Source organism: Micromys minutus (assembly GCF_963924665.1).
Source record: "Micromys minutus genome assembly, contig: SCAFFOLD_112, whole genome shotgun sequence".
NCBI classification, from domain to species: domain Eukaryota; kingdom Metazoa; phylum Chordata; class Mammalia; order Rodentia; family Muridae; genus Micromys; species Micromys minutus.
The window spans coordinates 499,534-643,712 of NW_027667875.1; the positions used below are offsets into that span (position 1 = coordinate 499,534).

The following is a 144,179-nucleotide window of genomic DNA, read 5'->3' on the forward strand; positions in this document are numbered from 1 at the left end:
GTCAGTGCTGGCTATGATCCTGGAGGATGCTGGGTAAAGCTTACAGGGGCCACACTCTCAACATGACAGATGCTTGAATGGAAATCTATAGTCATCTTAAAAAAATAAAAGTAAAAAAAAGGACATTTTCCTAAGGTTAGAGAAATCACAAATGGCCTTGACTGACTCTAACAAACCGATGCTTCCTTAGTAATGCAGAGAATGTCAGAACGAAGAAAACAGACTTACAGCTTTTACTTGGTTAGGTGGTGAATTGTTTCCAAGACTTAATGACACTGGGTTTCCTGAGAGAGAGAAAATACAATACCTATTAAATGCCAATTACTGCTTTTCACTTCTAATAATGTAAAATAGCGTAACTCACTGACAGCCAAACAGTAAGCTACCCCAACAACGTCCTGGCTACACTATAAGCAAGTGACATGCTCCTCTTTTGCTAGGATCATAGGTATGCATATCTTTTCTTAACTAGAAATTTCACTGTAAACTTCTCTCCAGTCAGAAAGTACACAAAGTCATTCCCTTTGAACTCTACTGTGCAGTTTTTAAATGAATGGCCTGACAAGTTAGATTCCTGCTGCTCCTCTCCACCAGTCACCCTTGAGGTGACTTTAAAGTATCTTAAGAGAATCTGGGCTCACGGACAGGGAAAGGAGCATCACACGGTCTTCGTAGATTAAGCAGTACACTAAGACTAGTATTGATACACAGAAGAATTAAATGGGAGGAGAGGGGAGGGGAGAAGGGGACAGGGTAAGAAGAGAGACAGCTAACATTCAGGTCCATTTGAGGGGTTGTATGGAAACCTGCTACTGTAAAGGCTTCTTAAAATATATACAATAGTGACAGAAATCTAAATGGAGTCACCAAAAATATCAGGGAAGCAATGTCCCAATGTCACTCCCAAGTGAAGCCTCCAATTGAAGAAAAAGGTTACATCTAGTTGAGTCACTGGCCAAAAACCCCATGGGAACCTCCAAACGTCTCAGGGTACTGCCAAGGCTAATGGTTAATCTCCACAAATTGACGGTAAGGCCCCATTGCTTCAGACGACACTTACATATTATTGAGCACAGAGAACTAGAGGTGGCACCACACTACAGCATTTGCCCTAACTCGTGCCCATAGTACACTCTGCACATTACCTGAGGGGAAAGGGAACCAACAACCCAGCTAAAACCCTGACATCTATACTAGCTGACCTGCTGACAAGATGCACTGAGCCAAGTAGCACAGATGCATTATGGGAATAGCTCCAACTCTCAGAGGATCAAGGCCTGCTCCACGCTTGACACTGCTGAGGTGGCCAAGAAGGTAGAAAGGCCATGGACTTTGGGGAAAATCAATGCTACTGTTCTGTTAGGAGCATAGCAATAAAATGACTTAGTGACATTCTGCTGTGCTCATAGACCAGCGCTGAATGCCACCATCAGAGACGCCTCCTGTAGGAGGTGGGGACAAATAAAGAGCCGCATAACAGACAACCTGCAAGAGTGAGACTTTAAAACATTTGGTCCTAAGTGAGATGTCTCCATTCCCCCCCCCCGCCCCCGACAGCTGTAAGGAAGAGAAGTGGAAAGATTCTAAGGACCAAAACAGATGGAAGACACCAAGGAAACAGAGTCAGACACAGCAGGACTGGCACATGCACTCAGACTGTGGCAGCAGCACAGAGCCTGCCAGAGTCCAAGCCAGATGCCGTCCCGGCACTGAGGGGAAGTGAACAGGATCTCCCATTCCTGACCAAGATTCCATCTCTGCAACGGACACCCACGTACCAATGAAAAATTAGTTTTCTGCAGAGGAGTCTGGCTGACATGGAATAGCAGCCCCATACCAGGGAGACCACATCAACACAAAGCAAATTCTGCAGTGTGGCTTTGGATTGTTTTATTTTTTTTTCTTTTGGCCTTATTGATCTTTTGCTTATATATTATAGTTTTTGATTTTGTGCTTTTGAGTTTTCTGTTTTTTCCTGGTGTTTTATCTTTTTTAAATTCTGGGTTGTTTCCCTGTTTTCGGAAGAGGTAAGAGAAAGAAAGGATGAATGGGTGGGTGGGGAGGATTTGGAAGGAGTTGGAGAGGGAGAACCTATGTTCAGAATATATTAGATGAAAATAATTTATTTTCAATAAAGTGTAAAAAATTCAAAAAAGTGTCAACGCTAATATAGTGTAGAGCCCCAGACCACAGCAATAACTTCCACGGTTACATTAGAACCATAGTTTCGGTCCACACCTGAGTGGCCACTGCCCATCTGGAGAACAGCAGTTCAGTGTGTCAGCTACACCATGCACAAAACACTTAAGCTTGTAGTGCCAGGTTCTTGTTCCTCAGATTCTAATTTCTCCCTGTAGTGACAGACTCACTTTGCTAAGCCGTGAGGAAGCACCGGGCAAACAGCTAAGTCTGAGGAGGCCTGGCATTGCTTTTAGGTTGCAACCCTATGCTTTCCAGTGTCTCAAGTGAATTGGAGCTAATCCTTTCTTCCTTGCAAAAATTACAAAAAGCTACTTCTACACAGCATTAAGGTTTAACATGGTAATTTTTACTGTTCCATCGAACATAACTGTTTAACAAAACTGGCATATCTGGGTTTTTGTTTACTAGTTTACGGCAATGGAAAAATTCAACAACCACTAGCCTAACCTGGTGCAGGACCTGAAATGCAGTTCACATATCCTTAGTTTCTTACTTCTTAAGGGCCTCCTAGAGTCCAAGGGTCACGTTGAAGACTGGGTTAACACAGCGTTAAAATATCACATCTCATACACCCAGAAGGTAAATCCTACCAAGCCCTCTCCTTAAAAAGCAAGGTTTCAGAATGAGTAAAAAAAAATTACTTAAAAGCAAATCACATGCAATTACTAACATAACTGTTGGTTGGCTATTTGGCAGGAAATTCTAAGTCAGCTTCGGAAATGCCCTTAAAAGCACCAGGTGCCATCCTTTCCACACTCCTGGGGAAGCTCAGCTGTGGTCACTCCCCTGTGCAATCTTTTCTGTGGGCGGCAAAGCCAAGGCTCTTACTTGGCCTTCCGTCTGAATGATAACTGGACGGGAGAGCGCTTCTGCATTCTCGGCTGTCCTCCTGTCCCACTGCATTCTGGGTCAAACCAAGTCAGAGAGCCCGTCAGAATCAAGGAAGAGTGCAGTTTCCACTCACCTGCTGGTAATGTCTTCCTGTCTCCTTTGGACCCACCTACTTCTCCATTGACACCAGCAGGGTTTGAAGAGACCACTGAACTGTCTTCCTGACTAGCTAAATACTGTTTGTTTTGTTCACAAAGCAAAAAATTGTTCTTTTTATTTCCATTCTCTGGGCTTTTTAGTCTGAAGTTAGGATGGTTATGCTGTGCTGCAGAACTTCTTAGAGAGTCGTGGGGTGGAAGCTTGCTTTCCTTTTTCTCAAAAGTAAATGGCTCTGCCATTTTACAAGTAGAGGCTTCCAAATTATTTCGTGGCATCATATAAGGTATAATTTAACATTCACTGACGTCTGAGAAAAGAAATATATTTAAGAGGTGAATTTCATTGTGAAATCAGGCGAACTGGAAGCACAGGTGACTCATTCAAACATCACACTTCAGATCACTCCCATCGACAGTTCCAAGAGACTTAACCTTGCATTCAAAACCTGGCCTACAATATACAAATATTTCTTTATTCATAAGTATAAATTCCAGGCTTGGCAGATTCATTTATAGTAACTCAAGAACATGAGAAGTTCTTGAGGTTCCAGGAACAGAAAAGCTCTCTCACAACTGAGCACTGTTTCCTAGATAAAGCCGGCCTCTTCCTGGTGGAGTATCACATAGTCTATTGCTTACATCACAACGCCATCCTGCCTTCTAGCTTATACCATGACGACTCTTCTACCATCAGAACCACCACTTACCCAGAGGCCCTGGCTCCTCCCTCTGCCTGATCATCCAAACCACCCTGCTCAACTCCTCTGAGCTGGTGCCTATTCTGTCTGGCTTGACAATCTCTAGCTAAGCTTCATAAGCTGGAAAAAAATATATTTCTTTCAAGGACCTATATACATAGCTTTCTCTGAAATTAGTCTGACTTGCAGCAAGCTTCCCGTGTTACAGTGGCTGCTGCCTGGAAGGCATACTTGTCAGACACTGCTGGCTTGATGTTTACCTGTCACTCTGAGGAGTGTTCTCACTGCCCAAAGTCCCTGGAGTGCACCAGCAACTCCTCTTTTTAGCAGAGTGACACGTAACATGCAGCTGAGACTGCCTATGCCCTGAGAACCTTCAAAGGGAGAAGCCAGAAACTAAATGTCACTTAAGATGGTTTTGAACAAACAAACAGTAGAAAAAAATGCTCCCCTTTTGTGCTCTAAAATGTGTATTTTATTACTTGTTTTAAATTAGATAATACTATAGTACAACCCTGCCAATACATAATGAATTTGGGGTCCATGAAAAAACCCCTGTCAACTAAAAGTTTCCTGAGCATGCAGCATCCAAGACAGCAATTCAGATTCAGACATACAGACAACTGACTTTGCAGCTGCACAGCTCCATCAGGATGGAGTGGGCCACGTCCTGAACAGACACTGTGACCATGCTGCTGTCAAACCCTGCCCAGAGCATCTCAGCCCAGACCCACGACTGCTGTCACCTTTCAGAATTTCTCATCCTTTCTGCCTTTACAGATACAGAAATAACTTAGTTAAAACAGATTTCTAAAGAAAAACAAAGGCCAAAAAAAGACAAAAAATCATTATGCTTAATCTTTACACACCAAGAAAACTTTGACTATTTCCAGGTTGCATCTTGTTTTACATGTACTTTATGCTCATTGTAACTAGTAAGATTTTAATGCACATTATCAAACCTTTAAAAAACCCAATTACTGACAAAAATGTATTCATATACTTTTATCCAAAAATGCTTTTAAAATCTGTACAATTATCTTTGTTTTTTAAAATAAAGTTGTTCAATTAAAAACAGATTTCTAGTATTTTTCCTATCTTTTTTCCTCTAAATATATGAAATTGGTAAGTCTTTGAGCTAAACTGTGTTAGAATACTTAATTTTGAAAATTGCTTTTTAAGCTATAAATGAGTTTCATAAAATATCTTAAATTTTGGCTAGAGTTTTAGAGATTTTCCAACAGTTTCTGAAATGGTTCTAAATATGCTTTTGTCCTGTTTTTTTTTTTTTTTTTTTGTTGTTGTTGTTGTTGTTGTTTTTTGTTTATTTTTTAAACTCTGTGTGACTTGAAGCAGTACTTTAGCACTGGCTACCATAAAGCCAAAGCATCTGTCCACTCAGAAAAGTTCCAACAGTCTACGGAGCAGTGTAGGTATTTAGGTATGGCTTAGTTCTTTATGTAAATTACACAAGCACATCCATCTTATTAGCAGGAAAACTCCCCGTAGTATTTCATCACTACAGAACTAAGCCACAAACAGAGAAGACCCAAGCTTGGAGGAAGGCCCAGCCAAGGTGGACCACTTTGTTTGCTACTCCACTACTCCAGCCGGATCAGAAATTCCCACTGCAATACAAATTTGGACTTACACAATTTGACACTTTTGTCTGGGGATTTATTTAAAAATAAATAAAACTGTCTTCTTTGTATCTCTTACTCATGTGTAGACCTGCAAACACTTGGTGCTCTCTGCACCTGCAGATGAAATGCCTAGATTCCTCATGACTGCATTTTATTATCAGAGATCCATACACTGTGACCTACAACCGAGTATGAGTCAGACACATCCTGACAGTAAGCAGGAACAGGACTCCCTGACTAGGACGCTCAGCAACCACTCATGCTTAAGCGTGTAGAGCCAGGGTGGCTGTGAGTTATGAGTGAAGCACTCATCTCTGTGACTTTCTATAACATGCAGTTCCTCATTATGTGCATTCTATTATTCTATACATATTAACACACATGCACTTATAATAACCACCACAAGCAGGACACCATAGTCTTTTAAAGCTGAATGTAATATTAAAGAACCCCAGGGAACAAAAAGACGCCATAGGAGCTGAGGACGGCTCAGCAGTTTAGAAGCATTGCTGCCAAACCTGATGGCGGAGTTTGATCCCTGGGACTCTTGTGGTAGGAGAGAACTAAGTCATACAAGCTGTCTCTGGCCTCCATGTGTCACAGGACTGGCATGTACACACGATAAAACCAAACAGCAGCTGCAAGACAATTTACAGTCGCTCAGATTCATCTCATGTCCATCACTGACTCTTGAGTGGGTATGTGTGTAGTGCTGTGACTTCCCACTTACAGACTCCTGATGTACATGTATACAGAGTTCACTAGTGATTCCAAATGGTACCTCCTGGTCTAACCACACCAACAACCTCTCTACGTGACACGCTATTTTAAAACACATACAATTTATTTTTATTTTATGTACACTGGTGTTTTACATGTCTGTGTAAGGGCGTCAGAAGCCCTGGGATTGGAGCTCCAGGTAGGCGTGTGCCGGGAAATAAGCCTCGGTCTCTGAAGAGCCGCCAGGGCAGTACTCCTCATCTTTGGGCCATTTCTCCAGCCCACAACACACTATTTTTATAAGACACTGGTGATGAATTACAATATAACAATCCCAGAATTCATAGTGATTATCTGCTGGTTTAGGTAACAAAGGAGACCTGAAGGGCTCTCAAATTTCTTAAAGAAAACTGAAAATCAATGTACAGTGGCTTGTGTTGAAATGTATAGAACTGTCAATCAAAAGAAAAAAGTGAATTTAATGAAATAGTTCTGTTGACTCAGAAAAAGAGAGACCTTCACTTTGTGTGTATTCCTCTTGTGTTTTGAGTGCAGTGAGAAGTAAAGCTCTCCAAAGAAGACCCTGACTTTTTATTCTTTTTATTCCCATAGAGTCTGTCTTTGTGCCTTTTTATGTGGCTGGAGGCATCCCTACAAACAGTGAATAGTCTTTTCCCTCCAGGAGTTCAGAGCCTATGCCTTAGAGGCCCTGCTAGTAAAAATTAGTGTGTACTCAAACTTGAAGGCACAATGCCTTTCCTCCCTTCAAGTTTGTTCCTGACTTCCTGGTGACTTCCTGTGTTCCAGGAGAGACATTCTACCTGAAAGAAAAGGGAATTTGGGGGCTGTAAAAGTCAATGGCTCGGTGGGCCATGAGCCAAAGCCCCACCTTCCTCATTTATCTATTCTTTCCTTAAAACTGCTTCATCTTTCTATGATTCAAGGATTCAATGGGGGGAGGATGGATGGACAGATGGACAGATGGGGGGACAGACAGACAGAGACACATACACACACAGACACTCTATCACAATACATACTCCCCAACCTTCCTTTGTGTGATGAGGAACAAGCTGGCAAGATTTTGTTTGCTGGCCAAGAATCCTTGTGCCTCGACCTCAGTGCTGAGTAAGATTTTGGGAGGTAAAGCACCAACCCCGGAAGGGGCTGCACATTTAAGATAGATGTAGTCTCCTGGTTCAAGTACACTTCTTTACTTTTAAATGTTAAGTGACTAGTAAATGGGAAAACTCGCCACCTTCCATCCACAATACCCGACTCAGGCCCAGCTCCCACTTGAGATACCTAGTTAGACTATACCCAGTCTGCTTAACTCCAGAGGCCTAAATAGAGAAACTTACACCTGGGGTCTAGAAAAGCCAAGTGCCAAGAGAGACCCTGCAGATGTAAGACATCTCACTTTACAGACCTGATGAACCCATCGATTGTACAGGAGGCAAGGGAGTTTGGGGAAAGGATCTAACAGTTGGCACTCCAGCAGTGACTTCAAATCACTGAAGCCACAAGTCTTTGCGTGGAAACACGCACACATACACTTTGACACTTTATACGCGCTGTTTCCAAATCATGCTCAGGGCCCCTGCTTGCCCACGCCCCAGTTCCTCTGCTCCCCTCCCTATAACCCAGACAGAATCCACCCACACCCACGGCTCTGGGACGGCCCTGGGGCCTCTGTCCTTCCAGCCTGTCCCCACGTGCGGCTCCTGTGCTCGCCCAACGCCCGACTTAACGCCCAACCTCAACGTCCAGCTCTGGACTTCCGGCTCCCAACGACCCACGTCCGAGGTGGTCTCGACACGGGGAGCCCAGGCCGCCTGACCGGAAAAAGACGAAGGGCGCTGGCCCCGACTGGTCTCTGAAATAGCCCACTCAAGCCGGCGTTTGCCATGCCCCACAGCCCCGAGGTCCCGGAGCTTCACCCGTGCTCACCTCGCCTCGGACGCCCAAGGCCACCACGTGCTGCCCATCCCGCGCCTGCGCAGTCTGCTCCCACGTGCGCGCAGCCCCGCCCACGCGCTAGTGTGGCAGGTGCTGCAGCTCTGCACTGATGGCTCTCAGGTGCTTGGTGGCTGCGCAGGCGCATCAACACTTTACAGGACTTTCTGGCTTTCTCTAGAAAGGTGTCCCAGGAGCTCTGGGGACAGATTCCAGGAGGAAAGGCCACCCTGAGAATCACTGGGGTTGCTATTTTAGTTATGTGAGGACTTTTGGTTTTTCAGTGTACGCTGTGCTTGGCTCCTGTGGAAACTAAGCACACCAGACCCAGTCCCCTTGTCAGTCGCTTCTTGAATGTTTAGAAGCAATGCCCAGATTTATGTCTTTATTCTTTTTACATTTTTCGCTTGTTTTGTGCCATGGCACATATGTGGAAGTTAGGAACAGCTTTTGGGACTCAGTTTCCGTGTTTTGAGATTGCATCTCGTAATGTAATCCCTAGCTGGCCTGTTACTTGGATGTTGACCCGGCCATCCCTGAACACACGGACACCCACCTGCCTCTGTCACTTGCTATGTTGACCAGCCTGTCTGTGAACTCAGAGATAGTCAACCACCTATCTTTGTCTCTGGAATGCTAGGGTTAAAGGCGTGGACTACTGTTATGTCTCAAACCCGGGACAAATGGCTGAGGTGCCTGTTGAATATATCAAACTGGACCTGGCAGATAGACTCGCTCAGCAACCCTCAGTCCCTACCTGTTACAGGGTCCCCAGTCACTAAACTTCTCCAGCCCAGGGGCCTGGGCTGTGCTTCCCCCCAGCTGCCTTTCCCTTTCTAATCCAGCCATGTTGGGTTCTCCAGTCTTTTGTCTACCCTTTTGTCTCCTGGCTCTCCTGATCCCTGTCTCCTCACATGGCCCAGCTCAGGATCCAGTTCACTCCGGACTCTCCTAGATGTCTGTCTCTGCTCTCCCTCATCTCTATGATAAACAAACCTTCTCATACACCATACCTAGGAGCCTTCATGTCCTTCCCTTTGAAGTTTATTTTTCTCTTTTTTCATCCAGCCACCATGCCTGACATTGTCTTTTTCATTTTTAATAAATTTTTGAATGCTTTTTACCTTTTTAGAATAAAAAGAGTTCTCATGATGAAGTTACAATCAGTTTCTCCTTCAATGAACACGTTTGAAACTGCTGTTATTAACTGAAGCCCATGGTTTATTCAAACTCCTGCCCTGCTGCTCTACGTCTCCTGAGCCGCAATCCAACATTGCATTCAGTTATCCATCCGTGGCTGAGGCAGCCTCTCCTGACTGGCAGCTTCCAGGAGCACTGATCAGGGCTATTGGAAGCATACCCCATGATCGTGAAGTTTGTCGGATGCACTTCTGATAGGGGTGGAGTATGAGTTGTTCCAAAGACCACAGAGGCAGAGTCACACTTTTATTGCATGATGTTGTCTGATACATTTCGTGAATATGATTTATGATAATGAAAAACAGGTTTCATCATATGACTGACATGGATTACATGTCTGCCCTGTAAAGTTTTCCCCTTTCTATACAATGTGCTGTGGGAGAAAGTCCTGATGCCAAACCCACCTCTGCAGAGAATATGTCCTACGCTATTTTACACACTTCTTGCTCCAAATTTGGAGCTACACCCTGTAACTTTTCAGTACACGATCATTTGATGGGAAATGGAGATGTGGAGACAAAGGGTATGCATTAGGCTGCGAGTGATGCTTTTCAGTTGACAGCCATCACCCCAGGGACTGAATCCCAGGCCTTGCCCATGCTAAGGCAAATGTTGTAGCACTGACTTCTTCGTGAAAAATAAATCTCCAATTTATTTTGGTATTTATAAATCCAAATGTAGGATTGCTATAACTTTAATTTTTTAAACCTATTTTTAATGATGGTTCTTAAACGCTTTAACCTCCCTACTAGCCCACCACCCACCAGAGGTAGTGGAAAAGAAAGGATACGAGGAACTGGACCTGCATAAAAAGGCTCTTTGGAGCTAATCCCAACTGTGTTGTATGGAAATCCGTGGTTGAGTTCACAGGTGAGCAGCTCCGTTCATGTCCAAACATTTCATGGGCACAGCGGTGGTCCAGGTGGGCAGAATCGGCACGGCAGACAGGAGTCGGCCACAGTGACACTACCCAGTAGAGACAGCCAAGCCTCAGCCTTTGCTTTAGCAGACCATCCTCATTCCGGTGTTTGCTTCACAAATTTGCCTTAGCCTTTTACGCCTGTGTCCACTTTAACAAAATGTTCCTTCACATGTTTGCCCCAGCAAAACACCTTCCAACATAACTGACTTTCCAAAGAACCGTTAGAGTTTCGGATTGCAGCATTTCTATCTTATCTCTTTGGCTTTTTACACAAGGATTTCTTCTCTCTTCTGATTAAAAATTTAGTTTCCAAGACATACTTAATACACTTTATTACTAGTTATAAATTCTGAAAGACATTTCAGATATAACGCTAATGTTACTTCTAACAGTAGGAGCAGATAAAATCACCACAGCACCTTGACTGTCAAATGCGCTGTAATACATTACCCTAATTTGAGGAGGGAGGCGTCATTTCCTGATTAAAAACAGACAGAGGGTTAGTAATATGCCATGTTGAAGTTTTTCCTCCTTAGCAATATTTTGGAAGTAGTTTAACAGTAACATGTTTTGATTTACAAACCTGCCATTAGAGGTGACTCTTTAAACTATTTTCACTTATGACTTATATCTACACGGTTCAAGACTTCAAAACATCTTTTCTCTGAACAGAGATGTTTTGCAAAACCTCCAGACTAAAGCTTCTCACCTTCCCTACCTCCTGTAAGTGGGCTTAGTCACTATAATATACACCCTTCATACAACCAGATGGGATACCCAGCCCACGGTTCTTTGCATGGAGCACAGCAACAGCTTAGTAGTAAACCGGGTGCCGCGAGCAGATTCTAGGTCAAGGGTATTATGGAAACCCTGCAGAGCTCTCCCAGGGATGAATGCTTGAATGCCCACATCAGCTGCTCCTAAGGACTTGGCTCACCCATGGCCAGTGCAAAGTTTGTACCATTAGAACCGGGAAGCCACAATCTCGAGTTCTCTTTTATTACTTTATGCCACTGACTCATTAGATGACCGGTCAAAGGGTGTGGGAGAAAGTGAGCAACTTCCTACCGACAGAGAGCACCGGCTTGGAGCTGGAAAGGGAAAGAGTGGCCCAACTGGACAAGGGCCAGTGTGTCAGCCTGCTACAGCCAAGTCAGCTTGCTTCAGCCTCCTTGAGAGTGGAGGTGGCGCCGAGATGCTGGGCGGGTTCCTCTAGAAACCGCGGGGGCCGGAGGAGGTGCCTCAAAAACCACGCCCACCCAGATGTTAGCGTCACGCGGTCCGAGCCGCGCTGATTGGCTCCTTCAAGGAACCCCGCCCCCTCAGCTGTAGCCGCGCTGGCTTCGGCATCGCCGCCATTTTTGTTGATGTGTCAGCTCCGCAGGGGTTTTTGGAGGAAAACCTCGGCCGAGAGCCAGGGATCGGCTGTGGTCTCCGCGGGTGACTTCCTCACCCACTCCGCGTCGGCTAGAAGCCGCCATGGGTCCGCCTTCTCCGGAGCCGGAGCTCCATCGGCCTCGCTAGGGTGCGGCCCGGGGCTGGGCGACGGACGGTGAGTGGCCGAGGGGCGTCCATGGCGGGTGCCGGGGGCTCGGCGGGCGCGGGTCCGCGCGCGTGGCCGTGACGAGGTGCTAGTCCCGGGCGGTACGCGACTCCGCGCGTGGACGTAACGGGGCTGGCGGGGCCCTTGAGGGCTGTGCCTGGAGCGCGGCCGCTCCCCCGCCTCACCAGCTCGGGATCTCCAGAGATGCGGGCAGCAGCGTTTGACTTTCCCAGAGATGCCAGTGGATTTCATGAATCTTGGCAGGGAAGTCATTTCAAATTTATTTCTCCCCTTCTACGTATTCTCAAAGTAGCAATCGCAGGGAAACAGCACGGGTAGAATGGTGGCTCAGCTAACAGTTCGTAACTTGTTAAATATTCGCATCTCGATTTTTGTTTAAGGAGACCCCGGTTTGTACCCAGAACACCTGAGTTTCAGTCCTGCCACTTCCGTTTGTTAGAGTCAGAAAAGAATATAGTGAAAACGTGACCTCGAACCAGAAAGAGTTATCAGACTCTGAGTCACATTCATTTGATGGTCAGACTTTTCTTCTGAAGTGATACACAGGATGCTTGTCTGAGGAAAATATGAAACAAACTAGCATGACAGTGTTTGAGAGGCGCACGTGCAGCCACCCAAAGGGAAGTCAGTATGTTAAGTGTTAGGTTTATCGGTGTGGATGTGGCCTTTGCAACTAGTGTAGCTATTGTGGAGTAGATTAAGGACCCAGAGACAAGTGATAGGGAAACTGATCTCCTGAGTATGAAGTACACTGTGTGCAGCTACTTTTCAGCTCTTTGTTAATTAATGGCCACACAAATGAAACACCAGTAATGACTGGCCTACTTCTTTTATTCTTCCTTTTTGGTCTTTTCCATGTTCAGGGAAGATTTTTGGGAAGGCCATAATCTTGTACTGTTAAACCAATGCTTCTTTGTACAGTATAATAGGTAAGTATAATTTTGGAAGACACCCAGAAGATGCATGGACTGTGTTTAATTTTTTAAAGGCCTGTCTAATTCGAAATAATAGAAGCTCAAGGTGTGTGTTTGTTTTAAGAACAGGTTCCATGGAGTAGGGGTTGACATTTCTAAGTCTGGTGTTTTGGATGAAAGGCTGTGTGAGGAAGAGGGACCACTTATAAACCTTTAATTTCTTCACACAGGAACCAAAGAATTATCCTTTGATGACATGCAGAGTGGCAATGGGGCTGCTGCTGCTTGCTTAGCATGTTCAGTTCTGAAAGTCAGTTTATAGTTATGTGGCCATGTGTAATAAACAGAACAGTCAAGCCAGCTCATTAAAGAAGGCAGTGACGGCTGGAAGCACGGCAGCCTTACTTAGAAAACTGTCTTTCCACTCAACAGGTGCTAGCATTGTACCCTGGTTTACAAAAGTTACTCAGCTCATGTAAAGAAAGTATATTTAACTTCAAATTCTGGTTTGTTTATTCACTAATAAGACTAAGGTTTTTCTTATTTATTTATTTTTTTTGTCTTTATGTGACTAAGGTCAAATTTTGATTTTCCTCATAAACATCACTTCACTTACAATATTTAGTTTTATTTAGCATTTATTTTAGAAGCATCAATAGGATAATTTAGACTTACAAATGCTACTGTAACTTTACACCATCTCAAACTCATTTGAACTTGCTTTACAGAGAGTTTGTTTCCCCTAAGACGTAAGCTATTGGGTAAAGGGGCAATAGACACCAAGAGTGGAAACAAACCCTAGGATAATGCTAACCGTTATGAGCTGATCATTCACTGTAGGGTTACGTAGTAAGTGCTAAATAGTTCTTTTTATTAAACGAAATCTTAGCAAATTAACCAAATTGAGGCATAAGTCCAAATCTTTAAGTAAATGTAGAAATTCTTATTTAATGCCATTTTTCTTATATTTGGTTTTCAGACATTTTTTTCTTTTAAGATTTTATATATGTCAGTAGACTGTCTTCAGACACACCAGAAGAGGGCATCTGATCCAATTACAGATGGTTGTGAGCCACCATGTGGTTGCTAGGAATTGAACTCAGGACCTCAGCAAGAATAGCCAGTGCTCTTAACTGCTGAACCATATCTCCACCCCAGTTTTCAGATTTTTTTTTAAACAGTTAAATAGAAATACTGACACTTTCTTAGACTTCATTGCAGTTGATGAGTTCTGTACAAGTAGCTTCAAGTTAGATTTCTGTATTAATTTTATGTCTTAATATTTTAAAAGCCATTTAGAGTGGGAAGTACTCAGACTGTGACTGCCTGTTACAAAGGTGAGGGGGTTATTGTGCAGCATCCGCCAGCTGTCCCTGTCTCACTGAAGATGTCGTGGGAAGCACAGTGTGTGATGGATCGAGGGCTGAGGAGACAGTGTCCAACTGTGAATCTCAAGTTTTCCTCCTAGAACAAATTCTAGAAGTCTTTGAAACAACTGTCTTAGCTTCCTTCTCTTAGAAGGAAGGATTGATGTGCAGAAATGTGCCTTCTGTGAAACCTCAGGGTCAGCACTTTGCATTGGGGAGACTCAGGTTCTTACACAGGTTCTCTTCTGCTTCACTACTTTGTTTTTTAATTTAAAAGCTTAATCTAGAAAAGTGTGTCAAAATGTACTATTTAGGGTTTATCGGGAGATAATGGTTAGATGCTTTTAAATTTTTTACTTCTAAGATGCCAAACTAGAGCTTTGCAAGAACTAATAGGAAAGGTAAGTTATTTTAGCTATGCTGCTTTCAAATTGTTTTTGGGAAATATGCAAAACTGTCTTAAAGACTGTATTTTCTTACAAAGGACAGGGAACCATCCTATTGGAGAAGTGACCTCACAGGTCTAGGTTGTATATGTTAATGCATATTAACTTGAGAAGTAAGTATACAACTAGAATTATTTGGGGGTGGAGTGGTGTATAATTTAAAAATTATAAAAATATCTGAGCAAGATTATTCAGTGGATTTAAAGCAAGCTTTTATCTTGAAATGATGGTGTGCTTTATAGAGCTGCACTGGGAAGGATTCTGATCCGTAGTCTCAGCATTTTACAGCAGCAAAGATTTGACAGGCTCAAGCTTAGTCAGACTGCACCTGAGGTCTGCACCCAAGGGTGCCTGTTTTAGTTTGCACCATGTTCCCAGTACCGACAACAGTGTCCGCATGGAAAAGCTGTCCCATATATATATTTGGCAGGTGAACACTTTAGACTTTATTTTTGAGTTGGTTCCTTTGCATGATGCTTATTTGATGACCTGTTACCAATTAGCTATAGATTGAATTCATTTCTATTTATAGTTTTGTGAGGCAGCCTATGGTTTTGTTCTCACAGTGCTAATTACAGGAAACTGGAAATAGTACTGAGAGCTGTCAGTGTTTATGTAGTTTTGTGGGGACGACTTTCTAGAAACACGAGTGAGCTCATTAAGGAATGGAAGGCGTTGGGATAGTGCTTGGTGTGACACCTTTTTGCTGGGTCACCTACAGCTGCTCTGCTGCAGTCAGACAGGAGCTACAGGGACTGCAAGGGATCCAGAGGAACTTTGTGATTACAAGTACTTCTCCTAACAGTTACTACAAAGTCAAAGTCGCAGCGCACGCAGTAGTCAATAAGCATACATGCATCTGTGACTGAAGTTGGTCTGAGCAGCATTTAAAACAGGCTTGCAGCCCTTCCCTAGGCTTACTTTTCCCCCTTTTATAGATTATTTTTAAGTTGTTTAATCTTTCATAATTTTCATGACAGCATTCCTTCCCAAAAAAAAAAAAAAAAAAAACAAATAAAACAAATACTTGGACTGTATCCAAATTGCAGTCCATCAGCATCACTACCTGGGGATGCCTGTAGGGGAGCAGCTGACTCTCCTTCCCCTACTTAATGGTGAATAGATGAGCTTCTTTCTCATAATGTTGTTTGGTTCCTGTCTGCACAGTTCTTTCATGCCCCTTGCTGTTGCCCTTGCCGCATGTACAAGCACGGTTCCTCTGTGACACCTCCTTTTCCACCAGTCCCCGGTCAGTGTTCACTCGGGCATCAGCAAACAAATGTGCAGTCTTAATGGTTCTCAGATTTGTATAATGACCTTTTCAGAGGTCCTGACATATTGAGAGACTCTATGTAACTTACTTGTCTTTTAAATTTAGTGTTTAATTGATAAGATACATAAAACAAATTCTAAGCTTGGATAGATAGCTGGTTTTGTTGTTATGTAGATGAAGCTCCTTGTAGAATGTAAGATACATTGGTGGTTCTACACTCTGTACTCTAGATGTCTCCTTACAGCCTGCCCACTAAACATTGTCTACCCCAGGTCATTTCACAGAGCCAGTGGGTTCCTCTGCCACAGTGTAGCACTGAAGAGTATTTGCAAAAATTGGTTTTAAGTGTTGTACAGAGCTCTTTGGTTATCTGTTTATTGCTGTTATTGTTTGATGTTACAGAGTTTCAGTTCTGAGTAAATTTCTTGTTGCAAGAACACATTTCATTTAAAAGGTGGCTGCCTCTTCAGAGTCAAGAAGGGCCATGTCTGCTCAGTGAGTATAGGCAGTGTGTTCCAATGTACAGATTGTTCTTGTGCTTGTCATAGGGGTGGCTTGAAGAAAGATACAGTATTAAAATTAAATCCTCAAGCACAATTGGTCACTAGGTAGACTGAAAGGAAAAACAGGGCAGGTCTGTGTTGTCCTCAGTATGCACAGTGAGTGTACTTGTTGGAGTAAGACATTACAGGAGAAGAGCAACATTTTCTGAATGTGGGCAGAGATCAAGTTTGGAAACTTATGTAACTACTTCACTCAGGAATCTCAGTAATTTCATTAAAAAAAATAGCAAAAAACTTTGTGTGTGTGTGTATATGTGTGTGTGTGTGTGTGTGTATGTGTGTGTGTGTGTGTGTGTGTGGAGGGGGGAGATCCTATTCTCCCTGAAGAAAACTTGCAGTTCTTAGCCCATAAATGCTTGATGTAGCAGTGTCTGTCTAGTCCTCCCAGGAGAGACAGGCTTGTGTCTTTACTCTGGCTAACCACTGCAGAGTGTAGACAGGATTTCATTACTTGAAACTTTCAAGAAGGGAAAGGCCAGTCTTGGGTGCATGACTTCAGCTGTCTGTCTGATGACTGAAAAGAAGAGGAGCTAAGTGTGGAAAGGCATAGCAGCAGTCTTGCAGCTACCTAGCCTGCACACTTGCCCTCTTACAGTAGAAGGCTCACTTCACAGGTAGCTCCTGGTCCCTTTTGATAGCCAGGATACTACATACTTCATCACTTCTGAATCTGGTGATTTGTCACTTCCCTTAGTAACCCTGTCCCCACCCCATGACTGTCACAAATAATCTAGCCTTCTTTTAACTACTTTGCCCTTTGATTTGAAATTACCAAAAGAGAATTGAATGAGATTAAGAAACTAAGTGTTCCAGGTGTGAGATGAGGCTTAGGTTGGGTGGAAGGGAGGGGATATTGTCAGAAAAGCAGGAGCACAATTGTTGAAGAGATTATGAAAGCAGAGGGAGAAAAGAGATGTTTGTTAACTAAGCACATGATGCTGTGAACAGGGTGCTCAGTTACAAGCATTAGAGGCAGAATTGAGTTAGCGGGCTTGAGTTTAAGACTTTGGAAAAAGCTCCAGTAGGAACACCTGTTTTCAGGTAGACTGTAATATAGCACAGGCATAGCATGAAGAAGGATAAGTGTGTGTCTAACTCAGGGTGCAGGACTGAAAACTCTCATCCAGGTATCAGCTCTGAGTTACTGCTTCAGCTCAGCTAACTGCGCACCTGCTGTGGAGGAAGAAAGAGTGAACCCTGGGGACAGAGGAAGCTGAATGAAAGGATGTGCTTTTCTGTAGACAAGTCATGACACATAAATAAGACTCTTAAAGTTGTTGATAAAATTTCTTTTTACTTAACGGAATGCTGGAGAGTCACAATGCCCCTGAGGTCTGTTCTCTTCTGAAGGCATTCCTTATCTGCCAACCAGTGAGTGTTTCTCTGCTGTGAGCATCAGCTAGCTGTGATGTTTAAAGCCCCTGCAGGTTCACATTCGTAAGGTTTTAACATTAGCAGCAGCATAGTATATCTTATACTTAGTATGTCATATCATGCGTGGTATCTTTAAAATGTCACTTTGAGCGAGCTATTGTATATCATATCACGTGTTCTATTTTTAAAGAGTTACTTTGAGTGAGCTAGTTTGTAAGTTGCTTTGAAGCTAGTGTACCTGCCTGAGATTTATTTTTTATTCCAAGATTTTGGAATAAATTACTAAGATTTTCAAGTGTTCACTGCATTTATTTGTCTGGTCTGGTGTCTTTAGTATCAATACCAGCTTGCTGATGAAGCATATACAGCACGGTGGTGTTAATTTGTGTCATTTGGAGGTAGGTAATAAATAATGGAGTGATGTGGAGCTTGAGTTCTGTCTGTAGTAATTGCTGTCTTCACAGGTGGTCCAAAGAAGCAGCATGTTTGGCACACAGGATGGCCTTTTCCTCCTTACAGTTGCCTCCTTTCTACAGTCCTAGAATAATGTTCTTCAAGCAGTAGCCTAATTTATTTTATGCAGGTTACAGGTCAGCAAGTGTTTGAGAGCTCACTGGGTGCTAGGATTCATACAGTAAAATCAAATGTTGTACAAATCTTGGGACTTATTATAATTCACCCTTAACAAAATCCCTCCTGCTTAGTGCTGAGGGTTCCACACAGCCAGTTTTCTTGTTTCACTTTTCTCAAAGCTTGGAGTGAGCATATGTTTTTCTGTTATAAAATGTAGTCTTTTTCCCCCGTGTATATGTTTCATCCGAATTCTTTCACTGTAGCTGCTCGTCTGCCTAGTTGCGGTCTGCCATCGCTCAGGTGTGCCCGCCTGCTCTCAGACTGCTGCCTAATGCTTTTGCTGCAGGCTTTTTGCCCATCTCCTTAAAGGGCTTCAGTAGCGTGTGCTCACAGAACTGGAGGCCATTCTCCTTCCCGATCTTCCCATCACATGTTCTGCCCCTTAACTAGTGAGGCCAGCTGGCCCAGGGCGGGGCGGGGCGGGGGACTACGGTGGCTGCACTGGTTGTGTCCACTCTGGGTAGGCTGTTCTCTTTCTTTTCTCTGGGGACACTTCATGGGCATGCCTGGAGTGTGCAAAGGTGTAAAGGGTCTTAGTCTAACTTTTACATTTTGATTCCTTAGATGTAAGTGAAGATCAGGAGCAGATTTGAAGAAATGCAGAGTGAATTGGTGCCAGTCAGCATGGCAGAGACTCAGCACATAGCCTCTATTTCTTCTGATGCAACCCCTGGGAAAACATCCGAGTTGAAGGACGACTCACGCACCTCAGTTTCTGGCGATGAAAGCAGCAGATTAGAAACGGGATCTGGACCATTGTCATTGAACTCTGACAGAATTTTATGTCAGACTAATGAACACTGTAGACAGACCTGAAGTACAGGAAGGCCATATTCCAGACTGTGGCAGTGGTGAGAATTCTTGTGCTAAAACAGACACATGCCCAGAAAATTCTGAACAAATAGATGACTTTCCTGGTGGAGACTTTGCAAAACAAGTGTCAGAAACCAGTGAACCAGAACACACAGTAACAGAGATACTGGCGGAGTTAAAGTCGTCTGCACCCACAGAAGCTGGTAATCCAATGACCTCCTCAGCAAGCCTCTATGATACAGACTGCACCAGGAAACTCATTTCAGAGATAAAGACTTTCAGCATCAGACGATTTGTTGGGAGAAATAGAATCTGAGCTCTTATCTGCTGAGTTTGCAGATGAACACCAAGTACCAAATGGAGTGAATAAAGGAGAGCATGCTTTAGCCCTGTTTGAGAAGTGTGTGCATAGCAGGTACTTGCAGCAGGAGCTCACTATTAAACAGTAAGTAACTGCTGTAAGTGCTCCCTTCCCACTTCCAGTAGGACCAGCTCCTCTAAGGAAAGGGCCCTGCTCTCTGCTTTTGTTTCAGAATGCAGCCATGCAGAGTTGGTGTGCTTCCCCAAATAACTGAGCAGCTTATATTTGCTGCTTGTTTACTATCATAAAACAGCAAAAATTGTGTAAGTTCATTAGGGAGCAATTCATTTTTGATTCAAGGTATGTCAAAATAAATTCAAAGGGAAATTCAAAGTCATGAAATTTAAGTTCAGAAGCTAACAGTTTAGAGAACAGAAGAATTAGTTGAGCACATTCTGCTTTTAAACATCTATTTGTACAGTGTTTTGATGAGTTTGATTTCCTTCATCCTGTTTCTAATAGGATTTATTCTGTATTTTTATTGAACATTTTATAGTAAAGTGATACGTAAGTTTGGGCATACTGTTACAATCTGTTAAAATAATACGTAGTATCTTTCACTAAACTACACACTTTTAAACTAGGCTGTTCTTTTTCTTTTTAATTAATGAAGTGTGAGAGTAGAAAAAGGAGGCCTGTGCCAGGAGAGGGTTACAGGGAGACAGACCCCGCTCCAAGTGCTGTGTGATAGGGAACTGCCTTTTCTTGCTGCTTTGTTTTTCCATACTATTCTGGTAAAGTCACCAGATTGCCCTAAAGCAGCTCACGCTTCATTGTTTTTAACCCAGTGAACTTCAATCTGCTGGTACTCATTTTGTATTTTTTACTTTAAATTTAAACTTTAAAAATTATTTCTAATAATAAAAAAAAAGACGTATGTGAGGGGTGTGACATGTGCAAGTCAGAGGAAGGTTTTTGGAGACATTGTCCCCTGTCTACCTTTGTGTGGGTCTGGGGATCACATGCCTGTGAGACTCCAGTGCCTTTTCAAGAGCACCCCTGCTCACTTAGGTCCTAACTCGGAATACTGCTGACTTGTTCCTACATTTTGCTTTCAGCTTCAGACATTTGTGTTTCCAGCCCGTCTAGGCTTGGGGTAACTTCTTCACTCCCTACAATCTGGACCCGCTCTGATCACCCCCCATCACACACACACACACACACACACACACACACACACACACATGATTATCTCTGGTGCCCTTTCCTACTTCCTCATCTTCACAGTTTATGCAGCACTTAAACATTTTAAGATGAATACATTAATAATCTCATAGGCTATTAATTATGTGACTGGCACACATGTTAACTCATGGGATCCTCACAGATATGCAGCATCTACGACTCTGACTCATTCTGAGGTATGTGAGGTACCTGAGGCACATTAAGAAAGTTGTTCTGAGTCAAATGCAAATATCTACAGATCCAAGCTTCTGACTTTGGCTTCAGAAGTTTTATCAGTTGTTTCTGGAAACCATCTGGCTGCAAGTTGTTGGATTTAACTAAAAAGTATTAGGGGAAAAAACAAACAAGCTCTTTGTCTGCCTAGCAGAGGGGACAGCAGCTGAGTCAGACAGTGCTCTCGCCTGGCTCTACTCTTGTGTAAGTGTATTGTAACCTGCATTGATCTTTTGTTTTACATATAATACTTTTAATTTTAAATAAAATACATGTTGGTTCAGGTAAATAACTAGATGTTTTTCTTAACTTTTACCTCCATTTAATTTTTTATAAAGAACACTTAACGTTTCAGTTCCTTTTATTGAAAATTTCATAAATATATCTTTTCCCAGATGTCTGATTATGTGTTCATCCCCACTTGCTAAGTTTTCTTTTGTTTTCCCCTTGCACAAATGTCATTGTGAAATGACAAATATATTGTCATTGTGAAATGATTCTACACTCAAATCGGTTACTATGTTTATTTATCCTCTCATATAGTTAGTTAGTTTGTGTCCTAACCCTTAAGATACACTCTTCACAAACTCCTGGTTTCCTCTCTCCCTCCTGGGTCTGTGTCTTGCTGTATACCCCACTCTCTCCCTTTCTTTACTTCCCTTTCCTTCATTCTTTTCTTTGCCCACTCTTCCTTTTTTTTCATCCTCTTCTCCTTGTCTTGTACTAGAGGACTTAAACATGCTGGGCATGTGCTCTGCTACACACCCAGTCCTGTTACCACTGGGTTGTGCATTAAATTCCCCAGCACTTGTTTGAACTTGGAACGTTGTACCCTCACGATCAATCTCCTCTATCTACTTTCTAGATCCTGGAAAGTAATACTCCGCCCTTTTTATTGTTATCTCATAGATCAGTAGTATTGTTCAGTGACCCGACTTAAACTCCTAAGAACAGTTGTCTGTGTGGCATGTGTACATAACTTCTAAGAATAACAAAAACTATCAAAGAAACGAGTTAAGGCTGTGCGTGTGACCCAGTGGTAAGGTACCTGCCTAATGGAGCTAATTGGCCAGAGAATTTTTTATAATCTGGTGTGTTAATCAACAGAGTGTGAGTACCTAAGCTTGTAACAAAGCTGGCTGCTCTTACCTTCTCTCTCATCTACTTCTAGTGACAGACAGGCTGGGAGGCAGTTTACCCTCAGACTCAGTCACTCAATGGTGAGGACATGCTCAGAGAAGGCATCATTAGGCATAGGGGGTTCTTATCGGATCTGGTATTTTATTATAAAAAGATTACTTGAGAGTATTGATTGTAGGTGTCTATATCTAATCTATAGTTAGATAATATTTCATATCTTATTTCCCTTTTAATTTAGGTTAATTAAAGAGAATAAGAATCATCAGGAACTTATCTTAAGTATTTGTTCAGAAAAAGACCATTTAAGGGAAGAACTGAAAAAAAAGAACAGAAACAGAGAAACAGCATATGAACACAATTAAACAGGTAAACAAAAGTCTTCCAAGACTATACTTAAATTTATAAACTCCTGGAAAAAAAACAAACCATGTAGTCAAGTACATTAAACCATTTCAAATGGAGGAAACTGCTTCATATTTAAATTGTTAGAATTATTCTGAATTGTGTTGTATAAATTATGATATGTTTAACTGTTCCAAATATAGCACATTTTCTGCCCAAATAATAAAAAAAGGCTCTATTTAAGTTTTTACCAGTGAAGGGAAGAAGTGTTAATAGTAGTAACACCCTAGTGTCTCTGTCTGGCTTTGGGCACTTTCTCACTTAGGTGTTAGCACGGCTTCATCCCCAGGGTTTGCTGAATTCTACTGTGAAGGTCATGTCAGGGTATCTGCTGCCCCTTTTTTTATGGTGTCTTTTCTGCATGGATGCACAGGTAAGTGCTTAGGTTGGTAACAAAGCAAAAACCTTTAGATTTTTCTGACCTACTTTCCTTCTGTGGACAGCGTATAAGTGTCCTGTCATTAATGGAAGAACTCAGCACTGATATGTTCTGAGAAATGTATCTTGGGCCTTTCCTCCTTTATGTCAGCATCATAAGATGCACTTCCAACTAAAGGTGCTGTGAGACAGTAGGGGATGCAGCCTTGGAGTGGACCTCCTGTCCATCTAGAAGGCTCTAATGAAAACAGCGGCAGACAGCTGTAGAATACAGTAAGTTCAAGCACACCTTCATTTTCCTGTGTTTTGATATGTATTTGTTGCACTTTTACATGTTTAAAGAAAGACTGAGTTGTAAGCCAAACTTACAAGGGTAAAAAGCTTGTGAGGGACCTGCGGAGAATAGTCTAGATCTTACATTCTTGCATTGTGTGTTGTGTATTAATTAAGGTATCATTTGTTTATTTGGTGCAACTATAAAATTATAACCTGGAAATCATTCTTTTTACAGTTAGAATTAAGAATAGAGAAACTGAATAAAGAAGTTAAAGCTTCCAAAGATCAGCTAGTAGCACAGGATGTCACAGCTAAAAATGCAATTCAGCAACTTCATAAAGAGATGGCCCAGCGGATGGACCAGGTATTTCCTGTCACTATTAATTTTATAATTTGGTGGTGCTCTGTTTATTAGACTGCAGCAGTCGGGCGATGGCATTGCTGGCATTTATAGAAACGCTTTTAAAGGAATTTGAGGGCTGGAAGAATGACTCAACTGTGAAGATGCTCACTGGTCTCCCAGAAGTTGAGAGTTTGCTTTCTAGCATCCAGTCACAAGACTCCCAACCACCTGTCACACCAGTGCCAGGGCTCTGATGCCCTCTTGTGGCTTTAAGAGTCTTCACATGCATGTGCTCCGACAGACATGGACCTACACATAAATAAAAAAAGAAATCCTAAACTGTGCTAAGGTGGCAATACATAAGTTTAAGTACATCCTAATTGTTTTAAAAAAAAGTTAATTAAGGAATATACGGGGAAAATGAGTCATCTCTTCACCTGTGTCTAGTTTCTTATATCTTTCCTTGTTTCATAGCTAACATTTTGTTCCATAGCATATACATGTACTGGTGACACATGAAATATAGATGAGTTTTTATTAGCCCCTTTGTGTTCCTACAACAAAATACTTGAGTCTAGATACTCTGTTACAAATGAGAAGCATATTTATGTGAGAGTGCTTGTGTTAGCTGACCTCTGGTGACCCAGAAGCCTGGCTCCACTCTTCCAAGCTTCTGCCTACTGATTCTGACAGCTGACCCTGGCAAGTGTGAGGTTAAAGGAGTTTTTTAATGTGGACCATGATCTCTTCCTGAGGCCCACAATGGTGCAGAAACTGGTAAGAAAGTAGATGTGGAGAAGTCGGGAAGGTCTATATAAATAAAAACCACAGCAACCAAAGTAAAGAGTGATAAGGAAGGGCTGGAAATCACAGCACAAAATATACTAACACTGCAGGGAACAGTATTTGTTTGCATATGTTTTTATTTGAAAATATTTTTTTATTAATGCCAGGTAACATTTTTCTTTCCAAGGCTAATAAGAAATGTGAAGAGGCCCGCCAGGAAAAGGAAGCGATGGTAATGAAGTATGTGAGAGGCGAGAAGGAGTCTCTAGACCTTCGAAAGGAAAAAGAAACCCTTGAGAGGAAACTTAGAGATGCAAGTAAGGAATTGGAGAAAAACACTAACAAAATTAAGCAGCTGTCTCAAGAGAAAGGGCGGCTGCAGCAACTCTATGAATCGAAGGTATAACTGTGCCTAATTTGAAGGTCATGCCTCTGCTTTTCCTTAGCCCCACAGTGGTGTAGAGCTAGCACTCAGGGCACGCTCTCACTAGCTTACTTTGTGTTTTTGGGTGTGTCATCCCTGCTGCTAGAAAGGTTTGCTGGGGGAAAGGCAAAGTATTGTCAAATGTTATCAGTTACATTTTCTTAATCCTTTAAAAAACTTTCTTTTAGAGTCTATTGGAAAAATTAGTTTGTGTCTGTAAAAATTATGTTTTGCTAAGATATGTCCACATCAGTGTTTGCTGTGAATGGCTTTACATCAGAAGTATAACTTGGCCAGGGTCTACTTTGGTTTTTTATTTAATACATATTCCCCCTGCGATGTGAGAAATTGGATGTAGGGCTTCGTATAGACTGGGCAGCGTCTCTCCTAATGAGCAGGGCTGCAGGCCTGTCCAGAGTCTTAGTGCAGCACAGTTCACCAGAAAGCACAACTGGTATTTTCTTATAGAAAACATTATTCTAGAGCTGTCCTGGAAGGTTGACTCTCAGAAGTGTAGCTATTCAGAGCACTTGCTATTATCTCCATTTAGAAATGCTGTTCTGGTCCTCAGATTGTAGCAGAACCGGTTCAGTCACCTTACTGCTGTCAGTTAGGAAGAACTGAGTAATCTAGGGAAAAATTATCTTTGTGCCTATTGATTTGATTTAGGACTTTATTACTCTCTTACTACTATTTGAGCCTTAAACCAGCTTTATGGCTTCTGGGCCATAGTATACCTGCCCTGGAATTACTGTGTAACTGCACAAGGGGATAGACCAGATGCATAGTTGATTATTTACGTGAAAAATGACAATGTCTTTTTAGGAAGGTGAAACAACTAGACTCATGAGAGAAACAGAGAAACTAAAGGAGGAGATGAATTCTCATATCATTAAAGTAAAGTGGGCGCAAAACAAGTTAAAAGCTGAAATGGACTCACACAAGGTGAGTGTGGCTGTGCCGTGGGGTATTGTTGAGTACTGAGGGCTGGCAGCCAGTAGGGTGGGGCTCCTACAGCATAGTTCACATCATCACGAGAAAGACTTCTGGTGTGGCTTAGAATGTTAAATTTTGTAATTCTTAGTTTGTTGTTTTAATACAATTTGAGGGAAGGAAAAATATTTAATATGCTATTGGAATTAAGGTGAAAAAATTAAAGTATCAGTTATGTTGATTCCTATAATTAAAAAATACTTGTTCATACTTAAATATAATTAATACCAATAGCTTACTTGTATGTACATGATACACGTGTTAGACACTAGCCCATGGTCCTTCACTCAAAATCCATGGCTGCGTGAGGAAGCTATGAAGAGCTGCCAAAGCTGTGGGGCATCCCTACTCAGCTACTCAGAATTCTCTAATTCTGATTGAGGAATTAAAAATTGGAATCCATAAAGAATCATTTCTAACTGCCTAAGTTGCTTTAAATTCGGATTAAAGCGCTCGGTCGTTGCTACTGTCTGTGGCACTCTCCCGGTGCTCCATCTGTCTAACCCTCACACACTGGAGCCTCTGTGCTGCGTGGTGCATGTTGCATGTGTTGTTCTGCTCAGCTGCCTGAAGCCAGGACCTGTGATGTGCTTTCTGCAGTCACTGTGGCTCCTGCTAGTCCTGCCTCCGTCTGCCTCCGTCTGCCGCCCGCAGTCTCACATGGCTCGTCAGGTTCCTTAGCTGGGATTTAGAGCTGACGGGATGGCACTGTTGCCGTTTTAGCTCACTTAGTAAGCTGCCATCTTACTTTACAGATCCAGGACTATACTCTGTTGGTAGCCAGATTCAGACATTTCCTTCCACCTTAGACTAACGCCCACCAAAAAATAAAGAAATGAAAATAAAAGGAAACACAAAGGGAGGAAAAGAATAAAAATATGTGAAGGTTTTCAGACTTGAGAGAAAGACATAGATAGAGTGCTCTCTAAGTGAAGCCTCACAAACGAGGTTAACGCTGGGCTCTGTATGTGGCACTGGGAGAGGAACTGACACCAAGCCCAGCAGTCTTCCTGAATTGAAGGTATGGAAAAGAGGAGGGCATTGGTCCAGAAGTGCAAAAGAAATAGGGCCCAAACTGGAGTTCACACAGGACTGACTGGAGAGTAAATGTCACTGTTAACACTAGCCAGATTGCAGGATCTCTCAAAGAGCATGACATCAGGTGGCCCTCAGCAAAATACCTCTTTAGGTTTGGAGGCCACCTTAGCTTTAAAAGCAAGCTTATTTCAAGTAAATTCTGTGGTAAATGAATTATATAAATATTTAAATGATTATAAAAAGCTTTGCTTAGGCATATATTTCATTGTGTTTAGCATCTAATGAAAAATTACCAGCGTGCAAAGAAGTAGGAAAATGCAGTCTACAGAACAAAGGAGTGAGTGACTCGGTGTAGAATCTCTGAGGTCATAAGGACAGTTTGACTCAGATAAGAGGAGACATGGATGGTATTTAATTTAATATAGATACAGCGTTCATAATGAAAAGGGTATTGTGCAGAACTAACAAGATGAAATACCGCAGACGACAAGATAAGATTAGACAGGCATACACAAGCTGGGACTGTGGCTCAGTCGGTAAGAGTTAAGAGTGCATGGAGCCCTGGATTCGATTTCCATATGACCCCAGCACTTAGGTAGTGTTCAAGGTTACCTGAGCCACATAGCAAGTGTGAGGCCAGCCTAGGCTGCATGACACTCTCTCAAAACAACAACAAATTAGCAGTAACAAACTTCATGTGAGTGATTCCCAAATACATAACTTAGTGATGTTCAGCTGTATCCTTTATACCTGACACCTTCAGTAATTTTCCAGCAGATTAAGATGAACTAATAGTGTTCCTTCCTCCACCACCTCCCTATCCCAATAAATGACAGCCCATTCTTCTACTTTCAGGACAAAAGACTTGGGTTCAACCTTGATCTCTCAGTCAGCACATCCAGCCTCTCATCTTACTCTTTTCAAGCCTGTGCACATTGAAGCGGCTTAGCCTTTCTGCTCTAGCTCTGAACTGCCCACTCCCCATGCTTTGCTGTCACTTCATTTCTCCTTAGCACCTGTCCCTAACAGTTTGTTTACCTCTAGCAGTAGACTGTCAGCTTCTTGAGGGTAGAGATTTTTATTTGCTTACACAGCTCTTTCCCTTGAGAATCAAACAGTGCCTATAAAGGCTGCAGAGATGGTTCAGTGGGTCAGGGTGCTTGTGCAAATGAGAACCTGAGGGCAAATTTCCAAAAACTCATGTCAAAACAGGGGCACTTGTGTGTGTCTTATGTATGTTCATGTGTGCTTATGTCGGTACACATGTGTGCACGCGTGTGCTTGCTTATGTTTGTTGGGGGGGGTGGCAGAAGCTTGTAGGCTAGTCTGGTGCTTGCATTTGCAACAAGGTGGAAGGTCTGGACTGACAGCTGAGGTTATCTGTGAGCGCTGCACATGTGCACACTCGAATACAAGATTTCACAGAAAGGGGCAGTGTCAGCAAGTGCTCAGCTCACGGGTAGAAGATATACAGTAAGCATCCTTAACCTAATAAAGTGACACTTTGTTTTCATGTATTCAAATGTTTAAAGTTTTCTGGCACACAGGAGTCTCACTTGCTGGATTTAGGGTGTTGAAACAGACTGGACTATATGTCAGTGTGTCTTAGTTATAGCAGTGAGGATGCAGAACCACAGTCCTTTATACCTAGTCTAAGACTCTTTGAACGAGTGTTCAGGTTATTTAGTTACTATATGTTAAGTGATACCGGACACTGACTATCAAAGACCAGTACCTCAGGGTAGATAAGTGCTTAATTATACGATGTGTGTTGTTAAAATGACATATGAAGTAGTGTATGGAGCCCAGGTGCAGGGCAGATATAGAAGAGAGAAAGGCTAAGCTGTCCGAGTGTAAACAAGAGAGATGTAGAGGGAGTGGGATGCTGAGCAGAGGCTGGTGCCTGGACCTCCACAGGAGCAGCAGGGGTCAGTCATTACTTTTCTCATCGCTGTGCCAGAAAGAAGGTCTTTCTGGCTTGTGGTTTTGCATTATAGCAGGAAAGGCATGGCCAGCAGTCTGAGTGTCTTGATCATATTCCATCTGCAGTCAGGAAGCTGGGGGAGAGATCACCAGAGGGCAGGAATCAAGCAAGGAATAAGGAAGATAGAATATACAAAAGAAAGTGTGTTTTCAATGGGAATTGGGGGCAAGGAACTTTGCAGAGTTGGGCAGTCAGGACTAGAACAGGTGAGTAAAAAAATGAGTGAGGAAAAAGCAACAGGTTTTAATGAAGACAATCCCTAAAAATCCCATATGAAGAATTGCCATTTCAGCAGTCTCCAAACAGAGGCCATGTTTAGTAGCATCATTCAATCAAAAGGGAGCTTCAAATGGATGTCAAGCCACAACCAGAGGGTCTCTGGGGTGTGCAAAGAACTTTTGGAACACTCTGCTTTTCTTACCACTGTAGTCATTTACTTAATGTCTGTCAGTCTTACTGTTAACAATTTTCCCTGTCAGAAACAAGCAAACTGTTAGACTCCTGCTTAGTCCCCAGTCTAGGTCTACAGCAGGGCCTTAGTTAGGGTTTCCATTACTGTGAGGAGACACCATGACTACAGCAACTCTTGAAAAGGGAAACATTCAACTGGGGACTGCATCAGAGGTTTAGTCCATTGTCGGCATGGTGGGAAGCATGGCGGAGTGCAGGCAGACATGGTGCTGGAGAAGGACTCAGAGTACAGCTGGGTCCTTGGGTATCAAAAAGTGTGAGCTTTGAAACCACAAGGCCACACCTCCCTGTTAGTGTTACTGAGCCCCCCACAAGAGGGCAGCCTTTCTTCTCATTGTCCTCCATCTTACTGTGGCTGATGTTGTCTCTCATGTTTTCACTGCAGGAGACCAAAGATAAACTCAAAGAAACAACTACAAAACTAACCCAGGCAAAGGAGGAAGCTGAGCAAATCCGGCAAAACTGTCAGGATATGATAAAAACATATCAGGTACGTATCCTTTGTGAAATAGATCAGTTATCAGAACTCTGTTTTCATACACGTTCCAGACCTGCCAAATTGGGCGTGTGCATACATTTCTTAAGCAGTTAGTTAAAATGCAGGTTAGTTCCTGCATTCAAGTATCTGCACTTTAAGGTGTGGAGACGTCTCCTTGGGCAGTACCTGCTGTGCAAGCTTGAGGACCTGAGCACCCATAGACAAAGCTGAGTGTGGCAGTGTGAACCCCTAACCTTGGCTTTGTTGGGGTGAAGAGAGATGTGGCAGGTGGCTCCATGCATCCATGTAGTGCACTGGGCAGCCAGTCTAGCCAAGTCCATCAGTTCTCAGAAGTCCATACTCTGTCTCAGAAATAAAGTGGACAGCAATTGGCGAAGAGGCTTGGTGTTACCTCTGGCCTCCATGACACAGGTACACACACACGCACACCACGTGATTGATCTTTTCTTTTTTTTTTTAGAGACATGGAACTGTATATTTTGTACGTTTTCAAACATCAGATGCTAAGACAGAGAGAGTATTTACCTTTATACACCAAGATAATATATAGCCCTGGTTCGGGACCCGTACCAGTCTTAGTCTTGGGAATACAAACCTGACGTTCAGCATCATGTGTGCACATGACTGATCCTATCAGAGATTTCCCATCAAAAAGTTGCAGAAAACACTGGACATAACTCTGACGTGGGACCTAGCTAAGCCATAGAGATACACACACACACACACACACACACACACACACACACGCTAAATAACAAAATCAGGTTGTCAGGCACCTGGCCCAGCATGTGAGGTAGGGGGACAGTCCAGAACTGCATATGTCAAAAATCTGTACCAAGTTACTACACCCATCTGGATTCAGGATAGGTGAATTTCTCTAGGAACACATCTTGGCCGCCCACTTATCCTGCTCCCATTAGTTGGGGAACTGGACTGTGGCAGGGGACTTGCCTTGTCTAACATTTATGTCTCGACCTGCCAACCAGAAAGTCATTTGTCCACATACATGGACATATGAGAAAGCGTCCTCATAATATCAGTAACAGCACAAAATGGTAAGCTAGCCAGGTGAGAGTTACCTCGGCCTTAACCAATCTGACCTAGGCCTTCACATTTCATCTAGGCCTTCCTTGAGATTTTACCTAGACCTCAATAGGCAGCAGCTTCACCCTCTGAGCCACAAAGCATATGTAGATGGACAGATAGATTTTCCCGTATTTGCTCATTGATGGGAGACAACCTTTTTCTACATGGTGCCAAAACATACTAGACAGACCAGGCTGGCCTCTCAAGTAAATCCTGCCTCTACTTCAGCCTCCCCAAAGCTGAGATCAAAGGCATGCATTACCATGTCGCCTGTCGCATCCCCCCCTCCTTTATTTCATCCTAGGTGGGGTGTGTGTGTGTTTGTGTGTGTGTGTGTGTGTGTGTGTGTGATTTCAACTGAGGAAGCAATGGCAGACCAGTGTTTGCTCATCTTATAAATAAGCTAGGCCACCGCATTACTGCCTTCCTTTTTTTCTTACTTTGTTCGGTTTATTCCAAATTAATTGCATCTATTTCTTTATTTGACATTGTATATATATATATATATATATATATATATATATATATATATATATATATATACAGTGTATAATATTTTTAAAAATATATAAAATAAAATAAAAGGAGTAGAGAGATGGATAAATATGCCTGGTATTTTCAAGATCCTCGATTTCTTCGAGAGGTTTGTTTTATTTTTCTAAAAAGTGTATTTGCTTTTACTTATAGGAGTACATACACTGCAGCTGTCTTCAGGCACAATGCCAGGAGAAGGCATCAGATCCCATTACAGACAGTTGTGAGCCACCATGTTGGTTGCTGGGGAAGTGAACTCAGGACCTCTGGAAGAGCAGTTAGTGCTCTTAGCCATTCTTCTAGTGATTCACAAGCCTTATTTACCTAAACACTAAACATTAAGTAGAAATACCAAATTCTGTAATTATGGCTCAGATGCAGCCTGGCCTTTGAAATCCCTAAAATGGCAGGGCAGGGCGAGGCTGGGTTGAGAACAACTGAATGAAGGCTTCCTCTTTCTGTTAGGGTGTGTTAACAACGCCATTAGCATTTCCAAAGAGCTAGGTGAGAACCATTGGGTTTTTTTTTTTTTTTTTTGTTCAGTCAGTTGCAGGAGCCAGAGCAAGATGGACCTGAGAGAACAGAGAGTTAGTTGTCATCACTCACTGATTTCACAAAGATATCTCTCTACATAGCCCTGGAACTCACTGTCAAGATCAGACTCTCCTCCAGTTCTCAGCATTCCACCAACCTCTGTCTCCTCCCTGAGTGATAGGATTAAAGGCATGTCCACACCCAGTTTCATGTCTATTTATTTTACCCAGGAAGGGTTTCTGGATTTTCTTCGGTTTTCTTTTGGCCTCCGTTTTTTTTAAGTTTTTAATCGTATTTTTCAAAAAATCAACATAAATATCATTCATTGTTCTGGAACTTCAAGAAACTTTCTAGGTAGACCTGGTTTCAGATATCTATCACGCCAAGTGAACCAGTCTATATAGCGACTTTCCAGACAGCCAAAAATACATGGAGAGACATTTCACCACCTTCTCAGTTTTGTTACATAAACAAAACTCCGAAAACAGCTCATCGTAAAATGATCCCTGAGTACATTTATTGTTTTACTTTCTTATCCTAAGAAAGATACACAATCAGAGGTGAAATAAAGTTAGTCAAAAATTGTTTAACAAAATGCAACTGGCTGGCAGGCAGGCAGGCATGCAGGCAGGCATATTTATTTGCTTGGTTGGTTTGTTGGGTGATTTGTGTGTGTGTGTGTGTGTGTGTGTGTGTGTGTGTGTGTGTTTTCAGGACTGTGGTAGCTTAGTACCTACACAAGCCCAAGCACAAAAAATAAAGACCACTGAAACACAACTCTGACGTGGGACCTAGCTAAGCCATAGAGATACACACACACACACACACACACACACACACACACACACACACACACACACACACACAAAGATAAACCCTGTCATAAGATCAACATGCCTACATGATCAATTTCTATAGGCAATAGTACTAGAGGGAAGAGACATCTCTAAAATAAAAGCCAGGACTTTTTCTGCTTTGTTTTGTTGTACCTCAACATAGGATTTGTCTTTGTATAGCCCTGGGAGCCCTGGAACTTGCACTGTAGACTTGGCTATCTGTGAACTCACTGAGGTCCATTCTCTCTGCCTCTGCCACCCACACAGCCAGACAAAAGCTAGAATTTTTTTCCTCTCTCTTCCCTCCTTCGTGCCTTCCTTCCTTCCTTCCTTCCTTCCTTCCTTCCATTTTTTTTTTTCAAAATATATGTGTGCTCTATCTAAAGCCTGAATACCTGCCTGCCAGAAGAGTCTGTTCCGGTGACTTTTCGTCCGTTTTGGGTGGTTTTCGGGTCATTTCAACCTTTCCGTCACTTTGGCTGTGATTTCAGTCATTTTCGATTTTGAGTATGTTCCGGTGAATTTTCTTTCGTTTTGGGTGGTTTTTGGGTCATTTCAGCCTTTCTGTCTCTTTGGCAGTGATTTCAGTCATTTTCGATTTTGAGTCTGTTCCGGTGAATTTTCTTTCCTTTTGGGTGGTTTTTGGGTCATTTCAGCCTTTCTGTCTCTTTGGCAGTGATTTCAGTCATTTTCGATTTTGAGTCTGTTCCGGTGATTTAGGGCCGTTTTTGTGGTTTTCGGGTCATTTCAAACTTTCTGTTTCTTTGGCAGGGATTTCAGTCATTTTCGATTTTGCATCTGTTCTGGTGACTTTTCATCCGTTTGGGAGGTTTTCGGGTCATTTCAACCTTTCCGTCAGTTTGGCATTGATTTCAGTAATTTTCGATTTTGAGTCTGGTCGGGAGATGTTTTGTCCGTTTTGTGTGGTTTCGGGTCATTTGAACATTTCTGTCACTTTGGCAGTGATTTCATTCATTTTCGATTTTGAGTCTGTTCCGGTGATTTAGGGCCGTTTTGGGTGGTTTTCGGGTCATTTCAACTTTTCTGTCACTTTGGCAGTGATTTCAGTCCTTTTCAATTTTGAGTCTCTACGGTGACTTTCGGGCCGTTTTGGGTGGTTTTTTGTTCATATCAACCTTTTCACTTTTGCAGTGATTTCACTAATTTCGATTTTGAGAATGTTCCAGTGACTTTTGGGACGTTTTGGGTGATTTTTCTGGTCAATTCAACCTTTCTGTCACTTTGGCAGTGATTTCAATCATTTTCGATTTTGAGTCTGTTCCGTTGAATTTTGGGCCGTTTTGGGTGGTTTTCGGATCATTTCAACCTTTCTGTCACTTTGGCAGTGATTTCTGTCATTTTTGATTTTTAGTCTGTTCTGGTGATTTAGGGCCGTTTTGGGTATTTTTCGGGTCATTTCAACCTTTCCGCCACTTTGGCAGTGATTTCAGTCATTTTTGATTTTGAGAATGTTCCGGTTACTTTAGGGTCGTTTTGGGTGGTTTTCGGGTCATTTCAACCTTTCCGTCACTTTGGCTGTGATTTCAGTCATTTTCGATTTTGAGTCTGTTCTGGTGACTTTTGGGCCATTTTAGGTGGTTTTCGGGTCATTTCAACCTTTCTGTCACTTTGGCAGTGATTTCAGTCATTTTCAATTTTGAAACTGTTCCGGTGACTTTTGTGCCGTTTTGGGTGATTTTTGGGTCATTTCAACCTTTCCGTCACTTTGGCAGTGATTTCAGTCATTTTCGATTTTGAGTCTCTACCGTTGACTTTGGGCCGTTTTGCTGTTGTTGTTGTTGTGTATGTGTAGATAAGAGGACAGCTTATTGGGGTTGGTTCTTTCCTTCCACCCTGTGTTCCTGGGATCAAGCTCAGTTCATCAGGTTTATACTGCAAACAGGTGTTAGGGTACCAGGCTTTTGGAAGAGGAATGTGTACAAAAGAAGCTGGTGGCCTAGCAAGCTATGTTCAGCTTCGTATAAAAAGTACAGGGTTGCACGTGAGCTGGGAGGGGCTTGATGGACAGCTTAGATTGTGGCTGATGCAGTGACTTGGGGTCTGTGAGCACTATAGGGGTGTTGGTGGAAAAGGATGACTCCTTACAGATAAGCTGGCTTCCCCTCCCCCTTCACACACTCGATTTTATCCTGTGAGGGAGACTGCTCTTTTCTGCCAGGAGCTGCTTCCCTCCCTCTCACCTTTCCCATTGTATCCAGAGGCAGTATTTGGCAATGACAGAGATACTCTAACTCTCTCAGAATTAAAATGCAAAGAGAAGCAAGACTGCTTGCTGGCAGGAAGCCAGGGAGGGCCAGCAGGTCACCTAGTCCTCCACTGGGAGTCATTCTTGGCAGGTTGTTTTTCAATTTCCTTTGCTTGGGTTGTGGTGGATTCTGGAGTCTTGTTTTCTTGTGGGGATGGTTTAAGAGCCTTTTAGGGGCTGTGGGGGTAAGGACAGGAGTCAGTATGCATAGATGAGTATCAAGGTTTGTAAACTCCCAGAGGCTTCAAATATAGCCTGTATGTGGCATTGCAAGGCTGGCCCCCTTCTAGCTTCTATAATCCTTGTCCCTCCACTCCCTTTTAAAGGGAGAAAGCAAAGGGGCAATAGTTTTGTTCTGTAACTCAAAAGCTCTCTACCATTAATCAGATTACAGGACATTAGAAAGAACTATAAGGTAAATGTATAATGGGGTCCGTTCCTAGCTCTATTACTCACTGACATTATAACTACCTCTTTGTACCACAGTACCATCTGCATGTTAGATATTTAATGTTCCCAAAAAGGGTGGTGTGTTCATGGCTTGTTCCCTGGCCAGTGGTACCATTTGAGGGAAATTTTAAAAAGTAGGTTCTTGTGGAGTGTCTTTAGTCCACTGGAAGTATGCTCTTGAAGGCTGGTGATAGGACCCAGGTCCTTCCACTATTTTCTCCCATCCTGGCTATGAGGTGAGCTGCTCTGTTCCATGCTTCTGTCATGATTTAATATGGGCTTCTAACCATGTCCTAGGACCTTCAAACCATGAGTTACGATAAACACATTCTCCCAATGAAAGCGTTCTCTCAGAAATATGCTATTGGATGGTAAAGCTGACACTTTATTTTCTTCTATGCAAAGTACAGGCTCCTATTGGCCTTGAACATTTTAAAGATTTATTTGTTTACTATGTATACAGTGCTCTAACTACATATATGCCTGCAAACCAGATGAGGACATCAGATCCCATTACAGATGGTTGTGAGACACCATGTGGTTGCTGGGAATTGAACTCAGGACCTCTGGAAGAGCAGCCAGTGCTCTTAACTTCTAAGCCATCTCTCCAGGCCCAGCGATTTCTTTTCTTTTCTTTTTTGAGAAGCAAATACAATTCTGGCATAAATATGGTATGGGGATTCTCATTAAATGTGTCAGTGTCCTTCTTCCCCCAGAGCAGCAGAGCAACAGTGGCACAACATTCCAAGGAAGGGTAGGAAGCTGGGTCAGGAAGCTCTGTGATAGAATGTTTGCTTGGCATGTCTGAGCCCCTTTGCTCAATCCCTACCCCTATAAACAAAACAAACCACCAAACAAAAAACTAGGCAGCCTTCCCAGAAAAAGGAAGTATGTGTATTTGTGGGGAAATTGAAATGGATCTCTTTAAGACTTCCCAGGGGTCGAAGAAAACATGCTGGAATTTTATTTCTTCTTCTATCATAGAAGGATCTCCTTCAAACTGTAAATGAGCTAAGGTTTATTTATTAACATTTAAAAATGTTTCACTAACTTCAGTAACACATGTGACAGACAGTTGAAGGGTTTATAAAGTCCGGAGTTGAAATGGAGTAGAAAGCTCCCTGCCCAATTCCTGGGGTTTGGCGAGGGAGTCAAGCAGGTCTCCATCTTACTCGAAGCTCTTCCATTAAGCTGATGTGATCGCGAGAGAACATGTTGGCCTCGGCTCCATGAAGAGACAACTCAACTGTTGACAAAGAGCGAGCTAGACTGTCCTGGGGACTGGTTCCTTTTGAGTATCAGGAAGGTCAGTTGGTTCTCTCCAGTAGAAGGCTCAGCACCTTCTAGAGAAGCAAAGTAGTTGTCTGTAAGTGGAGGCCATAGACGGTAATGGCCAACACTCAGCAAAGATCCTCTTCCTTTTAGGGACACTTTTTCTCCTTTTCTCAATAGCAAGAAGACCTAAAAGCTACAGAAGTCATTAGTGACGCTCCCCTCAGTGCTGCAGCTAAGAGTGTGTCCATTGCAGAAAGAAGAGACAATGGCCCTAACTTCAGTGGAACTCTTCTTGGATAGGAGAGCAGCCAGAGAAGAAGCTCGAATTGCTGGCCAGAGCTCATTTCTTCTTCTTTCCTGTGGCCTTATTTTCTTGTGATTCTGATCCTATAGATTTCAGTTCTGGGTGGTCAGAAGAAGGGGAAAAAGCAGGCTGCCTCAGCAGTACCTGATCAGAATCACACATTTCTTTCAGGATCTAGGAAAGACAGAGACAGAAGTGAATACATGGACCCAGCTGAGCCAGTACAAAGGCTCCACAAAAGGCATCCCCTGCAACTGCTTTTTTAGATAAATAGACTCCAGCCAGTGGCCAGCAATTTGATAATATCTTTCCCCACAACTATCTCCCATAACCTTCTATCACAGCTAATGCAGAAAAGGATGTATGTTTAGTTTTCATTCAAGTCTTGTATTTAGCCACCCACCTTGCTACTGGGAGTTGCGCAAACAGGGTTGAAGAAACTTAATCCTGAGGTCACCTCTGTGGGATCTTCCAATTTGAAGGAATTTTCAGAATCTTGATTTAGCTCAATAGCATCCAAGTCGTCCTGAAATCAAGCAGATAGGCTTAATGTAATTTAGCTATCTGAGTTACAGAACAGCTCCTCTTCAGTCAGGTAGGTCCCAGCTCTGAGGACCTGATCAGCCAATTACTCAAAGCAAACGTAAGGGAGCTACAATTTGGAGAAGCCATAGGGCTCACTTAACATGTTCTGTTCCGAGAGAAATGTTGTCATACTTAAGAGGCAGACTCCAATGATCTGTATAGGTCTGGAATGAGACATACTGTGAAAGAAACTTTAAAAATTTGGCCAGGGTAGATGTGGTGGTATATATCTGCAATCCCAGAACTTGGGAGGCTGTGGCAGAGGGATGACAAGTTTGAGTCTAACCTGGGTATTTAACAAGTAAGACCTACTCAAGAAATAAACTAGAATGAAATTAGGCCAAGCCTTGATTATTTCTTTGATTAAAGTTCTACTACCTACAACAGCACTGCTATAGGAGGCCACCTGCACTAGTATTCCTTTCTGATAAGAAAATGAAATCCAAAGGACAGAAGTCACTTTAGGTCAATCACAAGGTGACTCTGCATAGAGCTGGGCTTAAAACTGTAGCTGTCTGTAACCCAGAGGTTTCATCTCAGTTGCCATGACCAGCTGTCTAGCAGGCAAGTCATGTCAGCTTGCCTCCGGATTTTACTTTCCTCTTCTGTAAAATGGAAGCACTGGCCCAGATCAATAGTTTTCTTTAACTGAAATCCTGAGGGAGGCCCAAAAGGAAAGTAGGTGAAGAGCACATGGATTTGATGGAAATGGAATTCTAAAGGTTTTGGCCAAAGATTCCTTCATGCAGCAGCTTCAGTGTTTTAGAACCCTAAATGAAAAACCATGAAACAGGGAACCCTTACAGGTCCCAAATATGTGCCTGACATTTATCCTGACCTACATAGCTTGTCATTTTAGTCCTCTGATGCTTAGTTTAGAACTAACCTTTGAAATGAGAGTCCCAAGCCAAATTGTTCCTGTGTAAATGTCTAGGAACTGTATGACAAATGTCTGCTACACCACACTTGGTGGGAGTCTTGGATTCTGGATCAAGGGCTATAGCAAAGCCTTCTTGCCATTGCACAGGCAGGAATAAGGAGAGGTCAGGGATTGAGCCTGCTTGCTGTGCACATGGCTCATTTTATTTCTTTCAGGGCACATTTTATTTCTCAGAGTTTGCTCTTCCTAGAAGTGACATAAAGAAAGCTGTAGTTAACTTGGCTCACAACAGTGACTAGTAGATGAAATTCCTGTGGGTCTTTTCCTACAGCCACAGAATGCTTGCTTCCTTTAGGGTCTACTAACTACTGTCTCAAGATATTAGAAGGATTAAATTCCTTTCTAGAAGCTGCCATCTCAGCACGAGGTTTTCACAGTTTCAGCCAAGCCTCTGGACTAGTTTGATCCTGTGTCCCTGTTTACCTGTAAGTTCTTGCATTCCTGTCCCTTGTTCCTGTTTCAGAAATTATACAGAAGCTTCATGGCAAGGCTGGCGGTGAGGGTGGGGAGTGCATACCTGAGGAGTGAGCCTCTTTCTGGGTGCAGAAAAAAAGGGTAGGAATAACTGTAGGAGATTCCAGGTTTTTGGGGCAGAAGAAGAAGGATACAAACTCCAGAGAGGTTCAAAGGTATGGTTAAGGGAAAGCAATACTGTTCCTACCTGGTTCTGATGGCGGTTGTGACACTTTGTGGGGTCACAGCTGCAGGCCACATTACAGTCTGACTTTTGCTTTCTGCATCCACATTGCTTGTTCCCGCACCAGCCTTTGCAGGAACACTGCAAAACAAGTTTGTGGAAGGACACATTACTGAAAGGATTTGATGGACATTTTAAAGTCCTATCCCTCTACATGCACATGTTTTTTAGAAAGAAAGGAAAGTTCATCATCTTGATCAAATCTGTCTTCTCTATTCCCTTCCTTCATTTCACCAGGAAGTACCATAGGCTAATGAAGAGCAGGTTATACAAACAATCCAATGCTCTACTTTGGGCAGTATAGCTGAAGATAGATAAGGAGGCTGTCCTAACACCTGCTTGTGTCAAGTACCAGATAAACACTGGGGACCATTTCAGGGGCAAAGCCCTGCAGGCAGCAATATGGTAGTACAGTTAGGTTTATTTTAGGACCGAGTTAGATTTTCTTTCAATGCACATTTTTACATTTTGTCCAGCTAGGTCTTTGTTTGGAGCACTAACTCATCTACATTCTCTCTCTCTCTTCTTCTCTCTCCCTCTCTCCCTCCCTCCCTCTCTCCCTCTCTCCCTCCCTCCCTCTCTCCCTCTCTCCCTCCCTCCCTCCCTCCCTCCCTCCCTCCCTCTCTCTCTCTCTCTCCTCTCTCTCTCTCTCTCTCTCTCTCTCTCTCTCTCTCACAGCCACTTTACAGTGTAGCCATGTTTATCAGGCTCTAACAATAGCAGAAAGCTGGAAGGATGATTAATAGTTAAGATAACAAAAATTACAATCTGAAAATATTTTGACAGGCTGCAATTATAGGCTGAAAGGAGAAATAAAAAATACAATAGGGATAATAAATTCAAGTTTGGCATTTGAGTCTCCTACATCATCTGTATGAGTGTAATACATGGGGAGAACTAGCTTTAAAGTAGTCCGTGCCGCAGGTCATGGCAGCCCAAACCTTTAACCCCAGCACTCAGGGGGGCAGAGGCCGCCAAGGCCAGGGTAGCCAGGGCTACATAGTGAGATCCTTTCAGTAAACCAAAACCACCCCTTCAAATCCACAACAAAAGTGAATCCAATAGTCTGGTGATTAACAAGGCCTGAAATCACAGGGCAGTGGTGGTGCACACCTGTAATCCCAGCACTTGGGAGGCAGAGGCAGGCATATCTATGAGTTTGAGGTCAGCCTGGTCTACAGAGTGAGTTACAAGATAGCCAGGGTTGTCTAAAAACCCTGACTTGAAAAAAAATCAAAAGCAAAAAGCCAAACCAAAACAAAACAAAAAACAAAAAATCTCCCAAGACCAAACCCCAAACCAAACACCCCAAGCCCTGAAAGCATAACTGTCAGCATTTTTTTCTTGCACATCTCTGTGGACTCATTCTAAGTTTATAATAACATTCAAGATCTTAGCTGCTTTGCACATGAGATCTATCGTGTTTGTTCTGTAGCTATAAAGGAAACCATAATAACATCTTTTTTTCTGAACAGGAGGATAACACATATCAGTACAAAATGTGAAAGCCATGATTTCAATAGCTATACACAATATTCCATCATGCCGATACACCAATTTATTTAACTAGTCCCCTAATGTTAGATATTAGGATAGTTTTGAAAGAAAACATTTGCTACTGCAAATCATGTTGCAGTGGATATTCTCATACACAAATAGAAGGTAGACTAGTTGGGCCTCTACGGCTATCTTTACCTTTCTCACTCATTCCTTGACAATGACCTTCTTGGGTGCTGAGACACAAAGTCCACTCTTTCCCTGAGGTCTTTTCATTGCCTCTTCTCCTTCACTTCCCTCCCCCTCACTTTCTTGTTTGGGACTTAGGCCTGTATCACTTAGCACAGGCTGGCCTTGAATGTGAGATTCTTCTGCTTTAGCCTCTAGAGAACCAGGATTACAGGTGCCTGGTTTCCTCACATTGTCTCTATCTCATCTTAACCCTCTCTTTGATTCGCAGAAAGCCTTTGCCCTCCCCATCCTTCCTACAAAGTCAACATGGAATTTTTGTTCTCTTCTGTATCACTATCCAGAATTATTTTGTTTTTCTGCTTACTATGTCTTTTCCTACAAGAATATGTTCACAATGACAAAGTTAACTGCTATATTCTCAGAAATAGTGTTCATTCCTGGCACAAAGTTACTTTGAAAAGATTCACTGAATGAATACAGCAAGCTCCATATTGATGGCTATTTCCTTACTATGTATATAACAACTGGATCAAAGAATATAAAAAGTTTTAATATATGTGCTCCTAAAGTGATCATGATGGGGATATTTTTAAAGTTTCTGATTAGTTTCAGGTTGCCCTCTAGAGTAGGTAAACCAATTTACATGTCTAACAGTATTAGATAAGAATGCCCATCTTAGTCACCTTTATCAACAAGATACATTATAATAAAATTAAAAATCCCTTTAGCTCCTTTGAATAAAACTAGTGAAAGATAAAGAGTTCTATGACCTGGTTATAGAAGCCCCTTCAGAATGGGCTCCATTTCCTACTGTAGCCTGGGTCCGTTGTCCACTTGTGAATTAGCTACAGGCTTCAGAAATGCTCTTCTACCCTGTCAGCATTTGTCTATTTCATCTTATGGGATAAATATCACAAATGACAGCTCAAGAACTGTCGTGGGTGACTGGACTTTTCCATATGCAGGACCCAGCAGCTGCTATGAACTTCTGCTCTTGCTAATCTTCAAGGCAGCAGAGGCTAGATGGTAGTGGTCACAGTAGAGTTGAATGCTCATAATACACTTGGCAGATTGGAGTGTCACACACGTAAGGTATAATTTCATCTTTTTCTCCCTCATTCAAGAAAGCAGATTAGAATGCCAGAGAGACTTTGACACAACTATACCGAACCTGCTGGCAAACCACTAGCATATCACAAGGAACAGAAAGACTCCTAGGCTTGCAGATTCTCAGCAGGGGCTAAAGAAATCACTGCAAGGGTTGGAGCAGTGATTAAGAGTGATTGCTGCTTTTTCAGAGGACCTGAGTTCAGTTCCCAGCACCCATATTAGGTGGCTTGTAACCAACTGTAACTCTAGCTCCAAGGGTTCTAACGATCTATGTTCAACGCCTGTATACATGTGGCATTCACCCACATAGACCCACAACATATAACATAGGAAGGAAGGAAGGAAAGAAATAGAGAGAGAGAGAGAGAAAGAAAGGAAATCTTGGGGAAGTGTTCTAAAATGCCAAATCCTACCTCAGATCAACCTGGTCAGAACATCTAGAGGTAGAGTCCCAGGTTCTATTTTAAAGATTTCCCTTGAGAAAAACTAGGGTTGAGGATACCATTTTACAGTCTGTAATTCTAGCAGAGTGTTCAATATATCTCAGAAGAACAAGTTTTAAACTCAAAGAATAAAGAATACCAGGGTAGAACTTAGAAGTATTTACTCCTAAAATTAACATTTGCCATGACCGTTGAAAAAGTACTTTCAAGTTCAGCTCTTTATCAACAAAATATAGACAAGAGTATCTGTTTCTTTTGAGCACATATAGCAGCACACACCTGTACTGGGAGGCCCACACATGAGGCCAGCTTGAGCCACACAGGGAGTTCAAGGTCAAGCTAGTGTCTCAGAAAAGAACAAAACTAATAAAGATGTGCCCCACCCCCAGGTGATAAATGAGAAATATTTAAAGATGCTTCCAGTACCTTAATAAAAATATAAATAATTATCTTATTCTTCACAAGGTGACACACACATATTAATAATAGTACCTTTATATGATGTCATATACAATATTATAACATCATATAAAGGTACTATTATTAATATTTTGACTAGTCCTTGGACTCAAGACATTAGCACTAGAAGTAATCTATGCTGGTTTCATCTCTTCATTGTACATACAAGGGAATGCAGACTCAGGCAGAGTAAATGACTCGTTCAAAGTTACTCAATGAACTATTGATAAATTCCAGATTAGATAGATTCCATGCCTATTTAGCTTCTGGGTTGTTACTCTGTCTACTATAACATGTGACCTATCATTTAGCGTCTTAGTGAGGAAGCCATTAGTTCTGAGAAAGCCATCCTCGGTGCCTGCTACAGTATCCTTTTAGTAAGTACAAGATAGTGAAACAACAATAAAGATGGTCTTTATGTATAACTAATGTGTCTTCCAAGCAGTCTGATCAAGAGTGGCCAAAGCATTTGCATATTGTGAGGTTATTAAGTAGGAGAGTCAACTTGATCTCTTTAAAGTTCATGTATAGTCACTTGCCAAACTAAAAAGCATCATTTCATAGTGTTTTAGAAATAGACTATGATTCATATTAGGTAGTATGTGGTTACAATATTTGCTATGCTTCAGTGTTTCCCCAAGAACAAGTGTACCCATAATTGCTTCATGCCTGCAAACTCCTTTCCAAAGGTGTTAGTTAGGTCCTCGATCCTTCTGTTCCTGTGTATGCTTCTGAACTCTACCTCCTTGGCTTACATGGCCATTTAATCTACATTCAGCTCACAGCACTATTTCAATTATAATAGTATAAATGTTTGCTGAGGAGTGGCTAACCCAAAGATTTCAGACAGGAGCTAACCTTTACTGTTTTGCTATTCAAGTGAGGTGTGTGACAGGACTGTTGTTGAGGACTGACTTTCTCAGATCACTACTAGATTTAGGAAGGGGTATACTTTATTTTTCCTTTCTTTCTTTGTGGGTTTTTATGAGACGGAACCTTACTATGTATCCTTGGCTGACTTAAGAGTTTACTATAGACCAAACTGGCTTCAAAACTCATTAAGTTCAGCCTGTCTCTGCTTCCCAAATGCTGGATTACAGGTATATACAACCATACCTGGCAAAATCTTGTGTTTCTAACACTTTGATATGTACATGACTGTGTCATATAAAAACTCAATGGAGACCACACAAAACTGGGTAATATAGTCATCAATACTGAAGGTTGCTTCCAAGGGTGAGCCTCAGTGGGAGTCTCCTGAGGCTTATTAAGTGGGTAGAAAGACGTCTTACCTGCTTGATGGCAGTGTTTTCTTGGAGAAGCTGCTGATTTTGCTCACACACTTCTTGCATCTTCCTAAGCTCTTCCTTCTAGTTCCAGATTGCAGTTACAGGTGGGGTTATTTTGGGTCCACATAAAGAGTTACTAAATAACTCAGATTAAAACACTGCTTTCAAGTGTCTGGTAGATGATAGTTTTTGTTTGTTTTTAAATGCCAGACACAGCTTTACTTCTTTGAATGTCTCTTATATTTCAGGATTCCCCAATAGTCATGAATATACTTGAAGGAAGCAAATTTTCTTATCCTTTCCCATTCTCGCCTATGCACATAAGCAGGCTGGTTCAGAATCCCACACAGCATTAGTTTAGCTGTTCCCTGAAATCTGCAGGTGCTTCTGTGCACCCTTCTCACACAGACTAGTCTGCACCCTATTCTAACAAGCCCGATTATATTTGTTTGCAGTTAAGGCAACAGGATTCATGTATACAACTTTAATGAGTTTGAATATGTCTTACAGTAGGAAGAGCTAAGGGAACCCTGGAGACTGAGCAGGAATAAGATTCTACATTGGACTAAATAGTGCTCCAACATGTTTCTAAAGGGTGTGGTGTTCCCAGCCTTTGAAAGAATTTTAGATCCTGGACATTTTACTAACATGGCAGGCATTGGCTCAGAACCGTTGAATGCCCTTAGGATTTTTTCGATTTCTTTTTATCATTTTTAATTATGTGCATGTGCCTTTGAGTGCAGATGTGTGGAGAGGCTGACAGCCAGGTATGGGATTCCTCCTGGAGCTGGAGTTCCATGCAGTTGTTAGCTGACAGACATGTGCTGGGAACTCAAGCCCTCTGCAAGAACACTGAGCAATCTTCACCACAAAGCCTGCTTCAGCTTACTGCCATCAAGATTTTAGGTAAATCCTAGATGAGTGTACTTCTTCAGCGCTGAAGCTTAGGGTTTCGGCACAAGAATCAGGAGGCATAAGTATGATGTGGAGGCTTCTGTTTTAGTTCTGAAAGTTAGGCTATTATTGGAGCTGTGCTGATCTTCCCTTAACTAGATTCAACAGGGCCTCAAAGGAGTAAAGGCTCAGGTTTGTAAGTGGTTAATTACTTTCTGCTGCCAAGTGCCATGGCCCAAATGAGTCAGGACTATCCATCATGTTTTGCATACCTGACATTTCAGGGTGCTAAGCAGCTGCTGTTCCTTTTCACTAACTTATTCCTCCAGCTGCTTCTCTGTCATTTGGCATTGCTGCAGCTGGCTGAGAAGGTACAACACCTAGAGAGAGACACAACACACTGGGTGGTTTCAAGTGGTGAGGGGAAGGGGTGTTCTTTAGCTCAAGCAGGGTCCAGGTAACATTTTTTAAAGATTTTTAAAATTTATTATATATGAGTACACTGTTGCTGTCTTCAGACACACCAGAAGAAGGCACCAGATCCCATTGCAGGTGGTTGTGAGCCACCATGTGGTTGCTGGGAATTGAACTCAGGACCTCTGGAAGAGCAGTCAGTGTTCTTAACCACTGAGTCATCTCTCCAGCCCCAGGTAACTATTTTGTGAGTTAAAGATAAAGAATGTCTTTTCATGGTCCAAAGTAATAAACCTAGAAAGGGTGTTTCTCTGTGTGTTAATCTTAGAATTTGAGCCAGTGGTTAAGAGCCACTTAGACAAGTTATTTCTGTTTCAGGTACTTGCAAAATGTGGAAAAGGCCACATAAACTTTTGAAAGGAAGCTTCATGGGCCACTGGTGCCTGCTTATTTATTTTTCAAATAGTGACAGGGTCTCAATATGGCCCAGACTGACTCTGAACTTGAGATGATTCTTCTGCCTTAGCTTCCCAGAGTGCTAGGATTACAGGCAGCACCAGCATGCCAGGCACATTCCACCGCTTTGAAAAGCTGAGCAACCAAAGGCAGTCTCAGCCCATGCCTCAGCAAATCCTTGTCTTGCTCAGTTACCTTTTCTTGGTGCTGTTGCTCCATTTTGACCAGCTCTTCTTTGAAATCCATCTCTATCTTAGCAAAATGATTTTGCTCTTCAAACAGCATCTTCTGCACTTCAATACAGCTGACCTTGCTCTGATTCAGGCTACTTTCAAGTTCGCTCACCTGTATTTTGGAGGAGACCAGCTGAAAACATAAGAGAAAGTAATTTTATTTGCAGAATGAGCTATCTTCTCCCATTCATCGGGCAAGAAAAGGTCAGCTTTTTGAAACAGTTTGAGAAAAGTGCTTCCAAGAAACTCTAAATCCATTCTCATTTTTTCCCATGTCATGTGGGTTCTAATAGTGAATTGAAGTAATACTACTAACTGGCTTTAATTTTTTTTTTTACTTTTGATGTATATGAATATTTTCTGCATGTACATTTGTATATGATATGTTTGGTGCCTGCAGAGGCCTAAAGAGGGATGTCAGATCACCTAGAACTAGAGTTACAAATGGTTGTGAGCTACCACATGGATGCTAGGAGTCAAAAATGGGTTCCCTGAACCACCTCTCCAGCCCCCTAAAAGGATAGTTTCATTCCTAGGCCATAAGTCAATATTTATGCAAAGACAGGGTAGAAGCCACACTGGGTCATTTATCTGTTGCTCTCTTTCAAGGCAAGAATAAACTTAACATGGACAGAATCTGACAATTCCAAAACTCTGAAACTTTAAGTAGATCTTAAATTTTAAGCAGGAATTCACACAGGACACAGTGTATTAGCCAATTTTGTTTTAGAATTCCTGTTTACATGTTAGAACTCATAGACACGAGTGCTAAAATTGCAGATCTTTCTAGATATACCTCTTTAGGCAAGACTAGTATCTTGCACTGGCCCACCCACTTTTATTTTTACTAATAGCTCAGATAATGAGTAGGTTCCCAAGAGTAGTCAGGATTCCTTAGCAGAATACATTAGCTAGCCCAAGACAAAAATGTATAAAGCATAGCAATGCAGAAACTTGTGGATTCATGAAATATATAGGTTGAGTGATAACTTTGATTCATCTTCTGACAGTTTATGATGAACTTCAGATGAGTGAAGAAAGCCAGGTGTGACACACGCCTTTAATCTTAGCACTCTGGAGGTAGACAGTCACATTTCTGGGAGCCTGGTCTACAGAGTGAGTTCCAGGAAAGTCAAGGCTACACAGAAAAACTCTGTCTCAATAAAAACCAAAACTAAAATAAAACAGAAAACAAACAACTCCCTCCAAATCAACTTTCCTTAAAACGAATCTATATATATCAAAAATGGTTAAGTTTTTGTCCTTGGGACTGTGTCTCAAGTTTTTAAATACACACCTCATACATGTTTTTAAATATAGTACAATACTTTATGCTTAACCAGTAACTTCTTATGGGTTTTTTTCCTAGTAACAGTAGCTCACATAAATGAATATTTGCTTTATGTCAGGTATGATGAGTATAAATTTCTGCTCTTTCTAAGTAACTGGCTTGGACTTACTTCTTTTTAACCAATGCTTACTCATTAAAGGCTTTAGTATTAGCATCACTGGGGTTTCTACCATGAAAAGTAGCTACAGCACCAAGAAACTTTGACCAGCACTGTATACTTTGACCTACGCAGCAGTTCCCCTAGAGCTGTTGCTAAGAAGAATGGTTTTACCTCTCCAACTAAATACTTTATGGCACATTTAGCTTCGAGATATGTGGCAATATTCTCCCAGCGTTGTTTTGTCCGGTCTTCAGTTTCAGCATCCAGAAGCTTTTGCTGTAGGTCGGCAATCTGAGCGCTCCTTCAAGGGAGAGAACAGTGACATTTACTGTGATCAGCCTCAAGAGCAAGGAGAAAGGGAGGAGCTCTGAGTAAAACATGAAAAAAATTTTATGTATGAAATGATCAGTTAGAAAATTAAGGCACCTGATTCAAATTTTATGTGGTACTTCTAGACCTGTAACAAAAAGAACCCCAATGAAATAACCACATGGCTTTCATTTAATTAAATATCAGTTGAAATAAATGGAACATATATATTGAAATGTAGAAAAAATTCTACCTTTTATTTATTTCTCTGTGCATATATAGGTACAGAGGTGATCACATTATGGTGTGTGAAGTTTCTGTTACTTCTTTGTCTCACTGTTTTCTCAATTTTGTTTAAAGCCAGGTATGTGTATACCTGGCTTTGTATTTGTATTGTATTTGTATTGAAGCCCATCCCCCCAGCATAGCTGTAGCCATTCTGTTCCATGGCCACCACCTATTTCATATCTTTGTTATAACATGCCTGCCAGTCATTGACCCAGAAAAATAACAACTCAGAGCAAGGTCATGCTGACCACATACTCTGTTATAGTCTATATGTTATGAGGTGTGTTAATCTTAAGAAATTCCACAACCATAAGCTTCAGGCAGGACCCATCAAATTAAAGGCCAGTATGAACTATTCTGTCTAAGATGGCTTGAGTCAGGGCCAGCTACCAGCAGCACTTCCAGCACCTGCGTATGAGCTCGTTGTGGTCTTTATAAGCTGTCCCTGAGAAATGTCCAGTGTGCAGCTTTCAGCTCGTGAGTCTGAGCTGTTGCCCTGGATGATCAGTCTTTAGGTGTGTGTTCAATAAACCATCCCTGCCTGACTGAGACCAGTGCTCCGGTGGTTTGTGGGGAGACTCCTGGACCCCAACAGTTGGATATTTTTTATTTTATTATTTTTATTTTTTCAAGACAGGGTTTGTAGCCCTGGCTGTCCTGGAATTTGCTCTGTAGACCAGGCTGGCCTCAAACTCTGATTTACCTGCCTCTGCCTCCTGAATGTTGGGATTAAAGGTGTGCTACCACAGCCTGGCTCATTTGTCTTCGTTCCCCGTAAAGTCCAGTTTTTAACCTTCTGTCAGATACGTAGCTGGCAAAGAATTTTTCCTATTCTATAGGCTGCTTCTTTACCGAAATGATGGTGTCATTTGACATACAAAACCTTTACTTGTTTATTTCATGAGTTCCCATTTGTCAATTGTCAAAATCAGGTGCTTCCAGAGTCCTATTCTGAATGAATGCCCTTTTCTGTGCCTATAAGTTGAAATGTGTTCATTCTTTTCTCCTCTATTAAATTATGGTATCAGGGCTTTGAGCTATTTGGAGTTGTTTGTGTAGAACAAGAGAGGAGGATCTAGTTTCATTCTTCTACATGTAGCTACCCAAGCAGCTTGAACTATACCATTTGTTGAAGTGAAGGTGCTGTCTGCTGCAATGTGTATTGTTGGTCCCTTTTTCAAAAAGTTTAAGATCTCCAATTTCATTTTACATTTGTAAGGTGGGAAGAACGGCACTTACCTCATCCTAGCACAATGGATGCAATCTATATAGCACAACATAACTTTAAACACACAGGTTCAAAACATTGTTACATTCTTTGGGGTTCTTTTCCCCATAAAAATCTTCTGAAAAGGAAGGAGACCCTTGAATGACTGGATTGATGGTGTCTGTTTGGGTTCCAGGCATATTTCATGTTTCAGATAGAGCCTCTTTACCTGAGCTCCAATTCAGTCTCTAGGCTTTGAATCTGCTTTGCGATAGAATCCTCTGCTCCTGAATCTTGACCATGTATTTCATCTCGTGAGAATGTGCGCCTCTGCAAAGATAGTGGGCAAGAAGATGGAATTTCAAAGGAAAGAGTCCTCAAATGCAGTGGGGATTTGATGGAAATTCCCTGTGGTTATTGACAGCATTTTCCCATGACACTTACTCGGAGTTTAGGTGGTGGGTTCTCTCCAAATTCTCTTTTTTCTTTGAGTTGTGCCACAGCTTGAGCAAGGATCTTTCTCTCTTCAAGAAGGCCATTCAGATGTCGTCTGCCTTCCTTAGTATTGACCATGACCTCAATTTCATTTCCTAGCCAATTCTAGAAGAGAAATCAGTCATGTGGGAGTTGGGGATGAGGACTACATGGGCTAGATAGACCCTGTTGAACTTATTTCATTGGGACCAGAGCCTGTGAAAGCAGAAGTGAGATTTTTATGTGTCTAAGGCACTAAAACCACCCCCTCCCAAGAACTATTATCAACAGTCAGAGAGGCTTTCTTTCTTTCTTTCTTTCTTTCTTTCTTTCTTTCTTTCTTTCTTTCTTTTATTTTTCAAATTTGTAACATGACTTCTGCCAGTCTTGAGGCTGAAGTGAAGTCTTCTTTATTTAGTCGTCTTTTAAATCACTTTAATTCATGCAGAAAGATAACATAGGGAACAAGCAAGTTAATAATCAAAAATCCTGTAAACATCTCTCTTGGAGGCCAGGTGTGAAGATCAGGGACAAAAGGGGATCCCAAGAGACAGCCACACCTACGTCTGCTGAACCTGCCCTGAGCTTCAAATGCAAATGTACTGCCCTGGGCTTCAATTCTCAGTGTTCACAGAGGCTTTCTCCAGGTATTCTACTACTATTTATTGTTCACTAGAATATTTGTTTTTTTGCCATTCACTAGTCATGACATGTTTAAAGTAGATGGTGGGCGAGGGGCTGGAGAGATGGCTTTGCAGTTAAGGGGTGGGGGACATACTACTTTTCCGGAGGATCCAAATTTGATCGCCAGTACTTATGTCAGGTGGCTCATAAGTGCCTATAACTCGAGCTCCTAGGGAATCTAATGCCTCTGGCCACCCTCAAACATTTGCACTCATGTGCAAACAGCCACACGCACACACATCAAATATAATAAACTAAAAATAAAGCATAAATAAAGTAGATGGAAAGGCTTTTAAAAGGAGAATATAATTATCTTAATTTAATTTTAGAAACAGTAAAACCTGAAGGCTGGGTATAGCTTACTGGTAGAATAGGAGCACATATTCAAAATGCTATAAATGTAACCCCCAATATCAAAATAGGAAAAAGGAAAACAAATAAACAAAACAAACAAATAACTAATCAACCAACCATCAATTCAAGTTGAAGAAAGTTCTCAAAAGAACTGTGCAAACTCAAACCAGACAAAATTCCCGGAGGTGGAAAGTGGGCTTAAAAGTCCTGGCCCTAACGAAGGAGCCATGGACAACTGTCAGTGGATGAAGAATTAGTGTACCTTAGCTACTGGTAGGTAGACCACACTCCTGTGGATGGCCACACAGCAAAGAGTCACAAGTTGGAGTGGTGGGGTTAAAATAAAAACAAGAACCCTCTACTTCCTTCCCTATTCAACTTCAAAAACTAATCTTAAGAGAGAGGAGACTCAGTGGTTTAAGCACTTGCTACAGAAATATGAATACTCGATCTTAGTTTCCCAGCATCTGTGTAAAAATAAGAAATGGGGGTGTGATGACCTGTGCACAATTTTAGCACTTGGAAGGCAGAGACAGCACTCAGGCTAACTGAGTATCACGGCTAGATTAGTTGAACTTGTGAGTTCTAGTGAAAGACCCCCGCTTAGCAACAGTAAATGCCATGTCTGTAAGGCTGTGCACACACGGGGCAGGCTAGGTCAGGGTCCCAGGTGGCCAAGCAAGATACCGGTGAGAGGCCAGCTAGCAATAGACAAAGAAAGGGAGACACTCAGACAAGCCCAGCTTTCAGATAAGCTGCAGCCTCCGACTGGAACCAGGAGTTGTCTCCTTAAAGCCATATTTCTGCCACCGTCCCCACACTTAGATGAGCCCAAAGCAATTATCCTCGGAAGCTGCAGCCTGACTGGTACCAGGAGTTGCCTCCTTAAAGCCATATTTCTGCCATAGTTCCCATACTTAGATAAGCCCAAGGCAACTATTCTCAGGAGCTGCAGCCCCAGCTGGTATCAGGAGCTGTTTCCTTAGAGCCCTGTCCTTGGGCTCACTCCCTGGCCACAATTAAACTAACCAATTAGAACCCTGTTGCTATGCTTCTGCTTCTGTACCTTGCTTCTGCCCCCCAAGCCCTATAAAAAGGGGACTGCCCTTTTGTCCGGCACACAAGTCCTCTGAGAGACTGTGTGCCCACAGGTACCTGTGTAAATAAACCTCTTGCTACTTGCATCCGAAGTGAGTGGTCTTGCTGCTCTTTGGGAGGGGTCTCTTCAGACGGAAGATACCCTCCGGGGGTCTTTCACTAGGTTCAGTGAGAAATCAGCAGCAGAGAGACTCAACACCAATCTCTGACTTCCTCTAGGTTCACACCTACCAACACACTGCACACATATGCACAAACACAAACACAAACACATATAGGGTTTTTCTATGAACTTATTGTGTAATCCATTTCTTAGTTCTATGCCAAAGTGAAACGACTATACTTAGGAAGAAAGCTGCCTGTGAACTTTTAAAATAGCAACTTAATTCATGTAATGGCTGAGTTTAGGTGGTGACTTGATTGGAGTAAGGGATACCTAAACAGGTAAAGCTCCTTCCTACTCACACCTGGGGAATTGGGAAGATTTACCACCAGTGTGGACAGCTATCACCCCGACCAGGCTGAAGAACAACTCCTGTCTTTCCTGGAGCTGGGGCAGGAGAGCTTCAAGCACTTTGATCTTTGGACTCCAGCACTTCTATCAACACCTCCAGATTTTCAAGCCTTTACCTGTGACTCAGAGTTCCACTATCAGTTTCCTGGTTTAGAAGCTATCAGACTTAGACTGAACGGTGATACTGGTATCCTGGATCTCCAGCCTGCAGAATAACCACTTTGGGCTTTTTGACCTCCATAACCGTGTGAGCCATTTATCCTCATAAATCTTTCATATATATTGGTTTTGTTTCTCTGAAAAAACTAATCTAATTCAAACTTATTAGTTGGGGGTGGCGGTTCCTGACTGTACTACCACATTGTGGAGGCTGAAGCAGGAGGACTACTGCAAGTTAGAGACTAGTCAACCTGGGCACACAGAACCTGTCCAGACCATCCTTTGTCTAAAAAAGGCAATGGACTATGACTCATTGAAATAGATATACAAATAAAGCATAAAGTATTGATAAAAATAACACAGCCATCTTTGAAATGCATCACATTAAAAGAAGTCATAGTTTACGTTATTAACTATAAGACTAATGCAAAGGAGAGATGAGGTACTCATCAGTGGAGTTAGCTACCTAGCACGTACAAGGCCTTGGGTTTAATCCTTAGCACTTACTGAAATGTCCAACAAAACACACACATTTTACTTCATGTTAATTATACCTTAATAAAATAAACTGGGTTAAAAAAAAAACCCTACAATGTCATTTGCCATCCTAGAAGGCTAAAATATGCAAACCATAAGGTTATTTTAGTAAAGGAAAAACTTCTGAAAAAATTTGAATAAAAAAGTATTTTTTTATGTATATGGGTGTTTTGTCTGAATGTATGTCTATGTACCACGTGTTTTCCAGGTACTGGCTGGAGCAAGAAGAGGATGTCTGATCTCCTAGCATTAGAGTTATAGATAGTTAAGATGTGGTGTGGGAACTGATTCTGGTTCCCCTGGAAGAACAACCAGTGCTTCTAACCACTTAGCCACCACTCCACTCCCCTCCATTTTTGATAAAAAGCTTAATATTCTTATGTCTTAGCTATAAATTTTATGTAATCCTAATCAAACTTGGAGATTTGCTAGAAATGTGTAAGCCAATTCTAAACTTCACATAGAAATGCAGAGAAAAAAAGAAAAAAGAATAAGGACTTATGAGGACTTGCACAATTTGATGGTTTGGAAATCAAGGGACAGCATTTACTACTAAAAGTATATATGTACATCAATGTAATAGAATTTACAAATAGATATGCAGACATATAATTCTGACAGAGGTATCATGATTAAAAATACACATTTCAAGAAGAAAATTCAAGGAGAAAATCTTAGCAATCTTGAGATCTACTAAAGATCTTAAATAAAACACAAAGACTATGAATCATAAAAAGCAAGCATCAATACACTGAATGCTATCAATTAAAACCCTGTGTTGGGTATGGTGGTGCATACCTGTGACCCAGGAACTTGAGTGTGAAAGATTTATGCAATCTGAACAGAAACCCTAGCACTTGGGATATAGAGGCAGGGAGTTAGAGGTCACCCACAGCTACACAGTGAATTTGAGGCTAGCCAAGAATACATTGTCTCAAAAAAGAAAAGTAAGTAGCTAGCTTTGGTATTCAAAAGAATCCCTAAAACCACCACCACCACCAAACAAAACAAAACAGAAAAACCCCAAAACCCACCCCCCAAAAGGTCACACTCTAAGAAAAAATAAATTGTTAAATACAGGATTATCTGTTGGATATATTTCGAGGTTATAGAAAGAATTCAAATTTTATAGAAAGTACAAACCAATCAAAAGAAAATATTTAGATACTTCACACAACACACAAAACACACACACACACACACACACACACACACACACACACGCAGGTTGAGTGTGTTGGTGCATGCCTTTAATCCCATTTCTCAGGAGGCAGACATAGGTGGATCTCTGTGAGTTCGAGGCCAGCCTTATTTACATAGTGAGTTCTAGGATAGTCAGGAATACAGAGACCCTGTGTGCCAAACAAACAAAAACTAAAAAGCAAGTAAAATAAGACATATATGGTGCCCACAAAAACTTGGTATGAGGATATTCGGCACAATGTCTCTAATAGCCCAAACTGGATGGAAAGAACTCAAATGACCACCAGTAGGTGATCAGATAAGACAAGGCATATTGATACTACAAATGGGATGTCTCTCAGTAATAAAAGTAATTTATGTATGTAATCATATGGACAAATGTGAAAATAACTATGCTGAATAAGAGAACCATGCAATTCCATTTTATTAAAACTATAAAAAATAAAAACAAATATATAGTGATAGAAAAATCTCTCTTTTTGTTTTCTCAAGACAAGGTTTCTCTGTATATCCCTGGGTATCCTAAAACTCTGTAGACCAGGCTGGCCTCAAACTCACAGATAGATATCTGTCTGCATCTGCCTCCCCAGTGCTATGATTAGAGGCATGTGCCACCACGACCTGGTTATATCTGTGGATTTTTTTTAACAACTTTATTTTAAAAAACAAAGATAAAGGTACAAATTTTAAGCATTTTTTTTGCATAAAAGTATACGAATATATTTTTGTCAGTGCTTGTTTTTTTTTTTTAAAGGTTTGATAGTGTGCATTAAGACCTTACTAGTTACAATGAGCATAAAGTACATGTAAACAAGATGTAACCTGGAATTAGTCAATGTTTTCTTGGTGTGTAAGGACTGAGCATAATGGTTTTTTCTTTTATTTATTTATTTATTTATTTATTTTCTTGAACTTCATATAGTCTGTGAGTTGTTTCTGGGGTGTTCGGAGCTTTCTGGGGTTAGTATCCAATTATCAGTGATGTGTTTTTAATTTAAAAAATGTTTAAATTTTTAGAGGCACTGTGTGCCTGCATGTATGTTTAAGAACCATTAGATTCAAATTGGATTCCATGGAGCTCAGACCTGACTTGAACTCAGATTTTTCTGCTCAGCTTCACAAATGCTGTGAGGGTCACAGGTATGCTACCATACCAGGCCAGAAAGCACATCTGATGATTCTACTGATGATGTATATTGGTTACCACCCTCTCCCCCCACAAAAGCAACTTAAAGAGCAATTCTTTGTTTTTCACAGTGTGAAGGCAGGAGTAGGAGGTGGGCTATCACACTGTGCTGAATGTCAGGAAGCAGAGAGGAATACTAACACTCAGCTTACTTTCTTCTTTTTATTCAGTCTAAGACCCCAGTCCATGGTATGGTGTGACCCAACATTTCATCAAACCGTGCTATTTAAATATAAACCATTCACTGTATGCCAATTATACCTGAATAAAATAGTAACTGAGCTATGATAGGCAGGGATACAAAGAATTCTCCACTCTTTTTTTTGATCCTAGATTTTTTAAAAAGTATTTCCCATCCATCATCCATCCATCCATCCATCCATCCATCCATCCATCCATCCATCCACTTTACATCCTGATATCAGCCCCCCCCCCCCCCAGTCTCTCATCAGATGGCCCTTCTCCTATCACCCCTCTCCTTCAGCTCTGAGAAGTGGGAGGTCTCCCTTCGGTACCAACACATTCTGGCACCTCAAGTCATTGCTGAATTAGACACACTCTCCCACTAAGGCCAGACAAGGAAGCCAGTTAAGAAATACATAGTCAGCTTGTTCTTTGACAACAGTTTAAAAATGTATCTTTTGGAAAATAAGGATTTCAGGCAGACCTTCCAATTCCGTATTTACTTTTAAATCAGAAGAAAGTTATTTCCTATCCCCAGAGCATGTAAGAAAAAATGTCAGTTAAAAATGTTCATACCTTCATTCGAGCTGCAGTGCTTTCCATCCCACGGCTCCGAGTCTCTTTCCGTTTTTCTGCAACCTCCTTTTGCTTTTGGAGAGCATCCTTAAGACGTTTGTTTGCAGCTGCTGCCTAAATACAAATGGTGAGTGGCTATGCTGAAGAACATTTTAATTTGAAAAAAAAAAAATGTGTAGTTTTCAATTCCTAAAGGAATTGGGTTTTTATGTTGCCATGGACATGATAATGGATGGATAGCTACTGCTTCAGAATGCACAGGAGGATAGGAAATCCCTCAGGCTAAACTGTATGGCAATGTACTGCTAGTAGTCTGTTTTGTTTGTGTTAGAAAAAACTCTATTAGAAAGAAAAATTCACATTTGAATGGTACAGTTTTCAACCCAGGTTTTATTTGTTCACAAGCCATACTAGATAAAGAAAGAGATCAAGATTTTGGACTTACTCAGCTTGCATGGTGGTACATGCTCACAGTCCCAGCACTTAGGAGGTAGAGTCAGAAGGACTAGGTGTTCAAGGCCAGCCTTAGCTACATATTTCAAGGACAGCTTGAACTACATAAGTTCTGACCTCAGAAAAAAAACAGAAACCAAGAACAAACCCACTAACAAAACCAATCAAGGAAAATAATTCATGAATTTTGCAGGCCAAGATTAACATCCTGTTTCCTAAGATACGTGAGCATGTTTAAGATGATAAAGCTTGTGGCCCAGAAGATTGGCTTTTTTTTACATACCTCCTCAGTTTTACGTCTGAGCACATTAGACTGTTTCTGGAAGTTTCTTTCAAGTTTGAGCAGTTCATATTGCCTTTTACGATCCTGATAACAAACAAACAAACAAACAAACATATCTTAACTGATATTCAGGTAACTAAAATAAATCCTTAAACCAAGAAGACTTCCCAGATGTCCTTTATATTTAAGGCTTAGTACAATTCTATGAGTTGCTTTTATATTCTTTTATCAGAATTAGGAACTGGAAGTTCTAGAAACTAGGTTTGCATATACATACAGATCCTTGTCTTCCCCAGCTTATTGTTCTGTGGCCAAATTGTTTGTTTCTCAGACTTATGTCAATTTTAAATATTACTGTAGAATGTGAGATCTGAAAGATCATTCAATGAACAGCCTTGTCTACATAGGTTGCTACTGACAGAGCTAGGACTCAGGTCTACTGATTAATAAATAGATCAGTATTCTTTTATTCTCCACTGTATGAGGTGATTGGTCATATAACCCAGTGGTTGGGGAAAAAGGAGAAAGATACTACACAGGCAGATACCTATAAAATTAGGACAACTCCAGTAAAAGAAGCTTCTCATTTCTTAACAAATATAGCATACCCTGAATATAGCCTCTCTGCTCAGAAAAGAAAAATCAAGACCATGAAACACTAGGGGTATCACTCGCTTCAAACAACCACACACTGTGATCTCTAGCCCCCTTCCCTATCTTCCTAATCCATTAAGCTCTCCAGTTCTACTTGTTGCTTACCCAATGTGGGTGATGTGAGTGATCAGCCATTTTAGCCATATCTTTGCCAGCATACATACAAGAACTCTTATGAAATGGCCAACATAGTTGAACTATATATAAAATAGTTTCAAATTTTTTATTTTTAAGAGTTTGTGTGTGTGTTGCTGTGTACATACTTCTTGTACTTAAAAAATTATTCTGGCTTGTTTGCCTATTTGTTTTCTAACACAAACACACACAGAGAGAGAGAGAGAAAGAGAGAGAGAGAGAGAGAAGGCATGGAGTTTGTGATTATTGCATGAAAATTTTTATCAATTAAATAAAAGAGTCGAACATGCTGATTCTTGGTGCACTCGTTTTCATTCACCTTTTGAAATTATTTGATCCTGAAAATTACAACATATAACTGCTTAAAATTGGAGAGAAGTTTTGAAATGATACTGCATCCACGACAAATTAAAAGACTGATTATTTTTTTAAAAAAAGAGCTATTCATTTTACCAGTCAAGATTGCAGCTTAGGAGCAGAATGCTGGTCCAACAAGCATGAAGTCTTAGGTTTAATTCTGAGTAGCAGGGAAAAGAAGACAGCTATTCATTTTATACAACTAATGTGATATGTTTTTCTTACATTTTACTTGAAATTACTTCCCACTGCTGTCCTGAAAACTTTTCCCTATTTAACCCAGTGTCTTTTTTATTTATTGTTCTTACTTTTAACAACTTTCAGTATCATTAGCACTCCCAATATACCTTACTTCATCCCTTCTCAGTCCTAAAATTTTCATTCTGTGAGATAAAGATTCTCTTTATTTGTATTTATTTTTAACAAAAATGAAGATTCTTATCAATACAGCATATCCACTATTGTAAATTAATTTAGTACTTTACAGATAAGCCTTCCTCTTTTCTTTAGTGCTTTTATTGAGATAATTAATGCATGATACCACTTAATGACCTAATGTATGATTCATGGCTTTTGGCATATTCAAAGAGTTGATGTAAAAACCATCATCACAATCCAAGTGTTGCCACAGTTTCATTACCATAGAAAGAAATCTCTTGTCCTTTATGTAATGGCACACAACCCTGTCACTGTACTTACTATTTTCTGCCTATAAATATGCCAATTCTGGGTATGCCCTATAATATATTATATCATTATTTGTTAATGGCTTCTTCACTTAGCACAATGTTTTCAAGGTTCGTTCATGTGGCAGCATGTGCCAGTACTAAATTTCTTTTCATGATCATAATATTGCACTGTATGCATATTTTTATTTATCAGTTTACTTATTGATATACTAAAGCTTGCCTCCACAGTTTTGGTTAATAGCACTTATGCTCTATGAACATACACATACAAGTTTCACACAGGCATGTCTTTGAACCTTCTCAGTAGAAAGAACTAAGAGTGGAATCAATGGATCATAAATACCTGTAGATTATCTATCCTAACAGCCGACTGTTTGTCACAGCGGGTATACCACTTTGCCCATCCTACCAGCAAATGTGTGGCATTTCTAATTCTGAATCCTTGCCAAGCCTTATCTTTTCACAATAATTATCTTCATGGGTGTAAAATAGTATGTCACTGTGGTTTCCATTTGCATTTTCATGGTGGCAAATGACGCCGATTGCCTTTTGTGAACTCTACTGTTTGTTTAATCTTACAACTAGGCTATGTTTATTGAGTGGTAAGTATTTTTTAAATAAATTGTGCTTACAAGATCCTTGTTATTTTAATGACATGAATATTTTCTACTATTTTGTGTACTGACTATGTTCAAACTGGTATTGTTTACAGTGCAAAAGCTTTTGCTTGTTTAATATTATTTTTCTTTGACTGTCCTTTAGGTATCCCATTAAAAATAATAAACCTTTTACCTAATCAAAACTCACAAAACTATCATTTATGCTCTCTTCTAAGAGATTTGTAGTTTTAGCTCAAATATTTAAATTTATTATTTATTTTGTATATGTGTGTGCGTGCAGTTCTTTCCTAATATGTGGTTCCCAGTGAAGGAACTCAGGCTTGGTGAGAGATACTTGAACTATCTCACTGGGTCACAAAGAGATTTTTATACAGTTTAGTTTAATTTTATATATGGTGTGAGGCATGTCCCAACTTTATTACATGATTATCTTGTCAACTTGGCATTGTAGGATGGAAAGACTATTCTTGTATATATTGCTTATATGAAAATAAATGTGTGTGAAGATGTGTGGCATACATATGTGTGCACATGCTGGTAAAGGTGAGCCTCAAGTGTTATTTCTTAGGAGCAGTCCATCTTGCTTTTGAGACACAGTCTCACTGGGACCTATGGTTTATAGAACAGCCCAGGCTGGTTGGGTATTGAGTACCTCCCCTTTTAGAAGGCTATTATTTCTTCATTGTCTTGGCACCAATGCTGAAAATCAATTGGGTCACCAGGTCTGGTGTCACATGTCTGTAATCCCACAACTACCCAGGGGTTGGGAGAAGGCAAGTTACAGGCCAGTCTGCACAACTCAGTGAGACTGGGGTTGGAAAAATGAATATATTAAAAAGAAAACATGGGATAGGAAGGGGGAGTGTGGGAGGAATTAGGTAAAGAAATCTGGTAGGCATAAATAAGATCTAAACACACTGCAGTCGTGTATGAAATTTCCAAAGAATAAATCTTAAAAATAAGAAACTAAGTTCTGGCAGTAGCGGTCATATTTGTTTCAGCCTTTACTTTTTGATTGCTCTCACATTTCCATTTGAATTTTAGGATTTCAGTTGGTGGATTTCTGTGAAAAGGTCAGATGGGTTTTATTTACTTCTAGCACTTCTGACTGACCTTGGGGCCTCATACATGCTAGGCAAGCATTTTTAATCACTGAAATTTTGACTACAATTGTGTTGAATCTGCAAAGAGATTTGAGGGATAGTCTATATTTAGAATATCAGATCTTTCTGCTCATTAATATGAACTAGCTTTTCTTTTATTTGGTTTTTAAATTCAATGTTTTGTAGTCTTCAGAGTGAAAATTAGAAAGTTATTTTGCTAATTATTCCTAAGTATTTGTATTGATACTGTTTGAAACTGGATGGTTTCCCTATTTTTATATATACACAAATAAAATATTTCTGTGTTGACTGTGCTTATTTATTTATTTATTTATTTATTTATTTATTTATTTATTTATTTAATGTGTTGTGTGAATTTAGGTATACCTTGTTCCTGATGGAAGGGATGTTTTTTTTTGTTTTTATCATTAAGTATAACCTAAGATTGGCAGTAGGGTTTTCATATACAACTTTGTCAGATTCAGGAAATCATCTTCAAAGATTGTTTTTATCATCAAACAATGTTGGATTTTGTCAGTTCCTTTTTTGTCTGGTATGTGTGAAGATTTTGTATATGTGAGTGTTGGGGATTAAAGTTGGTGTGTGTGTTTGTGCACATGTGCGCACATGCTAAGGATGGAAGCCAGGGTCTCAAGTACTCTGAGTTTTATGGTAACTCTGTTTGGACCAGCAGAATGTCTCAGAGGGTGGTGGTACCTGCTGCCAAGCTCAAATACCTGGGTTTGATTCCTTGGACTCACATGTAGAGAAAATATACTACTGCAACTTGTCCTCTGATCTTCACGTATACGAGATAAATAAATATAAACAATAGTGGCTGGATATGGGGTGATTATTGCACTGTGATTTCTATGCGTATACATGTTCCAATAAACAACTCAGTTGTCTGATTAGTGTTATATATACCACACTTTCTTCTCTCTCTCTCTTTTTTTTTTTTTTGCCTAAGTACCATATAAAATAGTTTTGCTTGGTTTTGAACTGCTCATTGTTAAGGCTAAACTAAAAAAACAAAGAAACACAAAAACAACCCCCACAAAAGCCCAAAACAACAACAAAAACCCACATATAGACACTTAGAAAATCCTTCTGAAAAATGCTATGCTAAAAATCTTGATGTCTCAGCTAGATGGCTCAGTAGAAAAAGGTGCTTACTACCAACCCCGAGTTTAACCCCCTGAAATCCACATAATGGAGAAACCGACCTCTCAGACTGTGGGTGTCCTCATCCCTCTGCCCAATAAAATAAATATTTTTAAAAAAGATTTTGCTAAAGCGAGTTTTATATTTTTGATTCTTTGAGCTCTATATCCCCATGAGTGATCATCAGGAGTATGTATCCCCCGAAGACACCAGTTTCTTCAGAACTTCCCCTTGACAAATCTCTCATGTATTTAGGATTAGAAACATCCAAGTGGCTGAATTGTTTGTAAGATCTTTTTGCTGTTAGCACACCATCACTGAACAAAAGCAGAAAGTGTCCCTGCATAGAAATGGTCTCACAGCAACACTGAATGTGAAAAATGTGCTTCAACACATCTTCTGCCTTCTGCTTTATGTCTCATACTTTCTAGTCCTGGTTTTCCTTTACTGTTTTTTCTTCTCAAGTGACTATCTATCTTTCTTGTGTGTTGTTCTTTTTAGAATTATTTTATCTTATTTATTATTCTGTGGAGATATGCACCATGGCACATGTGTGGAGGCCATAGGACCATCTGTAGAGACAGTTCTATACTTCAATCTTTGTATGGCTCTGGGGAATCACTCAAGTTGTCAAGCTTTACTTGCAGAGCCATCACACTAGCCTATCTGTATCGTTCTTAAATGGCTTATTCCATATATTGAAGAAACCCATGCTTACACTGCACCTTCTTCCTAAATAGATAAGACATTATTAAAGGATAGAGCACATTTATTACTCAGAAAATTTCCATAGTACCTAGTCAAAAGTACCTTGTACATGGCAGACACTCAACCGAAAGCTGTTTAATTCGTGACTGTCACACATCTGGAGATATCAGATATCTGCAAAGAATATTTAGTATTTCTAACTCAGAGAAGGCTCATTCCCTGGGCCTTTGAGGAGCTTTAATTAACGTACCCGTTCTTTTAACTGGATTACTTCTTTGTCTTTTTGTTGCTTCCATTGCCTAAACTTCTGGGCATCATCTTTCATTTGATGCATTAACTGGACTCGCTGGTTTTTCATCATCTGTCATAACAAAACAAAACTAAGCCAAATCAAACAAAACCAGTGTATTAGTCACGTGCACTTTATTCTGGGCTGATGTACAGGTGTACAGGGTAACCATAAAGAGAGACAAGTCAGAGCTAAGTTGAGGTCAACCACAAATGCTCATTAGGTTTGCTATCTCTTGCTAAACTTAGAGTTTTCAAGTATAGACTATACAAAGACCCAAAAGTAAGAGAGCTAAATCTTGCCCCACATTTATTTTAGTTAATCTGAATCTCAAGGAATTCTTTTCTTTGTTTTTAAAGATTTGCTTTATTTTTTATTTTGCGTGTGTGAGCATGTGTATGTGCATGCATGTGTGTGTCTGTGTATCTATGATGTTAGTGAGGTGTTACATTCCCTGGAGCTAGAGTGATAGGTTGGGAGCCACTGGGTGTAGGTGCTGAGAACAAAATTTGGATTCCCTGAGCGAGCCATCTCTCCAGACCCTTAAAGTAAGGAAGAATTTTTTTGAGACAGTGTTTGACAATGCAACTCTCATTGGCCTTCAGTTCCCAACAGGGATGCCTTGTCTGGCCTCAGGGAGAGAGGGTGTGCTTAATCAGGCAGAGACTTGATATGACAGGGTAGGGGAATACAGGGGGATGGGGGAGGACACACAAATAAGAGGAAGGATGGAGGTAGAAATTCTGTGAGGAGGCACAAGGAGGATGGATGGACTCTGGGGGGGAGGAGTGGAGCAGGGTAGCAGTTGGGATGCAAATAAATAAATAGATAAAAAATAAATAAATAAATAGTTACATAGATCCAATTGACCTTGAATTTACAAAAAAAAAAAAAAAAAAAAAAAAATCCCACTGCCTCTGTATCCTGAGTTTCAAGTTGGAATTAAAGGTGGCTCCAAAAAATTATTTTCTGGGTTGGAGAGATGGCTCAATGGTTAAGAGCACTAACTACTTTTCCTAAGGACCTGAGTTCAAGTCCCAGAAAACACATGGTGGCTCACAACCATCTGTAATGAGATTTGATGCTCTCTTCTGATGTGTCTGAAGACAGGTATAGTGAACAAAAAATAAATAATTTTTTTTAAGATTTATTTATTTATTTATTTATTATATATAAGTACACTGTAGCTGTCTTTAGATATACCAGAAGAGGGCTTCAGGTTTCATTACAGATGGTTGTGAGCCACCATGTGGTTGCTGGGTCTTGAACTCCTGACCTCTGGAAGAGCAAGTCAGTGCTCTTAACCGCTGAGCCATCTCTCCAGCCCCAAAATAAATAATTCTTTAAAAAAGGAATTATTTTCTAAGATCATGGACAAATTCAACTATCAGCTATTAACATAGGGTAGGACTTATTACCCGTATCTCCTGGTTCAGCTTGGAGACAGTATACTCAGTGGATTCCTTCAGCTTCAGAAGTTTGGACTGTTCATGTACTTTCTTTTTCAAATCAGCTATTTGACCCTCCAGCTCCTGAAGACGTTTGCGATGGCGCTCACTCAACCTAAACGCAAGTGTGATAGGAATGAAATATCTTATTCTAAAATATAAAATAGGACACTCCTGGGACACACCTTGATATAGTCATCTAAAATAATGATTATAACCCACCCAATCAAAACTATTTCACTGATGAGAGCTTCATATCAGAGTAAAGCAACATATTTTTGAGTCTATACAATAAGGAACTGCTTCAAATATACTTTTCCCCACCACTCAGAGCAAAAGGAAGACACTGTGCATGAGCTGTAAGGGAATAATTCTGATGACGTAAGTTGAAGACAGAAAAGTAAACATTTATCATCACTCTAAAGAACATAAAGTTGAGATTCAAGATCAAATAAAAATAATTTGGGCAAGTTAGGCTTTTTCTAAGGTAGAAGTCTAAAGGAGGAGAGGCTTCTGATTGGCTTAGTCATATTCAAAGGAAATATCCCAAATCAAGGGATAGTTACATTGATTTTTAATTATTAGCTTGGACATTAATATTCACAAGCAGGGGCATAGAAATTATCTCAGAGGTCTATACATTATTTTCCAAATGTCAGCTTTCATTTAACTTCATATAAATTCTTTCTTGATCACAGCCCCTGTCTGTAAACTCTAAATTCTACTTAGTCTTAACATAATTCTTAATCACTGCTAAAAGTTATTTGGGCAGTAGTTGTTTGCTTTACTACAGAATTGTTTTACTGTCATCCTGAGATGCTATTTTACTAGGGCTGGAGAGATGGCTCAGGAATTAAGAGTACATGCTGCTCTTGAAGCTGACCTGAATTCAATTTTCATCATCCACATTGGGTGGTTCACAACCACTTGTAACTCCACGGACAGGGGATCCTGTACCATTTTCTGGTCTCCATGGGCAACTGCACTCATGTGCACATACTACCCCCCCCCCAATTAAACATAATTTTAAAAAAAAGTAAAGTCTCAATTATTTTTCTTGTATCTAGGTTTCCTTTCCCTACCTACTATGATAAAATTGTTTAGGGGCAGTAAATGGGTCTTCTATTTCTCTAGTCTTGACAACTCATCTTACATATGGCAGGTACTTAGTTAACGTTTAATGACTATATTCTTACTTGGCTTGGTTGACATCCTTTTTTGCTGTTTGAAGTTCAAGAACCAATTCTTTTTTTTCCTTCTGTAGACTGTGGACTTCCAATTCTAGATTTTTAATATTATCCTAGAAACAGTACAGGTCAGAAAAAAAGAAAAGTTTATATAGAACACAAAGATAATTGCTTCAGCATTCTGTCTCTAGTAACCATTAACAACAACACATGGTCTCATATAGTTCTGGCTGGCCTGGAACTTGCAAACTGGCATCAAACTCAGAGATAAGCCTGCTTTTGTCTCTTGAATGTTTGTATTAAAGTTGTGTACAACCTCGAATTATTTTTATTAATTTATTTTTCCTTCTTTCCCCTCCCACTCTCCCCCTTGCTTCTTTTAAACAAACAGGGCCTTAGTATAGAGGCTAGGCTGGACTCTTTCCTATACTCATGCCTTCACAAGGACTAAGGTTATAGAGATTCCACATCTGGCTTTATGAATTAAATTTTACTACATCAATTGCATACTACAATATTTTTCCTTTTGACTTGAGAATAAAATTGTGTGGTATATATATATGTATATGGACTTGAAGTTCAAAGGCCTGGATCTGAATATTAACTATAACACAAAGCATATCAGAAACAACCCCTTTTATCCCTAGTTTCTATGATGAAAAGAGTTAATATAGTAGTTCTGAGACTACTATCAATAAAAAGGGTTCCTTGCAAGACTGACTCTTTGATTGTGCCTGGTAACTTTGATTTTTGGTAGGGCCATCCTTGTCTGTAACAGTGGCTCACTTACGATTAAACTATGTAAATACTGCAATTTTTCCCAGAACACCTGTCTTCTATCAGGGGTTATAAATATTATGGTATGCACTAGACAAAGAAAGCCTATATGATGGACCCCCGAATGCTTAGGGTCAGGGGGTTCTGTCCTGGTAAAGAATATTTCACATATAATTAAATAAATGAAAGAATAAAAAGTCTGTGGAATCCACTGGGAAAGGATTTTTGGAAGCTTGTGTTTGGATACTGGCTTTTTTCTCTTTCCTGGTTTTATTTTGTACCCTTTCCATAATAAATCTTTACTGTGACTATGAGTACTTACTGAGTCTTTTGAGTCTTTCTAGTGGGTTATTAGATTTAGAAATCATCTTGGATTCTCTCAAGTTTTTCTACCCGTATTAATAATGTGAACCAGGTATACTGGTGCATGCTTTGAGTCCTAGCTACTCAGAAAGCTGAGGCAAAAGTATCACTTGAGCCCAGAAGCTGGAGGCAAGACTGAATAAAATAGCAAGAGCCATCTCAAAAACAAGTTTAAAAAAACAATGTTTTCTACACTAATATTACTTTATAGGATTGCTAAAAAGATAAAACGGGATTAAATGGTAAGGACATTTATAACCTATAAAGAGCTATATGAACTTGGGTTTTTTTTTTTTTTTTTTTTTGTTTTTTTTTGTTTTTGTTTTGTTTTTGTTTTGAGGCAAGATCTCTTCTGGTCTAGAATTCCCTATGTAGCTGAGTCTGACCTTGAACTTTTAATCTTCTGGCCTCTGCCTCAAAGTGCTAGGATTACAAGCTACCAAACCCAGTTGGTTTATCTGGTGCTAGGGATCAACCCTGGGGTTTTATTCATGCTAAGTAAACATGCTACCAATGGGGCTATATCTTCAGCCTTCAGTATTCTTATATTGGAACTTTCAAACATCAATTCAATAGCAACTGCAGTTCTACATGCATTTATGTAGTAACTTTCAGAAACTGAAATTTAGATGTTTTCTAGGCTGTAAAAATCCCTTTGGTCAGATTTTATCTTGTCCTCACAACCAGAACCAAAGAAAATTGACTAAGTCAGTGGTTGAGAACCAAAATTACATGAAGGCTCAGGATTAATACAGGACCGGCAGAAAGCAGCAAAAACAGGTTGGAGGCTATATTAAGATTTCTAAATTTGCTAGAGCTCTTTTCTAAGCATTAGGCCTAGCCACTCCAGTATAAGCAATGGAAGTCATTATCATTGCTTCATAGTTACCCTGCATATTTAAACTGGTTGGTAATAAAAGAAAATAAAAAAGTACATGCAAATGCATTTATATTTAATTATGATCTCCTATAAAAAATAATTCAGGTAACCCATATAAAAAGTAAGACACATTGACTACTTCAGCCCTGCCAACATCTACCCTCCTCTTTTCAGAAGGAAATCATAGCTTTTTATCTTCCAGACATTTCCCTATTTACATATGTATATTTTACATATTTAACATTTTATATATATGAGTGCGTGTGTGTGTGTATAATACATGGTAGGAAAATACTTCGTAGTTATGAGATGGCTCACTAGATAACAGTACTTGCTATAAAAGCCATGTGAAGATAGAAAGAAAAACCCAGCTCCACAACGTGGCCTTCTGACCTCTGCAAACATGTAGCAATTCACACATGCATATTTCTTAAAAAGAGAAGTGGTGATTTCCATGTGATTCAAAGGTATTACTTTTTATTAAGAGTTAATTTTCTTGGTTTTTAGGGGGAAAAGACTAGATATTATTACTGAATTAAGAGATACACCACATTATTTATATATGCTTCCTTATAGAGTAGGAAATACTCTGGTGGAACGAGCTTCCCATTTCTGGGTAGTATAAGAAGAAGGACTAGACAAGGTAGACAACGCAGTGGGAGAGGATGGACTTAGCCTCAGAGACTTGAAGTGCCAGGGTGGGAGGATAGTCAGAGGGTCCCACACACTCAGAGGAGAAGGGGAGGGGGACTAGGAGGGGGTAAGGAGTGGGATGTAAAGGGAGTAAGTAAAGCAAACAAACAAAGAAATTTAAAAAGCCAAACTAATAAAAACAAAAAAGAGAGAAACTTAGTAATCTTTTATTGATCCTGGAAAAGTCAGAACCACATTTGACCTGAGAAAGGCTGCATTGTATGCCTTAAATCACAGATAGACAACTGACCTACATATTTAACCTTTCTCCTGTAATCCTGCCTAGAATGATGCAAAAAGTTGTGTAAATGAGCAAGCATGAAGAGTAGGCAGTCAATATTGAAGACATATCAACAGACTCTGGGAAGAGAAAACAGTAACTGCCTTCTGGAATGGAAAAATGTTAAAATATGATTTCTACAGGATGAATGCCAATGAGCAACACACTAGTTTGTATCATGGAAAGACAGAGAAGAGTAAAAACTTCCTTTCTGCAGTGATGAAACTTTCAGGCTGCATGGCCAGCCCGGATCTAGCTACTGAAGACATGAGGAGTCATGTTGCTGACCTGTGTGAAATAAATGAGCACAGAGACCACAACATTCCCAGCACTGTGCCCACATAGCTCCAGGCTGAGAAGAAAAGAGTTCTGTAGGGTAACTAAGGAACCCAGGAGAAGTGTATGCATGGAAAACTTCCTATTGGCTTGTCTCTCTCTTACATTTGTACTGATGGCCAAAGATCACCAGAAATTTGAAGAAAGGTTCTTAAGTAAAAGAGAATAAAACATACAAAAGAAAGGAAATGTGGAAAAAAGAAGCAAAGAAGAAGAATAAAGTTTTGATAGGTTTTAATTCCTAATCTTAGATATGGACACTACATCCACAAAAAGATTTCTATAGCAAGAACAATTAGGAACATCAAAAGGATCTTGGGAGTTAGTAAGCAAATAAAAATAGTCACCAGAAGTGGAAGGAAATCTAGAGAGTGGACAAGGGTTTAGAGAACAGGAAGGAGGCAGCAAGAAAAGCAGAGTGAATTATCTGAGTAAGGGCAGCTGAAGAAAGAAAATAGAGTGAAGTGACAGTACCCAAGGAAACAATAAGCCTAGCATTGTGAGAGCATATGCTACCTGGGGCCAGAAAAAAAAAAATACTGAGTTGCCAGAGGGAAAAACTCTAGATCACCAGATACTTCTTATCAGCAACACTGGAAACAGACAATGGGGAAACACTTATCTTTTCATTACCAAAATTGTCTCGCCAGTTTGCTTTCCCCCATTTAATATGGTACACATGACCAACTGCTGCACTAGAAAAAAGAAAACACTTTACTTGGTACTGGAATTGAATGGGCTGTAGCTGGTTGTCATTCTGAGTCATCTTCTTAGCCAGGGCCTCTTTCAATGCAAGTTCTTTACTCAATTCAATCAGCTCCTTGGACATTTGAGCTTGACGTAGAGCATGTTGGGTGCTGAAATCATCAGAAGACCTGCTGGTATCTGGACTGCTTTGCACCTGCTGAGAAAAGATAGATAATAGTTTTGTGATAGTTACTCTTGGTTGTCAATTTGATTACATCTGGAATTAACTAAAACTGAAAAATCACAAAGCACAGTCTATGAAGGATTTTTTTTTTTCACTTAACTGTATCATTTGAAGTGAGAATACCCACCTCTGATATGGGTCACAACCTCTGCTGGAAGCCTAGATAAAGGACATGGAAGAAGGAAGCTTGCTCTCTGCCTGCTTGTTCTCAACCACACTACACAGTCCATTCCTCCACTGGCATTAGAGCCTACTTCTTCACGATTCTGGCATGTACTGAAGACCAGCCGAGACATCCAGCCTTGTAGACTGAACAATTACTGGATTTTTGAACCTTAGCGTACATAGGCAGCTGTTATTGGATTAGCTGGACCACAGCCTATAAATCCTTCTAATAAAGCTGTGCACCCCATATACAAATTTAAGAGAAGCAAGAAGCTGGAGTTCCTTAGGTACTTTACTCTCTACATCAGTTTTCCATCAGCAATACCTGTGCTCTTTCACTATTGTGGCTTCTTATATGCTATTGGTTCAAACAGCTGAAATTAATTATGGAGCGTATTCCCTTGCTCTTAAAATACTCTGTAACATGTACAAGTTTTCTTGTTCTTTGTTATACTAATCTGACAAACAATCCTTACTTTCATTTCATCTCAAGGGGCCCCTAAAGAGGATAGTACACTGGAAATGTTACGTTGGAAATGGAAGAGTCACTTATTCTGACATGGCTGACTTTTATCACCTAGTTTTTCTCCTATCTTGCTTCATTCAGAATAAGGAACTACTAACGTGCATTTGTTTCAGGGTTAAAGGTTGCCTCAAGAAGCCACTGACTAAACTTTCTTTTCTTTTTTTTAACCTTACTGTGCAACCTTCAGTCAAGGTCAACAGCAGATGCACCTTAGCTATCCTTGTGATCTTAGAACACTCAAAACATTTTCCTCCTTTTTTTTTCAGCCCATGATCACTGCATCCGTAGTAAAATATATTCAGAAAACATTCTCCTGCAATGCTTTTTGACTTTGTCATAATTACCTAATTGGTTCCTTTCCTTGTTTTAACTTCTTGGGTAATTGATGCAGAACTAGCACCTCATAGAAAAGAAGTAAGTCAGACTGAAAAATAAAACATGATGCCCCTGAGAGGCACTGCTCATTACCAGTTATAATCAGAAACAGGGCTCATCCTTGTATGAAGTATTATGAAACTGAGATCTTAAAGATTTCAGAATTTCTAGAGGATTCTATGACTAATGGTAATAACCACAGATCCTCTCCATAGTTGAATGATTGATCAATTCTAGGAAGGTTTAGAAGCGGCAGTGAGAGCTCCAGGGTTCACACAAAAGGTGTCAATTACTTACAGTGTCAGCTTCCCCTGCACTATCAATGGTGGCACTCATGCAAGCAACAGCTTCGTCCTGTAGCAAAAAAAATACAAAAGTGAAATTACAAAATGTTTTTATACTGGTTATCTGATTCTAAAAGTTGATATTTTAGAAGTATACACAGAAGTCATTTAAGGTACTGGACTGGTTTTGTAGTCACAGATACCCTAACAGCTACGTGTTCCCATTTCCAAGCTCTCGGGGGTCTTTCTTTTTTCAAAAGGGTGATTATGTAGTCTCTGAGAAAACAAAGTAAGGTCTCCGTGGTAAGAAGTCAAAGATCACCAAGGCAGAGTGAAACATCTAACCATTCTAATAGGTCAAAACTGAATCCATTTTATAGATGGCCGCGCTTTCGTTTTATGCTTCGTTTTATCACTCCCTGTCCATGGAGGTAGAAGCCCAGGCACGCCTGCGTAGACAAACCATCAAAAACCAAACAGAAAAGAATGGCAATGCATCAGGAAAGTGGGTGGAATTAATTTGTAGCATTGAGTTTTATAGCCAGTCAAGATAGAAAGCTCTTATTCCATAAGGAAATCGATGATGTCCTAATCAGTATGCTGGGGACAAACGTGTATTCATCAAGTCACACAAATGTCCTATGAGCTCTGCTCCTCACATATGAAGGTGCTGTAGGTAGTTAGTAGGAGAGAAACAATAAGCACCTCAGCAGGTTAAGTCCCCTCCTAGAGAACGGCTAATCCTTTTGGGCACTGGAACAAACACCTAGAAATGTAACCGAAAACTACTTATTAAGAGAAATTTGTTTCCAGATGATCCTCTGAGCAGGCTGTTCTCATCACTGAAGTTTACGTGTTACTTGGCACTGTAGCATATACATCCCTGCTTCTACACCATTGATTCTGAAACCTTAGAAACAAAGTTTTATTCTTGGGAAGTCATGTGGTAAAGCAGTTTAGAGGTGAAAGAATTGTTGGCTTCTTAGCAATGAAGGAATTTAGAGTTAAAACATGCAGAGTCTGTATCAGTTGTGTGAAAGAACACATAGTTGTTGCAGTCTTGGTTATCTTAAAGGTTAGGAGATGGTTCTTTAATAAGAGCTATTTGTAAAGCATTTCCCTTGGCCTGCTCAGAAATCTCTAGCCAGTGAGGATCAAAGAGAACTCAAAGGAAGCGCCAGTGTTTCCACATTCTCATCCTTATGTTCAGCTTTGGCAAGCCTCCAGGTGTAGGGCACACTAAGTCCTTTAAAATGGAGCACCAATCTAGGATTGCTTAATGATGGCCCTTTCTTCTCTCCCATGTTCAAATTTCAGTATATTTATTTATATAACTATCATAGATTATAAAGGATTATAACACTGTCTTATTTGACTCCATACCCCCATTTTGATATAGCCACTTGCAATGTAGCTCAGGCAGGCCTGGGACTCATGTAACCACTCTCAAACTCATTGTCCTCTTTCCCCATGTCCCAAGATCCAGGATTATAGCAGTCAACAAAACATCCAACCTAAAGTCTTTTCCTGGCACCTTAAAGAGGGTCAAGATCAAACTATATGACTTTTGGCCCAGTGAAATTTTACAATGCCAACATTTCAGCTCCTGGCTATGGTGACGTGTTTTGTATAATCATAGAATGATTCTGGTTTCACAACTCCAAGTGTATAAATATGTAGCGATGGAATTTATTTCAGTCTAACTATCCTTTTCTCTTCTTTGACCAATCTAAGACTGCAGCTTACAACCTCATTAAAGTAAAAGATACTATTTACTCAAGGTCATGGGATGAAAAGCAGGGTAGTTTGTTTACACTAAACAGCAGAGCCTTCCTGATGAAGCATGTGCTTGGAAAGGGCTTGCTAAATACTTTTATGAACTCTGCTTTGAAGGAGGGTATCTATCAGACAAAAATAGTACTTGATTCTGCAGGAACTCAAATGACTGCCTGGATTTCCTCACAGGATACTGCAGCCAAAAAAGCTTATTTCGATTGTATTTTAAGGGTACAGCTTGGTACCTAAAGCCCCAGGAGGAAAGTCCAGGAACAATGGTTGCTTTCATAACTGAAATTGGGGTGTTCACCTGTCACTTAAAATAAAAATAGTTTTAATTCAGAATGAAGGGCACATGTACTTATATTTGAAACACTTTGCTTTTACTGTTGTAAGTGTTAATAAAAGCCAGGGAGATACATTGTGTATTTTAAAAAGTTAAGCAACTGGGAGGGTCTTCAGACAATAGAGAAGGAAAACTGATTCAAGAGTCTAGCAGGAGCCTTGGTTAAAAGGGTTTACTCTGCTTAATTATGATGATGGATGGAAGCCAATAACTTTATCAGCTTGTAATAATCTTCAGCACTCTCCAACTGTGTGTGCCAAGTGCATTTTAGTGGCAGACAGCAATTCTAGAGTTCCTCTGAGCTGGTCACCACTAACAGATCTGCCTACAGGCACACCGGGCACAAGTGATATTGCCAGACCTCAGTGAGGATGGTTTATTGTATTACAATCATTCCTTCAGCCTTCGTGATCTCAGAGCTCAGAAATGAGAAGAATAAAATCCTCTAAAGTCACCGTGGCCACGAACACTACACCCTTGAGGCCTTAATTTCAGTGGTTGTAAATTTTAGCTCTAGTAGGCTTCTTCTACACCTTATATCATCATAATTTTGGGGCAACTCACAAGGTTTTCTTATATATGATATTTCAGATCAATTTAAGCAGAATTAGAAGTGAGAGCAATTTTCTTTGTGCTGGTCATTCTCCAACAAGTATATAAAATCTTGCCATTTTCTAAAAGTTTCTAAAAGAACTTCAGTGGTTCCCTGCTTTTGGAAGCACATCTTTTGGCCTCAAGAATCGTTTATTTGCAAATGTAACAAAAAGGCTAGATAGATGCTGAAAGGGTCCCAGTGTCCCTTTTCTTCAGTCCTGCTTTTTCCAAACGCTATCACCATTTATACAAGTGATCTTACACCATAACGTTTGAGTGAACTAATTTTAAATTTTTATTTACTTTTATTTTATGGGTTTGCCTGTACATGCATGCCTGGTGCCAGCAGAAGCCAGAAAAAGTCATCAAATTCTCTAGAACTGGGAACCAATCCTTTGCAAAACCAATGGGTACTTTTAAATGCTGGCCTACTTCTCTAGCTCCCGAATTAAAAAAAAAAAATCAGATAAAGTCTCACTATGTAGCCTTGGGTGACTTGGAGCTAGATATGTAGACTAGGCTCTGTCTTTGCCTCACAAATTTTGGGATTAACTCAGTACATTCTTTTTATTTTGAAATTACTCTAAAATTATACCATTTCTCTGTTCCATTTTCTTCCTCCCAACACTCCCATACAACCTCCCTTTCTCTCTTTTAAATTCATGGTCTCTTTTTTCACTGATGATATTACATGCATATATGTATATACATAGTTCCAGGGCTTCTGACACCCTCACAAGACACACATGCATGTAAGACACCAAAGAACATAAAAAATAAATTATAGAACATAAATAAAACTGGACCTCTATCCATAAACTACATCCATAATAAGAGTATTTGTTTTTTTGAAGGAATATTGCTAAATAGTCTAGACCACTCTTAAAGTTGTGATGTTCCTGAAGAGAGAGGAGGAGAGAGGGAGGGAGGGAGGGAGAGGAGAGGAGAGGAGAGGAGAGGAAAGAGAGAAGAGAATGATGAACCATGACTTAATATTATTAATTTCTGGGAATACAAGATTACAGATCTGCATCACCAGTTTGCTAGAAAACATAAATATTTATGTATAATTACATATATATATATATATATATATATATATATATATATATATATATATCCTATAAATGTTTTAATATAATAAACTTAATGGTCAGAACATGTCCGATATTTAATGATCTCTTCTTCAAACAGTTCAGTTTAGCTATTTCAGCAAAAATTTACAAAATTAGAAATGCGTATTAGCTTCAAGAAATGAAGAGCAGAGCCTGGCCCAACCACCAGCCGGAAAGGCGGCTCGTACAGGCTAAGCAACTGTGACTGGGAACAGATCGTAGGAACTTCTGTTCCCACCCGGAGAGGACTTCAGGACGCAGAGCAGAGCCTGGCCCAAACACCAGCCGGAAAGGCGGCTCGTACAGGCTGAGCAACTGGTGAGTGGGAGACCTAGGCTGCGGGGGAGCAGAGGGATCTCTGCGGAGTGCACACGGAAAGGGCACCCCCTGCCCTGACCTGCCCTGTCCTCCCCGATCCAGTGACCGGGAACAGATCTTAGGAACTTCTGTTCCCACCCGGAGACGACTTCAGGACACAGAGCAGGGCCTGGCCCAACAGCCAGCCGGAAAGGTGGCTCGGAGAGGCTGAGCATCTGTGACCAGGAACAGATCTTAGGAACGTCTGTTCCCACCCGGGGGTGACTTCAGGACGCAGAGCAGAGCCTGTCCCAGCTGCCACCCGGAACCTGGGCTGCTGGGGAGTAGAGAGATCTCTGAGGAGTGCACACGGAAAGTGTACCAGGGACACAGACCAGATACAAGGGAAAGGCAAGAACATATCACTGACAACAAAATGGCAAGAGGAAAGAGAAAGAGTATATCCCAAGGAAACCAAGACAATCTAGCAACACCAGAACCCAGCTCTCCGATAGTAGCAAACATAGGAATTCCAAACACTCCAGAGAAAGAAGACACAGACCTGAAAACATGCCTCAAGACGCTGATAGAGTTACTTAAACAAGAAAGGGAGGAAAAGCAAAAAGATTCAGAAGCTTTTAAAGAAGAAACAAGAAAAACACTCAAAGAACTCAAAGAACGAGACGAAAACAGAACCAAAGAAATAAAGGAATGGAAGAGGGAAATTAAAACAGAAATTGACACAATAAAGAAAGCGCTAAAAGAGATAACCCTAGAGTCAGAACACCAAAAAAAGAAATCAGGAGTCACAGAAGCAAGCATTTCCAACAGATTACAAGAGATCGAGGAGAAAATCTCGGGGGCAGAAGACAACATTGCAAACATAGACAAAACAGCCAGAGAAGATGCAAAAAACAAAAAGCTCCTAACCCAAAATGTCCAGGAAATACAAGACACAATGAGAAGACCGAACCTAAGGATAATAGGAATAGAAGAGGGAGAAGAGTATCAACTAAGAGGCACAGTAAATATCTTCAACAAAATCATAGAAGAAAACTTCCCTACCCTCAAGAATGAGATGACCACGAGCATAAAAGAAGCCTTCAGAACTCCAAATAGGTTGGACCAGAAAAGAAATACCTCCCGACACATAATAGTAAAAACATCAAGTGCCCAAAGTAAAGAAAGAATACTAAAAGCAGTAAGGGAAAAAGGTCAGGTAACATATAAAGGCAGACCAATCAGACTCACACCCGATTTCTCAACAGAGACTATGAAAGCTAGAAGAGCCTGGACAGACATCATGCACTCCTTAAGAGAGCACAAGTGCCAGCCCAAGCTGCTATACCCAGCAAAACTATCAATCACCATCGATGGAGAGACAAAGATATTTCAAGACAAATCAAAATTCACACAATATCTGACCACAAACCCAGCACTACAACGAATTATAGGTGGAAAACCCAATACAAGGAGGGAAAATACAGCCTAGTAAAAACAAGAAAACTCCTAAACAAGAAAACTAAAGAAAAAAACACAGACACAACTCAACCCAAAAAAGCAAAAATGGCAGGAAACAGAAACAATTATTCCTTGATATCTATTAACATAAATGGTCTCAACTCCCCAATAAAGAGACATAGACTATCAGACTGGATACATAAACAAAATCCAGCCTTTTGCTGCATACAGGAAACTCATCTCAGAGACAGAGACAGAAACTATCTCAGAGTAAAAGGGTGGGAAAAAAAACTTCCAAGCAAACAGCTCCAAGAAGCAAGCTGGAGTGGCTATTGTAATATCGAATAAAGTAAATTTCCAACCAAAAGTTATCAAAAAAGATAAAGAAGGACACTTTTTACTAATTACCGGGGAAATCTGTCAGGAGGAACTCTCAACCCTTAACATATATGCTCCAAATAAAAAATCACCCACATTCATAAAAGAAACTCTACTAAAGCTCAAAAAATACATTTCACCCCACACAATAATAGTGGGAGACTTTAACACCCCACTCTCACCAATGGACAGATCAGGGAAACAGAAACTGAACAAGGACACTGCAAAACTAGCAGAGACTTTGAACCAACTAGAATTAATAGATATATACAGAACATACTATCCTAAAGTATAAGAATACACCTTCTTCTCACCACCCCATGGCACCTTCTCAAAAATTGACCACATAATTGGACACAGAACGAGCCTTCATCGATATAAGAAGATTGAAATACTCCCATGCATCCTCTCAGATCACCATGGTCTACGGCTGGTCTTTAACAACAACAAAGACAACAAAATGCCCACCTACACATGGAAACTAAACAACACTCTGTTAAAGGATAGCAGGGTCAAAGAAGAAATAAAGAAAGAAATTAAGGATTTTCTAGAATTCAACGAAAACTAAAACACAACATACCCAAACCTATGGGATGCAATGAAAGCAGTATTGAGAGGAAAACTCATTGCCCTAAGTGCTTCCAAGAAGAAACTGGAGAGAGCTCACATCAGCAACCTGACAGCACAGCTAAAAGCACTAGAACAAAAGGAAGCAGATATACCCAAAAAGAGTAGATGGCAAGAAATAATCAAAATTAGGGCAGAAATAGACCAAATAGAAACAAAAAAAACCATTGAAAAAATCAACAAAACAAAGAGTTGGTTCTTTGAGAAAATCAACAAGATTGATAAACCCCTAGCCAGACTAACTAAAGGGCAAAGAGAGAGTATCCAAATTAACAAAATCAGAAAGGAAAGTGGTGACATAACAACTGAAACTAAGGAAATTCAAGAAATCATCAGATCATACTACAAAAACTTATACTCCACAAAATTGGAAAATCTGGAGGAAATGGATGAATTCCTAGACAGATACAAGGTCCCAAAGTTGAACCAGGACCAAGTAAACCATCTAAATAACCCTATAACACCTAAAGAAATAGAAGAAGTCATCAAAAGCCTCCCAACCAAAAAAAGCCCAGGTCCAGACGGGTTCAGTGCAGAATTTTATCAGACATTTATTGGGGATATAACACCAATATTCGCCAAGCTATTCCAAAAGATAGAATCAGATGGAATATTACCCAACTCATTTTTTGAGGCTACAATAACCCTCGTACCTAAGCCACACAAAGACCCTACAAGGAAAGAGAACTTCAGACCAATCTCACTTATGAACATTGATGCAAAAATACTCAACAAAATCCTTGCAAACCGAATCCAAGAACACATCAAAACCATCATTCATCATGACCAAGTAGTCTTCATCCCTGGGATGCAGGGATGGTTTAACATAAGGAAATCCATCAATGTAATCCACCATATAAACAAACTTAAAGACCAAAATCACATGGTCATCTCACTAGATGCTGAGAAAGCATTCGACAAAATCCAACACCCCTTCATGTTAAAAGTCCTGGAAAGAACAGGAATCCAAGGCCCATATTTAAATATAATAAAAGCAATATACAGCAAACCAACAGCCAACATCAAACTTAATGGCGAGAAACTTGAAGCAATCCCACTAAAATCAGGGACTCGACAAGGCTGCCCACTCTCTCCCTACCTATTCAACATAGTACTGGAAGTCCTGGCTGGAGCAATTAGACAGCAAAAGGAGATCAAGGGGATACAAATCGGAAAGGAAGAGATAAAAACATCACTCTTTGCCGATGACAAGATAGTGTACTTGAGTGACCCCAAAAATTCCACCAGAAAACTCCTACAGCTGATAAACAAGTTCAGCAAAGTGGCCGGATACAAAATTAACTCAAACAAATCAGTAGCCTTCCTATACTCAAAGGACAAACATGTGGAGAAAGAAATTAGGGAAAAGGTACCCTTCACAGTAGTTACAAAAACTATGAAATACCTTGGTGTGACTCTAACTAAGGAAGTAAAGGACCTGTATGACAAGAACTTCAAACCTCTAAAGAAAGAAATTGAGGAGGATCTCAGAAAATGGAAAGATCTCCCATGCTCATGGATTGGAAAGATCAACATCTTAAAAATGACCATCCTACCAAAAGCAATCTACAGATTCAATGCAATCCCCATCAAAATTCCAACCCAGTTCTTCATGGAATTGGAAAGATCAATGTGCAATTTCATATGGAATAACAAAAGACCTAGAATAGCGAAATCCATCCTCAACAACAAAAAAACATCTGCGGGAATCACTATCCCTGACCTCAAGCTATATTACAAGGCAATTGTGCTGAAAACTGCATGGTACTGGTACAGAAATAGGCAAGTGGATCAATGGAATAAAATAGAAGATCCAGAAATGAGCCCTCATGTATATGGTCACCTGATTTTTGACAAAGGAGCAGTAAACATTCAATGGAAAAAGGACAGCCTATTCAACAAATGGTGCTGGTCCAACTGGCACTCAACATGCAAAAGAATGAAAATAGACCCGTTCTTATCTCCTTGTACAAAGCTCAAGTTTAAGTGGATTAAAGATCTCCACATTAAACCAGATACACTGGAACTATTAGATGAGAAAGTAGGGTAGACCTTAGAACACATAGGCACAGGAGAAAATTTCCTGAACAAAACACCAATGGCTCAAGCTCTAAGGTCAAAGATTAACAAATGGGACTTAATGAGATTGCAAAGTTTCTGTAAGGCTAAAGACATCGTCAAGAAAACAAAACGGCAACCAACAGAATGGGAAAAGATCTTTACCAACACCACATCAGATAGAGGCCTAATATCCAAGGTGTACAAGGAACTCAAAAAGCTAGACACCAGAGAATCAAATAACCCTATTAAAAAATGGGGTACAGAGCTAAACAAATCATTTTCAGTTGAGGAACACCGAATGGCCGAAAAACATCTGAGGAAGTGCTCGACATCCTTAGCCATCAGGGAAATGCAAATCAAAACAACCCTAAGATTCCACCTCACACCAGTCAGATTGGCCAAGATCCAAAACTCAGATGACAGCAGATGCTGGCGAGGCTGCGGAGAAATAGGAACACTTCTTCACTGTTGGTGGGGTTGCAAGCTAATGCAACCACTCTGGAAATCTGTCTGGCGATACCTCAGAAAATTGGATATAGTACTACCTGAAGACCCAGCTATTCCACTTCTGGGCATATACCCCAGAGACACTTTAATACACAACAAAGATATATGCATTACAATGTTCATAGCGGCTCTATTTATAATAGCCAGAAGCTGGAAGGAACCCAGATGTCCTTCAGAAGACGAATGGATACAAAAATTGTGGTACATATACACAATGGAATACTACTCAGCCACCAGAAACAATGACTTAACCAAATTCTTAAGAAAATGGCTGCATCTAGAGAAGATCATCCTGAGTGAGATAACCCAGTCACAAAAGAACAGACATAATATGCAGTCACTGATTGTGGGATGCTAACCCCAGAGGCTTGCACTCCCCCAGAAACAACTCACAGACTGTATGAAGTCCAAGAAATAAAGAAAACAAAAACTATACATATATTCACAAAACAAGAAGACTTTGACTATTTCCATGTTGCGTTTTGTTTTGCATGTACTTTACGCTTATTGCAACTAGTAGGTTTTCAATGCATACTGTCAAGCCCTTGAAAAAAATCAAGTACTGACTAAAAAACATATTCACATGGTTTTATGTAAAATTTATTTTAATGTCTGAAAAAACAGTACTGACAAAAATGTATAATTTTAAGCAACAAATGTTTAAAATCTTAAAAAAAAATAATAAGCTGTTAGTCTTTTGTGTAGATGAAAATATCTCAAGAAACACTTCTTGTTATGATTAATAATTTGAGTCTTATTTGTAACAGATAAGAGACCAATGTATTTTCCATGTATTTTCATTTTAAAAAAAAATAAATCTTGTTTTGAAGCCAAAAAAAAAAAAAAAAAAAAAAGAATGAGTCAATTTGCATTCTTCTGCACGCTGACTGCCAGTTAGTTGGACCAGCACTATTTGTTGAATAGGCTGTCTTTTTTCCACTGGATGTTTTTAGCTCCTTCCCCAGTGCTCCTAGAGACTTAACTACCAACCAATGAGCACACATGGAGAGACCCATGGTTCCAGTTGCATATGTAGCAGAGCATGGCACTGTCTGGCATCAATAGGAAGAGAAGCCCTTGGTCCAGTGAGGGCTCATTTTCCCAGTTTAGGGGAATGCCAGGGCAATGATGTGGAGTGGGTGGGTGGGAGTGGGAGCATCCTCATAGAAGCAAGGGAATAGGGTGGGGGAAGGGGTGAGAGAGGAAAGGAGATAACATTTAAAATGTAAATACATAAAATATCAATGAACTGTGGGCAAGCCTGTAGGGCATTTTTTGTCCTGATCAATGTGGAAGGGTCCAGCCCAGTGTAGGTGCTACAATCCCTTGGTGGGTGTCCTGAGTTCTGTAAGAAAGCAGGCAAGAATGCCATGTCGAGCAAGCCAGTAAGCAACACCCTTCATGGCCTCTGTATCAGCTCCTTTCTCCAGGTTCCTGTTGAATAGTTTATAAACTGACTTCCTTCAATGATGAACTACAGTGTAGAATTATAAAGCAAAGGAACTCCTTCCCAAATTGCTTTCATGTGTTATAGTGCTTTAGTTTATCCTTAACTAATATAGTTTCTGGCACTGCTTTATGTATATATCAGAATTGAGTACATAGATAGGCAGATTGCAAATAAATAAAAAAGTTCTTACTGATGGGGGAAGAAATAATAAATATCTCCTTTTCTGTGGTATGCTACCTAAGCTCCCATTTTCCTTATTTGGGGCCTGAGCTCTCTGTGTAACACACAGGTTCATGAGGTGTAGGTAGCAATCAGGATAGCCAGCCTATTTGGGGCAGTGGATTCAGAATCTAGCACTTGGGCTCTCTTGGTGAATTCAACCTAGAAACAGTTAAGTTTCAGAGGCATATACCATTTCATTGGTGTGGGAAGGGAGGAGTCTAGATCACTGCTCCCAGTAATGTGGATGAGAGAGATATTGATCCCAGTGAATGGCTGAAGACAGTATTCCCTGCTGGGCTTAAGATGTGCTATAAATCTCTTACTAGGAACATCTATCTATATAGCTCAGTGGAATTGGAAGAAATAGGAGGAGTTGAGGTCAATTTAGTCACATATTTATCTTTTCTGCACTTAAAAATCACTTAGGCATATTCAGGGTACAATCAAATTTAAGATGTAAAAATACAATAAATCCCATTGGAATAAAACCAGGAATTATCAGTAGAGAACTGTTTTTTTAAATATATATATAAAGCAGATCCAAAAAATGTAACTGAATAAATGTGTAGGCTATTACACATACCGAAACTTCTACCCACCAACAAGGTCCAGCGGCAATGACACCTCAATAACAGTGAGCAGAGTTAGAGAAACCACAGATCTTGGTTTCTAAACACCATTTTCCAATGCATTTTCCAATGAATTTTCCAATGCATTTCTTTGGAGAAATGATTAATTTCTGACTGGGTGCAGGGAGAATCATTTGTAATATCTTGTGAAAATCTTCACACACTTGTTAAAGAAAATAAGACTCAATCTGAAGAAGCTCTATATAGACAATTAAATAAACCAAATGATAATGTTGGATGTTACCCTAAGAATAAAAGAAATATTCATGTATCTATGCATATAACTAAGCAGTCAAATAAGTATATGGCAGAGATAGCTCTTTGATACAGGAACATTCTAATTAATACATTTCTGAGTCTGGAATCCATACTCTTTCCATTACACTGGGCTACTAAAAGGATAACTCCCCAAGTCCTAAGAAATCAACAAGGTCAGCAAGATCACTTCCTGAACATCAAGTGGCCTGAGAAAGCATAGGCTATCAGAGGAAAACAGCTACCAGACAGAATAGCCCATAAAAAATACATCTTTAAAATTCATCTATGACTTACTTTATATTCCCAGGCAAAGTGCCTCCATGGGCTTGTAGCAACAAGACCTGCAGCTGCTGGACCTGAGAGAAACAATGAAAACAATCAGCGAGTTGCCAATTAAAAGCTACTCATCACCAGGCATGTACATACATCTAAGGGGGATTAAAAATTCGAGGCCAACCCTAGCTTCACAGTGAGTTCCTGAGCTCTAAGCCAGACCAGAATACATAGTTAAAGACTGTCAACCCCAACCAGCAAAATGCTACTTATCTCTTTGTAATGAATTCACCACAATTAGCAATAGGGTAATTTTATTCATTGCCTCTGAAACCTTGAATACTATATATACTTTCTAATTTTTCTTCAATGTTTCTGATTGCTGTCTCTTGGTTCATCTTGTTTCACTCATCCCATAAATGGCCAAGTCTCCCGAAGATCTTCATCATCTATATACTATTTCCTTATATTCTCAACTTTCATCTACTCTTTCAATTACCATATACAAATTTGTGCCTTCTAAGTCTATCTTAACTGTTATCTTTTTTCAACTCAAACCTTACAATTGGCCTAATTTTTCATTTCATTGCCTACTATCCTCATATCTGGTATCTTTCCAGGTCAGTGAATATCTATTTCTATATGTCCAAACCCTTATTTGTTCATTACCTTTTCCTATCACCACTTCTATCATCCTAAGTTCAAGTCCCCAGTACCTCCCACTTGAATTATGGGGCCTTCTGCAATGGGATCCACACATTCATGTACAGCTTTAATCTGCTCCATACAGTAGCCAAGCTATCTTTTAGCAATGTCAACTTTCAGTGTTACCTTAAAATAATTTTCTACACAGTTCACAAATCCTTAATCTGATATCAGCTTTCCTTTAACTCCACACTGTAATACTCTTTCCTTGCTTTCTACACAGTGGCCACACTGGCACTGAAAGACCTCCGAAGGGAGACCCTCACTCAAATCTCAGGAGAGGCGCGCACCCAGTGAGGCACCGAGACCAGACTTGCTGCAATCGCACGAGGAAGTTTATTGAAAGTGAAACAGAGTGAGATCTCAGGCCAGCATGCTGGGGTCGAGACTCATACACCACGCAGGGGTAGAGGAGTTCGACCCCGGCCTGAACTTGTAATGGGCTTATAAAGGCAAAAATCACAAAGGAGGGGGAGGACAGGGGGAATGAGGAAATTCAAAGCGGGCATTCAAAGGGGAAGAATCATACATTTTTTTATCAGTACAGTCGAGGCACACCTAGGGCGTTGAAACATTCCACAGAGGTCATCTGGACCTTCTGTGGTATTTTGGGAACTCAAATCTCAAGAAAGTGGGATTTCCTAGGTGGGATTTCCTGGGAGCAATTTCCTGCAGAGAAAATCCCTAGGGCAAGGAATCAGTGTCCTTTGACAACCTTTTACTCTTCATTCCCCCATTTTTCTTTTTGTAAAAAGTTCTAATCTTAGAGCGATCCCTCAGCTTCTTGTAATATCTGGTATTGTTGTCTTAGGACCATTAACTGTACTGCACTCACCCTTTTTTTTATAAAAGTCACCAATCTATTGAGGATGCATGGCCCAAAGGTTAGGATTAGCATTAAAATGAGTAAAGGCCCGACCAAAGACCAAAGCTGAGACTAATGTAGAGAACCAGGGTGACCGGTTAAACCAATTTTCATACCATCCTTGGTATGTTTCTCTTTCTTTTTTTCTGTTTTCTAGTCTTTCTCTAAGCTTTGCCATAGAATCTTTTATGACACCAGAATGATCTATGTAAAAGCAACATTCTTCTGTTAGGGCAGCACAGAGCCCTCCTTCCTTTAGAAAAAGCAGATCTAATCCCCTCCTGTTCTGTAGCACTACCTCTGATAATGAAGTCAATGACTCTTCTAGTTTGGTTATGGACTGTTCTAATGCTCCCAGGTCTGTGTCCATAGCTGCTCTGAGTTCATTATAGTAGTAAGGTTGTTGGATGAGGGCAGCTGCCCCTGTTCCAATTCCTGCTGCCACTCCAAGTCCTAACAAGACAGCTAAGGTCAAAGTTATAGGTTCTCTCTTGTATCGAGTATGGTGGTCAAATTCATCTATAAACGAGGTATCATCATGATAAATGACCCTGGGCACCAGTTGGACTAAAACACAAAAGTCTTTAGTACTGTTAAATAGTGAAGTATGCAGGCAGGGGGTCAGGCCGGTGCCACAAGCCCACCAAGTATCGGGAGGAGGTATTAGGTATTTATCTGGGCCTGCTGTCAGGTTGGAGATAGTTACATTACAGAGGGGCTGGTGTCTGGTAGGTACTCTTCCTATGCATAGCCCAGTTCCTGATACTGCAGACAGGGTCAGCTTTCCTTTGCTTCCCCAGGGACAGAGTGAGTGGTCAGGAGTCACATTTATAGCTTCGTAGCTGAGCTATTTCTTCGTAGTAAGGGGGATTGGAAGCAAAACACAGACAGCAGGACTGAGTAGCAGCAGGGTTAGTGAGGTTTAAAACAACAAATGCACTATCAAGCAGATTGAACAGGCAGTCCTCAGTTCTCATAGGGAGATAGGAGGGTGTGGTCAAAAGTGGATACAAGTCCTCCTTTGGTGACAGAGTGAGACGAGGAGGTCTCTCAGGCCTGGGTACAGGGTTATCAAGCAGCGAATTGGGGCCTACGGGTTTTGTGGGCGGACTCTCTATCTTTATCTTAATAACAAAAACTAATCCAGGGTCCCCTCTGCCAGTATAGACTCTCCATCCCCAACAGTTTTCTCTTACCCACTGATGATCTTGTTTTCCCTGTGGGGTGAAGCTGATATTTAGAGGGTTACAATAACTGTCTTTGCACGGTCCCTGAGGGCTACCCGAGCTTTCAGAGGCACACCCAGTCCTATAAGCCGGGTATTTGGATGGATCTCTTTCCCCTTTCTCTGGCTCCCCTGGCCTACGACCCTTTTTAACTATAATTAGATCCCAAGTGGAGGAAGGGTTCCAGTAGGCTTCTCCCGTGGTCTCACATCTCCATTTACTACAAAAATAGTCTGAGGCCCCTCCACACCGTCTCTTCATTTCTCTAGTGTGTCCCTGTCCGGGGCAGACATAGAAGTTTGCTGCCTGAAGGTTGGCTCGGAAGAACTGTCCTGAACACCCCAATGTGCTCCCTATGCCATGAGGGACACACTGTTCTTCTGGGGGTGGCTTTTCTAAATTGGTATAACTGGAAAGATCCCAGGCCATAGAGCTGGCTGCTAACTTACAGACATCGGGTGCAAGATCAGGCCACCAAGTCCAAGGGGGGTGCACTGCGGTTGTTGACCACACGACGTCGCCCTCTTCATTTAGCACTTCCCAGGTTAATTTTTGAGGGGCATGGGGGTTATTACCCAAGGTTGGGGCTACGACGAAGGCACAGCTTAAGAGGATTGTCACCAGTTGCCACTGTCCAATTGTCTTCATGGTTATCTCTGCCTTGAGTGGGTGTCTTCTTTACATGGGAGGCATGGACCCAAGCAGCAATTCCGTCGACCTTAACTGCCGAGGGGGTAGTCAACAGCACCAGGTAGGGTCCCTTCCACCGGGGCTCAAGCATGCCAGCGCGATGTCGTCTGACCAGGACTGAGTCTCCAACCTGGAACCCGTGGGGCACCGCAGTGGTTCCTGGAGCGTAGGCTTCTTTGATTCGACTCCAGATCTGTGTTTTAATAACTTTTAAGGCCTTTAAGTGGGCAAATAGAACAGAGGAGGAGGAGGAGATAGTGCTAGGATCCAATATTCCGCACGACTCCGTTAAGGGGGGCGGTCCCCCATGTAGGATTTCATAAGGGGTAAGGCCGAAACGCCCTGGCGAGTTTCGGACTCTAAGAATCGCAAAGGGGAGGAGGGTCACCCAGTCTTTGCCGCCGGTCTCAATAGCTAATTTAGTAAGGGTCTCTTTTAGAGTTCTATTCATTTTTTCTACCTGTCCTGAGCTCTGGGGTCTGTAAGCACAATGTAATTTCCAATTAATCCACAGCTGGGCGGCCAACTCCTGACTTACCTGGGCAACAGAAGCTAGGCCGTTGTCCGACCCGATTACTTTGGGAATCCCGAACCTGGGCAGAATTTCTTCTAGTATCTTCTTGGTCACCACCTGAGCAGTTTCAGATCTTGTGGGAAAGGCTTCCACCCATCCTGAAAAAGTGTCTATAAAAACTAGAAGATATTTATTACCATACTTTCACAGCTTAATTTCGGTAAAGTCTATTTCCCAATAAACTCTCGGTCGATCTCCCCTCATTCTCTTTCCAGGTTCCTTGAACGGTCGGGTGGCATTGGTCAAAGAACAGGCTTGACATGTCTCCACTACCTGTTTTGTTATGGTATGTAGGTCTTGAACATAGTATTTGGAACTTTTAATTAGGCGTTTAAGTTTTTCAGTTCCGAGGTGAGTTAGTTGATGTAATCTTTTTACATAGTCTTGCCCTTCTTTAGCCAGTAAGACAATTTGCCCATCTTCAGTCAGGGCACAGTCTTTGTGTGGGAGCTCAGGGGGCTCTGGTGGATAACCTCTGGTTTCTTCTATTAGCACCGCGGTTCCATGGGCGGCTTGTTTGGCTGTCTGATCTGCCATCTGGTTTCCCCGTGTAACTGGATCAGTCCCCTGTTGATGTCCTAAGCAATGGACAATGGCCAATTTCTTGGGTAGGTGTATGGCTTCTAGAGGAGCCAGGATTTCTTCTTTGTTTTTAATGTCTCTCCCTGCCGATGTGAGCAGGCCCCTCTGCCTATAGATGGCCCCATGAATGTGGGCAGTGGCAAAGGCATAGCGGCTGTCAGTATAGATGTTGATAGCTTTACCTTCTGCCAGGCGTAGAGCTTGAATTAGTGCCAAAAGTTCAGCTTTTTGGGCAGACGTCCCCTCTGGGAGACTGCTGGCCCATAGTACCTGCTTCCCATCTACCACCGCTGCTTCTGCTCTTCTTTTTCCTTCCACAACAAAGCTGCTGCCATCCGTATACCAGCTAGGCATGCCTGGCCAAGGTTGATCAGTCAGGTCCTTTCTCATTCCAGTCTCCTTGGCCAGGACATCAGCACATCGGTGCACAGGAGTAGAGTCACCTGCTTCGGGGAGTAGGGTGGCAGGATTGAGGATAGCAGGGGGAGCAAAAGTTGTTCGATCAGTTAGTAACAGGCTCTGGTAATGAGTCATTCGAGCCACCTGGATATGTGTTCTTTCCACTCACGTTTCCCCAATGGCCCAAACTAAATATATCATTTGTGCTTTTATGTGCAACTCTGGGTTTCCATTTGCATTCCTTGGACAACATGACGTTTATTCACTAACCCAAGTAAGAAACTTGAAGATCAAACTGGGCTCCTTCTACTAGACCTTCTTCTACATTTACTCCACAACTAAGCAACTTCCCCAAACTCTACTTTCCTCTTGCTCATTGTCTTCTAAGGTGCTACCTTTCCTTCTTTATTGTTACTGTTTTTAATTCAGGGCACAGTTCTCACCAGGGTAATACAAAGCCTGGCTTACTCACTTCTTTTTAGTTATGGCCTCCTTTCATGTGTTTTTCTGTACAAGTGCATAGAAAACAGATTTCCCTCAACCACACTTTAATCATGCTATTCTCTTACTTAAAATCTGTAGTTCTCAGTACTTTCCAGTTCCAAGATCTTTAACAGAACATATTAAGGCACGTCAGGATTTGGCTCCTGTAAGGGTTTCTTACTTCATCTTCTACCCTTTACTTTTATCAGTAAAATCCCTGATGGTACCCCCAATCTTTTAAATGGATAGCAAATACAGTATTAGGATTTATCTTAAAAGTACAGATAGAACAAAAAAATAGACACTCTATCATTCCATCCACATACTTACAACTTTCCTATAAAATCTTATACCTGCTGTTTAAGATGATTTATTTCAGCTGCCTGGGGATCAATATTGATAATAGGTTTGTTCTTGATTTTTCTTGCTCTGTCAGCATAGCGAAGGGTATTTAATGTTTCCTCTAGATTGGAATCAGCAGGACTCACACAGGCTATCATAAGAGTATGGCTGTTGCCTCCTAGAGAATCTGCAAAAGAAAGGATAATGAAAGCAAATGAAATTGAACAAACGGGATGCAAACAAAGGCTGCTATTTGGATTGATTAAATTCAAAGATGAAAGAAAAATTTATAGTAATGCTTTTGGTTTGATCTTGATTTTATTTTTTGGGACTACTTGGCTTTAATTTTTAAAATAATTCTAAGTATTGCTTGAGAATCTCACACACACCGACACACACACACACACACACACACACACACACACTATATATATATATATATATATATATATATATATATATATATATATATATATATATATTGATTGTTTTCACCCTACTCCTCCCATAACCATCCTATATCCCCTCCTAATTTCATCTTTTTTTTTTTTTTTTGTTCTTATAGCTCACTGATTGCAATTTGTGCGGCAATATACTCATGAATGTTGGGTCATTTTAAAAATTTGTTTTGATATAAAAATAGTAAAATTTCAGCTGTGTAAAATGACATAGATTTAATAATCTTATTTTAAATATCATTATACTCAAGAGAAACTATGAGTTCATCAGTTAATCAGGTTTAAAACAACCAGGTCCAACTCAGGTAAGTTATCTATTGAGATTAAATATTCCTAGGATGCCCCCCCATGTAGATTTTAATTCTCCAAAGAATTCTTCTTAGCATATTTTCAATTAAAGAAACAATAAGCAACTTCACTTTCAGGTTCAAAGTCCTAAGTCCAGGTTTCTTGGCTCTTAGAGCCATCTGGTAAGCCATTTCCATCATCTGAGAGCTGATTGCCTACTTATCACCTTGTAGTAGACGTGACAGTCCGTGAGTTTGTTGCCTGTTTCACCTTTGCTTTCTCAACACTATCATTCCAAGCCACTCCTTATTTTAGAGGTGTTTTAGGCTCACCTTGAAGCAGTCAAGTCAGCTTGGAATCTCTGTAGGGTACAAAGTTCCCCTTTTTGTCATCTCCAAGAGCACTGATTACATTTCCCAAGCACAGAAGGCCTTGATTAATATTAATACCTAATAAGCAGGAAACAAAATTCAAAAACTTGTTTTGGAAAACAGCTAAGAAATATCAACTTTTTTTCTGGTAAAGAAAAACAAAGACCTCATAGAAATATTGCCATCAATACTAAGGTAATGTCTTAATTCTATTCATTTTGCTGAGTGATGCTTAATTAAAGTTCAAAGGACAAAGGTTCAAATGTTAGGTTTGTGCCCTTGAGCCCATTATACTTTCTCATAGATAACAATCATATAGTTAGTAACTTTTGTATCCATTATTAAACTAGCACTGGTCTATAAGTATTCTAGTAACCTCATTATCATTATTTTCACCACCACTCTCTTTCCACAGGTAAGGAAAGCAGTAGAGGGGTCAAATGACCGCCTACATACAAAAGTAAGTGGTAAGCATGAGATTCCACTTCAGAATTTCAGCCAAATCTTATGCTTTTCAAACCACATTAGAATACCATACTTATTGTTGTATTACTTTATTATCTACTTTTAATTTGAAATAGAGCCTCGTTCTGCAGCCCAGGCTGTTCTTCACTCATGGCAATCTGTCCACCTCAGCATCCTGAGTTGGACTTTACTAATTAATTCAAACATGGTCAAAATCTTTGAGGTCTCTCTAAAGTATTTGACTTATCCCGCTCTTACAGCTACAGTACAAAGGCTTTATGGGATACTGCTTGAGTCCAGGGGCTTTGGTGTCATGGAGACCTACATTTCCAATCCTTGTTCTGTCAATGTCATAGGCGCATAGATTACTTCCTCTGTAAAAATAAGGCAAATATATCTGTTCTATTGCTTTGTGCTAAGAATTATATGAGCTGCTATAAAGAAAAGAAAATTAAATGTTAAATATATGCTACTTTGGCTTAAATGTTTTTATCTTTTTCTAATTCACGTTGAGATTTGATCTCCAAACATTATTAAGAGGTAGTAATATGGCTCTGTCCTTTACCTCTGTTAGTCTCAGATGCTTTTATGTATTTTCCCATTCATAGACCTTCATTTCATTTTTCCCACTAATTCCTTCTTTATAATCTATATATACATGTTTAAGTGCCCCTCATCTATATCACAGACAGTATTTTTAAGCAATTGATCCCTTTGTTCTCTTTTTATTGCAATTTGGAAGATGTAGCAGTTTGCAGAGCACTTTACTTCACTCAGGAAGTCTGTTTGCAGAACAGGTACTAAGCCCCAGATTAGCCCTCTGCTTTCCATATAATTTTCTGTCATTAAGACATTCAAAAGAAGCCTGTGGCACCAACGCACACTTGGGAGGCAGAGGCAGAGGGGTCTCTGAGTTCCAGGATAGGCAGAACTACACAGGAAAAAAAAAACCTGTCTTGAAAAATGAAACAAGAAGACATTAAAATGGTAAGTTCTTGGCAAAGGTGGTCCAAGTTAAGAGCACTGTTGCTCTTGCAGGACCTGGGTTTGGTTCTCAGCACCCACACTGTGGCTCACAATTGTCTGTAACTCTAGTTCCAAGAGACTGGACAGTCTTCTGGTCTGCATGAACACTGGTCATATGCATGTTCACATACATACATGCAGACAAAACAGCCAAACACATAAAATAAATAATCTTTTTTAAATGTTTGGGTTAAGGATGGTTAGAAAAGAAGCAAAACAAAAACTTCCCAGGTAAAATTATGTGCTGAAGAGTTCTTTTAAAACTCTGTAAGATTGAAAACAGACTAAGCAATAAGAAAGTTGAGGCTATTACCCAGTACTACTGAGTTCTTATTCATTATGGAAAAATATATTATAAAGAATAAGTTTTTAACAGTAAAAACAGAAATAAAACTTTAAAGCTACCACAGAGGCACATTACAATAGTCATTGCTGCTGAGAGAGAAGGGCACCTCCACTGTAGGGAAAAGCCTGTGTAGGAGAAACATGAAGTAGCAATCTTTCTGTTACTGGACAGTTGGCAGTATCTGGAGATTGTCACAACTTGACGTGAGAGCCTTGCATATACTTCTTGCATCTAAGAACACTAAGGCTGCTATTATAAGACATACCTCCAAAGTTATTCTATTCTAATTGTCATTATTATCATAGCTGAGAAATCCTGATTAACATGAGAAGAAAACTATGTATGAATATAAGGCAGGTAGACTGGCTAATAAGTTTTGGTAAAACCTTAAATAATAGTATATTATGGTGTTCAGTCAAGAAGGAATGAAATAATATGTTACCAAGATAGATTTTAGAACTTACACAGGGGATTGGGATGTAGTTCAGTTAGTAGAATACCTGTCAAGCAGGTACTGCAGGAAGCCCTGGATTCTATATTCAGGGTTGCTAAATCCTGATGGTGGCACATACCTGTAATCTCAGCACTAGAAGAAGGTAGCAGCAGAAGAATAAGATTTTAAAGTAACCTTTGGGTATATAACAAGTTCAAAGCCAGCCTGAGGTATCTGTGGTTTTAAAACAACCACACAAGCAAAAACCCTTACAGAGGTAACCACTCAAAAGAGAGAAAGTGAGAAGAGTCCCTGGTGGCCTCAGTCACTTAGCAACATATTTCAACTTTTCCTTTGTCATAAAACAGGAGCAATCCTTTCCTTAAATAATGCACTATGATAAGAAATAAAATATCAGGAGTCTTGCTTGAGCTGGTCTCCACTTGCTTGAGCTGCTGGCGTAGAATTTAGAAATACTTGGTATCTAGTTGGCTCCAAATTGTAAACCACAAGAAGAGTCTTCAGTGGGTATGAGAGATCGAGAACATTCTACCACAACATAAACCTTGGTGTAGATCACTTCCTGTCCTGTGGATTAAAGCCTGAGAGCACAGTAAGAACAAGAAATCCTCAGAGAAAGTGGCGTGGTGGAACTGTAAATTCTACACAAACCCAGAAGCGAACTCGGGAAACAACTTCAACCCCCGAGATTTCTTTGGAAGCAGAATCCAAATCTATAGAGCTTGTTGAAACTGTTGGAGAGGAAATCGTGGACCTCACCTGTGAATCTTTATAGCCTGTGGTTGTGGACCTGACTCACAATGACTCTGTTTTGATTGTTGAAGAAAGAAGGCCAAGGAGAAATGGGAGAAGGTTGTGCAGACCATGCTGACAGCTGTGTGGTTAGCAGTGATGATGAGGAGCTGTCTAGAGACAAAGATGTGTATGTGACTACCCATACTCCTTCAAGCACCAAGGATGAAGGAGTTACTGGACCTAGGCCCTCGGGTACCGTCAGTTGTCTAATCTGCATGGATGGATACTCTAAGATTGTACAGAAAGGGCGTCTCATGGTTTCTACAGAATGTGGCCACGTCTTCTGTATCCAGTGCCTCCGTGATTCCCTTAAGAATGCTAGCACTTGCCAAACTTGCAGGAAAAAGATCCAACAATAAACAGTACCTCTCCATATATATATGAAATATTCACGGCTGCTCAAGATGGACCAATGGACAGAACTGGTTTTTCTGCATGGTATCTACCTCCAGTTTTCTGAGCTCAAAAAGACTTTCAAAATCAATGTCTGATGTAAACTGGTCTTTTTTTCCCCAACCCCTTACATCCTTTTGTTATCTCCAGCTTGATGCTATGGAGCACGATCCAGGGATTCTCCCAGATCAGATCAGCATCTCTGCCTCTCTGGGTGGTCTGAACCCAGAGTAGGAAAAATGGAGTCAGGCGTATTGGACTTGAGCATCATGGCTCCAGCCGCTTTATGGAGCTTACATGTTGGCCAAGATGTTTCCCTGTTGGGAAAGTTTGCCCCAGCTCTTATGGGTGCAGAACCTTCCCAAGGCACCTGCCAGTTAGCTATTCTGCCTGCCAAACAGTGACCTGGCCAGACAGTCCATCTAGCCTAAGGACACCAGTACATAAACTGCCCATGAAAAAGACTAGCTGGTGGACTTACTTTTCCTTCCCATGAGAGCAGAGGTGACCTGTGATTATGCCTGAAACTTATTGATGTGCAGTGTTTTCTGCAAATCAACAGACTCTGCAGGGCAACCCTGTTTCCTAAGAATGAGAAAGTGCAATAAAGTCCGTTCTTCATCCATTCAGCAATCTGGAAGATGTAGCACTGCTAGTGTCCTCAGCCCAGTGCTGCCTATGGAAGCAGTGCCCATCCTACCCCATCTCTATTCACCAACTATTCTCAGGAACCTTCCCATGCTCCAAAGTTCTTTGCCTGGCACAGAGCATCCAAGGCTAATAGGACAAGCTAGTTTTTGAGTGTCCTTTCCTTTCTGCTAAGATGTGTCCCGTGTTGTCTACAATAACCTTCTCAGTTTTTCAGTTCCCACTGCCTAATGTCTGCCCAAGCATAGATACCAGGAGGTGGTAGCAGGAATGATGGCCTTATCAGCTGTTCACTTACATGCTCTTGCCCAAGTCACTGTTGTCCATGTATCAGAGGTATTGCCCTACTCAACCTATGACTGCCCTGGCTTTCCCACACCCCTTTAATAGATAGGTATTTCCAAAGACGCTCTTCTGGCCAGTTGAGCTTTGATCCTCTGGACTTTTGACTGCTCAGTAGGTTTTGATCAGTTAAGTGTGGTGCCTCTTCCTCCCAGTGGGACCACATAACAATCTGCTCCACTCTCTATGTTTGGGCGCCCCTGGTGATCTTGGAGACAGTGAAGATGGTGAATTGCCCCTGGGGACACCAGGCACAGGATGGCTCGTAAAGGGTGGACCTTGAATGCCAGCCTGCCTTCACCTTCACACTACTTTCTCAGAGGGCTTCAAGCCAAACCAATAGCCTTTTTGTGTGACACATCTTTGAGGTGGGAAAGGGACCACTGGAGCTCTGTTAGCAATAACTGACTTTCAGTTTACTGTTCTGAAGCAGGGATTTCGCACAGAACTCACTTTCAATGGAGCTGAACGAGTGTCCCTCCTCTATGTGAAAAGAGAATAGTTTTATTCTTCATTCTGACTTAACTGGTTGACTTCAGTTAGTTTGAATGAGAGGAATAAGTTTTTTACATGGAATCAGAGGGTAAAAGCATTAACCCTCATCATTGTGATGTGTGGTATGTGCCTTCCCCTTGGATGTCACAGCCATTGAGTTCCCTGCAGGCCTCATGGACTTGGTCTTGTTAGTTCTAATGATAGCCAGACTTCAAGGAGACAAGGCAACCATGCAGCCAGTTCACTGGTAATTATGGTGACACCCACTTAAAAATTCATTTTCTTCTTAAAGACAGTTTGTTTCTTTGTTACATTTAAACTATGCTAATGGGTATCAGTCTTTTTGGGACTTGTATTAAAGATAGAAATAAAACAATTTATTCCAAGTAAAAAGAAGAAATAAAATGTCATCTGTTGAGAGCCATATACAAGTTAATTCTTGTTAAATATGTGGAGTATCTTAGATAATCTAGGTATTTGCTAAGTCAGATATCTGAGACTGAAATCCTTTATCTGAAGACAATTACTTAACCTTCAAGGAGGAGCTATGAATGATTAAAGAAATGGTTGGTTTTGCTTTTAAGTTACTAGAGAAGGGATAGCTACTGAAATGATAGAAATCTGGATTCAGGAGATCAAGGAAAAAAATGTCAGGAACCTCAGCAAGAGGAGAGAGTCAATCCCTGAAGTTCACAGGCTGGCTAGCCTAGTTGAATCAATGGGCTTCGGGTTTCATGAGAGATTCTGTTGAAAAGCAAGCAAGCAAAGAGGATAATCAAGGTACACACCCAAAGTACATCACAGGCCTCACACATACCAGCCCATATATACTCATTCTCCCTTCATTCATAATTTTCTTTATTAATCATGTTATTCATTTACATTTTAAATGCTATTCCAGTCTCAGTATCCTCTCCAGAAATCCCCCTATCCCATCCCCCCTGCTTCTATGGGGATGCTCCCCCCCACCTACCCACTCCCTCTTCACAGCTGTAGCAATCCCCTACACTGGGTCATCAAGCCTCCACAGGACCAAGGGCCTCCCCTCCCATTGATGCCAGAAAATGCTATCCTCTGCTGCATATGCACCTGGAGCCATGGGTCCCTCCATGTATAGTCTTTGGTTGGTGGTTTAGTCCCTGAGAACTCTGGGGATTAAAACAAATATTTGTTTTGGAGCTAGAGAGATGACTCAAAGGTTTGGAACACATTCTGATTTGCAGAGGACCCAAGTTCAGTCCCCGGCACTCAAGTCAGACAGCTCACAGATGCCTAAGCTCTCCTCTTGTCTCTGTAGGAACCTGTCCTCATATATACATACTCAAGGACATACACATATACACATGAATTTTAAAAGACAATTTATTTTTACTTTAAAAATGTTCTACTATATTCATAGCAGCATTATTCATAATAGCCCCAAACTAGAAGTAATTCAGATGTCCCTCAACCAAAGAATGCAGAATGGATGCAGAAAATGAGGTTAATTTAAACAACAGAATACTACTCAGTTATTAAAAAATGAAAACATCATGAATTTTGTGGGCAAGTGGATGGAACTACGAAATATTATCCTGAGTTAAGAAAAGCAGACCCAAAAGGACATGCATGTACTTGCTGATAAGTAGATATTAACCTTACAATACAAGATACTCACGCTACTTTACACAGACCCAAAGAAGCTAAACAAGAAGGAAGTCTCAAGTGAGAAATCTTGACTATCCCATAGAAGGTGGAATAAAAAAGTCATAGGAATCAGCAATGAGGACACATTAAAGGAATTCTCTTTTTGTGTGACCGTGAATCGTTGACAGTGATAATTTTTCATCCTATTAGTTTGATTGTTTTCATTAGTTACATCATGTATGAGGTTAATGTTGGAATATGTTTGACATTCTGTACATTATAGAAGACACATATAGTATGTGAGGATTAATATGATGAAATTGGTGACACTATGTACAAATATTAAAATATTTTAAGCTCAGCAAAAAAAAAGTCATGAAAAGCAGATGGAGGGAGGGAACTGGGTAGGAGAAGGGATGGAGAGAGGAAATGGATCAGGTATGGGGAGAAACAGGAAAGGGGGCAACTATTTGGATAATGGTATGTATGGATGACAACATAAGTTGCTGAGCTTAAAATATTTTAATATCTGCACAGGATCCAGAGAGTAAAAACACAGTATCCTGGAACCACAGACTTTAAGACCCCCCCCCCCGCAAAAAAACAACAATAAAAAAAAAAAAAAACAAAAATCTTGGGAAATCATTTTTAAAAGGCAATGACGGAGAAAGCTTGATTGTTAGGGAACCCAGCAGAAACCAAATAATGTTGTGGGGGCCACATAGCGTGAGTGGATAGTGTGTGTTGGGAATCTATAGCAGAGGAGCTAGGTGAGGGTTTGGGGACAAAGGGCCTGAAAGACAAGGTGGCAGTATTTAGAGTTCATCCTATAAGTGGGACAAGCTCTTTGAATTTCTATTTGGCAACAGGCATCACAAATGAAGTGGCATTTAAAGAGTTGATATAGTGTAGTATTTGGAATGTAGTATAATTTAATGGTCAGTCAGACCACTATGTCCAGATGTGCAGGATGGTGGTAACTTGGCAAAGACAACATGGAGAGAACGGAAACAGGTGCATCTCCACAATAGTGCTAAGGAAGAGCTAACAGCAGGTGGTGGGCACTCATTCCCAATTGGGGCAATAACTCTGAGTGCAATAATGATCTAATGGAACAGCAAAAAGAAAAGGAATCATGGGTTTAAAAAAATGATAGTAAAAATGTACAAATCAAGAGAATTTTTAAAAAGGGGTATCCAGTTTTAGCTTAAAACGCTCCTAATGACTATTACCCATACATACGTACATCAGCATCTCTTTCAACCCTAATTAGAAGTTTCTTCTGGCAGTAGATGGTGATTAAACAGAGCAGAGCTCCAACTGTCAACATGCAGAGAACAAGAGACTGTGGAATAATACTCAGCCATAAGGATCATCTGTACCACAACTCACCCCTCATGGATCTACAAGAATGAGGATGGGGACAAGGGGGATGGAAAGCTGCTAAGAACCACAGATAGTTGATGACATTAAGGGAAAAGGGAAGATGTACACATGAACTCATTGCACTTGTAAAAGTATGAATAACACCTGTATAACCACAATATAAACAGAATCTCAGCATGGACAAGAGGTGAGTGCAAAGTCCTACCCATGCCTGGGGAGCTACTGGTATTTGATTTCTGACAGAAATGTCAATTTTCTTTTATGGTGTGACACCAGACATACTGATTCCATTCCAGAGCAGGCCTCACAGAGAGGAACAGTCAGACAATACAAACTGGACTTGCTGAGGGAAGAGTGGGGCTGAGAACACATGAAACTGATTGGGTAGAGGAGGATCTGGAAGGTGTTAAGGAAGGTGAAAGAATATGATAAAAATACATTGCATGAAATTCCTAAAGAATAAACACGTTATCCAATCTCTCTGTCCATTGAAGGTTAACCAAATCTTTTTTTTTTTATAATAATGTGTACAAGAATCATAATCATATATTTATAATGTGATCTGGTACCCTCTTTTATTAAAAAATTTATTTACATATTTTATATGAGTACACTGTAGCTGTCTTCAGACACACCAGAAGAGGGCATTAGATCCCATTACAGATGGTTGTGAGCGACCATGTGGTTGCTGGGAATTGAACTCAGGACCTCTGGAAGGGCAGTCAGTGCCCTTAACCACTGAGCCATCTCTCCATCCCTTCTAGTACCCTTTTGTTTAATAACAAAGATGGACTAGAGCTTGCTATGTAGCCCTGCTGTACTTAGCTAAGACTGTTTAAAAAAAAAAAAAAAAAGAGCAGCAAAACCCAAGGATTGCTTTGGTGGTATAGCACTTGCCAAGCATGCACAAGGCTCTGAATTCATGCCTCAGCCTCACAGAAAATCACATAGGACTACAACAAAAGATATATAAAACTTCTACAAAGAAAATACTGGAAATACTGAAGCCACAAGTAAGTATGGAAATACTATATAGATTTAATATTCTTAATTTAATTTTGTATGGAAGGATGCTTTGCCTGCATCTGTGTCTGTGTCCATGTAGTGCACAGTAGACAGAAGGGAGTGTTAAATACCCTCGTACTGTTGTTATGGATGGCTGTGAGCTGCCATGTGGGCACTGGGAATCAAACCTGGGTACTCTGAAAGAGTAGCCAATTCAATAAACTGAGTCATATCTCTGGCCCATGTATACAAGAATATTTGATATTTAATAATTTATTTAAATGTTTTATTTGTGTACATGGTCCACCTATGCATATGTGTGAGGTTGTTAGGTGTCTCCCTCTATTGCTTTCCACCTTATTTTTGAGAAAGGGTGTTTCCCTGAAACTGAAACTAGATTGGTTAGACTGGATGGGCAGCTAGCAGCTAGGATCCTATCTACTACGCCTCTCTCAACTCTGGGATTATAGATAAACACTGCCATGCCTTAACATGGGTGTGAGGGATCTAAACTATGGCCCCCATCTGATGCTGTGGGTACTTTACAAACTGAGCCATCTCCCCAGGTTTACTTAGCTACCTATTCATTTATTTTTGAGGTGAAATAGCTTCATTGCCCAGCATGACCTCAAACTCCTAGTCCCATGTGATCTTTCAGCTTCAGCCTTCCAACTATTGGAGTACATGGTACCACACCATCCTAATTTTTATAATATAGAATACCCAGAAACAGATCAAGGCATATTTGGGTACTTGATAAATACATATCTATACATATAAAAGAAGTGGCTGCTTTTCAGTGAGAAAAGAAATTTTTAAAAATATAGCTAGGACAAATGGATATTTATATGGCAAAATTAGATCTATCCATCATATCACATACAAAAACATTTTAGGTAGATAAGAGACTTAACTGTGAAAGATAAACTGTGAAACTTTCACCAATAATGCAGAATGTCTTCAAGACCTTAAATACAGTAGAAAAGTACATCTACATGAGTGAGGAAAGTAAAGGTTAAGGATGTAGCTTGATCAGTTACATGTGCGTGGCCTTGGCTCCATCTCTAGAATGAGTGTGGAGAAGACACAGGCACACCATACAGGACTGGAAGAGCTCCAATGAATGTAATTATATGAATAACATATAAAGAACCCTTCTTTAAAAATACTGCAAGGAAGGCTGAGTGTGGTGGCTCATGCCAGCTCTTGGGAGGCTGAGGTAGGAGGATTGCTGTGAGTTTAAGATGAGTAGCCAATAAAAATATGAGAGGATAATGAATCCCATAGCCATCAGGAATGACAATTAAAACCACAATGAAATGTGATTTCATTCCTACTCAACCAGCAAAAGTTAGAAATTCTGACAGGGGGCTGGAGAGATGGCTCAGTGGTTAAGAGCACTGCCTACTCTTCCAGAGTTGCTAAGTTCAACTCTAAGTGACCACATGGTGGCTCACAACCACCTAAAATGAGATTGGATGACCTCTTCTGGCATACAGGTGTACATGCAGATAGATCACTCATACATTAAAAACATACATATATACATATAAATAAAAAGCCTTTTAAAAATTCTGACAAAAGTTCGAGGATAGCATAGTCAGTGAAGAGATTTGTTTGGCAAGCATAGAGACCTGAGTTCAAACCCCAGCATCCATGTAAAAACGCAGGCAAAGTGTATACTTATAATTCTAACTCCATGGAGGTCAGAGACAGGCCAGAAAGCTTAGGCTAAATGGTAAACCCCAGGACCCAGTGACAGATGTGGTCTTAAAACTCACAGTGGACAACATCAAAGGAATGACTTCTGAGACTGGCCTCTGTGTTTTACATACAAACACACACGCACAGTCAGAAAAGTTAGGTAATATTTGAAAACACAGTTTGGACCCATTTGTAATATATACACCTCGCAGTAGTTCTAACTGTAGAAATTCAAACTAGGCTGGGAATACTGGTTTTTCTTTGGCGAATTTATACTAAGTGCAAGACGTCGGATACAAAGGAGTCCATACTGAAAAAAATAATGTAGGACTAGAGGTTTGGGCTGTGGTTCTCCTTTAAGGAGAATAGAAAAGAGCACAAATGAACTTCTGGGAACTTCTAATACCGTTTCTTCATCTTACTGCTCCTTGTGTGTATTTTACTTAGTAAACATTCACTAAAACAGTGCAACTATCATCAGGCACTTTCATATGTGTACACTAATACTTCAGTGAGCTAACACACTTGCTAACTTCCTGTAATGTATTTGTAATCTATCTGGTGGTCGCTTAAATAGCCAAAATCTAAACAAAAATGGGGATACATGTAATGGGAAATATGCTTACTAACTAAAGGAAGAAAAATACCTGGAAGAGGCAATTCAACAAGGAACAAACATGGTCTATAAACATAAAAGTATATTCAACCCATGAGGCAACAATTTCACTTAGCAAATCAGTAACAATATTTAGTACAAAGAGGAATCAACTCATGCTGTGCCTTTTTGGGAATAAGAGAGCATCTATTTTAAAATTTTGTACTTTGGGAAAAGATGGAAAATTGAGGTATGCCACATGCCCTAGATTCTCAAATCTAGTTGAGTATTCTTCCACCAAGCAGCTGCTGGGCCAGTCGTACGAGTAAGACTGCATGAGTGCAGCCAGAGAGACTCGGTGAGGGCTGTTTGTTCACTTCTGACGCCTCCTCCAGGCTGCTCAGTGGCATGGCTGCTACTAAGTGTTGGCTCATGGGAAGAAAGCATTGTGCCCTTTCCATGTAGATGGCTGCCATGGCACAGCAGCCGAATGCTTGAGCCTCAGTGAACAAAGGAAACTTATATACTCAAGGTACTAAACAGCCAGAGAGGAGAAGCAATATACTAAAACACAACTTTTGTTTTGTTTTAAAGTTGAAGGAAAAAGATAACTTAGTATTAAAAAAAAAAAAAAAAACTCTTGAAAGAACTAAAACAATTAACTATTATTTGCCAAAAACAATACCATTTATCATCTCAAATAATAAAATATTAAAACAATTCCAATTTAATCTGGAAGCTACATTCCCATGAGAAAAACAACTTCATAAACCCGGGGTATATTCTTTGACACCCCTCTTACTCATAAATAAAAAAGGCAAGAGAAATAATACTAATAAATATTGGCAGAGGTAATTTTCTTTTTACCAATTTCATATCAAGAAACTTCAAGACTGCAATTAATAAAAATTGTATTGGAACACAAATATATTTCCAAATGGATGAATTTCAAGAACATAATGTTGAAGAAAATAGTTACGGAACACACATACATAATGAAGCCATTTATGTTAAGTTTAGAAATTAGCAGAAAATCAGTACATGTTGCTAAAAAGTACACAAATAATGAAATCAATGAAAAAGACAAATGTGACAGCCCACACTTACAATAGTAGTTAAATCTGTCCCTTAATCCAATGTAACCTGACCTAATTCCTTAGACTGCTTTGGCAAAATCCCTTGAAAACCTCAGTGGGAAAATCTATCCTTTTCTCAGCTTTCATTATGTAAGAACAATGAAGCATTTGCCACAAATGACAATCCCTTTCGGATGGAAACCCATACCTGGGCTTCTGTGTATCACACCAATCTCTGACTCCTCGATGATGTCTTATTTGACTAGTTTACTCTTGGCCTGAAAAAGTATGTGTTCCTCGCTATTATGTAGTGTTGCTTTCTCATTATCTAGTTCCATAGTTTTCAAATATATGTCTCTAGCCCAGATGTTTCTAATATCCAGAATTAACTACCTCCTCCAGGACTTTTTCTAATATGTATTCCAAATCTGATATACTCCAAATCATATTCAAAAGTTTTTCCTCTGTGGTCTTTTTTCTACTAGTCACTTGGCAGCAGGAGGCATTGCAAGAACAAGCACATTAGGTAAGTTGATTATTGTTGTAAACATCACACATGAACTGAGATGACAACAATAGTTCTAGGAGATACAATCTTCTGGATCCGAAGTTGTGCATGTGGCCCACTGTTGTGATTATGTGACATATGGCTGTGCTTCATTCCTGCCTTTCTTTCAGTTCTTAGCACCTTTCACTTTATTTAGGACTCAACTGCAGATTTTTATTACCTTCTTTGCCTCAAAAATCAAATCAGCCATTTAGATACGTCTGCTTTCCCCAATGTCCATAATACTGCATGTAGCAGTACTCAGACGGGCTGTACCCACCCTCTCTGCAGGTATTATGGAGGAGTCTAACAACTTTCGTATTTCACAACAGGTAGAACGTGAATCCTAACAGAGGAAGACTTATCTTTGAGAATGGAAATTGACAAAATTCCACTGGTAGAAGCTACCCCCATAAGACCCTCTTCTACACTCAAAACTACTTCAAATGCTAACAAGCACCTACCAAACTCTGCAGTATTAATGTAACTGACAAACTACATAAATATTATAGCATACTTTGTTGTTTATTAGACATCATTTTATTAGACACACAAAAATTTAATAGTTATAATGAGGCTACCAGTTACTAGGACTTCTACTAGTTTCTAACAATGAATTTGTTGAATCGTCATATCTCAGAAAATAAGTTTTATAAATGAGGCAAGTAAAAGTAGTAGATCAAAGACAAGGCAAGATAAAGCCCTCCAAATACACACAATCAGTGAGATTCAGACTGGGGAATCTGTAGGACAATCTGAATTCTTCAGTCAATAAGTTCCCAAGAATGTGAGGGGAAGAAGGGGTAGAGAAGCTATCTACAGATTTTAAAGGATCTAGAAATCAGGATATGGCACCTCATAACTGCAACTGCAGTCTGGTGACAGGGACAGTAAGTAGGAGTTAAGAAGGAGCATGAGTTTGAGGCCAACCTGGTCTTAGCGGTGAGAACCTGTCTCAAACAGGAAACAAAACCAAGAGCCTATCAAATAACAACAAAGTATGGGTCTTATTTATATTATTATTCAAATAAAATTGGAGACAATTTAATCAAGGCATTTTAGACAAGAGTCTATTAAAGAGTTCTTATTTTTTACATATACACACTGAAATGAAACAAGACATCTGGGATTCACTTAAGAATATTTTCCATCATTGGCCCCAAATCTGCCTACCTCACCAAAATGCTATCAGAGAAAGAAAGTAGGTAAGATACAGATGAAACAAGACTGGTCACATATTAATCACCATTAAAATTGCTTCACATATCGAGGGGAGTCATCACATCACCCATACCACTTTTGTACATGCTTGTAAAACATTCTATAAAGCACCCTTTTGGGGCTGGAGAGATAGCTCAGTGGTTAAGAGCACTGACTGCCCTTCCAGAGGTCCTGAGTTCAATTTAGAGCAACCACATGGTGGCTCACAACCTTCTTTAACAGGATCTGATGCCCTCTTCTGGTGTGTCTGAAGACAGCCACAGTGTACTTATATACATAAAATAAATAAATAAATCAACCCAAAAATCCATACAAGGAGTAGAAAATCCAACAACCAAAGCACAAAGTGAAAGAATAAAAATAAAAACAGAAAGCTAGTCAACCAATCTCTCAAATGGCACACAGAAAAGGAAGATATACTAACTAAAACAAAGCACAAAATCTGAGAGAAATTAAAATATAAAGTAAGCCTATTTACAATATTATGTAAACAAATTTGAAAAGCTACAGAAAATGAATAATTTTCTGAAAACACAAATTGGCAAAATTAAATCAACATATTAAAAATCAAATCATCAAAAGCACATTTGAAAATAATTCAACTATTGTATAAATGGTATTAAAACAAAAATAAAAGTTTTCCAAATCATTTTATATTCAAACTACTATTAGATGAGAAAGCATGTATACCAAAAATGTTATAGGCACTTTCTTACATGGATAGATTCGCAAAAGTTCTAAGATATAATAACTAACACATTAAATCCATCAGCAGAGAGAAAACATAGCCCCCATGGTCAATTAAGTACATTATAGAAAATCTATTTTTTAGAATTCTATAAACAGAGTATAAGAAAAAGGATACTTCTCCTATATATCTATTTCATATATATAGTCCAGGCTGGCCTCCAACTCACTATGTAGCTGAAGATGGCCCTGAACTCATGAGCCTCTGGCTTCTACTTCCTACATGTTGGGAATATGGTATGTCTATTATGACTATCTGATACTCATTTTTTATTTTAAAATATACAACTAGGGCTGGAGAGGTGGTTCAGTGATTAGAAACACTGGCTGCTCTTCCAGAGGACCCAGATCCCATTCCTAGCACCTAAATTGTGACTTATAACTCTCTCTTCTGACCTGTGGGGGAACCAGGCACATATGCAGTACACAGTCATTCAAGCAGGACACATTTATTTTATGACACATAAAATAAAATAATAATTTAAAAGTGCAAATGAGCAATTAAAGATCACTTTCTTAATTTGATAATGGCTATATTCTATAAATGTACAGTAGATAGCTAACAGTGAAGCACTGAGAACTTTCTGGCTGGAGTATTAAAAAAAGAAGAATGCCAATTATCACTGGCACCAACCCGTATAACCCTAATGAAGTTAACAAAAGAAGTGAGGCAGAATGAAATGGAAAGTCCAAAGTGTTTAACTGAAAATAATGTGACATCACTCAGGAGACGGGGTAGAGGCAGGTGGCCCTGAGTTCAAGAGCAGCCTGGTTTGCAGAGTGAGTTCTGAACCAGCCATGGGGAGGGAGAGAAGGAAGGAAGGAAGGGTGGGAGGGAGGGATGGAGGGAGGGAGGGAGGGAGGGAGGAAGGACCAATGGACGGACAGTGGATACCACTGAGACAATCTCTGAAACTCAACTGGTAGATGAAAGAAGCGAAGAAAGCAATGATGCAAGGAGGTAGGTAGGTACCAGACCAAGATCTGAAGAGGAATATTTTCCCAGACAGACATAGAAAACATCAACAAAGGCATGTAAATAAATGAAATAAATTGTATCAAGACAGCTGTAAAATTTACCCAAATTTTCCTTAATTTATTAATTGAATTCCAATTTCCATGACTTGACTATATCATTCTAAAATTCTCAGAAAGCAATTCTGGCAAAATAAAAGATAGGGAAACTTGCCTTTCCAGAGTAAAACACAATAAACACCTGACTCTTTAAAGATGCACTCAAAAACAATCGATCCATACTACAGAACAGTCTAGAAATAAATCCTTCTTTCAAGGTTTTTTTTTTTTTTTTTTTTTTTTTTTTTTTTTTTTTTTTTTTTTTTTTTGTAGTGTGAGGACGGAATATAGGGCCTTGTGCATGCAAGGTGAGCATTCTACCACTGAGCTACATTCCCTGCCTAATGAATAATGCTCTTCAGAACATGTGTGCATGCTCTTTTGTGAAGATGTTTTAATTTCACTCCAGGACATACTTAGGAGTAAAAGAGGGTAAATATGTGCTTTAAAAGGAACTCCTATTTAATAAACAACAGGATATCATGTAAAGGAAAAATGTTCCTCAGTTCCTATTTCATTTTATAAGCAAAAAGTAATTTAAGACACATCGGAATATTAAATTCAAACTAAGTCCATAAAACCAGGTAGGAACACACTTAATAATTTTGTAGTAGGCAAAGATTTATTAGATAAGACATCAAAAACAGTATGTTATTAAAGAAAAAAATTGACGGCTTAAACCACCTCCATGTGTTTTGTTTAACAAAAGACATCATTAAAACAGGTATGATTCAGCTGGGTGGTGTTGGCACACACCTTTAATTCCAGCACTTGGAGGCAGAGGCAGGTAGATCTTTGAGTTTGAGGTCAGCCTGGTCTATAGAGAGAGTTCCAGGACAACCAGGGCCACACAGAGAAACCCTGTCTCAAAAAACCAAAGACACAATGGTAAATAACATGGTTTGGTGGGTAAAGGTGCTTGCCTGAGTATGATCCCCAGGACCCACATAGTAAGAGAAACAACTCCACAAGTTATCCTCTGATCTTTACATGTCGATCTTGGCATGTGCTTGTGAGCATACACATATACACAAACGTATGCACACATATAAAAATGCAAAACAAAATAGGCAGGAACCAAGTGTGATGGGACCCACTATAATCTAGCAGTCAGGGGCAAAGACAGGAAGATCCACAGCTCAAGGCTATCTCAGGCTACATAGTGAGTTCCAGGCCAGCTTGAGCTACAAAACAAACCCCTATCTCAAAACAAAACAAAACAAAAAACGGGTAACTTGCAATCTGGAAAAGAATATTTGTAACCTAAGTACTTTCTGCTTAAACCCAGAAAATATCAAGAATACAAACCTCATCAAAAAGATAAAAAAATTCAAATTCTGAAAAAGGCAAGAAAGATCTGAGCAGACACTTCAGAAAAAGTAGAGTAGCCAGTAGACAGTAAGAATATTAAGAGGGAGCCAGCAAACATCATCTAGAAAATAAAATTAAAACTATGAGAATATACAATTTGACACCTATTACAATGTATGAAGCATTCTGAATTGTGAAGACATGAACAAGTGGAAGCCCTCATACACTGGAGATATAAAATGGTAGCAAGTATGGTAGATAATTGCTAATCAACATGAACACATATTTTACCCTCTTATATTCCTAAGAATATCTTGGAGTTCACAAAAGGGCACACACACAAATGTTCTGAACAGCTTTATTCATAATGGCTAAAAGTTGAAATAATCAAAAAAGATAATGGAAGTCAAATCATTGTCTAATAAAAGGCTAAAGGCTAGAACATTATTCAGAAATACAAAGAGACAATCACTAACCAAAGCAAGAATATACATAAGCCTCAAAAACATTATGCCAGGCTGAGGAACACAGCTCAGTAGTATAGTACTTGTCTAGCATGTGCAAGTTCAGTTGTCAGCACTACAAAGCAAACCAATGGACCAGAGAGGTCATTATGTGAAGCTGTGAAGACAAAGCCTGGATCGCCTCTGAGACACCAAGATGCTCAAGATGCTAGAGTTGTGGGATATTTGCCAAGGAGAGCTGTTAAAAGGGTATGGAACCACCCCCAAGAGAAAAAAAAGTATGTTATAATCAACACAGATGAAAGGAGTTGAAGATCTGAAGAGTGCTTTGACATCAGGCAGAAACGCAGAATTTTTGGTTTGCTCTTATGGTTTGCAGCCTTTCTTGCTTTGGTTCAATAGTTCCTCCCTATGCTTCCTTTCTTCCCTTTTGGAATGATAATGTGCCATTGTATGTTGGAAGTATGTGATCTGCTTTTTGATTTTGATTTCACAGGGGGTTACAGTTAAGAGATTGTATGAGTCTCAGAAGAAACTTTGAACTTTTAAACAGTGTACAGAAACTTTTGAAGTTAGACTTAATACATTTTTGTATTATGACAGGGCTACACGCCTATGGGGCCAGGGAGCAGATTTTGGTGGTTTAAATAAAATATCCCCCATAGGCTCATATACATATTTTCTACCTTTAATATGCATGCACACACAGACACACACATATACACACAAAGATTTTATGTGGCTGTATAAAATCTTGAATCCATGATGAGAGAAAACATATTTTTATTCTGACTGACTTATTTTGCTTAATATAATCTCCAATTGGTTCCATTTTCCTGCATGCTGAACAACTGTGTTCTTTGGCTACAACTAAAGTCAGCCTTATTTTTTAATGATTTATTTATTTATATATGTGTGCATCTGAATATCTGTGCATGTGTGAACGTGGAGGCCAGAAGATGACATTGAGTGTCTTCCACTATAGTTTTATGCCTATTCTTTTGAGGCAGGGTCTCACCTGAACCTGACTGAGACTCACATTTTCTCTGGTAGGTCGGAAGCCTACAAATCACAATGGTGTTCCTGTCTCCACCCTGTTCTGAACTGTAGGTATTAGCAAAATTTCTGGTTTGTTACAAGAGTGCTGTGATCCAAACTGTGGTCATGCTTGCTCAGCAAATTCTCTAAACTTCTGAGATATCTCTCTAGCCCCATTCTTAAAGTCTTACTATGGGCCCGGTCTGGCCTAGAATTTATAATCTTTTTGCTTCAGCTTTGTTTTATATTTTGTTAATCTTTTTAGTCATCTTTTATATTTGAATGAATTAAGAGTGTGGCCTTTATAGAGGAAGTGTCACTGGGGTAGGCCTTGAGGTCCTAAAAACCCATACCAGACCCAGTCTCTCAGAGTCAGCCAGTCTCTCTCTGCTTGTGGATTAGGATGTACCTCTCAGCTACTTCTTCAGTGCCATACCTGCCTGCCACCAAACTGTCTGCCATGGTGATAATGGACTAAGTCTTTGAAACTGTAAGCAAGCCCCCAACTAAATGCTTTCTTTTATAAGAGTTGCCTTGGTTATGGTGTTTACAATAGAACACCAACTAAAACCGTAAAGCTATGGATATATTAATTAGCTTTGACCTTGCCAATCATTTCATAATACATTTATATTATTAAAATATTGCACTATTTTGAACATATATGATGTTTATTTGTAAAGAATAAAACTCAGTAAACTTATAAAGAGAGGAAAAAAATCACCCTAACAATAGCCAATTCTATTTGGCAAAATAATTGATGAAAAACATATAAGATTTGAGATTTGCTCAAGCAATGAATAAATGCTAAAGCAGAGTTATAAGGTGCCTGGGTGTAGAAGGTCTATGCACAAAGTCCTTGGAAAATAATGGAAGATTTGCAAGTCCACACATTTAAGGAGATATGAGACTAGTCACTAGCCCATCACTAAGCTGGTGTGAAGGCAAACTAGAGAGAATACAAACTTTACAGAGTTAGTTCAAGAAAGCTACAGGACTGAAACCGACTAAAACAGCATCACCAGAAACTAGGAATAAATCCAAGCATAAAAACAATGTTAAAAATTATAAAAAGCTCTTGACAAATACCCATACACAATAAAAGCAATGCTCATCAACCAGACATGGTGCTTCCTCAACATGGGCGGAGGCTTTTATGAAAAATGCACAGCAAACATAAACTCAATGTAAAAACAAACTGTTTATTCTCTCAAGATCAAGAACACTACAATATTCACTTATTACCAAATAATGTACTGAAGCTTCTTCTACAAGGACAAATAGGTAGAAAAGAAAAATAAAGAAAGAAAGAAAGAAAAGCATCCAGATTGTAATGAGAGAAGTTAAAATTCTCTCTTCACAAATCCTAAAGTCATCCCAAAAGATCTAACCAAACTATTAGAACCAACAAATTGGGTAGGTCAATGGATACAAGATCAACTTATTAAACTCAATAAACACTTTTAAAATGAAATTAACAAAACAATTCCATTTTAATAGCTCTGACAAGAATACTTAGAAATGAAATTAACAGAACCATTAATGTAATACTTTAAAAAAGTAAAGCTCATTAAAAGATAGTAAAGAAAACAAGACAGCATTCACAATTTTGAGACTGAACATTGCTGAAGGCAAAGCTCTCCACATAGATCTGCTGACTGGATATGACACCTATGAAATCTCCTGCTGGCTTCTTTGCAGGAATCAATAAGTTGATCCCTAAATTGCCATGGAAATTTCAGGAACCTCAAAGAATCAATGCAATCTTGAAAAAAATATGTTGGGAGGTGTCACATTTGCCAACTTTAAAAGTCACCAAGTATAGTAATCAAGTCAGGGAGTTGCTGGTGAAAGTGAAGAGACTAGTCTAAGTACTTCCTTACGGGGCCAAGAAAATTCAGTGGGAAAAGAACAGTCTTCAAACAAATGATAATTGATAACTGGATATACACACGAACAAGATTAGAAATAAGAAAATAATCTTAACCTCCATGCAAAAATTATTTGAAATGAATCAAACATAACTGGTACAAATGGTCATTTTCCCTAAGAGGATATACAAGTTGTCAATGAGTATGTGAAGCAATTTTCATCATATAGATGAAAACCACAATGAGATACTATTTCATAACTACTAGGAGGGCTAGAATTAAAAAGAAATGAATATGGGCTGGAGAGATGGCTCAGTGGTTAAGAGCACTGACTGCTCTTCCAGAGGTCCTGAGTTCATTTCCCAGCAACCACATGGTGGCTCACAACCATCTATATTAGGATATGATGCCTTCTTCTGGCATGCAGGTATACATGCAAATAGAATACTAAATATATATAAAATAATTCAAGAAATATTTTTTAAAAGACTTAAATACCCAGTACAGTGGTGCAGGCCTTTAATCCCGGACCTCAGGAGGCAGAAACTGGAGGATCCTTGTGAGTTCAAGGCCACTGTGGTCTACATAGTGAGTTTCAGGATAGCAATTCTATTCATATATACCAAAAAGAAATAAATATTCATAGCCAATATGGTAGTAACACATGCCTATAATACTAGCACTGGTTACATAGTAAGTTCAAGGCTAGCTTGGGCTACATGATACTTGATTAAAAAAACAAACAAACCAACAAACTAGCATCATTAGTCATAATAACCAAAGAAACAAAGACAAACAAACAAAACTTGGAAACCACTGAAAGGAAGAATGCATCAATAAAAGGTGTTATTTCTATAAAATCAATTATTAAATTTCAATGAAAAGGAATGAAACATTGATACATGCTATAACATGGGTGAATTATGAAAACATGATTTAAGAAAAACAGTCAATGAAGGAAGGGCTAGGGCCATAGCTCAAGATTAGCATGCACAAGAACTTAGGTACTAGCTCTAAAAATATCAGTTAATGAAAACAGGGCACATACTATAAAACTTTCTACACGAGATGCTCAAAAGAGAAATGTGTAGAGGAGAGAATTCATTATTGCCAGGGCAGAAGCAGACACTGAAAAGAGAAGGGAGTGACTGCTAATGGGTATCAGCTTCTTTCCAGGAAGAATAAAAACATTCTAAAATTTATTTTGGTGACAGTTAAACAACTCCTCATGAATATGCTAAAATCCACTCATTGTATAGTTTTAAAAGGACTGAATTGTCTTTATAGAAAAAAAGGTTAGAATGGAGTTAACCAATAACCCAGCAAGTCTATCCCTATGTATGTTCTCAAGATAATAGTTTGTCTGAGGTCAGGCACAGTGGCACTCCTTTACCTCAAGCACTCAAGAGACAGAGGTAGGTGGATCCCTATGAGACCCCAGCCTGGGCTACATACTGAATTCTGGGTGAGCCACAAATAGAGAGAAAGTCCCTTTCTCAAAACAAAAACAAAACCAGTTTGTTTGTATGAAAACTTATATAGAGAGGTTCAGAGAATAATACAAAAGCTAACGTTGGACAACTGATGAAAGGAACAAAATGTGATATAACCATACAACTGAATATTGCTCAGCAATAAAAGGACGGGGTACTGATTAACATGCTCCATGACTTTATGCTAAGTGAGAGACATCAGTCACCAAAGCTCCTATGTTTTCTCTAGAGATAGATGGGAATGAGGGGTGAGCTCTGTGGATTATGGTGCTTCTCTTTGGGGTGACAAAATATTCTGAGATGAGGCTGTGGTGATGTCTGCACAACTCTGAATATACAAAATCCATTTACATGTACAGTTGTAAATACAATATGATTTATACACATTGTATTTCAATTATGTAAATCTCTTCCCAAAAATCAACTCAGAACTAAACACCTAAAAAAAAGAAGGCAAGAACCTTTAAAAGTATATTAAGAAAGCTAAAAATCCAAGTGTGAATATAAAACAAGAAGGGCGTATATAAAACTCATCCAGAAACGAAAACCAGATGCCAAAGAATAACTCATACGTATCTCTGGGTTACTGTAATGTGACTGGAGCGAAGATATAAAAAAAAACATGCTGATAAGGTTTACACATGGCAACATCTGAAAGGAACAGTGAGTACACGGAACAATAAACTAGACTATTTTAATTATAAGTTGATAGAGATATATTAAAACTAGAATTTATTGGACCAGATGTAAATCAACTGAGGAGGAGATTACAATTTCACACCTGAATTTGTGAATCAGTGCAAGGGAAAGGAATAATTTTTCACTATTTCTGAAAGTGATTTCAAATCTGAACTGTAGACACTTAGAAGATGAACTGAAAGAGTCCCTTCAAAATACCAACAATAGCAACAAAAGCATGCGGGTTTTCCTTGAGAGCTGACTGTAAATGTCTTACCCTCTTTCAGACGATCTCCCTCAGCCTTAGTCTTCTTCTGTCTTTCTGATCCAGCAAGGTCTACAAGATGCAGCTTGGAACGAAAACTGCTATTTCTGTGATAATAATAGGAAGGCTTGGTGAAAACAATATACAAGCTTAAGAGCAGTTGAGCTATCAGAGCTGATTGGCCAGCTCTCATTTTAGATCAAAACAGTAAAAGTAGCTCCAGTGGTCATTAATGCTTATCATTCTAAAGTTTGAACGTCAAATCAACCTAGGCAGCCACCTGGCATTTGGCCTCCACAGAACACAATTGTGACACTCTAACTTACTTGCCATTTTTCTTCATTTGTTCGATGGCGATGGTAAAGATGGCATAAGAGCGAGATGACTGTGAGTTCATAGCCGTGGAGGCCACAGTCCTGGAGTTGTTGCCCTGCTCTAGACAGGAAACAGTGTCCGAGGCGACTAGCACAGTCTTCTCTGTCAGTCCCACAATCTAATTGCAAGAGGGAAAAAAAGCTTCCTTGAATTCCTTCTAATACTTGACATCAATATAGGGATTAGCAAGTAAGAAATGCCTTCCTGTTCTAGCAAAATAGCAGTATACACGAGAGTTGTGAAAAGGTGGACTTTTAAACTCTATGATGATGTCTAAGAAGCAAGGTCTCCAATCTTCCCTACAAAGTTGAAAAACAGGGTAATAGATAATACTGGAGTCAGAGTAGGTCTCTAGATCTTGAAAGTTAGCTGGTTCCTAAGGAGTCCCAAGTCAAAGTCAACTTTTGCCCCCAAAGAGATCAAGTATAACACAATTGCTACAGCATTTCTGTTTGCTCCAAATTCCTCCTGTGCCAGCAATCCACTTTATACTCGCTTTTCTTTTAGAGGAAACAGTATGGCAGGCTTTCTGGATCTAGGAAACCACAAACATCAAGTTTTGGGCATAGTACTTTAAATACCTGGGGGAATTTACAGAAGTCATTCTCTTAAGAGTTTGGAGGTCAGGTGATAGGCCTAGGGAATTCATGAGTTTCCTGCTAGCCTTAGTATGCTATGATCTTAGTCTAATCTGTATCTGAGACTCTAATTTCTCTTTCTTTATTTCTAGCGGCTGCCTGCTTATCCGTTAGAATCAGTACATTATAAACCAAATTCATCTTGCTTTCACTGATACCAAGCCTCCTTCCTACTGCTTCATGTTTATTAAAAACTATCCTCAACGTCTCCAAACTTTAAATCATTGTCAGTTCCTCCTACTCCTTCATATCCATACATCACTAACTCAGATATTCTTAGGAATTGATGACTTCCTTGTTTTTTTTTTTTAAACCACACCCACAGCAACATTACCTTGTGTGGAAAAACAAGGCAATGATTTCCCCAATTGCATCTCTATTAGCCTAATCTTTCTCCCTTTCAATTCATTTCCAGTCAGCCTTCCTGAAATGCCAGCATACTACTAACACCAATACTAGATGATGAAGATACAACAATAAATTCTCTCTAAAGTTCCAGGAGCAACAAAATTGGAAATATAGATACAAAAGATAAAAAACCCACTATGAGAAGCCAGGACAATGTTTTCATCAGAAGTTTGCATAATTGCATACTGTTGGTAGGGGTTAGGGCATAGAGAGAAACTAAGATGTTTCATAATCTTTTTCTGACACATGTTCTTTCATTTCCCAGACCAAGTTTTCTGTCCCAGACAGACTGGTCTAGGCTTATTTAACTTTCCTGCTATAGTTATCTTCACTATAAAAAGTCTTTTTTAACAATTCATTTATTGTACAAGCATATGTGTACACACACACTTAGCTGCTACTGCAATGCATCTGCCAAAGAACACGTGTAGAGGTCAGATGACTTGTAGGGGTCAGTTCTCCACTTTTATCTCATTGGTTGCAGAGATTAAACTTGGTTATACCACTCTGGAAATCAGTCTGGCGTTCTTTAGAACATTGTACATAGTACTACTTGAGGACCCAGCTATACCACTCTTGGGCATATACCACAAAGATGCTCCACCCATACACATGTGCCTATAAATACAAGCATGCACACAAATGTTCGTAGCAGCCTTATTTATAATAGCCAGAAGCTGGAAAGAACCCAGATGTCCTTCAACAGAGGAGTAGATACAGAAATTGTGGTACATACACACAATGGTGTAGTACTCACTCAGTTATTAAAATCAATGATTTCATGAAATTCCTAGGCAAATGGATGGAACTTGAAGCTATCATCCTGAGTGAGGTAACTCAATCACAAAAGAACACTCATAGTATCCACTCAATTATAAGTGGATACTAGTCCAAAAAGCTTGGAATACCCAAGGAACCATCCACAGAACTTATGAAGCTCAAAGAGAAGGAAGACCAGAAAGTGGATGCCTCAGTCTTTCTTAGAAGGAAGAACAAAACATTCATGGGAGGAAATAAAGGAACAAATGGAGAAACAGGGATTAGAGAAAAGATCATTCAGAGACTGTCTCACTTGGGGATCCACCCCATATGCAGCCACCAATCCCAGGCACTATTGCTGATGCCAAGAAGTGCTTACTGGCAAGAACCTGATATGGATGACTCCTCAGAAGCTCTACCAGAGCCTTACTGATACAGAGGAGGATGCTTGCAGCTAACCATCAGACAAGGACCCCAATGAAGGAACTAGAGAAAGGACTGAAGGAGTTGAAAGGGTCTGCAACCCCATAGGAAGAATAAAATTATCAACTATCCAAGCCCACCACAGCTCCTAGGGACTAAAATATCAACCAATGAGCTCAAATGGAAAGACCCATGGCCCAAGGTACATATGCAGCAGAGAATAGCATTTTCTGACATCAGTGGGGGGAAAGGCCATATTATTATTGAAGGCTAATTTTCCCAGTGTAGGAGAACACCAAGGTGCTGAGGTGGGAGAGGGTGGAATTGTGGGAAAGGGATAACATCTGAAATGTAAATGCAGAGAATTTCCAATAAATGTTTTAGAAAAAAAAAATAAAACTTAGTTATAAGGCTTGGATATCCAGTAGAATTTTCTTTGATTTTGGCTATCTTTCACATCTGTTGTAGACAACAAAGTAATCAGAAAGGTGTCTTTTGATAAGAGGCAAGTGTGCCTAAGGGTTGGCTTGCTCAATTTTAATTAACTATACTTGTAGCACGTGGCTACCATACTAAAGAGCTTGGTTTCAAAATCCTGTAAACAATTAATGTTTAATTGCTGCTACATGCTTTAAGAAATAGCAAGAAAATGATGAAACTGGATTTCTTCCCATAAGAACACTCATCTAATAATTCTAGATTAACTAAAGGAATTTGTGCTAAACACAACCTGAAAGACTGGGATGTTAGCAATCATCAAAAGCACAGTGGTAAAAACAAGGGACAACATGTTACCAACATTTGCAATAACATCAAAAAGTGAGAAGTAAAAAAGAACAAGAAAAGAGAAACAAAGGAAGGAAGGGTAAACACACCTTTATGCCTTCCTTAGGATCCTCCCGGATATATATTTGAGAAGATTTCTCACAGGATTAACATAGAAGGTCCAAAATTTCTTCATTATATATCTGATATTATTGAAAGAAAATGACAAAATACGTTAATAGTGGCCATCTCTATGTGAATTGCAAGATTATCGGTAATTTTTGATAATACTTATAAAGGCTATAATGGGCATCGAATAACTCTGTGGTAAAGCTCTGGTCTTGCCTACCATTCACAAGACCCTAGCATTGCAAATGACAAAAGCAAAGAGAAAACAAAGGCGAGGAGAAGAGAGGATAGGAAAAGGGATGGGAGAGGAGGGGAGGGGAGGGGAGCGGAAGGGAGAGAATAAAGAGAAGATGGGTGGACACAGGAGAAGACTAGAGGGGAGGAAAGCAGAAGAAAAGAGGGCAGTAGGAGAGAAGGAAGAAAGATCAGAGGAGATGGAAAAGGGGAGAGGAAAAAGAGAAGGGGTAGAAGAAAGAATAAAGGCAAAGAGGAAGAAAAAGGACTTTAAATGTATGAATTTGATATTGTATAGAGATATATTCATATAACAAAATTAATATTGCTTTTAAGATAGTCTCTTGGAAATAGCAAGCACACAAAGTTATGTTTGGTGTTCAAATTCAGTGCTGTAAAAATGATTTGCATTATTTATTTAATTATGTATATGTTTGTATATATGTGGGTATACATATGTGAATGCAGGTGCCAATGGAGGCCAGGGGCATCTGATCCCCTAGAGCATGGAGAACCAAATCTGGGAATTCTCCAGGACAGCATGTGCTTTTTCTCCATGGAGACACCTCTCCAGACCCAAAATTCAGTTCCTCAATGGTATCATAACAGCATCACTTTTACCAATTTAACCAATTAAAATGTAAGCTTTAGACGGGGTGGAAGTTGGAAGCGAGAGAAAAGAAGAGTTGTTAACTAATACTTCAATAAAACAGTAAAACTTTAAATGATTATGAGAATGTTTCATATGTGATATGCACTACACTTCTTCACTGCTATTGCTGATGTCACTATTTAATATGCTAGTTTCTCCAGTCATTGTATATTCAATTACCTTGACCATGGCTGGATTAATCAAAACTAAGTAGGCTGATCTGGGTGGTGGGGTTGGAGAGATGGCTCAACGGTCCTCTACTGTATAGAGGACCCAAATTTAATTCCCAGCACCTATGACTGGCAGCTTACAACTGCCTATAACTCCAGTTCCAGGGGATCCTATGCCTCTGGCTCCCTCAGGAACCTGGACTCATGTGTACATACCTACATATATATGAACACAGAATTTAAAATAAAACATTAAAATAAAGGGTAATTGTAATCATCTTTAACTCCCCTTCTCATTTTATCTCTTATATCTGATAACAATGCAATTCAACATCAGGATGAACAACTTACATACAATTTTGGATTACATGCAAAATCTTTGTAAGTTTAGCATAGTTCCTCATATATAGATATCACTGCGTCACTTGAGTAGAACCAATAAGTTAGCTTCTCAGAAGCCAGAGTCTCTAAATATGCCTTATGCCTTTTGGTGTCATGAAGTAGGACAGTCAATTTTGTACTGATGTACACTAGAATTCATGAGGTCAGTGTGTTTAAAATCTGTTAGTCCACTGATATCTCCCAAATACATGATCTAAGTACCCAGATCAGGGTTTGGCACATAGTAGATGTTCAATAAGTATCTGTTACATAAATATACATTTTATCACCACTTACACACAGCATAATATTTCGCCTGATTTTTAATAACATTCTTCATGAAACAGCAGCAGCATTATGATTCAAGCCTTAGCAGTGAAGTGAAATCGAGCACTTTTCTGCAGACTCCACAGAGAATCAGTAATAGAAGCCAAACTAAAATTAAAGAATTCCTATCATATTTTTGTACAACAGTGCCAATTCTTCTAATATTCAGATTAAGTATATAATTCTAATTAAGAACTGGGTAACATCCAGATCCAACTGAGCAAGAAAGTTTTGGCTATCAATTTATTAAAACACAATTTACTAAAAATTCAATTTGCTGATTTGAGTCCTGCCAAGAAAAATCTCATTTTGATGTATTTTCCTTCTCAAAGATATTCTTGAATTTAGAATACCTTGAAAGAAATCACTTACCTCCAAGTAAGACACTTTCAGAGTAAATTCAAAGTCAGTCTTTTGAATATTTTCCTTGAAGAGCAGTTGTATTACCCTGGGGATAACGCCAATGGCCAAGTCATGTTCTTGCTCTGCAGTGTATGCACCTCCCATTGAGTACGTTTTTCCAGATCCAGTCTGCCCATAGGCCAGGACAGTTGCATTGTATCCTGGCAAGACAGAAGCCATGTGGATGGTAGTTCTCAAAGCTATTCGTCTAGTTAACATATTACAATTCCATGAGCCATTGCTTGTAACTAACCTGAGGTTGCTTTCTTAGGACAGAGTCTATTAAGAACAGCAAATACAAAGCAAAGTTCTGTGTGTTCCATGGTTTTGAATTCCTCAAGAAAAGCAAAGAAAAATACTGACCTCCGACTGTGCCACCTTTTGAAAGCCCTTAAGAGCTAAGAAGTCAAATATAGATGTGACTAAGATAATAAAGGCCGCCAGGTCATGGTAAAGAACCTTTCAAAGATTTACACTTGAGTATTTGTACTTCCAAACTTGAATAATTCTAAATTATGGAAAATAAATACAAGTCTCTGCCAGGCTTTTTACCAGTGCTCTGGAGGCAGAGGCAAAGGCAGAAGATGCAAGGGACTCTCTGACCTCAAGGCCACCCTGGTCTATAGAGTGAGTTCCAAAAATGCCAAGGCTATACTGAGAAACAAACACTAATCAGCTACAGGGACAAAAATGATTCTGGTATGCATTTTCTTATGAAAGTCTTGCCAGACATGAAAGCACATGTCAGTATCTAAAAATTGGGTGGCTAAAACAGAAGGATTAAGAATTAGGACTGGAGATATAGAGAGGTTCAGTGGTTAAGAGCACTGGCTGCTCTTCCAGAGGATCCATGTTCGATTCCAGCACCCACATGGCATCTCACAACCATCTATACCTACAGTACCATGGGATTTTATGGCTTCTTCTTGGCTTCTGTGACCAGCAGCAACACATGATACATAGACATACATAGGGCAAATTACCTATACACATAAAATAAAAAAAAATAAATCTTTAAAGAAAAAAGGAGTTGGGATGGAAAGAGAATTTGAATAAGCAGTATTTTAATTTTTTATGACAAATAACAAATTCTTATCTGAGGACTCCAGAAGATCAACAGCGTCAACTAACCTAGAACCTTGGGACTCCCAGAGACTGAACCACTGACTGAAGAACAAGCATGGGCTTGACCTAGGCCCCTATACACACATAGCAGATGTGCAGATTGGTCTTCATGTGGTCTCCCAAACAACCGAGGGGGAGGGCGCAGTGCCATCCCTGTGATCCCCTTCCCCTATTTGGGCTGCCATGTCTGGCCTCAGTGGAAGAGGATGCAACTAGCCCAGCAGGGAATTTATGTGCCAGGTTTGGGTGAAACCCAGGGCATGATCTATCCTCTCAGAGAAGAGGAGGGATGGTCAAAGGAGCTGTGTGAGGGTAAAAATGGAAGGGGAGGGGCGGCTAATATTAGGATATAAAGTGGATAAATAAATGAAAAGAAGTCCCTATCTGAACATACAAAAGCCACATTGTCGGGTTCAATGTACATGTAGCCTTTAAGTATGACTAAATATGACACAGAACCCTTGCTAATATGGAGTATTAATAAAGATTCATCCATTCATAGATGTTCATGAATCAGGCCTGGCAGTTTTCCTATAGCACTTTCAAAAGTTCTATCTAAGCTGGGTATGATAGAACACACCTTTAATCCCAGCACTCTGGAGACAGAGGCAGAGGGTTCTCTGAGTTTGAGGCCAGCAATGTCTACATAGAAATAGTGAGTTCCAGGACAGCAATGGTAAAATAAAATACTAAGACCCTGCCTTAAAAATAAATCAAGACCAGACTGAGTTACATAGGGATACTCTGTGTCTAAAACAGGACAGAATTTTTTTTTAAGTTCAAGATATAATTGACTGAAAAAAGTGGGTTAAAAGTAATTCAATGGGGGCTGGAGAGATGGCTCAGCAGTTAAAGAGCACTGGCTGTTGCAACCACATGTACTGTGTCTAAAGCACTTTGGACTCTGGTACCAGAAGTCCAGACTATAAAAGGGTACTTTTGAGGTGAATATAAAAAGACCAGATTTGTTCTTACAAATAAGAATGGTGTTAAAAACACATATATTGGAATCACTTTCTACCTGCCACTGTCAGCAAATAATACAGTTTAATTCTCATGTTTTCCAGGTTGAGAATGTAAGAGAAGGGGCTGGAGGAATGACTAAGTGTTTAAGAGCATGTACTACTCTTCCAGAGGACCTGAGTTCAACTCCTAAGTACCCAATTTTGGGTGATTCACAACCAGCTCCAGGAGAATCTGACACATCTGGCCTCTATAAGCATCTGGAGCCATATGTACATATTTACAAAAACAGAGTCAGGCAAGCAGGCAGATGGGCAGGCAGTGAGACAGACAAGACAGATATATAAACAATTAAAAATAATAAAAATAGATAAATAAAAAGAATAAAAAAAGGGCTGGAGAAATGGCTCAGCAGTTACGTGCACTGACTATCCTTCCAGAGGTCCTGAGTTCAAATCCCAGCAACCACATGGGGCTCACAACCATCTGTAATGAGATCTGATGCCCTCTTCTGGTGTGTCTGAAGACAGTGACAGTGTACTCACATAAGATATATAAATAAATCTTTTTTAAAAAAGGATACAAAAGTACAACTATTGACACTTACTAAGCTGTGGAGGTGCGCATTTGAAAAAACTGAATTGATAGTGAAGTCTAAAAAATATTATTTCAGAAATGGCTAAAGAAATGGTATGGTAGTTAGCCGTGGTGGGTCAGGCCTGTAAGCCGAGCATTCAGGAGAATGAAGCACAAGAATTAGGAGCTCACAGCTAGTCTTTACTGCATTACAGAATGAGTTCAAGGTAGGCATACACTCAATGAGACTGTTTTCAAAAGAAAGCAGGATACACATGCAGTCGAGTATGTGAGTGTATATGTAACAGCAATTAAAAAGAGGACACCTACTTAAGGGAGAAAGGGATGGGACATGGTGGGAGTTGGAGAGGGGAAAGGAAGCAGGGAGCAATTTAATTATTAAGAATAGAATGAAGAAGAAAGTAGAGGGAAGAAATAGTAAACTAGAAGAGAATTAAACAAAATCATGTAAAAGAGAAAAGTAGAAAAGAATTAGAACTACATAATTTCAATTATGCAAAAAGGGAAGAAAAAATTAACTTTACAGGGAAAGATTTGATAGATTAGTGATATATTAACAATAACAGTAATAAGACAAATCAAAATCATATACTGCCTGACCAGAATCAGTGAGAATGCATGCCTGTTATGCTTCTGCGGGGGAAAATAAAACCCAAGCAACCAAACAAACAATAAAAACCCAAAACCAGTTCAAATGTTATCATAATGTTAGAGAAAAGCAAACAGAAATAAGTGCCCTGTAATTTTCAAGTATCAAAACAAAAAAAGCTTTAAAAAGACATAAAAACCAAAGGTTCAAGAACTACTTTAGACTTGGAGACTAAGGAAGGGTGTAGCTATTCATAACAATTTTTGAACTAAATCCTTTTCTATCAAGGGCATTACTGGAACAACTGGCAACATTTGAATATGGCTGAGGATTAGAAAGTAATAATGCGACATTTCCACTTCTGTGACTTTGATAGCTTTGTCATGTTATGATGACTCTTACTGGAAATATATGGTAAAGAATTCAGGGACTGCAGGCTCGACAACTTATTACCAATGATTCCAGAAATAAATGGCTCCTTTATGCTGTCCTTGCAACATCTCTATAGCTACAGTGTTTTCAAGTTTTACAAGGTATTTGGTCTGAGACTATAACTCACTTGGCAGAGTACTTGTCTAGCATGTACAAAGCCATGAGTTTGCTTTCCAACACAGCATAAATCAAACCAAGGAGGATGGTGTACATCTGGAATCCTGGCCGAGGGGAGGTCTCAGGGAGACCCAAAGTTCAAGGTCATCCTTGGTTATTTAGTGAGTTCCAGGAAAGCCAGCACTCCATGAGCCTTGTCTTAAAGGAAGATAAAACAGGAGCTGACAAGATGGCCTGGTTGGGCACTTAAGGCCAAGAAGCATCCTGTCTTTGGCCCTCGGAACCCATGGAGAGGAAGAACTGATGCCTACAAGTTGTGTTCTGACCAGCACATGTTCATCGTGATGCACAGGCACACACAAGTCACACACAACAGATAAGTAGAGAAGACATGAATAAATATAGGCTGGGCTGGGAAGGTGTCCCAGAGGGTAAACTGCTTGCTGTGCAGGCTTGAAAACCTGAGTTCAGACCACCAGTGCCCATAGAAAAACTGGATATGATAGAGTGTATCTGTGCAGCCCCGTACTGAGACAGCAGACACAAATGGATCCTGAGGTCTCTGGACTGTCAGCCTAGCTGAAATGGTTCAGCAAGAGATCCTATCTCAAAAGACAAGAGAGAGCAATAGAGGAAAATACCTCTGACCTTCACTAGACATGCATGAGCAAGGATACCTGTACAAACATACACTTTACTCATACGCAAAGATATTTGAGAGACCCTGAGACATGACATCATTTTTAAGTTTCTGGAGATCTTTTGTTTGTTTTTTGTTTTTTTTTTCCTGTGTAGCCCTGGCTGTCCTGGAACTTATCTTTAGACCAGGCTGGCTTTGAACTCAGACATCTAACTGCCTCTCTACCTCCAGAGTGCTGAGATTACCATTGCCTGCTTAAGTTTTCTTTTTGTAAATTTACAGTGAAAACACCATAGTTCAGCAAGAATAGCATAAGGAACTCATTTTTTTCCTCAACCATTTGTGATTAATTTATTTGTAAGTGTGTATATCTGGGTGGGTTTATGTGCCCTGCATGCATGCAGGTACCTGTGAAGGCCAGGGGGACACATGTGGTAGGAGAGGACTAATTCCTGTAAGTTGTCCTCTGAGCCACGCCCACACACTGTGACACACACACACACACACACACACAATAGTAACTAAAAAGACTGAGTCGTCCAAAAGAAAGCAACTATCAGGTAGGGGTACTCCATGTCTCTGTGACTTCTCTGTCAAAGAAGACACTGAAAAAGGCACTGGGGATGGCCGTGGTGATGCAATGTGTATAACCGGAACATGTTAAGGGTAAAGATAGAAGGATCTGGAGTTAGCGGTCAGCTTCTGCTACATATCTAGTTCGAGGTTTGCCTGGACTAAATGAGACCCTGGCACAAACAAGACACCAACGGTTCATCCAATTATTAGAGAGAATTTGGATGAAAAGTTAAACTAGATAATATCTAACATTTAAAAGCCCTAGTACAATAGGGTTCTAAGTTTCAGATGAATAACTGTTGAGATCTGCACAAGATCAAAGCAGCCCAAACTCTCAGAACGGGCACAGGGTTACACTCATGAGGTCCCACACCTAGGTAACAAGCTACTAGCAAGCGATAGCAACTGGAGGAGGGACAATCAGTTTTCTTCAGAGATGCGACCAAGATCTGACATACAGGTAATAGTGAACTTACTCTGGGTTTATTTGATAAAAACACGTATATGAATGTATGAAATTTTCAATTAATAAAAAGGGAAATTTTAATAACCACTGTAACTAGTATGACAAGTAGGCATCTCCTCAGGTCCTATTCTCTTTAGACTCCTGCCCTTAAAAGCTTAGCTTCTGCAGTAAAGATTACTAGCTGGCCATAGTGCTCAAGGGCCTTACGGGGGAAAAAATCTATCTAAAAAAAAAAAAAATCCCACCTATCATTCAATATCTATCTCAAAAGATCCCTATGCTTGAAAATTAACCTAAACTCCCACAAAGGAGTTGAATGCCATCCTTCCAATTCTCATACTGCGCTGTAGGAAGACAGTGAAGCTTCCATAGCTTCTATAGTACAATTCACACTTCATAAACACTACACATTAGACAGAGTCTCACTATGTAGCCCTGCCTGGAAGCCTAGAGGCATAGACCATACCAAGTTGGTCTTGAACTTACAGAGAATCAGTTGTTTCTTCCTGCCTCATAGGTAATAGGGAAACACATGTGCCATCACATCCAATCTTTGGCTACATTGTGAGTTTAAAACCAACCTGAGCTATATGAAATACTGTCTGGAGAAATAAAAAGAGAAAAAAAAGAAAGAAAGAAAAATCACGCCAAATTTTTAAAAATAGGTGTAAAAATTTAAATTTTGTCTATGTATTCAAACTCACTTCCGTAATCTCACCTGTTGGTGCTATGGCACCCGGGTAAAGCCCAGTGGATGGTGAGAGGCTTCAATACAGTCCTCCTGGATTCCAGTTTTTTTTTTTTTTTTTTTTTTTTTTTTTTTTTTTTTTTTTTTTTTTTTTGGCCTTCTGGCTATTATAAAGAAGGTTACAATGAACATGGTTTAACATGTGTCCTTGTTATATGCTGGAGCATCTTTTGGGTATATGCTGAGAAGTTGGATAGGTGGGTCCTCAGGTAGTACTATGTCCAATTTTCTTGCAAACTCACCAACAATACAGGAGTGTTTCTCTTCCTCCACATCCTCTCCACCTTATACTGTCACCAGAGTTTTTGATCTTAGCCATTCTCACTGGTGTGAGGCAGAATCTCAGGGTTGCTTTTCTTTGCATTTCTCTAATGATGAGGATGTTGAACACTTCTTTAGGTGCTTTTCAGCCATTCAGTATCCCTCACTTGATACTTATTTGTTTAGCTCTGTACCTCATTTTTAATAGGATTATTTTGATTCTCTGAAGTCTAACTTCTTGAGTTTTTGTTTTTGTTTTTGTTTTTGTTTTTGTTCTTTTGTATATTTTGAATACTAGCCTTCTGTCAGATGTAGGATTGGTAAAGATCTTTTGTCAATCTGTTGGTGGTGTTCTTTCCTTACAGGAGCTTTGCAATTTTATGAGGTCTCATTTCTCAATTCTTCATCTTAGAGCATAAACCACTGCTGTTCTGGACCAGAAAATTTTTGCTGTGTCTCTGTGTTCTAAGATTTGCCCCACTTTCTCTTCTATTAGGTTCAGTATACCTGGTTTTACATGGAGGTCTTTGATTCACTTAGACATAAGCTTTGTACAAGGAGATAAGACAGGATTGATTTGCATTCTTCTGCCTGGTGACTGCCAGGTGAACCAGCAATTTTTGAAGATGCTATCCTTTTTACATTGAAAGTTTTTAGCTCCTTTATCAAAAATCAAGTGACCATAAATATGTGGGTTCATTTCTGGGTCTTTAGTTCTATTCCGTTGATCTACCTGCCTGTTGCTCTACCAATACCATACAGTTTTGATCATGAGTGATCTGTAATGTAGCTTTAGGTCAGGGATAGTGATTCCCCCTGAAGTTTTTTTATTTTTGAGAATTGTTTTTGCTTTCCTGGGCTTTTTGTTATTTCAAATGCATTTGCAAATTGCTCTTTCTAACTCTATGAAGAATTGAGTTGGTATTTGATGGAGATTACATTGAACCTGTAGATTGCTTTAGGCAAGATGACCATTGTTACTATGTTGATCTTTCCAATCCATGACTATGGGAGATCTTTCCACCTTCTGAGATCTTCTTCAATTTCCTTCTTCAGAGACTTGAAGTTCTTGTCAAAGAGATACTTCACTTGGTTGGTTAGGGTTACACCAGGGTACTTTATATTCTTTGTGACTATTGTGAAAGGTGTCAATTCTCTAATTTCTTTCTCAACCTGTTTATCCTATGAGTAGAGGAAGGCTACTGATTTGTTTGAGTTAATTTTATATCCAACTGCTTTGCTGAAGTTGTTTATCAGTTGTAGAAGTTCTCTGGTGAAATTTTTGGGGTCACTTTAGTACACAATCATGTCATCTGCAAATAGTGATATTTTTTACTTCTTTCTTTCCAATTTGTATCCCTTTGACTTTCTTTTGCTCTCTATTGCTCCATCCAGGACTTCCAGTACTATTTTAATAGGTAGGGGGAGAGTGAGCAGCCTTGTCTAGTCCCTGATTTTAGTTTCTCACTCTTTAGTTTGATGTAGGCTATTGGTTTTCTGTATATTGCTTTTATTATGTCAAGGTATAGGCCTTGGATTCCTGCTATTTCCAAGACTTTTTACTTGAAGATGTGTTGAATTTTGTTGAATGATTTCTCAGCATCTATTGAGATGACCATGTGCTTTTTTATCTATAATTTGAATTTATTTATATGTTGGATCACGTTGATTGATTTCCATATGTTAAACCATCCCTGCATCCCAGGGATGAAGCCTACTTGATTATGGTGAATGATCATTTTGATGTGTTCTTAAACTCGGTTTGCAAGAATTTTATTCAGTATTTTTGCATCAGTGTTCATGAGGGAAATTAGCCTGAAGTTCTCTTTCTTTGCAAGACCTTTGTCTGGTTTAGGTATGAGTGTAATTGTGGCTTTAAAGAATGAATTGGGTAGTGTTTCTTCAGTTTCTATATTGTAGACTACTTTGGAGAGCTTTGGTTTTAGGCCTTCTCTGATGGTCTGATAGAATTCAGAGGCTTTTGATGACTACTTCTATTTCTTTAGGGGTTATGGGGCTATTTAGATGATTTACTTGATCCTGATTTAACTTTGATAACTGGTATCTCTTTAGAAAATTGTCCATTGCATCTAGATTTTTTAGTTTGGTTGAATAAAGGTTATTATAGGAGGATATGATGATTTCTTGATTTTCCTCAGTTTCTGTTATAATGTCTCCCGTGTTATTTCTGATTTTGTTAATTTGGATACTCTCTTTCCACCCTCTAGTTAGTCTAGCTAATGGACTATTATTAATATTATCAATATTGTTGCTTTTCTCAAAGAACCAGCTTTTGATTTCGTTGCTTGTTTGTATAGTTCATTTTATTTCTAGTTGGTTGTTTTCAGTTCTGAGTTTGTTTATTTCTTGATGTCCACTCCTCTTGGGTGTATCTACTTCTTTTCATTTTAGAGCTTTCAGGTGTTCAGTCAAGTTGTTAGTTTCTTTCTGGAATCACTCAGTGCTATGAGCTTTCCTCTTAGCACTGTTTTCATTGTATCCCACAAGTTTGTGTATGTTGTGGCTTCATTTTCATTAAATTTTAAAAAGGCTTAGATTTCTTTCTTTATTTCTTCTTTGACCAAGCTATCATAGAGTAGAGCATTGTTTAGCTTTAATGTGTATGTGGGCTTTATATTGTTGCTGTTGTTGTTGTTGTTACTATTATTGAAGACCAGCCTTAGTGCATAGTGATCTGGTAAGATGCATGGTATTATTTTCATGTTCTTATATCTGTTAATGACTATTCTGTGACCAGCTATATGGTCAATTTTGAAGAAGGTGCCCTGAGGTGCTGAGAAGAAGGTATATTGTTTTGCTCTATATATTTTTTTGTTCTATTAAAATCATTTGGTTCATAACTGCTATTAGTTTCACTGTGTCTCTGTTAAGTTTCTGCTTCTGTGATCTGTCCATTGATGAGAGTGGGGTGTTGAAGTCTCTCACTATTATTCTGTGTGTGTGCAATATATGCTCTGAGGTTTAGTAGAGCTTCTTTTCTGAATGTGGGTGCCCTTGTATTTGAAGCACAGATTTTCAGGATTGAGAATTTATATGGATAGATTTTTCCTTTGATGAGTTAAATGTGTCCTTCCTTGCCTTTTTGGATGACTTTTCATTGAAAATCTATTTTATTCCTGATTAGGTTGGCTATTCCAACTACTTTCTTTGGACCTTTTGCTTGAAAGGTTTGTTCCCAACATTTTATTCTGAGGTAGTCCCTTCCTTTGTTGATAAGATGAGCTTCCTGTATGCAACAAAATGCTGGGTCCTATTTTTGTATCCAGTCTGATAGTCTATGTCTTTCTATTGGGGAATTGAGTCCATTGATGTTAAGAGATATTAAGGAATAGTGATTGTTGTTTACTTCTAATTTGTTGTTGTGGGTAGAATTATTTTTTTGTGATTGTCTTCTTTTGGTTTAGTTACAAAAAGATTATTTTCTTGCTTTTTCTAGAATGTAGTTTCCCTCCTTGTGTTGGGTTTTCCATCTATTATTCTTTGTAGGGTTGGATTTGTGTTCAGATCTTGTGTAAATTTAGTTTTGTCTTGAAATATCTTGGTTTCTCCATTTATGGTACTTGAGAATTTTGATGAATACAGTAGCCTTGGCTGGCATTTGTGTTCTCTTAAGGTCTGCATGGCATCTGTTCAGGATCTTCTAGCTTTCATAGTCTCTGTTGAAAATTCTGGTGTAATTCTGATTGGTCTGCCTGTATATGTTACTTGTTCTTTTTCCCTTACTTTGTGCTTCTAGTGTACTTTCTTTGTTTTGAACATTTGGTGTTTTGACTGTTATGCGTTGGAAAGAATTTGTTTTCTGTTCCAATCTATTTGGTGTTCTGTAGGGTTCTTGTATGTTCCTGGTTATCTCTTTCTTTTGGTTATTCAAGTTTTTTTCTATAATTTTGCTGAAGATATTTACTGGGCCTTTTAGTTCGGAGTCTTCACTCTCTTATACACCTATTATCCTTAGGATTGGTCTTCTCCTTGTTTCCTAGATTTCCTGGATGTTTTGGTTTGGGAGCTTTATGGTTTTTGTATTTTCTCTGTCTGTTGTGTCAATGAGTTCTATGGTATCTTCTGAGATTCTCTCATCCATCTCTTTTATTCTGTTGGCGATGCTTGTTTCTATGACTCCCGACCTCTTTCCTAGGTTTTCTATCTCAAGGGTTGCTTACCTTTTGTTTCTCTTTAATGTTTTTATTTCTCTTTTTAGATTCTGGATGCTTTTGTTCAATTCCTTCACTTGTTTACTTGTGTTTTCTGATGTTTCTCTAAGGGCTTCTACTTGTATTTCTTTAAGGGAGTTATTCATGTGGTACTCGAGGTCCTCCAGCATCAACAGGACAAATGGTTTTAAGTCTAAAACTTGATTTTCTGGTGTGTTGGGTTATTCAGTACTTGCTGTGGTAGGAGATCGTGGTTCTGATGTTGCCAGGTTGTCTTGGTTTCTGTTTCTTAGGTTCTTGTGCTTGCTTCTTGCCATTTTGTTGTCTTTGATATTAGTTGATCTTGTCTCTGATTGTAGCTTACTCTCCTGTTCATCTTAGGATTCATAGGCTCCAGAGGGATATTGGTCCTGGGTGCTCAGCTCTCTATGAGCATGCGGTTAATTTTGAGCTTTACCTCTGGGCACAGATGGAGTCCCAAAGGATTCCAGACCCAGGCAGTACTTCAATACCTGTGCCCTGAGATTTCCCGGAGGTCTCTCTCTGTGGTATCAGGAGAGAGTGCTCCTGAGTCTCCTTTGGGTGCTCAGCTCTCTGAGCAGACTGTGTGTCCCAATGGCAGTGTCCAGCTCTGGCTCTGGACACAGATCTACATTCTTTACTTTGTGTGTATACACTGTGCTTGCTCAGGTGTGCCCACGAGTGCCACATAAGACACATGTACAGGTCAGAAGACAGTCTGTGGGGCCTAGGTCTTTTCTGTCCTGTGGGTTTTGAGCCTTGAACTCACATCATTGAACTTGGCTGCAGGCACCTTTACCTGATGAGCCATCTTATTGGCCACTTACATACATTTTTAAATGATTTTTTAATTTAATGTGCATTAGTGCTTTATCTGCATGTTTTGTCAGTGTGAGGATATTGGATTCCTTGGATCTTGAGTTACTGACATTTATGAGTTGCCATATGGGTGCTGGGAATTGAACCTGGGTCTCCTGGAAAAGCAGCCAGGGTTTGTAACTACGGAGCCATTTCCTCAGTCCTCCAACATAATTTTAAAGCTATAAGTTTAATAGAATATTTTTTACCATGTGTCTTAAAAATATGTCAGTGCTTTTGACAGCAAAAGAGCTAAATCTATAACACTGCATCAAAATAGTCTCTTTAAATGTTCTGAACCTAAACAGACATGCTATTGAAGTCAGACAGGAATCAAATTCACAAGAGCTAAACAAAGTTTACTATTAAGACAATTGTTTGTACAATGTAAGCAAACAAGTAATTACTCAATTTTCTGCTCAATTTGACTAGGATAGACACAGAAGTCGCTAAGTGTTTCGAATTTAGTAATATAGGGTTAAAGCTAGGGGTCTTGTAAGGTCCTTGTTATGTAATTTAAAGAAACTTTAGTCTTCTCTGATGTTGTGGAGAGTAACTTGCAACCCTGAAATACTGATTTACTGTTTAGAAAAATGAATCAGTGTGACTCTGAAATCCTACATATTGGGAGACTCTTAAAATCCTGAATTAGCACCAGATCCTGAATTTTACTATTTACCTTTATGACCCCTGGTGGGTTCTAGGGGCCCTTGCCACCTGATTTGTGTTTTGACATACCTACACCACAGATTCAGGAATGAGCAAACATTCTCTAAGAAGCATTTGCCCAGACCCCCCAGGTAACCTCAGAAACAGCCATTTCATTTTGTTATGGAAACATCTGCATCCCTTAAATCTCTATGCCAGAACTTCTCAGCCTGGATACCTCAGATTTTGGCTATATTTGGAGATACCATTTTAAAGGAGATTAAGGTAGGGTGGAGTCTTTAAGGGGGCCATAGGTTAATTTATCTTAAAACAGAAGAGAGTATTTGGTCCTGAAGATAAACCCCAGGAGTTCACATGCACAGAAGGCGGCCACATAAAGACACAGTATAATGGAGATAAGGAAGCCTTGCTAGCCCTGTTCACATGTCAGTCTTGAGCTTTCTGCTTTCAGAAGTAGGGGAATACTTTGTTGTTGTGTAAGCCAGTCAACTTTGTTGTTGTGTTCAACAGGCAAGGTTGATCTCAGACTTGTGATGATCCTCCTGTCTCTATCTCCTGAGTACAGACTGGGGTACTGACATTCACCATCACATCTAACTTAGTACCCGGCAATTAAAAATACTTTTCCAGGTTTCGCTGTAAATGTAAGATGTGCTCTGTGTTCATACTGGAATGAGAGAGGGCTTTTTCCAAGTCTCTGTTTTTACAGTGCACTGCCTATGAATGATTTATAATGTGCAATTTGTTTCCATGAATTGTTTTTGAAGATCAATCTTTTCCTGTCTGTCCTTTACCTAAAAGTAATATTAAATTGTTCTCCCATAAGCAAAGGGTGACACAAGCTAAAAACCATGCTCTTAATAGTTAGAGATACAGACATTGACATTGATTTTTACATCAAATGACTCTGAAGGAGAGACTTGTCTCCACTCTCCAATGAATAAACAATATTAAGTTCTTTGAAATTACATACTTTAATTGCAGGCCTGCTATTAAAAAGAAGGCATTTATATCTTCTCAAAATGTTAGAAAAAATTAGCAAATCACTAAGTTGTACATATTTAATTTGCAGATGATGCTGGTTATACATTCATCCCATTTTAATACCATTTTATCTTATTGATTTCAGAAAATAATGCTATTTTCATTTATAGTTTGGAGATTTGCCATTGAGAGTAGAGTTCTTTCAATTATACATATTCTCTTTCAGTCTTGGTAATTGCATTCTTACACTGGCCACCATGTTGATTTGAATAGGTTTGGTCCCCACAGACTCATATGTTTGAATGCTTGACCCATAGGAAAGGGCACTATTAGAAGGTGTGAGCTTGTTCAAGGAAGTATACCACTGTGGGGGTGGAGCGTTGAGGTCTTAAATGCTCAAGCTCTGCCCAGTGTGAAACAAGTCCAGCCTCATCCTGGCTGCCTTTGGATCAAGATGTAGAACTCTCAGCTGTTCTCCAACACCATGTTGCCTGCACACTACCATGTGTCCCACCATGATGATAATGGACTGAACCTCTAAAACTGTAAGCCAGCTCCAATTAAATGTTGTCCTTTATAAGAGTTTTCTTAGTCAGGGTGTCTGTCACAGCAATGGAACTCTTAAAATAGACATGATGCAGCACAAGGTGAAGCTATGTGATTTTTCCCCCTTAATACATAATCATTTAGACCAAATACAGTCTTCAGACAGTACTCATTTCTAACACTTTACATATATACCTTACTTTATCCACTGTTATCCAAATCTTCCTTGTGTCTGTGTGTTACATGTGTTGGTCTGGAGGCCAGAGGCTGAAGCCACATATCTTCTGCATCTCCAATTCCTTTCATTGTCATTGCTTGGTTTTGTTGTGATGGCTGGTTTTTAGGGTCCTTTTATCATATATTTATTTATATTATGTGTGTTGGTGTTTTATCTGCAAGTATGTCTGTGTGAAGGTGTTAGATCTTCTGCAGTAGAGTTACAGGACAGCTGTGAGCTCCCATGCGGGTGCTGGGAACTGAACCCAGAGCTGGAAGAGCAGCCACTGCTCTTGCATCCCTCCAGTGTTTTTGATTTTGCTTTTAAAGACAGGTCTAGTACGAAATCTGGAGCTTTCTCAAGTTAGCTAGACTGGTTGACCATCACGCTGCTGATGTCAGCTAGTCTCTGTCTTTCTCCTCCCCCCATATCTCTCTAGTGCTGGGGTTGCAGACATACTCTCTTATTTTTCACAGCAAGCACCTCACCCACTGAGCCATCCCTCCAGTCTCCCGCAGTTACATTTATTTTCAACTTCCTATTTTTAACTGTTTCTTCATTATCTTACTCTGGACAGCCAGCATTGTTGTTCACAAAGACACCTGGAATGTTTTTATTCCTCATCCAACCTTCTTTAGGGACAAAGAAGCTTTTGTTTTACCTAAGGCAGTTTCACCTTTTCTGTAGTCATACCCAGTGAGCAGCCTGAAAAAGCCTGGGGTACGATTGCTACTTGGAAAGTGGGAGTTTGAAACCAGGCTTGCTGGTGGAATTCAACTAACCTTCCATAGAGGGCAGTGATGCTGAGTTTGAGGCTGCATGCAAATCAACTATTCAGAAACCAGTGGCGGTCTCCATAGCAGTGTGCGGGTCTGGACACACTCTGCCCTCACAGGTGAGGAGAGCACATCAGTCAAGTAGAGTAGGCAATGCCCTCTGTCCCATCCACCCAGAAAAGGGTGTTTCTGTTGGGTAGCAATCCACTGAACCTCTCTGCAGGTTGTGACTAGAAATCTGGATCTGGTGAAAAGGAGGATTTACCCTGAAATTGAGGAAGTTTAAGCTTTGGGGAACCTGAGAGAGGCCAAGTAGTATAGAGTAATGCATCCTTACTGTTATAGGGCTTGTGTGAAGTTACTGGGAATAAAATAATATACTCTACTCAATTATAATTAGCAGATTTATTAGCTGGTAACAGGATAAACAATGTCAGAGCCAAGTTTGAGATTTCCATGGAGGAAGAATATGGGAAGAGTTTTCAAAAAGTGAAACCCATAAGATCTTCAATATCTATTGCAAGCAAACAAAGGCTGTTCTGTGCTGCCAAGCTTAAATGTCAAGGCAACTCAAAACAAGCTGTGGTTATCCAAAAAAAAAAAAAAAAAAAAAAAAAAGCAGTTATATTCTAACAAGTAGATAGTTGTACCTTGTACTCTTTGGGTGGTTCAATGAGTCAGGGTTACTGAGAACTCATCTTTGAGTGATGAGAGTCAGACAAATGAATGGCTGGTGGGTACCAAAATAGATGCCTAGCATGAAATGGTGCTTTTTTTTAAGCTATGTCAATTAGAAAACATCTGAAGAATGCTACCAGTTAAAGATCTGATACCAATCACTGAAAAAAATAATCACTTACAATGTCTTACATGTAAGGATCTCCAAAGAAGAATTCTCAAATTCCACAATAACTTTATACAGATACCTGTTAATGTTGTTTATAAGTCACAAATCTAAAATAATTCAAAACTATCAATCACAAAAAATTTTCTTTATTGAAAAAAGATTTTTTTTCACACAATATATTCTGATTTTGGTTCCCCTACCCCTACTCCTTCTTGTCTCTCCTTGTCACCTCTCTTATCCAGACTTTTTAGTTTCTCCTTAGAAAACAGGCATCTAAGGAATTAAAATAAAATAAGACAACTCAAAATCAAATCAGTCTGACAAAACAACCAAGCAGGAAAAATAGCCAAGGAAAAAGCACAAAAACACATCTCTATGCAGACACACATATATTAATACACATAGAAACCCTGTAAAGACCCAAAACTGAAAGCAATAATGTATTCACAAAAGACAGGTAAAGTAGGAATGACCAACATACTCTGACTACACATTATAAGACAAGGACCCTCCAAAGATGCCATTGAGTCTGTTTCTTGTTGGTCTTCTACCGCTGGGCATGTGGCCTGCCCTTAAGAATGATTTGTTTCCCTAGTGAGATGCCCTTGGAGAAAACTAACTTCTCATCTGCAAATGTCTCTCTACTGGAGGTAACTTCTGGGTTAGGGATGGAGGCATGTGTCTGCTTCCCACAAGAAAAAAATATTTAAAAACATTTTGATAAGCCATATTAAAAGGTGGTTTCTTCTTTCTGTTATCTATGGGAAATAAGGCCACAAATTTACACTCAGGGGAGTACTAAAGCTATGTATTAAAAAGTTTATTATAAGTTTTGTGGTCATTATTTTTATTTGAATATTTTTTTGTTCATTCTACATAAATATTTAGTTCAATAACTTAGTATTCTTCTTACATGAGTCTTATACAATTGTACAAAGTTCATATACCAAGATAAAAAGCGTTTCTAACTAAGGTGGTAGGTGAAATTAGCCAGGCAAGCCTAATTCTCAATGTTATTTGCCAGTGCTTTAGTGCACGAACAAAGAGCTTTTAAAGCTTTGGTTGCTACGCCAACAGCTCCAAAGACTGGGGTATAATTCAATATGTACAATATATTTTTGTTTCTGTTTTAAGAACAATTTTATCTATTTGTATGTATGTGTGCCTTCGAATTTATGTATGTGCATATGGGTGCCTTCAGAAGTCAAAGGGTGTCATCCCCCTGGAACAGGGCTTATAAGTAGTTGCTGTAAGTGCTCTTAACTGCTTTGCCATTTCCCCCAGGTCTTTCTGTTTCAGTACTGGAGACTAAACCTAAGACCTTCTGAATGCCAGGCAAGCCGTCTGCCGCTCAGTTATAACCCCAGTTCCAACACATATTGTTATTGTTGTTTTGTTTGTTTTGAGATTTATGAAGGCAATAAGGATGGGTATCTGTACCTGAACTGCCAGCCTTGAACTCACAGAGACCCACCTTGTTCTGTTTACTGGGTGCTAGGATCAAGGGTGTGCCCTACCTAGGCAAGAGATGTTGACTCATGCCCTTAATCTCAGCTCTCAATTGGATCTGAGTTTGAGGCCAGTGGGATCTACAGAGCAAGTTCCAGTGCAGCCAGGACTCCACAGAGAAACACTCTGTGTGTGTGTGTGTGTGTGTGTGTGTGTGTGTGTGTGTGTGTGTGTAGGAATGCCCCTCCATGCCCAGCTCATCTGGACTTTACTTCATAGGCTCACTGCAGCTCCTTGTAATCCTTGTAATCAGAGGCATTGCCGCACCTCCATGGGCCATATGCCCCCCACTCTCTTCCTCCTTCCCCTAACAGTGACTATCAGTACATTCTGCAGTTTTTCAAGAATGTTCCTGCTCCTCCTGGGAACTGTGGGCAGAGAATGGATCTTGGCCTATCCTTGACCTGAGGAGGGAAGATGATACTTGGGCTAGTCTTGACTTGAGTCAGGTGGGTATAAAGCTGGTGAAAGCCCCTTAGGGCCCTTCAGAACGTACTGCCAAGGTTAGTATGAGGCTTAGAAGAGAAATCCCCTCAAAAGAACAAAGTGGAGTCAGCCAGTCTGGAAGATTATTTGTAGGGAGGATAGAAGCTTCAAGACAAACATGGGGATAGTTAGAGAGAACAATCCTGTGGGTTCAGTCCAGTGAGTTGGCTCTCAGGCTCTCATTCTGCGAAAATAGACAGTTGCATTTATTTATTTACAGAAGGGAAAGGTGGTAGCCTGGTATTCACTGGTGGCCAGACAGGCTGCCTGAGGAAATCAGGGGTTGGGTCTGCTGTCCTGGGAGGGACTGTGGTCCCTGCCAGCATCTGGACTGAAGTATCACTGGCAGCTGGTGAGAAAGCCCCGTGCCTCTTCACAGACATTCTAGTTAGTCAGTTCTGCCTCCTTACTGGCCTCTGAAGAGAATTCCTCCACTTCTTGGACAAGTCTGTGGACAGAGAAAGATAAAGGACAAGTTTGCTTGTAGCCAAAACTGTAATGGGGCCCTAGAAAAACAATTTTAAAAAACTATGTGAATTTGTGTGTGGTGCAAAAAAATACATCTTGCCTGAGGAGGTAAAAGGATGCTTACAGGAGTTGTTCTCTTTTTTCATGTCAGTCCTGGGACTGAAGTCAGGATTTCTGGGCTTATTTGATGAGCCATCTTACAAGTATAAGTGTGTTTGGCATCAAGCAAATGCTGTGAGGCTGGGTACAATGTTTGAATTGGCTGTAAAGTTGGTGGACATGAGTATATGTCCACATGTGCTGTGTGTGTTCATTTTGCCGGAGACAGACCAGGATCTAATGCCTACTAAGTTCGAAATCTTGACTCTGAGATTTCTCCTTCCCCACAGTCCACTCTGTTTTTACTACTTCAGAAAGAATCCTCATTCCCCAGGCTGACCCTGAGTTGATCTTACATAGCCTTCTAAGTAGCTGAAATGGCAGACTTTTGCTGTCATGCCTAGCAAGCAAGAGTTTGGGATCCAGTCTCTCCACAATGCTAGAACAGACTCAAAACTCCTTTGCCCTCTACGCTAATGTCCTGGTATCATGTATGTGCCCAAACAGCATACACACACATACTCTCTTCTCTGTCTTTCCTCTCTCTCTGGATCTCTCTCTCTTCCACACACACACACACACAGGTGCATGCATGCAACAAAATTCCAACCTGCAATAGTTGGTTATGGTGTTGTATTCCTGGTGTGGTTATGGTGGTGTATTCCTGGTGTGGTTATGGTGGTATATTCCTGGTGTGGTTATGGTGGTGTATTCCTGGTGTGGTTATGGTGGTGTATTCCTGGTGTTATAGATGTCTGCAGCTGAAGCAGGAGAATTTCTATAATTTCAATGGCAGACAGAAGGAGCTTTCATCTGAGATCCCAACTGGGTGGGGTTCCATCCCCAGTGTCTCAAAAGAAAAAAAAGTTGGAGGATCATAATAAAAGAAATAGGGGGAGGGAGTTTAGAGAAGGAGATGAGTCCCACACCTGCTGAGCTCCAGGTCTCTCTTAGTGAGCTGTGCCTTCATTTCCTTCAGCAGACTATCCAGGATTGAGCTGTCTCCAGGCTCCTATGCCCTGGCTCCAGGCTCCAGTGAGCTGGCCCCAGGTTCCCCCATGCTGGACTCAGGCTCCTGTGGGCTGGCTCCAGGCACCTGAGCAGTGGCCCGATGCTCCCCCGTGCAGGCCCCAGGCTCTACTGCGCTGGCTCCAGTCTTCTTAGTGCTGGCTCCGGGATCTTGGGAGCTGACTCCTGGGGAGCAGATGCTCAGATCACACAGGAGCTGCTGGGTTGTCCTTAGGGCTGGCTCCAAGTCATCTGTGGAGACAAAAGTCATTATAGCAGGTCTCTGCTCCCAAAGCATTATTTGTATATGTCAGGTTGGGATGGGGTTGGGGTTGAGGGTGATGTTGGCGTTGGCTCTTCTCTCACTTCTAGAGATAAAGTGGAAAGGGAGAGAGGCACTTCAGCAGAAATCTCACTTGTCCCTTGCAAGTGTGAGAGCCAAGGGCACAGGCGGAAAAGAGAATGCCCAGGTCTAGAGTGCAGAGGAATGGCCTGCACACACAGCTGCCAAGGTTGGCTTCCTGTGAGCCAAGTGAGCTGAGGATCCAGCCTGCCAGCTGCCCTCCTGCTCTCTCTCATCCTGTTCTTCCATTGCGCCCTGTCATTCCTGACAGCACATTAAAAGTACCAAGCTTCTGGTACCTGCAGCAGTGGTGGGAGGTGCTGATGCTCTCACAGCCTTCAGTTTCCCAGGTCCAGACATGCACCACGCATGCAACCAAGCAAAGGCATTAGGGTTCAAATCCCTACTACTTGCATGTGTCTGTCTGCAGTATATGCAGCCTACTGTTCTGTCTTCCCCTTGTCAGTCAGTACACAGGTCAGTGTTGGGTCCAGGACATCAGCTATGAGGAGTTTAGTTTATCTAACATGTCTGCAGGTTCCAGCTCAACACTGTGCCCGGTTTAGGACACTAGCTCTCACTTCCTAGCTCATGCTATCCTGGATCTCACAGCCCCCAATTGTTGAAAGGCTAGCTGTGGGCCACTGTACCTTTTATGGTTTGTTGTATAGCCTGGGCTGGACTCTAACTACTGAGCTTTAAGTATTCCCTACTGCCTCAGTCCCCAAGAGCTGGGCTTTCAGACATATAACTGTGCCCAGTCCCACTCTGCTACTTCTAGAAGAAACTTGAGGGTCAGTGGCTTCAGTTGTCCTTGAAGTCCTGAACACAACTCTAGACATGAGGGTAAGACAGCAGTAAGCAAACCCTATGCAGCTAAACCATCTCCAGAGAATTACCGAAGTGCATGCAGCAGGGCTCTGCCACTGACCTCCTCACCGACACTCCCACCTCACTGACAGGGCCCAGCTCAGGACCAGTGCAGCACCATTCCCCCCAGTGCCTTCTAGTTGTGAGCTCAGCAGCCCAGGCACAGAATCTCTTACTCAGTTGCCCATGTACTACCCACACTGGTGAGGACATGGGTTCTGATACCAAGCCAGAGCTGAGGCACCCATAATGCCTCCTGTGGGTTTCAGGGTTCCTTCCTGCCATGGAGATGCCTACCTAGGAGCTCCTTACCACTTCCTTCCATGTGGACAGCCTGCACGGGCAGCTCGTGTCGACTGGTGTCCACGGCTTTGCCAGGTATCTTGCATTCCCCCTTGAAGTGCTTTTTCACAGGCGGAAGATTCCTCAGCACCTCAATCTGCAGGTGGGAGGAGACACAGTAAGCCATGCTGTGTTCACCCACACAACAAGGAGCTATGTGTGAGATGGAGTAAGCCTTGCGTATGCTAAGCACTGCTCTGGCATTGCATGTCTCCATTCTCATGGACCAGCCTGTTCAGGCAACAGGATCCACTCTGACCTGCCCTGGATGGGAAAGGGTTACTGTGTTAAGCACTGGGGTGGGATAGAAGCTGATTTTCCTACCCCTTGAGCTGGCAGGTGCCAAAGACTACCCTGCACAGCATGTGGCATACAGGTGTCCTTGCATAATATGTACTAGCTGGTTTTGTGTGTCAAGTTGACATCAAAAAGGAAGGAACCTCAGTTGAGGTAATGCCTCCACAAGATCCAGCTACAAGAATCTTTTCCATTGTGGGTGGTGCCATCCCTGGGCTGGTGGTCCTGGTTTCTACAAGAAAGCAGGTTGAGCAAGGCCCGGGCACAAGCCAGTAAGCAGGACTCCCTCATGGCCTCTACGTCAGAGCTCTGCCCTGTGTGAGTGCCTGTTCTGACCACCTTCAGTGATAAACTGTGATATGGAAGTGTAAGCCATACAGAGCCTTTCCTCCCAATCTTCCTAGTACAGCACCACGATAACACCAGGATCCTGAGCAGAGTGGTCAGAGTGCAAATGGTGACCACATTCTGCACAGATCTCCCTCCCTCGTATGCCCTGGGTGCTTCAGGAGCATGCTCAGATCCACCTGGGCATAAAGGGAAGCACACAGCTCTTTGTGTTTCTGTCGGAGAAGCAGCTGGCGCTGCAGCCTCTCTTTCACACGGCACATGGCTGCGAAGTACTTCTCCACATTCTCCTGCAGCAGAGCCATGTTTTTCTGCATCTGTGGGCACAAGACTGAGTCAGGAGGGGTGGAGAGATGACAGAAGACACAGAGGTGCACATGAGGCTGAACTATGCTCACCTTTATAGAGAGCAGGGTCAGCCGCAGCTCCTGTGAATTCATCATGCCCAGGATCTGCTGCAGATCCTGCAGGGGTCCAGTAGAGAGGTCTTGGTCTGGTGGAATGTCGCCATGCCCTTTCTGCATGGTGCACTGAACAGTGCCTGTATTCATCACCTGCCTTTCTTCTCCCCCCCAAAAAAAATGACAAGGTCAGTGCCACTGGGCAGGGAGGCAGTGGCCTTCACCCCTTAGTACCTATTGAGGCTCCCAGAACTAATTCTTTCAGGTGTGTGTGTGCAGGACTTTTATGGATCCTGAGAGCTCTGCATCTGAGTTGAAACAGGACCTAAGCCATTGCAATGTATGCCCACATTTGACTTTAGAGCTGGGCCACTTCTTTGTGACTTTTGGTGGAGCCACAGCTGTTGGTTGATACTTTGGTGAACTGTATGTACCCATCCAAGTCAGCAGTATCAAAGCTGAGAAACCAATTTTTTATCTTTCATTTTGCCATTGCTGGTAGTTGTTCCTGGTGCCACAGCATATGGCTAGCCTCAATCTTCTCATGTGGCCAAAGACCCTGAAGTGATCTTGCCTCCATTTCCCAAGTGCCACTGTGCTGTAATTTCTGCAGATCCCCTAAAAGGGATCAGCAAGCAGGAGCTCCTGGCCTTTGGCTCCCTGCTCTCTGGATCTGCAGGTAGTTCTGTGGACATATGTCTGTTCCCTCAGACACTCTGCCCCATGCTCCCTTAATTAACCCTTGAACCATATCCTTTCTGACAGAGACCCCATGATGGCCAGTTTCCAATTTCCAGTTCCCCGACACTACCTTCAAAATGAGAGACAGTTTGCATCAGACTGGCCTAAGAACATGACTATGTGTGGTTGTCCTCACTGCTCTGGGGGATGCCTGGCAGCCTCTATCCTGATCCTACAGTTTCTCCACCCATCCATTTGTCCCGATCCACACCAGGCCCCACCTCTTCTCCTAGGTATTCTGCTGGCTTTCATTCCCTCAGGTGGTTTTTCTCCTTTGGCTGATGAAGAATCCTGTTATGGGAACAGAGGTTAAGAGGTCAAGCCATCTTTCCTTGATGTTCTTTCTCAGAGGTCTGGAGTTGGTTAAGAGTTTTCTATATAATGGACATATTTTCTTAAGTGGGGGGACAATCACATGCATCAGAAACAGGAAACTAATAGCATGTCTGCTGAACCTCCTTCAATGCCTAGGCATATCTTGAGGTCTGTGCTTCTGTGTGCTGAGGCCTGGGGACCAAATTCCTGTATTGTTACCAGGATGACTACACATACTACTAGGCTGGCATAAATTCTCAAAGCTTAGAAACAGCAACAGGACTACCTAAAGAAATGGTTCTATGTTGACTGTTACCATAGATCAAGAAGAAGCATGGTGGGGGTGGTGCTGTGGTTAACACCCTTTTCTTTTATCACTAGGGCAGGTGATCCTCTGAAGAAAACAAGGAAGCTGGATGAAAGAAAACTAAAACCCACTCCTTGCAGAAAACACCCAAGTATATTCAGACTGGAGAAAAGATATTTTCCCAGTTTGAGGATCATTCTGGGCATCCATCAGCCATGGCACTGGCTGTCTAGGCCAGCATCGGAGCCAGCAGTCTCCAGGCAGGTGCCAGTCAGGCAAAAGGGCACAAAAAGAATCAACAATGAAGAATAGAACATAATTTCTACCTTGTGCCTGCCTGAAAGCCAGGCAGGTGTCTGCCTTGGCCATGCTCTTGCTGACTCCTGCTCGCTGCCTCCGCAGCAGCTCCAGAACATGGTGTCATCTTACTCCAAAATTGCTGTTATCTGTGACCATCCCTCTGAGGTAATATGCAGAGGAAGCACATATGAGTAGGGAACACATATGTACATGCACACGCATGCACTCAAGCAAATGTGAATCCCTGTTCTGGTGGTGCTCAATTAGCAGGGTTGCTGGACTAATTAATGAGCCACAGAGCTTGCTTGCAGACTAGGTGTAAAGTGGGTGAGGAGCACTGCTGGTGTTCATCCCAGGCGCACATGTGCATTCACACAAATAAATGTGCACATGCACACAGGCTGAGTACCTCTCTTCCAAAACCAGAGATCTGAAAACACAGAATTTCAGATCCAGGCTTTCTCCTGCCCTATACCTTCACTCAAGACATGGAGATGAGGCCCTCCAAGAATCATCAGCCAGTGAGAGACCTACACACTTGCCTAGCCCTTCTGAGATTCATTCTACCCCAGGAGAAAACTGCAGGTGTTATCATGACAACACAGATACTCAAGACTCCAGTCAGATGCAGCAGCCTCCTGCTGGGGCAGGAGAAGACTCAGCATCAGTGTGTTTGAACCAAAACATATGTGAACACATGAGGGTGCTGTGCCTATGCCTTCAAGGCATCTTCAACAGCAGCCTAAATGGACCAGGAACTTTTGGGAAGCTGCCTGTAGGGTCATTTGGGAATCCCTTCCCTCAGGTGTGGTCTCCTTAGAAGCTGCTCCAGGAAATTTTGACCCCCAACACTCTTCTTGGAGTACAGTTCAGGCAGAGACTGAACACAGAACATTCTGATTATAAACTGAACTTGACAGATAATCTGGAACCTGAATGCCCTGTTATCTACTGATAAAAATATCACTCAGGAAATTCCAGAAGTGAACTCCATGGAAGTGAGGCCTTTCTCAGCATTCTGGGTAGGACTGAAAAATGTCCCAAGACAGTTTTGCCTGTGATCCATACCACATGCCTGCTGTCAGTTCCCATACCTTAGGAGCTACCTGGGTTATCCAGGGGGTGTTCCTGAAGAACAAACAAAATAGGGGTCCCAAAAACAAGAAGGGCAGTGAAGAGGTACAGGGGATGTAGACCATGGAGACTGACATATGCTAAGGCTACACTCACCAGACTCATCACCCTGTCCAAGCATGGGTGTGGCAGAGGCACCTGATAAATCCCCAAATGTGTCCTACAGGATCACACTGTGGGTGCACAACATGCCCTCCTCCTCAACCACTCACAGGGTCTCTAGGAGTAAAGGACTTCTTTACCTTTTTAGTTTGCTTGTCATATTTGAGGTACTGGGACTCCACCACTCTTCCTCCTGCAAGACACACAGTGGTTTCCCATAGAACATGAATCCTGCACTAGGAAGACCTGGAGTGTGACCAGGAGCCTACAATAAAGAGAGGTCTAGTCCTTTATACTCAGTGATAGGACAGTGCTCAGCCTTCTCTTCCCTGCAGACTGGCTCTTTCAGCCTTCCAGATATGCACAGGGCACCTACTGCATGTGGTAGTACACTTCACAGGACACTTAGTGTTTATATGACATTAATAGAACGCTTCTTGTATGCAGCTTTTTGGACTAGGAACAAGCATCAAGTAATAAGTAGGATTCAATACCGAAATATTCTATAAAGTTTAAGCCGGGGACAGAGGGATAAGCCTGATACCAGTTTCTTGTGTAAGACCAAGATGCTGTTCTGACCTCAGTCTTCTGTACCAAGGCAGCCACATCCCCT

The 144,179-nt window shown here is 40.4% G+C and overlaps 2 protein-coding genes and 2 pseudogenes across 4 annotated transcripts; 2 read left to right on the forward strand and 2 right to left on the reverse strand.

Annotated features, from left to right (window-relative positions):
* Positions 1-11,741: 11,741 nt before the first annotated feature.
* Positions 11,742-42,375, forward strand: LOC308416095 (coiled-coil domain-containing protein 186-like; annotated as a pseudogene). The gene is made up of 8 exons (XR_013975660.1): positions 11,742-11,882; positions 19,029-19,722; positions 22,415-22,542; positions 23,468-23,596; positions 24,549-24,761; positions 25,611-25,730; positions 29,657-29,761; positions 41,235-42,375. The product of XR_013975660.1 is annotated as a coiled-coil domain-containing protein 186-like (transcript).
* LOC308416097 (chromosome-associated kinesin KIF4-like) lies at positions 37,068-41,228 on the reverse strand. Its single transcript, XM_080942584.1, has 4 exons — positions 39,522-41,228; positions 39,242-39,358; positions 37,459-37,581; positions 37,068-37,229 (listed from the first exon to the last, which is right to left on the reverse strand). Exons 1-4 carry the CDS (start codon positions 39,522-39,524, stop codon positions 37,092-37,094), a joined length of 381 nt encoding a protein of 126 aa, XP_080798710.1. The 5' UTR covers positions 39,525-41,228; the 3' UTR covers positions 37,068-37,091.
* Positions 42,376-44,158: 1,783 nt separating the features above from the next.
* LOC308416108 (chromosome-associated kinesin KIF4-like) lies at positions 44,159-119,072 on the reverse strand (the record flags this gene model as incomplete). Its single annotated transcript, XM_080942588.1, is given in 24 exon segments — positions 44,159-44,348; positions 45,434-45,478; positions 45,482-45,541; positions 46,227-46,397; positions 47,887-48,016; positions 49,749-49,849; positions 49,964-50,119; positions 56,488-56,601; positions 57,224-57,307; positions 62,904-63,014; positions 64,361-64,505; positions 65,587-65,690; positions 69,625-69,810; positions 71,201-71,257; positions 73,109-73,208; positions 83,203-83,264; positions 89,059-89,234; positions 90,126-90,135; positions 90,139-90,242; positions 113,242-113,336; positions 113,556-113,722; positions 116,708-116,764; positions 116,768-116,800; positions 118,863-119,072. Coding segments are annotated over 24 exon segments (2,637 nt in total). The 3' UTR covers positions 44,159-44,189.
* On the forward strand, positions 91,593-93,634 carry LOC308416099 (E3 ubiquitin-protein ligase RNF4-like; annotated as a pseudogene). The gene is made up of 2 exons: positions 91,593-91,616; positions 93,036-93,634. The product of its transcript is annotated as an E3 ubiquitin-protein ligase RNF4-like (transcript).
* Positions 119,073-144,179: the final 25,107 nt, after the last annotated feature.

Bases quoted from the DNA above. Each gene is read 5' to 3' on its own strand.
- LOC308416097 (XM_080942584.1), bottom strand. The intron at 37,582-39,241 runs GTAGGAACAGTA...GCTTGATTTCAG, and splicing joins ACAACCGCCATCAGAACCAG to GACGACTTGGATGCTATTGA. The intron at 37,230-37,458 runs GTGGGTGGCTAA...TGTCTTTCCTAG, and splicing joins GCGCAACTCCCAGTAGCAAG to ATCCTGAAAGAAATGTGTGA.